The following is a 144,179-nucleotide window of genomic DNA, read 5'->3' as shown; positions in this document are numbered from 1 at the left end:
AGTTTCCCCGACAGGACGTCATGCATCGGTCTGATATTTTTTTTGCAACATTTTGAAACATCCAAGATGTTTTCACAGCGTGTACGATGCTGTGTTGTTGGTGTAGAGAGAAGGGGATATGATTTAAATGTATGGTTAATAACACGTACATTGTGGCCCGTTTCCCAGCTGTATCCAATCGCTTGTCTATAGCAAATAGCGTATATGCATATAACATTGTTTAGAAACCTATTTTGCGAACGTTAGAATGTGTTTTATGTCCATTTTCGTCGAGATGTACTCCGTGGATGACATGCTAACGTCACGTTACTGTTTACACAAATGTATTGTGGTCTGTAACTTGGCAACAAAGAGAGCTGCTATTGGTCGAGCGCAAGATACGTGACAGAACTCGCACCAATTACGTCAAATAAAACTACGCTGTGACCAAGTATCCGTTCGCGAGGAAAGATCTAGTCGCGACTATAAAATTATGATTGCGCCAAACGGGCAGGATTGTAAATGGAGAACTTTTTATTCCTAAATCTACACCAATAGATCTTTAGCCCAGAGTGAAAATAGTGTAGTCCGCCGAGGTGGGAATGAGAATAGTTTTCTAGCCACTTCTCAGCCTTCACCTTACGTTCTATATTGGGCTATTCCATTTCCGTGGTCGAAATAATAACAAGAAAACATGCCACTTGAAACTGGCAACATGGAATGTAAGGACTCTCCTGGACTCGCATGGCAGCTCTGATAGACCCCGTAGGAGAACAGATTTGGTTGCTGCTGAGCCGCTACAACGTCGACATTGCTGCTTCGAGTAAGACCTGCTGGACGAAGGCTCTCTAACAGAGGAAGGGATGGGCTACACATACTTCTGGAGAGGTTACCCCTCAGGAGGACAACATCTGCATGGTGTGGGATTGGCCATCAAAAACACACTTCTACCAAGACTCACTGAACACACCTGTTTGCATAAGTGTGAGAGGCTAATGACACTCCGTATCCCCCTGGTTAAGAATTGCTTTGCCAAGGCGGCTACGTGGCGTAGTGGGCAAGGCACTCGCCACGAAATGCTGGAGACGCTGGGCTCGTCAGTTCGAGCCCAGCGCTCCACATTTGCTTTCAGTTTAGCTGGTCGTCCGTACTAATACACATTGGCCGTATTAGGGGGTGGGAAACTGATGGGTGGGGATCGGGCGTTGTGGACAGTGACTCCTACAGGTCGGTTTGTGCGCATAGAATCAGGAAGTGTCGGGGGCAGCGTGAGCCTCCCACACGTTACTCCTCGCCACTGAGAGATCGAGCTGTGCAGGTGAAAAGATGCGACTGCTGTTACCTCAAGTACCAGAGGGGACTTGTGCTATGTATGACTTAGTCCACATTGCAGCCGGCTTGTGGGAGGCAAGAAACAGCGTCCGTGACAGGGGAGGGTTGAATTGGATGATACGAAATTGGGATGGGAGAAAATATAGAAAATGGGAGAAAAAGTGGATAAAAAAAAATTGCTTTGCCACACTTCTTAGTGCTTATGCACCAACCCCCTGCCATCCGAGAGTCAGGCCAAGGATTCCTTTTACCAGTCACTGGGACGAAGCTCTTCAGGGATTTTAACGCCAGAGTAGGACAAAACAGCAGGATATGGAGTGGAGTGCTTGGCAGACATGGAATTGGCCAGGTTAATGGAAATGGAATGAGATTACTCACTCTCTGTTCTGAGCACAACCTGACCATAACCAACACCATCTTCCAGCAGAAGAACAAATACAAAACATCATGGATGCACCCTCGTTCCAAACACTGGCACCTGATAGATTACATCATTGTGAGGCGTAGTGACATCAAAGATGTCCACATCACTCGTGCCATGAGAGGTGCAGAATGCTGGACAGATCACAGTTTTTCTCCCTCTTTTTTTTAATCCTCTCTTTCTCAGATTTGTCTCTGTTTTCTCCCCGTCCCAATTTAGTCGTCATGCCAATTCCCCCCCTCCCCTACCTGGTTGTTGTGCACATGTTCTCCTACTGGTCGGTACAAGGGAACTGTTGTGGCTGATGGTTGTTTAACACAGCAGGAGACGATATTTCCAATTGTAACAAGTAGGTAATTTATTTAGGAAAAGAAGTTCTTAACAGCAAAAGCTATGGATCGAGCAGAGGATCACCACAGCTTGAACAAAAAACACTCTAACTCTCAATCCCTCTACTTGTCCCCTAAATCCCCTCTCAGTCCTGCCCCCCCATGACAGATATGATGACGTATCATATCATGTCAGATCTGATGATACGTAGATTTAACATCGGAGAGAGATAAAAACATTAAGAACATGAAGAGAGATAAAGACATTAAGAAGAACATAGATTTAGATAAAAACATTAAGAACATCGAAGAGAGATAAACAAGATATGATGTACACACACGATATGATGTAAAACATTAAGAACATCGAAGAGAGAGTGAGATGTGTGTGTGTGTGTGTGTGTTTGTGTGTGTGTGTGTGTGTATGTGTGTGTGTGTCTGTGTGTGTGTGCGTCTGTGTACAGACGTGTGTGTATTGTATGTGTGTATTGTGTGTGTGTGTCTGTGTGTGTGTGCGTCTGTGTACAGACGTGTGTGTATTGTATGTGTGTATTGTGACACAGGGAATGTGTGTGTGTGTGTGTGTGTCGGTGTGTATGTCTGTGCGACTGTGTGTGTCTGTGTGTGTGTGTGTGTGTGTCTGTGTGTGTGTGCTGTGTCTGTGTGTGTGTGCTGTGTATGTGTGTGTCTGTGTGTCTGTGTGTGTGTGCTGTGTCTGTGTGTGTGTGCTGTGTATGTATGAAAGAGAGAAAAGACACAAGATTAGAGCACACGATATGATGTACTGAAATGTCCATCTGCTATCTTGAGGCTGTTTTAAGAACATCAGCCAGACTGTCGCCCTAGTGTCTTTGAGCCCTGCTAGTTGACCTATATTAAACTAGTCAAGACTAACCCCTTTCCTACCTCCACCCTCGTATACACATTTTCCACAACATTCCCCCATTTGGGGCTATCCCTAGTCCCACCCAAATCATATAACCAAGAAAATGTGAACGTCTAACTAAACGAGAAACCACAATTATATAATAAAAGTTTAAATGCCTAATCTAAACCAGAAACCTTACTTCATTCACTGGACCCCTAACGGACCAACAAAGGCTGACTACCGTTCTTACCAAAACACAAAACCGTTCCAAACAAGAGTAATAATAAAACATCAACAAAATACCCCAATTTATAATCCTAACCTGACAGACAAATCCCCCCAACCTCCACCGCTTACCAAATGAGCCACAGTTCCGGCCGGAAACCGCGACTCTCATCAGGGAAAGGAGAAGTTGACCGTCAGAACTAAACATAGAACATCCCTCCCAAAAAAAAATGACATTGTCTCTTCCATAACATTGAGCCCCAGTGTCCATCGCTCAGCCCCCCTTCCATGCCCACGCCATAGTCTCCTCACCGTATTGCCAAAAGTCACATTTTGCCAATACAGCAACCACCACGCCACACCTCCAGTCCCCGTAGAAGCATGTCCCCATGCCTGGACGGGAGGCGCTGGTACCGACCTCACCACGTGTCCCCCCATCTTCGACGGGAGGTGCCCATCTTGCCCACTGCGTTAGCCCCCCCCCTTTGTCCCTCCAGTCCCCAGAACCGATCCCCAGACCACTTCTTCTCAATGCTTCCTCAGGCTCAGAACCGACACTCTGCCGATGCCCCTTCCCATTCCGGTTTGACCAGGACCACGAGTAAAATAAACAAAAAATAATAAAAAAAATAAAAAATAATGCAATGATTTTCAATGGTTGCAATCTCTATGCCGAAGGATCATTAGAAAATCAGACTAAAATTCCTAGTTAAAGGAATAAACCAACAAAACTGCACTCAGACCATCCCCCGTCACTCTTAAAGGAAAGAACCAACAAAAAGAAAATGTCCCTACCTCACCATACCCCTAATCCTCTATCCCCTCGTCTCCCTCTAAGGCAGCATAAAGCTGAGGATATGGCCCGATTTGTGGCTCAATCTCTTTCTGTCCCACCATCAGCATTTGGCTCGTTACGTGTGAAGTTACCAGCCTACCCAAGAGAGGCATACCACAACAGAAAAGGAGAACCAATATCAACCCTGCCACCCCAATGGATATCCCCGTCTGCATCACTATGCTTCCCCACTGTCCCAATCTTTCCAACACCCCACTCCCCCACCATTCTTCATTCCGGCCAGAATTCCCCCTCAACTCCTCCCTCAAATCCTTCAGCTTAGCCATGGCCTCGGAGAACTTTCCCCCTGGCCCCACATTCGTCGGAATGAATGTGCAGCAGTACTGTCCAAACATGGAACAGACTCCACCCTTCTCCGCCATTAACCAGTTCAGAGCCTGTCTATTCTACCACGCCACCGTACTGGTCGCGTGCATCTGGTCCCCCATTGCATCCAACGCCTCCTCGGTGTAGTTGAGATACCGCTGCTGATTGTAAAACAAATAGTTGATCCACCCGGTGTTCTTATTGACCGATATCCATGGCAGAATAGACTCAAACCCTGCCGCAATCTCATTCTTAGCCATGAACTCGGCTGGAATGCCCCTTGGCTGTCCTATGCTGTCCAGATACACCCTTGGGTCTGCCTTGTAGCTACGCTTCGTTCGAGAGATAGGAGACTCAGAAGGTCCTTCCGTCACTGATAATGGTAGGACCACCATTGGCATGATCGCCTGAACCCGGGCACATCTACCTGACCAATCTAAAGGAAGTGTATTCCTCAACCTCCTACCGCCGCAGAGCCAGTATTGGTCCGCCAGTGCCATATCCTGGACATGAAAAGGGCAAGCTACAGGCCGTGGGTTGGTATCCACTCCCTTTAACACGACCCCGTGTCCACACTTTCCTTCTTTCGTGCAGTTAGTCGTGATGCTCCAAATAGTAGTGCACCGCCCCTCTGCCACCTCCCCTACGTCCCGGGTCCCCTCCTTTTGCAAGCACTCGAAATCCTTGGTCAGCCATAGTTTGACACCTCTGGGTATTGGCAACCCCGTCGCTACCCCCTGCACACGTACATCCAATTTCCTACAACGTTCCCGCATAGTGACATCCTTGAAATCCGTGACGTTTCCTGCCGCCTTAAAACGACTAGAGCCGAGAAACCCCAAACACTCTGCCTCGCACCAAGGGCGACTATTATGGGGCCCCTCCCATGCCTCTGCGTCCCTGTCACACTGAGCCCAACTGAACTTCGTGCCCTTCACCAGCAGCCTATCCGGACGTGCCTTGGAGCAGACATAACAATCCTCTATCTGATTCTGCGCGCTCGTGTACTGGACCCACTTAAACCACTCATTCCCTAAAGCCGCCCTATACATCGGGTCAGCCTCCGGGTCTTCCTCGTCATAGTCATAGTCGCCCCCATCTTGTTCCCCGGAAGGAAGCAAACCCCTCAACCTGGCCCAGAGTGAGCCCACTGAGTCCCTCAACGTTCCGGCTGTCCTCTGGAACATATCCTGTCCCCCCACCTCTTCCGACTCAGTGTCCTTGACCTCCCTTTTTCCCCTCACCCATGTCCCCTGTGATTGGTTCGGGACAGGCTCAACCCTCCTATCTACCCCCACAACCCGATCCTCGTTAGTATAATGGTAAGTATCCCCGCCTGTAACGGGGGAATGGTCAAAATCAAAAACATGCCCTTGCGGTCCTACGGGAAACACCCCTTTTGGTTGTAGTCTTATCTTCTCCCCCCCTTCCTCGATGGAGGGCAGAGGGGGCGCCTGATTCTGAGCCTGGTCATGAAAGCCTGCCGGTACTTGAGCCTGAGCGGGACCCCGTGGGACTCCTACCCACTCAAACCCGTCATCCTCAAGGACGGGTCGACCGTGACGGTTCTCAATGACGTCGTTGTGCCCGGCCGACCGTCCGCACACTGCTGCCAACATCTGCGGGAGCATCAGCAGGCACTGCACCTTCCAGTTGCCGTCTCGGACCCTCCATGTCGGGTTCTGCATAACTGCGATCGATTGTATCCCCCAAGAGATCGCCGCTGGCCTTTATGCAGTGATTGAAGTGGAACCAGGTCGCTGATCCTTTGACTTGGACTGCCGTTCCAGTCGATCGGATCACCTCGTACGGGCCCTCTCTCCGGGGTGATGACCACTTTCTCTTGTGGACCTTTACGAAGACCAGGTCCCCAGGGATCAGTCTTGGTTTGGTGGCTTCCTTCTCCGCCTCCTTCACCCCCTTTTCCTCCTTTCTCTGCTCCTGTCGAAACACAGCTTCATGTATTTTAGTCACTTGCTGAAGATATTTTTTCAGATCTTGCTCAAAATATCTAATGCCGGGCCCCTAGCCAGGTGTCTAAATGGCGGTGCTGGCATGCTGCGGCCTGTAAGCATTTCATGCGGTGTTAGCTGTGTTTGGCGGTTTACGCTGCTTCTAATAGCCATCAGAGCAAGTGGCAAAGCATCAATCCAGTTAAGCTTAGTTTGCATACAGATTTTCAACAGTTTGTTTTTAATGACCAGATTGGCCCTTTCCACCTTCCCCTGCGACCCGGGACTATAGACACAGGAAAGGCGCTGTCTTATACCTAATTTCTGCATCAGCCCTTTAACCACCTTGTCGATGAACTCGCGGCCATTATCGCTTTGTAATATCGTGGGAATTCCAAATCTCGGAATGACCTCGCGACACAGGAACTTGATCACTGTGTCCGCGTTCTTGTGTTTAGATGGAATGGCCTCAATCCAGCGACTAAAGCAGTCCTCTACTACCAGGAGGTATCGTTTGCCCTGCACTGGCGTTATCATGTCTGTATAGTCCATAATCAGATGTCTGAATGGTCCCTCAGGGAGGGGTGTGTAAGCCGCCACTGTCGGTACTCCTTTGCGCACATTGCCCTGTAAGCATGTTAAACACCTGGCTAGTGTAACGTCAATTTGTGCCTGAAGCTTTGGGGACCAAAATCCCATTTTCGTGATTCGTTTCAGGGTCTCTGCTCTTCCACAGTGATCAACACCATGAGCCTCAGGTATCACTAAGGACAGAAGATCGATGGAGGCGACTATCAAACCGTTATGACTCCTCCACAGACCATCTGCCCCCCTTACAGCCCCCCTCTCCGTCCACGACTGTTTCTCGGCCTGCGTGGCTGAGTCCTGAAGATCACTCAAATTATCCTCAGTTACCTCAGTCGTCAGTTCGGCCGCAAACATCAGAACAGCCGTGGACGGCACCGCAGCCGCCGCCTTCGCGGCCTCGTCCGCCGCGTTGTTTCCCGTCGTCACAAAGGACAGGTCTTTTCTGTGTGCCTGGCACTTTACGATAGCAATGCTTTTGGGCAACTTTACAGCCTGAATAAGCGCCACAACCTGCTTGTGGTGAAGGATCGGTGAGCCGTCCGATTTCTTAAAGCCTCTTGCCTTCCAAATGGCCGCGAATAGGTGGCATACGCCATGCGCATACGCAGAGTCTGTAAAGATGTTAACCGTGCGATCTTTAGCTATTATGCATGCTTCTGTTAGTGCTATTAGTTCTGCAAGCTGGGCCGAACATGGTTGCATGCATTGTCCGGCCTTTCTTGTTAGTGTTTCTCCGTTAGGTTTGCACTGTACGACGGCGTATCCTGACCTTAAATTTTCCCCCTCCCGATAGCAGGACCCATCCACAAAAAGTGAGAGTTCTGCTATCGCGAGCGGGTCGACTCCCAAATCAGGACGGAGTTTCACGAAAGCCTGTACCTCCACCTCACACTCATGCGGTTGACCCTCGCTCGGGAGTGGTACCAGATCCGCCGGGTTACTGCCGTGGCATGTTTTTATCGTAACGTCCGAGTACTGCAGGAGCCTCATGTAAGCCTGTTGCCGTTGGCTGGTCAGAACAAATTTGCCTCTTTCAATCAAGTTTGCCAATTTGTGATGTGTCCAAATGCAAATGTCATATCCCATTGTCACGGCCATTGCCTTCTCATACATCAAATGTGCTGCGGCCAGGGCCTGATAACAAGGTGGCAGACCCTGCTCCACCGGCGAAAGAGCTCTAGAGTAATATGCTATCGGTTGTTTTTTCCCACTCCCCCCCTGTGTTTGAGTCAGGACAGCTGTCGCATGCTGCGCTCTATGTGAGACGAATAGGTGGAAACACTTCTCATAATCCGGCAGCGCCAGGGCAGGGGCCTGTAACAACAGACGCTTAATGTTTATGAACGCGTCCTCCCCCTCCTCGGTCCATGTCAAGGGAGCGCGAAGCTTGTCTGTACCCGCCTCTTTTATCATCATCCTCAACGGCGCTGTCGCTATCGTATAGTCCTCCACCCACTCAGAGCTGTACCCAGTCATCCCTAAAAACGTCATCATCTGTCGGACCGTCAATGGCCTAGGTGCCTTGGATACAGCTTCGAGTTGCGTGGGTGAGATGTTTTTTATGCCCTTTTGAATGACGCGAGACAAGTACTCAACTTTTGGCTGGCAGTACTGCAGTTTTGAACGGGATGCCTTGTGGCCTCCCACGGCTAATCCACTCAAAACTTTGATGGAGTCCTCATGGCACTGCTGACGTGTATCCGAGCAGATTAGAATGTCATCTGCATACAGTAAAACCGTGCTGAGTAGTGTGTTGCACACTCCTTGCAAGTCTTCCTTGAGCGCCTTCGAGAAGTAATGCGGCGAGTGCGCGAACCCTTGTGGCAACCGGGTGTAAGAGTATTGTTTCCCCCTGTGGGTAAAAGCAAACAGATACTGAGACTCTTTTTCCAATGGAACACTGAAGAATGCCTGCGTGAGATCAATGACCGTATAGTACTGCGAGCTACTCGGGATGTTTGTCAGGAGGGTGTGTGGATTAGCGACTTCCGCCTCTGGTCCAGACACCACGTCGTTCACCGCCCTCAAATCGTGTACCAGTCTGTACCTAGCCCTGTCCGCCTTTAGCACTGGGTGGATAGGTGTATTACATCTGGATTTGAAAGGGACGAGCACTCCCCCCTTTAACAGTCCCTCAATCTGATGTGATATAGCTTCCTCCGACTCTGGCTTCATTGTATACTGTCTGATAAAGGGTGGTCTACAACCCTTCTTTAACCTGACCTTCACTGGCTGTGCCGACAATATTAGACCCACATCTGTGTCGTGTTTTGACCACAACCGTTCCGGGGTGCGCGCCAACATGTCCTGTTCCAGCAAAGCATCCGCCTCTGGAATAACGCAAGGGTCTCCTGGTAATCTGATTACTTGCGGTTTTGCCAAAACTGAAAAGGAAATCATTATTTTTATGAAACTCCCATCTGCGCTGTTCCAAATTAGCGGAGATTCCGTGGAGACCCACCTTTGAGTCTCGGATTCCTGTATCATTGAACCTAGATGTTCGGATTCGTAACCAGGATTTATTCTCAGAGTGATGTGTGGGGCGGCGTCTCTTAGTCTATGTTGTTCCCGTAGATACTTACCCGTGTTAACCCTCAACGCCGCGCCCTGTCTCCCTACAATTATCGTAGATGAGTTAATCTGCACCTGCTCGGGCTGTCCCTGCAACCATGCCTTGTTCCTAACTAGGTCACTATTCGTCAAATATTGTAGTGTGCAATGTGCCTCCATGTTTGTTTGTCTAGACTGAGGCAGTTGGGTTTTCAGAAATGGCTCCCAGGGGTCACAGACCCTTTGCAGCTCTGCATCTATGTTGCCCAGCCAGAACACAGTGGCCTCTTTCTCCCCCGTCCCTTGTAGCATCATTTGGTACACGTCTTGTTCAATTTGAATCCCCTCAGGCGTACATAGGATTTTACAGCCTAGTTTACACATTGCATCTCGTCCCAAGAGATTGCGCGGGGTGCTGTCCGAAATTAATACAGGTATTGTTATGGTCTTGTTGTTATACGTCATAGAGATTGGATCTGATGTGGGTATTAATTGTGTTTTTCCCGAGAATCCGACCGTCCGAACATACTGTCCAGACTGGGGTAAGTGAGCGGCGTATTTTTGCTTTATGCAGGAAAAACCTGCTCCAGTGTCTGCCATCATCTCTGTTAATTTGCCCTCCACTAGGACCTGCAGAATAGGTTCTTGCTCAGCTCCCTTGGAAACCACAATCATTTGATTTCCCCCCGTCGCATTCTCTGGGCACCCCTAGTGATTACCCCCCTGGTTTCGGGGCCCTCCTGTCTCCCCCTGGTCGTGAGGCCCTTGTGACTCCCCCTGGCGCACGGGTCTTCCATACTCCGAGCCGGGACGGTATGGTTGCCTACATCTCATTTCCCTGTGTCCCTGCATGCCGCAGTTCCAACAGTGGAAACGGGGAAACTGTTGTTCGTTCCCCGGTCCCTGTGTAAACCGTGGGCCTGATTGCCCATTCCCTGCCTGCCGCCTGGACGCCTGGTTCTGTGAACTATAGCCATAGCTTCTCACTACCTGAGGTGCAGGCGGGGGTCCCTGGTCCTGCATGGGTGGAGAGGTAGCAGATGACACCATTACTGCCTGCAACCTCCTTTGGGGCTACAGTTGTTGCTGAGTTAACTTCCTTGAGTCATTTCTATCCTGATCCCTGACTTTCTGCTCCTGAGCCCTTTGCTTCTCCACACTATGTGTTACATGTGCACAGAACAAAGGATAAGTCATGTCCATTAACCCCACCACGTCTTCCAGTCTATTCTTAACCACCTCTGGAAGCCCTCTCATCACACTTTCTCTAAACATCGCCCTCTGCAACGGGTCTATTTCTGGGTTGTGTCCTAGCTCACCTCTCCACTCCTTCAGTATTTTGTTCACATAGGTGCCAGGCCCTTCCGTCTCCATTATGGGGTTGCCCGCCAGTTTTGCCGGATTACTACGTGATGGATATTGATTCCTGAGTTTGTACCACAACGCCGCTCTATGCGCGTTGAATATGTCTCCATCATGGGCCTGCATGTCGCATGCCACTCGCATCGATGTATCACCCATGATGTCCCGGCAGGCACCAATTCCTAGCAAGCGCGTCAACAGGGATTTGACGTCACCCACTGCTAGCAGAAAAGATGACGTATTTTCCTCAAACTGCGTGATCCACCTGGAGGCTCCTTCTGAAAGGTCCGGTAGTCTTGCTATTATGCCATCGATGTCTAGAGGTGACCATGGCATGTGAAAGATATCGTTCCCCTTTATTAGCAGGGGAAACTGGCCTGTACTTGTCACACTTCCCAGGAATGTAGGGGCGAAAGTCAGGGTTCCTGTAATGTTTCCTTTCTCCTGTGCTGGTTTCGTGTCGTTCTCATCTTCCTCATCAGTCAACAGTTTGGTGTGGCCACACGCCCCGTGTTTCCCTGATGTCTGCTGTGCCATATTTTGACGGGCCTCTTCCTCTATCTTCCTCCCGACTCCCTCCCTCTGCCTACCCAGGTTCTCTACCTCCTCTTCCTCTGCATCATACAACTTCCGACGTACTGTCTCGCCATATGCCGCCAGGACTTTCGGATAGAGATCCTGCGGGGTCAGTTTGGGGGGGGTATCTCGCCTAAGGGAGGTCTCTGATCTAGCGGAGGTTTCTGACCTAGCGGGGGTTTCTGACCTAGCGGGGGTCCCTAATTCCGTCTCCTCATATTCTCCTCTTATTGTCACAGTGCCCACCGGCAATTGCGTGACATAAGGTGGGGATGTTGGTTTCCCTATATCCGTCTCTCTCTGATTTAGCGCTAAAGCTTCCTGCCTGTATGCTCTCCCCTTCTGGGCGTAGAGCTTCATTACCCCCAACTCTTCTGTCCTCTTTTTCAACCTCTTTTTGCTGCTGTCGCCTGGCTTGTGGTTACGAATCATTACATTCATCTCTTCGCATACGTCGAGATCAAAAGTACCTCCGGAAGGCCATTTTGTGTCCCCGGCCTTTGTACGCCTCTGCCACCGGACACCAACCTTGAGAATTAGGTTCTTTATGAGCGGGTTCCGGTCTAACAGTATGTCCTCTGCTGTATGCATCGTTGTTTAGTGTGTATGTGTGTTTATTGTGTTGTGTATGTGTGTGTGTGGTTGTACTTCAACTACTACTACTCTACAACTACCACTCCAGGACACAGTTAACCTAGATCTACTACTACTCTACTCCAGGACACAGTTAACCTAGATCTACTACTACTCTACTACTACCACTCCAGGACACAGTTAACCTAGATCTACTACTACTCTACTACTACTCTACTACTACTCTACCCCAGGACACAGTTAACCTAGATCTACTACTACTCTACTCCAGGACACAGTTAACCTAGATCTACTACTACTCTACTCCAGGACACAGTTAACCTAGATCTACTACTACTCTACTCCAGGACACAGTTAACCTAGATCTACTACTACTCTACCCCAGGACACAGTTAACCTAGATCTACCACTACAACGCTACTACAACTCGGTGTGTGTGTGTCTGTGTGTGACTGTGTGTGTGTGTGTGTGTGTGTGTGTGTATGTCGGTGTGTGTGTCTGTGTGTGTGTGTGTGTGTATGTGTGTATGTCGGTGTGTGTGTGTGTTTGTGTGTGATTGTGTGTGTGTGTGTGTGTGACTGTGTGTGTGTGACTGTGTGTGTGTGCGTCACAACCCGCTGTCTACCGGGACACAGGAATGTGTGTGTGTGTGTGTCGGTGTGTGTGTGTCTGTGTGTGTGTGTGTGTGTGTGTGTCTTTGCTGTGTGTGTGTGTGTGTGTGACTGTGTGTGTGTGTGTGTGTGACTGTGTGTGTGTGTGTGTATGTGTGACTGTGTGTGTGTGCGTACTGTGTGTGTGTGTGTCACAACCCGCTGTCTACCGGGACACAGGAATGTGTGTGTGTGTGTGTGTGTGTCGGTGTGTGTGTGCGTCACAACCCGCTGTCTACCGGGACACAGGAATGTGTGTGTGTGTGTGTCTGTGTGTGTGTGTGTGTCTGTGTGTAGTGACTGTGTGTGTGTGTGTTTCTGTGTGTGTGTCGGTGTGTGTGTGTGTTTGTGTGTGATTGTGTGTGTGTGTGTGTGTGACCGTGTGTGTGTGACTGTGTGTGTGTGCGTCACAACCCGCTGTCTACCGGGACACAGGAATGTGTGTGTGTGTGTGTGTGTGTCTGTGTGTGTCTGTGTGTGTGTGCTGTTTGTGTCTGTGTGTGACTGTGTTTGTGTGTGTGTGACTGTGTGTGTGTGTGTGTGTGTGTGTGTGTGTGTGTGTCTGTGTGTAGTGACTGTGTGTGTGTGTGTCGTGTGTGTGACTGTGTGTGTGTATTGTATGTGTGACTGTGTGTGTGTGTGTGTGTGTGTGTGTGTGTGTGTGTGTATTGTATGTGTGACTGTGTGTGTGTGTGTGTGTGACTGTGTATGTGTGCGTGTGTGTGACTGTGTGTGTGTGTGTGTGGTTGTGTGTGTGTGTGTTTTCTACCACCAGGGGTCAGCAAACCCAAGAGAGAAAGAGATGTGATGAGTCTGTATGCTACACCTTGGCCCACCAACAGGGGTCAGCAAACCCAGGAGAGAGAGAGAGAGAGAGAGAGAGAGAGAGAGAGAGAGAGAGAGAGAGAGAGAGAGAGAGCTATCTCTCTTGGCACAACGCCCAGACCTGCTAGCTGGCTCTACGCCCAGAATGAGTTATCTTCTATACATGTACGAAAGAAAGAGAGAGAGAGAGAGAGAGAGAGAGAGAGAGAGAGAGATCAGGGGCCTGACCTCTGATCCAAACCCTACTTTTTCCCAACCTGGTGCGTCCTATTGGGGAGCTAACTTTTTAAGCGATGGGGGGGTGTGTGTGTATTGTATGTGTGTATTGTATGTGTGACTGTGTGTGTGTGTGTGTGTGTGTGACTGTGTGTGTGTGCGTGTGTGTGACTGTGTGTGTGTGCGTGTGTGTGACTGTGTGTGTGTATTGTATGTGTGACTGTGTGTGTGTGTGTGTGTGTGACTGTGTTTGTGTGCGTGTGTGTGACTGTGTGTGTGTACGTGTGTGTGACTGTGTGTGTGTGTGTGTGTGTGTGTATTGTATGTGTGACTGTGTGTGTGTGTGTGTGTGTGTAGGACAGCTAGCCTCTCTGTAGCAACAACCTCACAAGCCAATAAGAAAACGAACAATAGTGTATCCGTAAACGTAATTAGTTTGACACAGAGAATGCCAGCTGTGATAGTGTGTTTTGAATAACAGCAGAGCGGCACCGGTTTTTGTTTTGAAAATTGAGAGTCTTATCTACAGAGGACAGAGGGCACAGTTATGTGTGTATGTGGAGAGTGTCGTAAAGAAATCAGGGAAAGGGGTCGGGGAGAGGTTTGAAGAGGAATCGCCCCAGTGTAAACACCTCACCAGTCGTGTTCGTTTTAGCCGTCCATCCAGACCTCGTCACACAGTCAGCTCAACTTTTTCCTCCCTCAGAATCTCTTACGGATATTCTAATCAAAAGCAAAAATGCTCACCTGTGTTTGTTTGTCGACACCGCCAGAATTTCTACGGGAGAGGTCCGGAGCTGGCCGTGTGAGGGGGCCCGGCAGGGCGGTCTACAGGTCAAGGGTCACCAAATGTTGTGGCTGATGGTTGTTTAACACAGCAGGAGACGATATTTCCAATTGTAACAAGTAGGTAATTTATTTAGGAAAAGAAGTTCTTAACAGCAAAAGCTATGGATCGAGCAGAGGATCACCACAGCTTGAACAAAAAACACTCTAACTCTCAATCCCTCTGCTTGTCCCCTAAATCCCCTCTCAGTCCTGCCCCCCCATGACAGATATGATGACGTATCATATCATGTCAGATCTGACATGACGTACATTAAGATGATACGTAGATTTAACATCGGAGAGAGATAAAAACATTAAGAACATGAAGAGAGATAAAGACATTAAGAAGAACATAGATTTAGATAAAAACATTAAGAACATCGAAGAGAGATAAACAAGATATGATGTACACACACGATATGATGTAAAACATTAAGAACATCGAAGAGAGAGTGAGATGTGTGTGTGTGTGTGTGTGTTTGTGTGTGTGTGTGTGTGTATGTGTGTGTGTGTCTGTGTGTGTGTGCGTCTGTGTACAGACGTGTGTGTATTGTATGTGTGTATTGTGTGTGTGTGTCTGTGTGTGTGTGCGTCTGTGTACAGACGTGTGTGTATTGTATGTGTGTATTGTGACACAGGGAATGTGTGTGTGTGTGTGTGTGTCGGTGTGTATGTCTGTGCGACTGTGTGTGTCTGTGTGTGTGTGTGTGTGTGTCTGTGTGTGTGTGCTGTGTCTGTGTGTGTGTGCTGTGTATGTGTGTGTCTGTGTGTCTGTGTGTGTGCTGTGTCTGTGTGTGTGTGCTGTGTATGTATGAAAGAGAGAAAAGACACAAGATTAGAGCACACGATATGATGTACTGAAATGTCCATCTGCTATCTTGAGGCTGTTTTAAGAACATCAGCCAGACTGTCGCCCTAGTGTCTTTGAGCCCTGCTAGTTGACCTATATTAAACTAGTCAAGACTAACCCCTTTCCTACCTCCACCCTCGTATACACATTTTCCACAACAGAACCCTGAAGTCATCCGCACGCTTCCTCCGACACGTGCAGCGACAGCCAGTGACTATTTTTTCACCTGGCAGCGAGGACTCTCATTGGTGAAGTGTAACGCGTGGGAGGTCACGCTGCCTTCATCAAGTCCTGCCTCTGCTGAGTAGGCGCCCAGACCTGACCTGTAGGCGTCGCTGTCCACAACGCCAGATTCCCACCCATGACTTGCCCTCCCCCTAACCCAGCCAAACGGGTTAGTATGACGACCGGCCCAAGCCGCAGGGCAATGCTGACTCCGGGAGTCGAGACCGCAGCCTCTTGCACCGCACCCCCTCCCTGAGGACACCCTCCCTGAGGACACCCTCCCTGAGAACACCCTCCATGAGGACACCCTCCCTGAGGACACCCTCCCTGAGAACACCCTCCCTGAGAACACCCTCCCTGAGAACACCCTCCATGAGGACACCCTCCCTGAGGACACCCTCCCTGAGAACACCCTCCCTGAGAACACCCTCCCTGAGAACACCCTCCCTGAGAGAGAACACCCTCCCTGAGAACACCCTCCCTGGGGACACCCTCCCTGAAAACACCCTCCCTGAGGACACCCTCCCTGAGAGAGAACACCCTCCCTGAGGACACCCTCCCTGAGAACACCCTCCCTGAGAACACCCTCCCTGAGAGAGAACACCCTCCCTGAGAGAGAACACCCTCCCTGAGGACACCCTCCCTGAGAGAGAACACCCTCCCTGAGGACACCCTCCCTGAGAACACCCTCCCTGAGAACACCCTCCCTGAGAGAGAACACCCTCCCTGAGGACACCCTCCCTGAGAACACCCTCCCTGAGAACACCCTCCCTGAGAACACCCTCCCTGAGAACACCCTCCCTGAGAACACCCTCCCTGAGAACACCCTCCCTGAGAACACCCTCCCTGAGAACACCCTCCCTGAGAACACCCTCCCTGAGAACACCCTCCCTGAGGACACCCTCCCTGAGAACACCCTCCCTGAGAACAACCTCCCTGAGAACACCCTCCCTGAGGACACCCTCCCTGAGAACACCCTCCCTGAGAACACCCTCCCTGAGAACACCCTCCCTGAGAACACCCTCCCTGAGAACACCATGGTCCAGAAGTGGAACTCTTATCAGCTCGGTTCTCTCTGAGGCAGCAGCTCAAACGATTGGCTATAACACTGGCAGACGAGTGGAGAGAGAGAGAGAGAGAGAGAGAGAGAGAGAGAGAGAGAGAGAGAGAGAGAGAGAGAGAGAGAGAGAGAGAGAGAGAGACAGACAGACAGACAGACAGGCAGACAGACAGGCAGACAGACAGACAGACAGACAGACAGACAGACAGACAGACAGACAGACAGACAGACAGACAGACAGACAGACAGACAGACAGACAGACAGACAGACAGACAGACAGACAGACAGACAGACAGACAGACAGACAGACAGACAGACAGACAGACAGACGGGTGTGGGTACATGAATAGTGAGGCAGTGCCTTAAACTCTGCATATTTAACATTTTAATAAGGGCAAATTCACATTATTGTCCTAATATTGAAGAGAATTTCAGAGTTTTCCCATGTTGTAGATGGTGAAGCTTTTCTTCAGCACTTGAACATCAGTCACTCAAAAGTGAGAAAGGAATTCGGAGGTGCGCGGCACACCGCTAACCACTCGTCTGCCAGTGTTATAGCCAATCGCAAGAACCACCAAGACTGGTTTGAAGACAACTCGGACACCATTCATGACTTGCTGAAGGACATGCACAGAGCAGATCAGGCAACCTTAACTCAATGGACGCCACGGACTTGAGCATTGTTTGTTCCTACCATGCCAAGCTCTAAGAGATAGGAATAAGTGGCAGTGTTTGCAGGGCTATAACTATATTCTATATTATAGCTATGGATACAATACTATGGCCCATTTGACATCAACTATATATCGTTCAATATGTGAAAAAGAAATAATTTTTTCATCCATACATTCCCGTTTTATACCATGGTGAATATGAGTATAGTTTTATACTGATCCTGTCTAATCCCAGAAAACGACGCTATGCAGCAATACGTGCATTTCACTAAAAGCGTTGCCGTTTCTCGCCTGGACACGGTACTATTTTTTTTTTATCCACTTTTTCTCCCCATTTTCTATTTTTCTCCCATCCCAATTTTCGTGTTTCCAATTCTTCCCTCCCCTGTCTTGAACATTGCTAGACTATGCCTCCCACTGGTCGGCTGTAGTGAGGATAGAAGCCTTGCATCACGTGTCCCCTCCGGTACACGAGGAGGCAGCCTGTCGCATCTTTTCACCGCAACAGCTCGAACTCTCAGTGGCGAGGAGTAACGCGTGGGAGACTCACGCTGCCCCCGATACTTCCTGTTTCCGCCGTACCGGCATCACCCAACCGACCTGTAGGAGTCGCTGTCCACAACGTCCAATCCCCACCCACCGGCTTTCCCACCCTCTAACACTGCCAATTGTGTTAGTATGACGGCCGGCCAAGCCGGTAGCAACGCAGAGAGCTGGGCTCGATACCAGCATCTCCTGCGTTAGTGGCGAGCACCTTGCCCACTGCGCCACTCAGCCGCGACACGGTACTATTTCCAAATCAAATATATATTATAGGTAGGGATGTCCGATATTATTGGCCGATACTGGCATTAAAATGTAATATCGGAAAATTATCGGTATCGGTTAAAAGAAAAAAAAATAATTCTTTTTTTTTTTATTCTTTTTTACATTTATTTAACCTTTATTTACCCAGACAAGCAAGTAAGAACAAATACTTATTTTATTTATTGTCAAAAGTATGCATAATGTTGTGTTAATTCCACAACAAGAGATATGTAATGTTAATTACCTGAAATTATTCAGTTTTTTTGGGGGGGAAACCCTGCATATAATCGGTATCGGTTCATATCGGTATCGGAAATTAACTCATTCCAGGCCAACCACGAGTATAGTGGGGTTAACTCGCCATCGCTTCTGTGCCAATCACGAGTATAGTCGGGTTTTAATCGTTATTTCTTTTATTAGCGATATCCATTCATTTTCATCCATCCAACCTGATGTTATCGTTGAGAATGGGTCTGAGCTCGCAAAAGGGCAAATACCGCCGCCTATCGTCTCCCGGATGGTATTGCACATCATTGGATTGGCTGGTACTGTGCATCAAAAAGATAAGTCCGTTCCAGGTTTTACTTCTCGGGCATGCAGTTGGATACTATTGCATTGAGTCCCCCCACTGGGAGCATGTGTGAGGTTCGCGCCGACCAAAGTACGGAGAAGCGATTTTTCAGACCCCGCTTCTCTTCGTACATGAGGACACATATACTATCGATAATCTAGCATTTATTTGAAAACGATTCATAAATCAGCCGAAAAATGACAACGTGTTTTGTGTATTCCACTAAAGGGCTATTATCGTGTCTTTCTCTGGAATTACTAGAAATCTCCAAAACTATACTCGTATTCAAAACGGTATAAAACGGAAATGTACCGATGAAAAAACAATCCATTTCGTACATGTTGACTGGAAGCAACTCATTGACGATCACTGTGTTATTTAGATCTATTGCTATTATATTTGATATGTTTTATGCACTCGCAAATAAGTCCTATTCTCCATTGTATATAGCGTTGGCACGGAAGGGCCATCAGCAGAGGGCGCTGTTGGCCCGGAATGAGTTAAGAGTTGGACAATATCGATATATCGGATATCGGTAAAAAAGCCAATATCGAACATCCCTAATTATAGGTATTATGTTTCATCATGAATGCATGAAAGGGTGGGGGGGGGGTCGTTTTTTTGATGCTTTGATAGTCACCAACGGCATATGTTGTGGAGTAATGTTACACACACATGTTGCGATCGAGGTGAAGTCATTGTTGGATCACAGCAGGATTGATATAATTTAATCCTTACCTTCACTAGGAGGTACCCCAAAAAGAATATTCCAATTGTCTGATCGCGAGTCCAAGTACCGGTGTCCATCGTGTCGCCAACATAATCCACCACAACAGATCCATCGGAGGCATTTGACGCTTCTCAATGGGATCGGGATACCATATACTCTGGTTTTCGGGGGTCCTGGCGCTCAACGCATGGCGAGATAACCCGACTATCATCGGGTCTGGTGTCCAAAGAGTTAAGGAACCCCTCGTCCAGTAGCACCAGGCAGCAATGGCAGAGAGCTCGGGGGAGGTACAAAGGGCTATTCGGATTATGCAGAATTGAGTGGTGGACAAAAAAGGCACGTGAAATCCAGTCCTTTGCCAATAAAAATGACTTTTTATAATGGTGTCAAGAAGATCTACGGCCCAACAAACTACTGCATAACTCCCCTGAAAAGACAGACGGTTTGACAATCCTGAAGGACCAGCAAAGCATCCTGCTGAGATGGGCTGAACACTTTGGTGGACTCTGATGCAGACCCCACTGTTCTCGACGACCTGCCTACACTTCCTCCCATATATACCAAACCTAGACCAGCCGCCAACATTCCTGGAGGTCCTATCAGCTACCCGCTGCCTCAAAAACAACAAGTCCCCTGGTAACAACAACATACCTGCTGAGCTGCTGAAACATGGTGGCTACCTCTGTACAAGAACACTGCACAAGTACATCACCAAGGTCTGGGCCGATGACGACGTCCCACAACAATGGAGAGATGCCACTATTGTCACCATTTATAAGAACAAGGGTGACAAGGCTGTCTGTGGCAACAGTAGGGATATCTCGCTCCTTGCTGTTGCCGGTAAGGTTCTGGTGAAGGTGATGCTTCAGAGGCTGATTAACAACATCACTGAATCAGTACTGCCTGAATTGTAATGCGGTTTTAGGAAGAGCAGGAGCACGGTAGACATGATTTTCACAGCTCGACAGCTGCAGAAAAGGTGCGGAGAACAGCCTTTGTTGATCTCTCCAAAGCTTTCGACACTGTCCAGAGAGAACTGTTATGGGAAGTCCTTCTCAGGTTTGGCTGCCCTAGCAAGTTCATTAACATCCTCCGCCAATTTCACGATGGAATGACTGCTCGGGTGACTATAGGAGGACAAGAGTCTTCCCCCTTCCCTGTACATACAGGAGTTAGGCAGGGGTGTGTACTAGCACCAGTACTTTTTAACATTTTCCTGCTATGTGTCACCCATCTTCTCCACAAGGTGATTGAGGACAACAGCGGTGTGGCAGTGGACGTTCGTTTAAATGGCAACCTCTTTAATATAAGGAGGCTCCAGGCAACCAGCAAACTGCAAAGGGAGAGTCTTTGAACTACAGTATGCAGACGACTGTGCTCTCTCTCTGTTGTTCCATCGTTCAAATACCTGGGGAGCATTCTCTCTGAAGACAACAGCATTGACAGTGAGGTCCAGAACAGGATCAAGCAGGCATCAGCTGCCTTTGGGAGACTCCGGCGTCAGGTCTTTCAGAACAAAAATCTTCATTTCCGCACGAAGATCTCTGTTTATCAAGCCGTCTGCATCACTATCCTCTACAGTTGTGAATCCTGGGTAATTTACAGCCACCACATCAGGGCCCTAGAGCAGTTCCACATACGCTGCCTTCAGGGAATTACAGTATCTGGCATGATCACGTGCCTCATACTGAAGTACTCTCAAAGACCAACTGTAGGAGTATTGAGGCAACCATCACCCAGCACCAGGTACAATAGCTGGGCCATGTAGTAAGGATGCCCTCAAACCGGCTGCCTCGCAGAGTGCTATATGGCCAACTACACCATGCTCGACGCTCTGCTTGGAGGGCAGAAGAAACGCTATAAAGACCAGCTGAAGACCACGTTAAGGAAGTGCAGAATCAGACCTGAGGCCCTGGAGGATGCTGCTGCTGACCGTAACACCTGGCGTCTGCAATGCCTGGATGGGACCCGTATGATGGACGAGGAAAGGACCGCCAGGAGACAGGAGAGGAGACTCAGGAGAAATACACCTGCAGCTCCTGTTACCACTACCACAACCTTTACATGTCCTACCTGCAATAATAATAATAATAATAACTTCGCTTTATATAGCGCCTTTCAGAGGACCCAAGGTCGCTTTACATAGGGGGGGGGGGGGGATGACAAATTAACAACATAGTGGACAGACACAACATATACATATATAGAGTGAGAAAGTTAGGGGTTGAAGGCCAAGTTGAAGAGGTGGGTTTTGAGCAGTTTTTTAAATGAGTCCAGAGTTGAGGCGGTGCGGAGTTCTGCGGGGAGGGAGTTCCAGAGGGTGGGAGCTGCCACGCTGAAAGCTCTGTCCCCGAACGTCCGTAGTCTGGTTCGGGGGACTTGTGGATCCAGGATAGGACTATACAGCCATCAAAGGACTCATCGTTAGAAGTGGACGTCATCATCGGACTTCGATGGACAACCACAAGCAAACAAAAGCAAGTGTGTTCATACTTGCATATGTGGATATATGTGTGTGTGTGTGTGTGTGTGTGTGTGTGTGTGTGTGTGTGTGTGTGTGTGTGTGTGTGTGTACTTACATATGTCGATCTATTTGTGTGTGTATATGTGTGTGCGTGTATATGTGCATGCCTACATTATGTGTGTGTTCGTGTACATAATTACATTATGTGGATGCATACGTGTGTGTGTGTGTATGTGTACATACTTGCATACAGTATGTGTGTGTATGTGGGTGTCTGTGTGTACATGCCTAAGTATCTGTATGTGTGTATGTACATACTGGTATCGGGCCAAACACAGTACATTTGGAAAAACTCAGCAGTTACATCTCTTTCCAGAATTCATAACACGGTCACTCGAGGCGATCCACAGAACTCACTGTGAGCAGTTTCATTCAGAACTGTAGGCTATATGGAGGGTGAACTCTAGGAGAAAATTGTTCTTCATATCTGTCGATTTCTCTCATTTACTTTCTCTTTCACCCAATCTCTCTCTCCTTTTTCTCCATATCCGTCTCTCTCCCTCCTCTTTCACTGTCTCTCTCTCTCTCTCCACACTTTCTTTCAACCATTCACCTTCTCTCAAGCTCTCTCTCTCCTTGTCTCTCTCAGTGACACCCACACAGGGCTTAGATAGATAGATAGATAGATAGATAGATAGATAGATAGATAGATAGATAGATAGATAGATAGATAGATAGATAGATAGATAGATAGATAGATAGATAGATAGATAGATAGATAGATAGATAGATAGATAGATAGATAGATAGATAGATAGATAGATAGATAGATAGATAGATAGATAGATAGATAGATAGATAGATAGATAGATAGATAGATAGATAGATAGATAGATAGATAGATAGATAGATAGATTAGTTCTGTACGACAAGTCAGCAGGAAGGGTACAACTCTTTCAGCTGAGTAAATGTTCATCAAACAGTGTTGAAACTTGTTGAGTGCATTTCAGATATTGATTGAAGAAGTGTGTTTTTAGAGGGGGGCTGGGTGGAGAGACACCGGGTTCGACTCCGGCTGTCGGCGTTGCCTCCGGCTTGGGCCAGCCGTCATACTAACTCAATTGGCAGAGTTAGCGGGTGGAAGTTGATCGGTGGTAATCTGGACGTTGTGGACAGCGACTCCTACAGGTCGGTTGGGGATGCCTGCACAGCAGAGACAGGAAATGGCCGGGGGTAGTATGAGCCTCCCACACGTTACACCTCGCCAGAGAGTCCGCGCTGGCAGGTGAAAAAATTTAACAGTCTGCCTCCTCGTGTATCGGAGGGGACACGTGATGCAAGGCTTCTATCCTCCCTACAACCGGCCAGTGGGGGGCATATGCGAGCAATGTTCAAGACAGGGGAGGGAAGAATTGGCACAGTGGAATTGGGATGGGAGAAAAATAGAAAAAGAGGAGAAAAAGTGGATCAAGTTGACGTGTTTTTAGTTGACGGCATAATATTGGTCGGGTTTTGGCTGTCCTAACTGTGGTGGGAAGTTCGTTCCACCATTGTGGAGCAAGGACAGAGAATTGGCGGCTTCTCTTTGATGACCCTTCCGGAGCTCGGATAGGAGTGGGTCTGAGGCAGTCAGAAGATGTAGAGCGGAGGGGTCTTGAGATCATTGACCGGAGGTAGGCGGGAGCCGTTCCCTTTGCTGCATGATTTACCAGGTCGAGGACCTTGAAGAGGAGTATCATTGGCATAGCAGTAATATGAGAAGGCATGAGACGTTATAATGTTAACCAGAGATTTGGAGTAGAGGGAGAAGAGGTCGACAGGTCCAGGAGAATCAGGACAAAGGAGAGGCCCTTCGCTCTTGCTAAGTGAAGAGCCTCTGTGACTGCTATGAGGGCCGTCTCTGTGGAGTGACCAGTCCTGAAGCCTGACTGAGTCTAGGAGGTCATTCTGTAATAGATAATCAGTGAATTGGTTGGATACAGCATGTTCAAGTGATTTAGAAAGGAATGAAAGAAGAGAGAACCAAACCAAACCACTGAAAAACTAAAAGTGAAGTAGAATTTGAAATCTATCTATTTCAAATAAACATACCATACGTAGGTGAGCAAGCGTCCTTACTACTACTATTTAAAAAAAAAATATATATATATATATATATATATATATTTGCTATGGTGAATCAATTATCACTGATCATCTGGCATCTGTGTGTTTTTTATGTGTGTGATTGACAGGTCAGGCTGAAAACTCCAAAGAGATGTGAGTATTATTGACACACCGCTTCACACCTCTCTCTCTCTCAATCCCTCTCGATCTAAGTAAAGATAGAGCCTATATATTTTTTTTCTTCTCTAAATGTCTAATTCACTTTTAACGTACACACACACACACACGTTTGTTTATGTGAAATATGGGGATATTAAATAGATTGTTCATCTAGCAGTGCTGAACTTGAGTGCTACACTGCATAGTAATATTGACATAATTAACATAGTAGGTAGTAGTATAGACAGTAGCAAAGTACATAATAGTAGAAGACTATTATGTAGAAGACTATTTATTTTATTCATATATGTAGCTTGTCAAATAAAATCAGGACGTCAAAAACATAAAACATAAAAAAGGTACACATGTACACATGTACACAGACACACACACACACACACACACACACACACACACACACACACACACACACACACACACACACACACACACACACACACACACACACACACACACACACACACACACACACACACACACACACACACACACACACACACACACACACACACACACACACACACACACACACACACACACACACACACACACACACACACACACACACACACACACACACACACACACACACACACACACACACACACACACACACACACACACACACACACACACACACACACACACACACACACACACACACACACACACACACACACACACACACACCAGTCCATTTCCCATTACTAGTCTGATCTAAAAACCTTCTGATCTTTAATGTCACCCATTCATTTAGACTGACTGATCTTTATGCAGCCCCAGGGATTCACCTGTGTGTGTGTGTGTGTGTGTGTGTGTGTGTGTGTGTGTGTGTGTGTGTGTGTGTGTGTGTGTGTGTGTGTGTGTGTGTGTGTGTGTGTGTGTGCTGACAGAACAGAAGATTCTTTGACAGAAGATGAGAAAAGAAAGTGAGTAATGTAATCTTGGTTTTTAGCTGTGTGTGTGTGTGTGTGTGCATTTGTGTGCGTGTGTGTGTGTGTGTGTGTGTGCGTGTGTGTGTGCGTGTGTGTGCGTGTGGCGTTGTTTTCCTACTATTGTGTGGACCAAATGTCCCCACAAGTGATGAAAACCAGATTTGAGGACCCCACAAGTTAAAGGAGCTATCTTAGGGTTGGATAAGGTCATGGTAATAGTGGGGCAGTTAAGCGCAACGATTGTGCACTTTGTGATAGAAGCATCAAATTTGATACACATGGTACACAAGACATTACAAAGATATTTGGATATGGAGCCATCATGAATGCAGCTTGAAGCCTTTCTCCAACGCGTTCTTGTTTCCGCGTTTCTGATTGGCCAGGTCATGTGACATGTACGCCCAATCGTGGGACCGCAAGTTTTTACACTGGTGAAGTTGGTTAAGGTTAGAGTTTGTCTTAGAGCATGGCGATAGAACACCTGCCCTGATTCTAAACTCTAACCTTAACCAACTTCGAAAGAGTCGCCTAAGCTTAACCAGTGATAAACTATAGGCGTTAGGTAGTTTGCAGGCTGTTCGACCCGGAAATAGGCGCAGAACTTGCCGTCCCACGATTGGCACACATGTCACATGACCTGGCCAATCAGAGCGCAAAACGGGAACCCGGAAACACGGACACGTTGGAGAAAAGCTACACGTGCCCAGGCAACCACAATCATTGTGTATTTTGTGATAAAAGCAGTACATTTGGTACACATGTAGCGAAAGGCATCTAAAAAATATCTGGATATTGAGCCATCATGAATTTTCAGTATGTCGCCCATGGCAACCATATTTTTTTCCAAAATGGCCACCAGATAACCAGAGCGATTGCATTTTTAATAAAATATGCGTTAAAGACATTCATTTGGCTTTCTTAGGCTTTTTGACCTGTAAGCTACTTGTAGGGGAGGCCACATAGAGGCTGTCTTTGTCTCCCTTGTAGTGATTGTAATGGTACATAATTCACCCACGGAACTATTGTTAGGAACATTCTAGAACATTAGTTCCGCCCAAACATTCTGGAACCTCTCGATTGTGGCCATTACCTGTGTCAGAAGGGCATGTGTCAGCTCTGGAAAGACTGCCCACACAGCCCACCCTGTCTTCTTCCGTGCAACAGCAAAGCTTGATACAGCCCTTCAATGCGTGGAACATCGGAAGTGCACGTGCCTTTTCAGGCCCCAGCCTTGCTGCAATTCCATGGGCTGCAAGGTATGGGAAACTATTTCCGGTTCCAAATGCCAGCCGGAGCTCATCTTCTGGCTGTAGACCCTGAGCGACTGCCACATCCAGCACCACAACATCAGTATCAACTGTTTGAATCATGATTTTCTTGCTGCATCATGGGCCACATTGTGGCCCATGATGCAGCCACATGTAGCAACATGCGAGTATCATGTTGCATATTAAAGCATATTAAAGATTGAATTAGGAGTAATAGGCTCAAAGAGAAATGTAGTGGCATTGTGAGGGCATTGTATTCATAACAGTCACCAGGAGGAGGCCCTTCACAGTAACGCTCACAGTCTACTTCATTAAACAAAAGTCCAGCTTGGGCAAAATGGCTGTTGAAGGCTATAGGCAAATCTCTTCAGTTATCAAGCAGTCATTATATTTTAGGCAGGGAAATGGTAGCCAATGGTCTTACTAGAATGTACTGCTTTCCAAAATGTTGTTGGGTCTGAATATGAACTTGTGATTGAATCGAAATAATAGCTTGATTTAGCAGTCTTGACAGATGATGTACATTTGTTTCTAATCTGTCTAAAAGATAACCAATGGGATGGATCCCCAGAGCGTCTGGCTAGAGCCCAGGCTCTATTCCTTTCTTTGAATAGCAATGATAGCTCAGGTGTAAACCAAGGGGTATCCTTCACTCTGAATTTCTTGAATGGTGCGTGTTTATCAATGATTGATAGGAGAGTTTTAATAAAGAATCTAAGGCCAATTCTACAGCCGGAATTTTAAGAAGTATATGAGATGTCACTGTTGAGTATCAAATAGGAAAGCTTGATCACTGAAATGTTTTAGATTTATTTTATAATATTGTTTTCTTAGTATTCCTGATGCAGGCTATTGGGCAATGGTCACTGATTCCTAAGTCAAAAACACAATTTTATTATTAAAGTCGATTTTGAGTGATTTTTGGGGTTTGGCCTAGTTGGTTCAGTAACCAATTGGGTTAGGTTTAGTTTTTCACTAACCTCCTTGAGATACCCAGAATTACTACCCAGCTAATCTAAATTTTTAATTTTAAAACAAGCATGTATGGGACATACATAGTATTGTATATTAGTACACTACACAGTATTGTATATTATATGGTAACTCAGTTACGTCTATTCTGCATCGAACATTGTACATATGTCTATACTGAACACTGTGACCTCATTTTTTTTTTACTTCTAATTTACATGCTATACTATGTTATTTTATTTCATACTTATCTTGTCTTGCACAGTCTCTGGAGCGTAACAGTAAGAAGCATTTTGTATAAAAGTATTCTGTACTTCTGTATGACAACTATTAAAGAAACTTGAACTTGACACAACTGAATATGAAAAACAACCTGCACCGAGCCTGATCGTTCATCCAGTGCCATTTAATTCATGTGCGATCGGATAACTACATAAAGCCCCTTTACCCTTGACTCGGCTCTCCCACGCTGGCACATCGAGTCAATTCAGGTGCAGCTATCTAACTACATCTAAATATTAACTAGATATTGAGGCTGACATTAGATAGAATTTAGGAAACTACACTATACTAAATGATCAAGCAAGCAGACAAAGAAAGCAAAGCATTAAAGCAGAGTGTGTTTAGCTGACGACGCCCCATGCCAGTGTGCCCTGGCTATGCCTCGACAATACATCCACTTTATAAAATATTCTGTACATAGCCACATTAATTATTCTTCATTTTGCAGACTTGTGAGTTTATTGGACTTTGCTGTAATTATATTTGGAATTACAATTACAGCAACTGTAATGCAGTTATAATACTAATACCATTCATCGCCGCCATCTTGAAAAATGTGTTATCCACATGACCATTCATAAGAACGAACTATATATTGTTGATAAATTGAACTAATCATGTTCTTAATATCATTACATATCCATCCCTGATAAGTAAACTGATCAGAAAAAGGTTGGCACTGGCAACTAACGGCAGCCATTTTGAAAAATGGTTGCCATGGGTGCCATATTGAAAATTCATGATGGCTCCATATCCAAATCTTTTTTTAATGCCTTAGCTACATGTGTACCGAATTTCATGCTTCTATCACAAAATGCACAATTAAAATAATTGTTGCAGCTAAGCTCAAAGGGGTTCGGGAATGAATGTAACTATATGGAATGTCCCCACAATGCATGAAAACATGCTTGCTTGCTTGCGTGTGTGTGTGTGTGTGTGTGTGTGTATGTGTGTGTCTGTGTCTGTGTCTGTGTGTGTGTGTGTGTGTGTGTGTGTGTGTAAATCTCTTCAGGAACTATGGTGGTGTGTATGTGGGTTTACCAACCGAATTCAACATGCCTCCAGTCCATATTGGGTCAACACTCAAAGGTAAGACACACGCACACCACCCACCCACCCACCCACCCACCCCACCCACACACACACACACACACACACACACACACACACACACACACACACACACACACACACACACACACACACACACACACACACACACACACACACACACACACACACACACACACACACACACACACACACACACACACACACACACACACACACACACACACACACACACACACACACACACACACACACACACACACACACACACACACACACACACACACACACACACACACACACACAGTATATATACAGGAAGACAGTCCATGTCCCCTACACACATTGTAAAAGCAGAGAATATTGACATTTTAAACTCGGAATGTCATTCAGCAGATCCTTTTAAAGGGATTTTTGTTGTATTTTGTGCATACTTATTTATGAACGTATTCAACTTTTTCTTTGACGATTTACAAACAACAAGAGTAAGATAGGCTAACAATCTGGCTCGTTTTTACATCAAATTGAGAACACATTTAATTTACACAATTTGAAATTGACAATCCTGATATTGAAGTCGATTGCTATTGCACAAGTGAATTTCTATATTATTATTTTTTTTAATTTTTTTTTAACCTTTATTTAACCAGGAAGTCCCATTGAGATACAAGATCTATTTTGCAAGGGAGACCTGGCCAAGATGACAGCAATTACATTTCCAATATATCAGACAGCAATAAAATGTGTGATACATCACAAGAACATAATAAAAGTGCATGTATACAATATACAATACATCACATGTAAACACAAAAACACAAAACAGAATAGTCTACATAATAGTAAAAGTGTATGACAGTATAATATATGTGTTGAGTTCTCAGTGAGGACATCGCCTCCTATTAATTGTCCCGCTTGTCTTCCCTCTTTCTATATTCCAACCCCTTTGTTAAAGGTTCCATTCAAAGCAACACAACCAGTATCACAGTTGCTCTACTCTTGTTACTTGTTGGCACTTAAGTAGTTTATTTGTCAGGGACAATGCAAAAGAAAACATTGTAGCTGGTTACAATAGCAAGATACAGATGCATTGGATGTAGGATTTCTATAGGCTAATTTGCAACCCCTATCCCTGGTTAGGCTTTCATTACATATCATCATTACGTACATTAGTTAAAATGAGCACATAATTATTAATAGTGACAGACTTTACAAATACTAACTTACTATTAATTTGCCATTTCTATACTGTCAGTGCTGCCTAATCACTCCATTTATTTCCAGCTATGTTATTGATTTTCATTGACTGGCTTCAGTTTAGTAAGACTGTTAATGTGTTTCCAGAGAGAGGTGCTATACAGAGAGAGAGACACAGACACAGACCCACACACACACAGACCCACACACACAGACACACACACACACACACACACACACAGACACACACACACACACACACAGACCCACACACACACAGATATCCTCAATTTCCTGTCTGGGTCATCTGGGAGGGGAGAGGTTCATGGGAGAGAGACAACATGTCGGGGCGATGATCGCTGAGCTGTCCCTTTGTGTGTTGGGTGTCACGTGTCATCTTTTCATGCTGGGATATGGATGCTGCAAGAGCTACATAACATAACGTGTGTGTGTGTGCGGCTGTGCGCGCATGTTTATATGTGTGACCGTTCAAGTGTATTGTAAGCTAACATTCCTTTATATGTGTTTACACTTTACATGTGCATTTTTCTTTATGTATGGGAGTGTGTGGTCTTGCTTTTCTGTATGTGTGTGTGTGGGCATGTGTCATAAGGCTGCCCTCTTGACTAATCAGCAGTGGCGGCTGGTCCATAGAGGGTGCTAGGGTGCCGCCCCCCCCTGGTAGAAAGAAGAAAGAAGTGGTTTTGGATTTTTCTATAATAGTAGATTTCGACCGCTAAAAATATAATAAACATTTTTAAAATAAATAATAATTACTCATTTTAAGTATGTTTGTGTTTAAAATGCACAAATATGAATCATTGTTTGTGTGTCCTATTCATCCCCCCTCTCTCTTCTCGGGGCGCTAGACATTTCGCCCCACTGACTGGGCGTCAGTGCACAACTCACAGGGCAACATAGCAACTAAATTTAACCGATCAGCGTCTTAAAATATGATGCATGAAGGGCGCTTTCTCTAGCGCCCCAAGCAGAGTCACTGGTGCATAGATATAATATATCTATGCACTGGTGTGTTAGGAGGTGCACGGACTGATGACGACATCAATGATTGTCGCAGCGAATCAAGACGAGACAGGAAATTGATAATAATCACAAGAAACATTCAGACAGTGTTGGATCTAACTAAATGGATTTATATGGACACACATTTATGGAAAGTTCAAGCCCGGACCACAAAACTTTTCAAAGGGTTAAGCGCGACATGCGACGGCTCTTCCAACTCGTAGTGGCAGCGCCCCACCTAGAATAATTTTCACCAGATGCCACTGCTAATCAGCTAATTGGTGGTTAGAGTCTTAACTCATTCACTGCCAACGACGAGTATACTCGTTATTGGCCACCAATCGTTGGACGCCAACGACGAGTATACTCGTTATTTGATCGTTATTTCTTTTATTCGCTATTTACATTCATTATCCATCCAGGGAGCCTGCGGTGTTACCATAGGGAATGAGTCTGAGATCGCAAAAGTCCAATACCGCCGTCTGGTGGGATGTGGCCGGTGTTGCACTTCCTTTGAGACTATGTATGGGGCTGTGCGTCAATTATATTGGTTTGATTGATTGATTGAAAACTTTATTAACAGATTGCAGAATGGGTACAGTACAGTACAGCTCAATACATACAATTGTTAAGGGGATGCAGACCAGAGAAAGACTTTCGTCTTGTTTACATCAGGGTCCCCCATTTTCAATTCATCATAACATATATGACATACATGACATACAGATAGACAGTACAGGTCCGGGCGGACTTTTCTAGTAACCTGAACCAAGGGCTTCACCCGATCGCATTGCATAGTTTTCGGGACCCCCGATTCATTATGCTGTGGTGGGTTATGTCGTGGGCCAAATGGACATACGATCTACCAGATGGCAATCAAATAATTGGAATATTCTTTTTGGAATCCCACCGGCCACAGGTAAGAGCAATTTAATGTGAATTTCAGCTTGATTGTGCCTTGTTTTCATAGCCATCGCCCTGATCAACGCATGTTGTTGTACTAACGAATGCCATTATTGACACTCAATTAATCAGAAACGACCCCCCCCTTTCATGCATTCATGATGGAACATAATACCGATCATATGCATTCGAATTTTTTATTGTAGCGTGTATAGGGACGAAATGCCAATGAATTAAGTATAAGAATTACCCTAAACCGCTCTAAAACCATACTTATATTCACCATGGTATAAAACGGGAATGTATGGATGGAAAAATTATTTCTTTTTCACATCTTGAACGATAGATACTCAATGTCAAATGGGCCATAGTATTGCATCCATAGCTATAATATAGAATATAGTTATAGCCCTGCAAACAAGGTGACCGACTCCATTGGTTTAATGCATGGCAGCACATAGCCATATCCCGTTCCCAATGTGGCAGAGAAAGAGTTAATTGCCTAACCTTTATTTATTGTTTATTTATGCTTTTTCCACAAATAAGCACGATAAGCGCATTTCTGAGGTCAATATCCTTCACTGGTGTTTCCATGAAAAAACATAAGCAGCTAAATCACTGTGGGCGGAGTCAGGCTGAAGGAGAACTCCCGACAGTGATGCACGAAACACCGTGAAATGGCCCACAGAATCCCTTCTGGTCGGGTATGACCGGTGCTGCAAAAGCCATGAAAGGCTACCATCTCATTTCTAGAGCATAACGCTATAGGTCCCACTATCGATGGCGAAAAAGCGACTGGTTTGCAAAGTCTGTGAAGGGCTATGGCCTGTAATGCAGTTTTTTATTGTTTTATTGTGGATCCCCTTTAGTCTACACCAAGGTGAGACTACTCTACCTGGGGTCCAAACATTTAAAATACAAAAAAAAAGGCAAATCAAAATATAAAACCACAAACATTGAAGTACTCACAAGAAAACATCACAACAAACAAAACAAGTGAATCAAAGCTCACTCAATATTCATAAGTCAAATATCACAATTCTCCAAGCATAGAATACATAATTCCATAATAAGTCCATAAGAACAAAACAGATAAAATCGTTTATATGATTTTAACTCATAATATAGCATAACTTGTCTCAAGTCACCGATCACCTTTATATTTCCATACAAATTTCCATAATAAGTCAATGTATCTCGTTATTCCTGAGCACAATTTGTAACTTTTTTTTAAACATAAATTTGTTCCTTACCATAGTTATATTTCTCTGTATACTATTCCAATAAGCAACTGCTTTATACATTACCGTCTTTTTCAGAGCATTTGTTTTTGGTAGAGGTAAAGTAAAGCATGAATCTAATGCTTGCCTTGTGGTATATCCATGTCTCAGTAGAGCTCAAAGTTACTTTGCTTGAAAAACTGTATATTGTTTTCTTTTATCCTTCATGTTCTAACCCGCACAATGTAACACCCTCGACTAAAAACACAAATTTTCAATCAATGAGGTTTTTTGATATTTTTTTTAAAGGTGCTATATATATCTTTTTTTTAACTCTTCGTATGTATATGTAAATACAACAATATAAAATCAAAACAAATCATTGATCTCTAGAAATTAAATGAAATTAAAATTAAATAAAAATAAACTTTACATGTTCGAAAAGGAGTATTTAATCCTACCCCTTTTCCACTACTCAAATGAGTGTACTAATTTTAAACCTTACAAAACAAATACAAATATATATATATATATATATATATATATATATATATATATATGCAAAACAAAAAACTAAAATTATATATGTAAAACATGAAAGACATAAAATAAGAATGTAAACACCCGTGAATGTCAAATCCCTTCCTCATCCCTGTACCTCGTGAAAATAATTTCCTTATAATTCAGTTTGAATTGTCTCATGTTTGGACATTGCTTTAGCACCACAAGTGTTTCCCCAGACTTCAGCGCAGTAATTTAAATATGGTAAAACTAGTGAACAGTAGAGAATGTAGAGTGATTTTTTATCCAGAATGTGCTTTACTTTACTTTACTTTACCCCTCTACACAAAAAGGGCAGCAAATTAGACCCAGGCAACTACCGCCCTGTTTCTATTCTTACCTCCATCTCGAAAGTCATGGAGAAAATAGTCTACGAACAGGTCGAAAAGTACCTGGCGGAAAAAAACCTAATCTACGAATTCCAATCTGGCTTCAGAACGTCCCACTCCACTGACACATGCCTCCTCTATTTGAACGACCACATCAAACAAGAGGTGGACGCGGGCAAATACTGCGGCATGGTCATGCTGGACCTACAAAAGGCCTTCGACACTGTCAATCACTCCATTCTAATGGACAAGCTAAAAGCAATTGGTTTTGATAGCCTATCAGTGAGCTGGATGCAATCCTACCTGGAGGGGAGAGAACAGATGGTAGAGGTAAACGGTACTCTATCCCCCCCCCTCACAGTGAGCTGTGGTGTTCCACAAGGAAGCATACTAGGACCGCTACTCTTCCTAATTTATGCAAATGACATGTCGTCAGCCTGTGACTGCAACTTGTTCCTGTTTGCGGACGACTCAGCCCTGCTGGTCTCTGACAAGAACAAATTGCAGGTTGAAAAAACCCTCAGCACGGAACTAGGCAAAATCTGCATATGGCTCGCTGATAACAAACTATCATTACACATGGGCAAAACAGAGTCCATTCTCTTCGGTTCAAATAACAAACTCAGCAAGACCGACGGATTCTCAGTTACAGTGGGTGACAATATTGTCACAAGGAAAGATGAAATTACCTACCTGGGTTCCATCCTAGAGGCAAATCTTTCCTGTGACAAAATGGCATCCAATGTAATAAAAAAAGTCAACCAAAGAACTAGATTCTTGTACCGGATCTCCTCTCTGGTAAACAAGAATACCCTGAAGACTCTGGCAGGAGCACTCATTCAAGGGTACTATGACTATGCGTGCACCTCATGGTACCAAAGCACCTCAAAGGCGCTTAAAACAAAATTACAAACATCACAAAACAAACTGGTCAGACTACTACTTGACCTGAACCCCAGAACCCACCTCACCCCTGCCCACTTTGCCAACCTAGGATGGCTTAGAGTAGACGACAGAGTACAGCAACTTGCAATGGGCCTGGTCTACAAGATACACTATACGACCGGGGTGCCCATGTACATGTCAAAATACTTCCCAAAGGTCAGTGAATACCACAACCACTACACCAGAGGAAGCTCAACAAATCATGTTAAACCCAGATTCGGCTCAAACAAGGGACTAAACACGTTTCGCAATTATGCCACAACAATGTGGAACGCCCTACCCAAAGCTGTAAAGGAATGTGAATCCCTGCCCACATTCAAAACCGCTCTTAAAGAGCACCTACGGGAGGCTGCAATTCGAAACTGGCCACCGTAAATGCCCAAAACCCCCACCACCTCCTAATAGACAGTCTCCTCCCCACCGCATGTATATATTCCCTCCCCGCCGTATGGATATTTCCCTCCCACCCACCCACCCCCTCCTAATGTACAGTCCCCCCCCCCATCATATGTATATACTCTGTCAGGATCTAGGGGTAACAGTACTGTATATTTGAATACCGCCTATGTCACAAATGTATCAGTACTAAATACCTATATGTCCCTATGCCATAAATGTCATGTATGTTGTGTATGTCATAAATGTCTATATGAATTGAAAATGGGGGACCCTGATGGAAACAAGACAAACGTCTTTCTCAGGTCTGCATCCCCTTAACAATTGTATGTATTGAGCCGTACTGTATTGTACCCATTCTGCAATCTGTTAAATAAAGTTTTCATTCATTCATTCACTCATGACTGAAATTCTTCTTGACATTTAGTTTGGACATATTTTATGTGAGGTTTCCAGCAGATTTGATAGTCTATTATTAAACCTAGAAATGTATTTTCATAAACTCTTTCAATAATCACATAATTTATTTTAACTTGTACTTGAGTATTTTTTAATCTACAGTTTCCAAATAACATAATTTTATGAAACATTTTGGACCCAACACTGACCCCTGGGGGACACCACAAGCAATGTCCAAACATTCAGATTTATAATCTCTCATCATCACAAATTGTTGTCTTTTATTTAGATATTTAGATTGTGCCACTAGATGTCGCACTAGAGCACCAGCATGTAATTTATCCAATCAGGTGCATTCCACATGGGGAATTGCAAAGTAGGGAAGAGATACATGCACGCAACATGTAAACAACAACATTCATTTTGGACCCGCCAACATTTAAAAAAATATATTTTAATAAAGAAATAAATGAGGGCGACTGGGTGGCGTAGCAGAGATTGCGCTCGTCACCAATGCAAGATACTCCGGTCTTGACTCCCCGAGTCAGCGTTGCCTGCGGCTTGGGCCAGTCGTCATACTATCTCAATTGGTAGCGGGTGGAAAGTCGATGGGTGGGGATTGGACGTTGTAGACAGCGACTCCTACAGGTCGGTTGGGTGACACCTGTACAGCAGAGACAGGAAATATCGGGGGCAGCGTGAGCCTCCCACGCGTTACTCCTCGCCACTGAGAGTCCGCGCTGTCTGGTGAAAAGATGCGACAGGCTGCCTCCTCGTGTACCGGAGGGGACACATGATGCAAGGCTTCTATCCTCACTACAGCCGACCAGTGGGAGGCATAGTCTAGCAACGTTCAAGACAGAGGGGAGAATTGAAGGGGAGAATTGGCGATACAAAATTGGGATGGGAGAAACATTTTAAAATAAGGAGAAAGTGGATAAAAGAAAAAGAAATAAATGATTTATTTGGGGGAAAGCAATACTTTTATTCTGCACCTTTCTAAAAGCTCTGTGGATGTCATTTTATGATTAATCTTTGTATCTATATAAAACTAACCTTACTGTCTTTTACTGTTATGTAATATGCTAATATGTCTACTACTATCTATTATGTACTATGCTAATATGTCTATATTACTATCTATTATTTACTATGCTACTAGGTCTAGGTCTATACTACAGTACGACTGACAATGCTAATCTGTCTATACTACAGTAGTCTCCAGATTGAAATGCACACCTGGATGTCATAACACGTCAGTGCCTTTTACATTTACATTTAGTCATTTAGCTGACGCTTTTATCCAAAGCGACTTACAAGTTCTGTACGACAAGTCATCAGGAAGGGCACAACTCTATCAGCTGAGTAACAATGTTCATCAAAGTGTTGAGTGCTACAGTGTAGGTTAGTATAATATTAGGAAAAGTGCGTGACAGTAAGGTTAGAATAATTTTTTGTTCATTTCAGATAATGGTTGAAGATGTCTTTAGTCGACGGCGAAAGATTGGACGGGTTTCAATTGGACAGAACTCGCCCCAGTCTTTAACCAGATATACATGATGCTAATTGCGACAGGACAACTGTACAGTTACTTCTCATGTCCATAGGATGCCAAATGACCTGAGACTAAACTAGATAATACAGTATATTATACTATGAATTTACATGATTACATTTCATAGTAGCATGAAAAGGTGCTGGAGTGTGTGTGTGTGTGGTGTTGTATTGTTATCTTTATGCTCCTGCTGTGTGTGTGTGTTGTGTTATTGTTGTGGGCTGTCTTAAATGCTTCGAAGCTTCGAACGTTCGATTCGATGGCACAAGCTTCGAACATTAAAAAAAAAAATCGAAGTAAAAAAAAAAAAAAAAAAAAAATCAAACTTTTTTTTTCCAATTTTTTTTTTTTTACTTCGATTTGTGTGTGTGTGTGTGTGTGTGTGTGTGTGTGTGTGTGTGTGTGTGTGTGTGTGTGTGTGTGTGTGTGTGTGTGTGTGTGTGAACTACCCATCCCAGTTAGGACAGCCGAATCCCGTCCAATCTTTCGCCGTCGACTAAAGACTCACTTCTTCAACCATTATCTGAAATGATAAAAAAAAAAAAAAAAAAAATCTAACCGTGACTAACCTTACTGTCATGCACTTGTCCTAATAAACTAACCTACACTGTAACACGCAACACTTTGATGAACATTGTTACTCAGCTGATAGAGTTGTACCCTTCTTGCTGTCTTGTCGTACAGAACTTGTAAGTCGCTTTGGATAAAAGCGTCAGCTAAATGACTAAATGTAAGTGTGTGTGTGTGTGTGTGTGTGTGTGTGTGTGTGTGTGTGTGTGTGTGTGTGTGTGTGTGTGTGTAGGTGTGTGTGTAGGTGTGTGTGTGTGTGTGCGCGCACCTTGTAGAATTCCACACATAAGAAAGAAAGATACTGGGATGAATAAACAAAATAGGAAATAAAATGTAGAAATGCATGCAATACATAAATAAATATGAATCTCCATATATGAAATATAACATTTAGATAAGGTGCTACTGAGATGTTTTGGTGAGTTCTTTGTTTTTTTGTGGAAGTTGCCCTTCTTAAAAATGCATGAACATTCACTGATAATTGGTCTGTAGTGGAGTCTACAAGCAGGTCTACATTGCCGGACCATGTAGAATCCGGACCTTGTAGACTGACATAATTCTGTGCATAGTTTAGTCTACACAGGCCATATTTCAAATAATCAAAATCTTACTTCATTCATCTTAAACATTCTTGATTTGGGGGATTGGTAGTTCCCATGAAATCTGAAGTTGTTCAAACGACAACAGCGATCCACCTTGAATTAAATCACACAGCCGAGTGAAACCTTGTTGGATGCGTCAGTCACGAAAGGGGCTACTTAATTAATTAATCCAACCCACTTTATTTATAAAGCGCATTTAAAAACAACAACGTTTACGAAAGTGCTGTACAAGTCCCACAACATAAGATATAAAAAAAAAAAAAAAAATCGAAGCTTCGAATTAAAATCGAAGCTCGGCCCCGAAGCTTCGATTGCCAAAAAAAGCTTCGAAGGTCAGCCCGCCTCCTGCTGTGTGTGTGTGTTGTGAGAAGCCGGCTATTCTCGGTCCTTGTTCCACAATGGTGGAACGAACTTCCCACCAGTTAGGACGCCTCTATACCTTCTACAACGGCGCTCAGGTTCCGGGTTCGTTAGGACAGCCAAAACCTGATCTTTCGCCGTTGACTAAAAACACCCTGTAAAAATAAAAAAAAACGATCATGCACTTTGCTACTAAATAATCTTCCTTGCCTATATTATTACCTATTATACTGCACTAATGTGTCTTTACTACTATGCACTCAACACTGCAGCACCCAAGTTTCAACACTGTTTGATGAACATTGTTACTCAGCTGAAAGAGTTTTATCCTTCCTGCTTGTCGTACAGAACTTGTAAGTCGTTTTGGATAACACAGCGTCAGCTAAATGACTAAATGTAAATGGTGTTGTGTTATTGTTGTGATCCTGCTGTGACTGTGTGTGTGTGTTATGTTATTGTTGTGCTCCTGCTGTGTGTGAGACTGTGTGTGCTAATTAATAATTATTGTGTCCTGTCCACAGGGCCTGAACAGTGTCCACAGAGGGTGCCATTGTGGGGGGAGGGGCTTGGGCCGTAACAACACACCAGGTGTGTGTGTGTTTGTGTGTAAAACGTCATTTGATTTCACCTGCATTTGTATGCGTTTGTCTTCCTAACTCACTGTTTTCTCCGTCTGTCTCTGAAAGACAGTGAATTCGATTAAATGACCATACTAGTCTAATTTTAACTTCTCCCCATTACCAGAGAATGTCCCCATCTTTAACTAATGTGTTTGTATAGGTGTTTATAAAACAGAGAGTGATCAACTGTGTCAAATGCTTTTGACAAATCTACAAAAAGGGCAGCACAATGCTTTCTTCTGACAAGGTTGGATACTGTGATGGTGCTATGTTTGGTTCTAAAACCAGGCTGATGTGGGCTTAATACACAGTAAACCGAAAAAGGCTTTGAGTTGATCGTTTACCAGTGATTCCAGGATTTTTGCTAAACATATAGCTTGGATATTGGTCGGTAGTTATTTCGATTACTTCTATCGCCACTTTTATGTAATGGGAGAACATGAGCTATTTTCCATATGCTAGGAACTATACATGGTGACAATGAAAGATATATTATTTATGTGTTATTTCTTCTTTGATTAATGGAGCAGCTGTCCTCTCCAGTTGATTTCCTGGTATCAATTGGGTCTCATTCTCCAAGGACTTAAGACAAAAAGGGCTTTCTCTTAGGGCCATTTGAGACCTTTTCGGGCCGATTTTGGGATTCACCAACCTTGTCTATATGGCCCTAAGAGAAAGCCCTTTTTGTCGTAAGTCCGTTGGATGGTCTGTAATACTTCAAGAACAACACTGGGAGAGAAGGGCTGCAAGGAAAGTTGAGACCCATGTCTCCCAGCGTGCACCAGGTCATGCTTACCAAGAGGAGGCGCTATAATATATAATTATCATCAAATAAATGACCGACTTCAACAAAGTGCCTATTACAGTTTTTTTTTCTCGATTGCATAAATGCTCAAATCTAAAGTATTACACAATTATCAAAACCTTACACTCAAGGAGCAATACATTTAGTCAGACCACTAAACTACCTCTGTCATGAACTCACTCTTATTGCAACTAGTTAACCTGTTTATATTATATACAAAGATTCATTCAATTATTCACGTCAAGCAAAAGATGTGCCCAGATTTGCACCACTATAAGCACAATGTTAGCCTCACACTTTTTGCAAAACAATAGACAGTGATTTAACAACAAAAAAATAAGTGAAACACTAAACACACTTGCAGAATGGCAAATTGTGAGTTTTGCCACACAACTTGGCTAAACACAGCCATCAGGTGCACAGACGCACGATTGCTTAATTAATAGACACACCAATCAGGTTTAAGCACTAGAAAGATGCAGCAGCAGGTGAGTTCACCTGTCTTCAACCAAAATGGAAGGAGAGTGAAGTACACAGAGAATGTGCAAATGTAACGAATATGTACCGCGATAGTGTGACTACGGTACATAGAAGTAAAACTCACTCCCCTGAGGCATCCAGACTGAGCGCTTAGAGAGGATATCCTTTCTTGGCACAGCGGTCTGTGTTGCTGGCCCCGGTGTGGACGCCCGGGGTTCGACTCCCACTCAAGGCATGGTCGAAGTGTTTGGCAGGTACAGTGTTGTACCGGCTACAGTGGTGCCGTGACCCGGATGCCTGAGTGGTGTGAGTTTAGGGGGGGTGAATGTAACGGATATGTACCGCGATAGTGTGACTACGGTACATAAAGTAAAACTCACTCCCCTGAGGCATCCAGACTGAGCGCTTAGAGAGGATATCCTATCTTGGCACAGCAGTCTGTGTTACGGGGTTCGACTCCCACTCAAGGCATGGTCGAAGTGTTTGGCAGGTACAGTGTTGTACCGGCTACACAAATATACAATACATTCACCAAACACTACACAAGACCAATGATGCAGACTGATGAAAAAAAAAAAATCTCCATATACCCAAATCAGTAAACATGTCGATGTCAACATGGAGAATCACAACAAAAAAAGTCCCAGTTTCCCATAGATTCTCTGGCCAGATCCAGCTATAGGCGAAGAGATAATGTCTAGTATTTTCTGTACTCTTATTTAATTTGTTTCTATTTTTGTTTTACCGTAATTGTAACCTATACTGGATACAGTATTTTATGTTTGTCTGATATTTGCTGAGCTTAAAGTGTTATGCACACTATTGTAGTAGCCTGAAAACTGGGACATTTTTGTTGTGGTGATTCTCCATGTTGATTGATTTGGGTATATGGAGAGACAATTATATTATATATTATATATATCAGTCTGCACCATTGGTCTTGTGTAGTGTTTGGTGAATGTATTGTATATTTGCCCATTCTCTGTGTACTTCACTTACAGTACTCCAATCACTGAGAAGTAGAATTGCTAAAAGTGTTTTAGGTTAAGCACAACAGTGTGTAACAGAATTAAGTCATATGAAATGTGTTTTATATGGTAACAAAATGTGTTTTTTATAAATGAGTGTATCATTTTTACAAGAGTTTTTCATTTAGCAAAGGTTCTGAGGTGTTGTGCTATTTGTGTGTGGTTGTGCTAATTGTGTGTAGTGTTTTGAAACATCGGGCCATTTTCAAAATCGTGCTTAAGCAATTGAAAAAAACTGTAAAGGCCAAACAAATCTATTTATGCTCAGATATTAAACCATTACATTCCACATGTGTATGTAAAGAATTAGTAGACTTGCTCTTGTTTGAATTGACTGCCTTCCAAAATTTTGAAGGATTTGAATAAGGGCTAGTAATTCAATTAAAATAGTCATTTGTTTTAGAATTCCTTACCTCAGATGTACATGTATTTCTAAATTTCCTAAATAAGAATCAATGGGAAGGGTCCCCAGAGTGTCTGGCAACACTCTAAACAAATCAGATAGTTCAGGAGAGAACCACAGGGTTAATCCTTTATCCTAAATGTTTAAAAAGGAGTATGTTTATTAACAACTGAGAGAAAGGTCTTTATGAAGAAATCCAAAGACAATTCGACATTGGGGATGTCAGCAGTGATGTCTCTATGAAACAGATCCATTAACCCTTTCACTGCCGCACTACCAAACGGTTAACCCTTTCACTGCGACAGTACACAGGTTAACCCTTTCACTGCCACACAACAGCAGGTTAACCCTTTCACTGCCACACTACAGAAGGTTAAACCTTTACTATCACACTACCGACGGTAAGGCTCAAGGTTCAGCAGGTTTCCGTTGGGAGATAGTACGAGATGATGCGTTTTATTTAACCGGGAGTTTCAGAGGCAGCAATTTGGAAGTCCAACTCCCATTTGTCGAGTTACTCTAGTAGGAAGGCTGGTACTTAAGCAGCATCAGTTTATAGAGGTTATAAACATTAGACGCAGTGGTGCAGTCGTAATATGGGAACTGGTTACACGCCACGTGCACGCGCGCTCCCGCGCATACATGTTCCCTCAATTGCGCACAGAACAGATGATTATTATGCATAACAATGGAGATCAAGCAGCCCCCCACCTTCTCGTAGGTTCCTATTATTATGCAAAGTCTAGGTGAGAAGTGCCGGCCGCCGGCCGGGTAGCTTTCTACAACGGCCGGGTACTTATCATTGCGCGCACTTCTGCCCTGAGTGACTACTAATAACACGCCGTGTAACCGTGTGTGTGCACGACTGCACCCCTGATTAGAGGGCATAGAGGTCGACGGCTCCCACAGGACAGATTTCAGTGTGAGTTGGATGTTCAGTGAGAGCAACTTGGCTCCTTCCCTATTTAGATGGATCCCATCCCGTTATACAGTTCATGTCTGTTATGGAACATGAAATCGTTAATATATAGGGAATGCCCCAGAACAGACGTAAAGCCGGCGGGGTGCGGCTGAACTTCATGTCCCCACGGCTAACCCAGGGCAGTGGGCCTGAGATACAGTAGCTCTTACCAGACTCCCAGTCAGCGGTAAACAGTTGGCTGAGGTCTCTTTCCAATTGTTAGATTTTTCACTTTTGATATCGTTTGCCCCAACATGAAAAATCTGAGAAATGACGTGCGGGACAGTTGGCAGCAAGCACGTTGTCGTCCACTGTAGCACCTGAATGGCATCTGGTTTCACAGCCTTTTATAGATACATGGCGCGCAATGGAGTCACCAACAACAAGGGTGTCACACACAGGAGTAGCAGCATCGACAAGAGGAGGAGAGTAGGAGAGTGGACTGTGACAGCCGCACCAACCCCCCCAATGGAACTAGGGATGTAAGACTCTGAACATCCCCCTACCATGGTCTAGCATTGGATGGTATGGTTGGGTTTGTGTCTGCATTAGCTATGTTCGGCCTGGCTGGGGCTAGCCATGGTCTAGCATTGGATGGTATGGTTGGGTTTGTGTCTGCATTAGCTATGTTCGGCCTGGCTGGGGCTAGCCATGGTCTAGCATTGGATGGTATGGTTGGGTTTGTGTCTGCATTAGCTATGTTCGGCCTGGCTGGGGCTAGCCATGGTCTAGCATTGGATGGTATGGTTGGGTTTGTGTCTGCATTAGCTATGTTCGGCCTGGCTGGGGCTAGCCATGGTCTAGCATTGGATGGTATGAGTCTCTACAATTCGTAGCCGCATTTCTGCAGACCCCTCTCTGATTGGTTGAGGCCATTTCTCTGACCCCTCTCTGATTGGCCGAGCGCGCGCATGCGCATGAGCCGCGACAAGCTCCTCTAGCCAGGAGTCGAAACTCCGTTAAGCTCCAGAGAGAGAGGCTGAAAACCCACAGTTGTTGCCCGACGGATGGGAGCCGAATCCCGGATCCGAGTTTTCTGATGAATAGCCCCAAAACATGGAGGTCGCGAATGCAATTTATACGCATGGAAGTATTGATTAGGCCATAACGAATCATTAAAAAAATATACCGTTAACTGGAATATGTTGTGTGTGCCTTTACACATATGTTGGATAGGATTATGTAATTGGTTTGTCATTAAAAACCAATAATAATCGCTCGCCGGCTTCGCTGACCAGAGCTCTCTCAGATTCAAAGTGTTACATACATGTTTCGGAACCAATGTGTAACTAGACAGTTACAATATAACATTTATATTAATTAACCCAGTTAATGCCTTAAGAGAGAGTCTGGTGGTCAATTGCTACGGAAATGTTGTCTTACTAATAATAACTAATTCCTTCCTTGGTCAATAGAAGTCTCTGTGATACTTTCTGAATATGATTTGGGAACATCAAATGGGCAGGACGCGAAATAACAACGTTACAATGTACAGTTTATGACAGCTGGCTGTGTTGTGAAATGTGCATAACGTTATGAATAAACTGCGAAGTCACGCGAAATAATGTTATACGCGAATCTGGTAGTACATTTCCAATCAGAGAGGGGCTTCGCTCAACCAATCAGAGAGGGGTCTGCAGAAATGGAGCTCAACCAATCAAGTCAAGTCAAGTCAAGAGTTTTAATTGTCACGGCATACAAGTATACAATGAAATGCGGGTGGTCTTGCCCACAACGATGTAATACAGTGGTACAACATATAATAGAATCCAATAAAAAAAAAAACATTGTGCAATAAACAGGTAACAGGTAACATGGTGTGACATCTCGGTAACTGTACATAGTTATTTACAGAGCATATATATAGGACATGCTAGGTAGCTTTGGTAGTGCAATACACTGTTCCTGTTATTCTAGTTTAAAGTGGCCTTTCCTTTTGGCCATAAGTGTGCGTGTGTGCGGCATGAGTGTGTGCCCGCTCATGTTAAAGTGTTAAGTGGCTGCTAGTGTGTGAGCGTGCACCGCGTGCGTGTCGTGTGTGTGTTCATGTGTGTTTGTGTGTGGATAGTTCAGTGTTCTGTGGCACTCAATGTTCATTGTTCAGGGCTCTGATGGCCTGGGGGAAGAAGCTGAGCCTAAGCCGCTCTGTCCTAGTAGCTGGGGTTCGCAGGCGTCTGCCTGACCTCAGCAGCTGAAACAGGCTGTTATTGGGGTGGTGGGGGTCTTTCATTATTCTGCAGGCTCTGGATTTGCACCTCTTGTTGTATAGAACCTGCAGGGGAGGTAGTGCAATACCCGTGGTACGCTCGGCTGAGCGCACCACTCTCTGTAGGGCCTTCTTGTCCTGTGCCGTGCTGTTTCCATACCCGGCAGTGATCTTTCCGGTCAGGATGCTCTCTACAGCTCCTGAGTAGAAGGACTGGAGTATCTTCCCCGATACTCTGAACTTCCTTAACTGTCTCAGGTGGTAGAGGCGCTGTTTCGCCTTCTTTACTACTGTGTCTATGTGTGTTGACCATGTCAGATCCTCTGAGATGTGGACCCCCAGGTACTTAAAGCTGCTCACCCTGTCCACGGTAGCCCCGTTAATCATCAGTGGTGTGTGCGTCTCCTGCTGTCCTCTCCTATAATCCACGATCAGCTCCTTGGTTTTACCAATGTTCAGGAGCAGGCTGTTGTCCTGGCACCAGCGTTCCAGTACCTCAACCTCCTCCCGGTAGGCCTTCTCGTCGTTGTCCGAGATCAGCCCCACCACCACCGTGTCGTCTGCGAACTTCACTATGGAGTTGGAGGGGTCTGCAGAAATGCGGCTACGAATTGTAGAGACGCGGATGGTATGGTTGGGTTTGTGTCTGCATTAGCTATGTTCGGCCTGGCTGGGGCTAGCCATGGTCTAGCATTGGATGGTATGGTTGGGTTTGTGTCTCCATTAGCTATGTTCGTCCTGGCTGGGGTGTACCATGATGATACAACAGTCCCAGTTGTCTCAGCCGAGGTCCAGCCAGGTTCTAAAGACAATGGAGACGCTCACTATTTGCCAGACAGGCCACAGCACAGCTAAACCCTGGCTAGTGGAGACAAGGCATAAGTTGTATATTTTCAGCAACGTTATACCGTATTCTCCGCTGCAAGCCGTTCAAATCTGCACATCAAACCTTCGGTTTGAGTTTCTGGGCACGCTTGTTATTATCAACTCCCCAAGCTCCAAATTGATACGCAAGATGAGCGGTTTGCAGTATCTCAGCACTGCCGAGTAATGCGGTAATGTTAGTGAAAATATACAACCTGGCGGTTTTCACAGGGGTGGATTACCCACGTCTAGCGACTTTCAAACTACTTTAAGTCTCATGGACTATATTTCAACGTCAATGGCAGTGTGAATGTCGTTTAGTAAGGTAGGTTGAGATCAGCCTAAACACTGTAGGCCTAATACACCTAACACATTAGTTAAAGACAGGGACAATCTCCAGTAATGGCGAGAAGTCAGAATTAAACTAAGATGGAAGACAAAAGACTTGTCTACCTGCATCTACCTGTACTTAAGAGACCCATTAAGTTGAATATGGGCCTCATTGATCAATATTTCCATATGTGTAAAGGTTTAAAGTTGATCAAATACTATGTCACACTTTCCAGTACTGGAACAGGTTAGTCTCTTATCCTATATCATATTATGGTGTGTAATTTAATTGTTATTTGTAACTTTTCAGCAGCCCGTCCAAGACTACTACAAAAGACAAAGAATGAACCAACGAAAGAATGAAAAAATAACTAAGAATGTAAGAGAGAGATAGAGAGAGATAATTGAGGGAATCTCCCAAGAGGAACTCCATCTCTTGATGACATCATCCAGGAAGTCACTGCCTGTCTCTGCTCATTGATTGGCTCAGTCAGAGGGATCCAAAGGAACACCACGAGGGAAATCAATTTACACCCGGCCTCCTTTATAAAAGGACTGAACTTGGATCGGTTTCTTTCAGCCCGATCGGACTGCCGACTAGCTGTAAATCGACCCTGAAAAACTGATCTGGGTAGAGAAATGTGTCTAAATGCAATGTTCAGAGACCACGAAGGACATTCTTGTTGAATGGTGACGGTTAAAAAGAAGATGTCTGTTGTGGCTGCCATGACGAGTGGCTTGTGGTTTTGATATGTGTGCTTTTGAATCACCAACTTTGATCAGTGAAATGTACAATGGTTGTTTAAATCCCTCTCAGTTTATAGATATATCTGGATTCGTCTGTAGAGCTTAAAGAGGCATTCCGGAGATTTTTACCCTGAATCCTGTCAATCTGTTGGCCGCACCAGACCAACCCCCCCACCAAAATAAACTTTGCCTGATGACTTTTCCCAGAGGAGAGCAGTTCTTTACTGCAGATACAATTTCCTCTAAGGAAAGTTGAGAAATGGTTGAAGGAAACAGTGTCTGTGGTTCACTAGAGCTCAGCTCTTCCTCCGGGTGACGTCATCCAGCAGTTTCTCCGGGGGCGCCGATGCTGCAGAGCTCTCGAGAAACACAGAACGTGTCGGTGAGTCTTACGTCCGATTATCACACGTCCTCCTCATGACAGAATGATAGGATTCAGGTTAAAAATCTGTGATATGCACATTTAAAACCCATCTCCATTAACCCTCCCTCTAGCCCCCGATTTCCAATTTCCTATCAAAACAAACGGGGGAAATTAAGCTTGGGCGTAAAGCAGGGGGATTGGGGAAAGAACCTAATCTAACGTTGAGCGCAATACGCAAACAAAACACCTGTTGGGTTGTTACTTGTTGGACAAGCTATTAAGCTCTAATGAAGAGCCACTGTGCTCAACAAAAACATCTGGCTGTATCACTCCAATGAAATTCAATATGAAGAGAGATGTTCGTCCTCTTTTATATAAATAAGGTGCTATATATAACATTCAGCCACTAGATGTCGCACTAGAGCACCAGCATGATTTTATCCGTAGGGAGGGGATGCCTGCAACATGTAAACAACATAAATTCTGGACCCACACAATATTTTTTCATTATACATGTATTAATCAATACCTTCTTTGGTGTAAAAGCAATACTTTTATTTGGCACCTTTCTAAAAGCTCTGTGGATGTATTTTTTTTTTAAGAATGATTACTCTACGTAAACATTGTATCTATAGCACCTTTAAAAGCATGATGTCCTCGCAGCTACTGAGGTATTGGCAGAAACGTAATCATAACATCCAGAGCTTTTAGAAAGGTGCCAAATAAAAGTAGTTGCAGTAGTTCCGATTTTTGGAACCTGAGCTCCATTTGATACTTACGTACCAATGATGACATTAACCGGTAGTCTTTTCTCAGCTAGTCAGCCACAAACCAATGTAAAGTCAAGCTCCCGTCCGAACAGGCTGACAGAGGACAACTGAAGTGTGCACAGAAAGACGATTTCAGTTGTCCTCAGTCAACTTGCAAATAGGGCTAGGATTCCAAAAATCTATTTTAAAGGGAGCATACCAACATTATGGGAAATGCACTTACCATCTTCTCCAGAGTCAGATTGATACCAATTTCCTCACCGTGTGTTCAGTAGAAAGCTATTCTGCTGCAAGCTAGCTTAGGCGCACAAATTAATGGAAGCGGATAATGGACCAGCTAGCCTTGCTGTTGGCCAAAAACACCTCTCCCAGAGTTTTAAGTAGACTAGTGGTCCGTATCTACTTCCATTAATTTGTGCTAAGCTAGGCTAGCTTGCAGCTGAATAGCTTTCTACTGAATGCACAGCGAGGAAATTAGTATTCATCTTCTTGTCAGATTCTGGACAAGACGGTAAGTGCATTTCCCATAATGTGTTGGCGTGTTCTTTTAAGTTTTTAAGTGAGCCATCAGATCACAGCAGCTTTCACGGCATCAAACCAATTCTGCTAAAGGAGGAATGCTGCGTTCCAGACATCTCAAAACTCAAGACATCCTACTGGGGGAAAATGCAACGGTGCGGCTCGTCAAGTGGTAACTCGGCCATGGTTTCTCAAATCCTGAGTTTTCCCAAGATGCTAATCTAGTTTTTGACTTTAGGCTATTAGGCTGCAAGCTAACTTAGCTTAGCACAAATGAAGGAAAGCAGACCACTAGCCTAGCTTAGAACTCCGGGAGAGGTGTTTTCTCGCCAACAGCTAGGCTAGCCGGTCTGCATCTGCTTCCACTGATTTGTGCTAAGCTAGGCTAGATGGAGCCGGATAGTTTCATACTGAACATGCAGAGAAGAAATTGGTATCTATGGTCTTGTCAAACTCTGGAGAAGACCTAAGCAAATTTCCTGTACTATTGGCACCTTGCTTTATGTATAGTAATTCAATACACATACTGTATAGGCTCAGAAACTATAGCTGCACAAACATCAGCCTCTTATGGGCCTCAATGTTTTCCCATGCCAGACTCTTGGAAAGCACTGAGGTCCCAAAAGGAAATGTCCTACTCTGGAATGGAGTGCCGCATCCATTCTCTGGAATGGTCCACACTGACACTCAGGATAATCAACCAATCAGGGCTGACCAGGAAGTAATGTTTTGAATGTGTATAAAAAATAGTTCATACGTACATCCATTTATATTTTGTCCCAATGGTTTTTTTGTGTGAAAAATCTGACTTTAACAAAGATGTGAAATAAATTATTTGAGTGTGTTAATGAGTTTGAATATCTCCTCCTGTGATGACATCAGACGACACTGAATCCTTGTGTTGTTAATTACAGCTAGATGAAATTATGTAGATGAAAAAACAGCAATCCCTATTGCAATCGTTCTATTTTTCATCTATCATTTCATTGAGCTGATGGTTTATGTCCTAATCTGATTTAATACTCCATATCATTTCATGTATGTTTATTTATAAACCTAACCCTGACCTTAACCCTAACCTCACTGGAGACGTCACGTCGGCCCTGCGACTGTTTGGTGGGTGGATATCCTAATCGGTTTCAATTAGTAATCAAAAACTAAATCTCTACTCCCCCACACACACACGCATGGGAGGTAATACATATAATCCTGGTGTGTTCCCCTCACATTTACCATGGCATACATACCCTTTTTTGCTAAGTGTCTTGCTCAAGGACACTTTCGACACACTGCCTGGGAGGAGCTGGAATTGAACCGGGAACCTTCCGATTACCAGACGGCCACAGTCAAAAAGTAACATGACGAAAAAGTTATTTTGCACTTTGACGACCGCCCCCCCCCCCCCCCCCCCCCGATCCTACGCAACACAGAATCCCAGATATCCCACCGCCCCATGTTAAATTGTTAAATAGTGAAATCTTGGTCAAAAATATCAGATTTTAGACCTTTTCAAACATGACAACACATTTATTTCCCGTCGCAGTGTTTTCTAATACAATAGCCGACAGGAGACACACTGGGGGCCCCAGCTGTTCCCATAGCAACGGAATTCTACTGGGTAAAAAGACGAGTTCATCTTTGAAACAATAAATCAAAGAGCTTGATGGAGCAGACCACAACCTGACAGAAACAGGAGGAAAGTAGGGTGAAGCCACGTCCCCACTATGCAGGTGCATAAACAGAGGACTGGATATTAATGTGTAGGAATGAGGTGGTAGTGCTGCGGCTGCTGCTGTACTACTAATCTACATCCAGTATCGGAGGCTTCTTTCACTTCTGCCGCTTTCAATCCCCAATTGCCACTGTGATGCGAAATATGTTCTGGTAGCAAACATTTCCCCTTTTTTTCAATTAAATTACTATTCTTATACTATTGTTTTATTGAGTGGATATATCCACTGCAAAATGGCAACGTAAAGGTTAACATTTGGCCACTAGATGAAATACCTTTTATTCCGCACCTTTCTAAAAAGCTTTTTTTTTAATGATTACTCTCCATATAAATGTATATGTCTATCTATAGCACCTTTAATCTATCATTGTAACTCAAATCAGTATATGTCAAATAATTTTCCACCATATTATTTTAGCTCGTCGACTCGATAGAACATTAAGCTAGGTTGGACTAAGTTGGCAACAACATTAGCTTCACCATCAAGCCAAATACATTTTCTTTGTCAGGCCGGTGGGAATATGTTAGAAGACTAGATCGATGTTGGCTTTTTACAATGCAAATATGCCATTGATATACAGTACGTTTAAGGAACAAGCCAACATTATGGGAAAATGCTTACCGTCTTCTCCAGAGTCGGAAGAAGATAGATAGAAGTGGTGGGAGTCGAGCTGGTCAGACTAGAGGTGATGGCAGAGAGGGGGACGAGAAGGAAGCTGGCTGCTATCCTGGAGAATCCCTCCCACCCCCTCTACGACGAGCTAGCCAAGATGAGAAGCACGTTCAGTCACAGACTCATACCACCCACCGACACTCAACTAACCGCCTCGGCCAGTCCTTCATACCAGCAGCCATCAACAGTGGGCAGGGACTGCTGACAGACATCCAACTACAACTACTAGGAACCTAAAAAGGACAATAACGCATACTGCACCTTATGTGAATACTGTATATTTCAGTTAGTTAATTATATTGATTTGTTATATTGTTTACACTGCTTGTTTTTACTACCTGTACCTCCCCTCCCCCATGCTGCTATGATGCCTGAATTTCCCCAAGGGGATCAATAAAGGAATATCTTATACCAATTTTGTTTTTAGTCTGTATCCGCTTCCATTCATTTGTGGTAAGCTAGGCTAGCTTGCAGCCAAATAGCTTTCTACTGAAAATAAAAGCATATACGGTGTTTTTTACTTATCCTATTCTTACATAAACCTTTCATTAACTGTTATAATGCATTGCAAATTTGTTTATAATAGTTGGAAATATCTTACTGGAATACATTTTCTACAGATGAGTTAGTACAACTTAAAAGCATTTTTGACACAAGGTTTTTTTCTGTAAAGATTTTATAGGTGGTCCATATCTCACGTTCTTAGGTAAACATAATAGTAGACTAGTTGTCGGATTTGCTAAGATAATGATTATGAATAGTTTAAAATTAATTCATATTTATCCGGCGGCTGGTCAGCGCAGCGGACATTGCACTCGTCACCAACGCAAGAGACACCGGGTTCGACTCCGGCTGTCGGCGTTGCCTCCGGCTTGGGCCAGCCGTCATACTAACTCAATTGGCAGAGTTAGCGGGTGGAAGTCGTTGGGTGGTAATCTGGACGTTGTGAACAGCGACTCCTACAGGTCGGTTGGGGACGCCTGCACAGCAGAGACAGGAAATGGCGGGGGTAGTGTGAGCCTCCCACACGTTACACCTCGCCAATGAGAGTCCGCGCTGGCAGGTGAAAAGATGTGACAGGCTGCCTCCTCGTGTAACGGAGGGGACACGTGATGCAAGGCTTCTATCCTCCCTACAACCGGCCAGTGGGGGGCATATGCGAGCAACGTTCAAGACAGGGGAGGGAAGAATTGGCACAGTGGAATTGGGATGGGGAGAAAAAGAGGAGAAAAAGTGGATCAAATTCTATTTTTTATTCATATTTCTCCCAGCTGTATTTTCTTTAGGGGTAAACTAGAAAGTGCAAAACAGCTCACGATAATACTGTAAAGGATGAAATTAATAAATAAATAACGGTCTAAATCAAGCAGTGCATTTAGAATGTTTGGAACGTTTCAGTTTAACATCGAGCTGATATATTTAACATATTGCTGATGATATTTGCAAACACTGCGACTAGAATAACAGGACGAGGAGTGGGTCACCCGGTCACACAGCCGCAATGTTCTCAGCGAGGTTACTCAGCCCTGGGAGCCGATGCCATTTCTAGCTAGGGCTGACCCCTATTAGTCGAATAGTCGACTAATCGATCGAAAGGAGCCGTAGTCGACTGCCAACCTCTTAGTCGATTTTTATTTAATAGTAAAAAAAATATAAAAAATAATCATTCTTTCCAAAAGAAAAGAGGCCTAGAAGCGTGGCTAACGCTAATGGCACGCATACCGGCTAACTGCCTAAGAAAACAGGCACAGAGGCACTGAAAGAGGATTTCACCCATCTAATGAACACACTAGACTAGACAAATATCAAGATGTATCCATCAGTGGACCAATTGCATGCTTTTGCAGAGGACAAGAAGCCTTCCGTTGACTCCTTCGGACATTAAGCACCCCCCACAGCCCAAATGGAATGATAAAAAAATATATATATTATACTTATTTTTTTTCAAAAAAAAAAATGCCATAGTTGACTAATAGTCGACTATCGGCTAATAGTCGACTATCCAAATCCTTAGTCGGGGACAGCCCCATTTCTAACATTATGATTTATCTTCCCAGCTGAGCCTATTTTCGAATGTTTCTATGACAACGACTGACCCGTCCTCTTCAACGGGAAATTAACTTGGGTCCATTTAGATCGTTAATGTTCTGCATGTAAAACACATTGTTGTGTGTTTTAAGGAGACTGGCCGAGGTGATCACTCTCACTTGGGTAGGAGTGACATCGGTGTGCATTGGAATCTGTTAGAGTATAAATGGTTATGGTAACCAGAGTCCCAGAGCTTATAACTATAAGTAGGAAAGGAACACAGAGAGGTATATCTGTGGTGGTGGTGGTGAAATCTAGCAGTAGGAATGGAAAAACATTGAGGTATATTATATTAGGTGGTGGTGGGGCAATCTAGCAGTTGTAATGAAAAAACAGTAGGAATGAAAGAAGATTTAGGTATATTATATATAGTACCGTAATTCCTCTAATAGCAACCGGGTCTCAAATACAAGCCGGGTCTCTATTAATGGCCGGGTGCGCTCTTGAGCTAAGCAATTATAAGCCGGCCTCCTAATACAAGCCGGGTTACTAATATACTGAGCTGCATACTGAGCTAGTTACTTGATTTCACTTTGAAAACGTTGAAATGACCAGTGACCACCTGTAATTGCACTGTTTACTATTTCATACAGTACTTGGTTTCAATAAATGAACCCAGTACATTTTACTGGGTTCAAACTGACACAAAATGTTGATTTATTCATTATGATCCGTTTGAAAATTTGAAATATAGGCCTCCCTCTTATACAGGCCTCCTCCTAATACAAGCCTGGTACCCGCTACAGTTGAAACAAATACAAGCCGGGGTTACTATTAGAGGAATTACGGTATATGGTGGTGGTGGTGGTGTGTGTGAGTGTGGGGGGGGGGGGGGGGGGTCTAGCAGTAGGAGTCGAAAAACCTTGAGGTATAGGCCTATATAGTGTATATATAGACATACTGTAAGAGCAAAATGGCTACTGTGTGAAAATGGTCTCTGTGCAAAGGCACAGAGTTTGGTCTGTAATATAACTGTCAGTAGCAACTCAAAACCATCACCAGTCCCAAAGCCCGGTGCATTTTACTTCCCATTAATTTCAGTCATATATAGAGCCCTGACTTCCTTTTCTGATGACCACGTCCACTTCCTCTCCGGAAGCCAACTTCCTGTAGAGCTGGGACAGCTCGTCTAGCCGAGGCACCTTGGATTCAGGCGTGCACGGAATGTCAAAGTCTGACGAAGCCTGGAAGGCCGACAGCTCTCCCGGCTCCGATAGGGGGCTCTGGCTGCCGTTCTCCTCCTTTCCTGGCACGCTATTGGTCTGCGAGTCTCCTTGGTCCCGCCTGCTCTGCTGCGGTTGGATGATCACCGTGTCGGGCAACGACTCGCCCCGGTCCGGTGAGACGCGGTTGGTCAGAGAGGTTGATAGGGCGCAGTCGTCGCGTTTCTCATCGCCAGTAACGTCGTCACCACCTTCATCATCATCATCATCATAAGCGTCGTCACTAAACAGCTCAGGTGTCTGAGAGCCGGTCATTCTGGAAGGGGAGGGACTTGTGAGAGAGCTGCAGGATTGCATTTGGGAGGCCGACAGCTCTCCCGGCTCTGATAGGGGGCTCTGGCTGCCGTTCTCCTCCTTTCCTGGCACGCTATTGGTCTGCGAGTCTCCTTGGTCCCGCCTACTCTGCTGCGGTTGGATGATCACTGTGTCAGGCAACGACTCCCCCCGGTCTGGTGAGACGCGGTTGGTCAGAGAAGTTGATAGGGCGCAGTTGTCGCATTTCTCATCGCCAGTAACATCGTCACCACCTTCATCATCATCGTCACTAAACAGATCAGGTGTCTGAGAGCCGGTCATTCTGGAAGGGGAGGGACTTGTGAGAGAGCAGCAGGATTGCGATTGGCTATTGATGCTGTTCTGGCTGTCAGTCAGCGTCTCTGTGGTGAAGAAATCGTCCCATCGAGGAGTAGGGGCGGGGATAGAAGAACCTCTCCCATATTCCTTCCTCTCATCTGCCCCTCTTCCCTCCTTCTCTTCATCCCTCTCTCCGTCCTTCCCATAGCTCGTTTTTCCGTCTCCTCCCTCCTTTTTCTTCTCCTCCTCCGCCTCCCACTCTCCCTCCTTCTTCGTCTCCATTTCCTCGTCTCCCTTCTCCTCTTCCTCATCCTCGTCGTTGGACTCGGTGCAGTCCATATAGTTTCGCGCAGAGGAATGTGTGTCTGTGACTGTCGGAGGTAGTGGCTCCTCCTGGGCTGTAGAGGGCGCCGTTCTTGGAGGACGGTGGGTTTTCACTATAAAAATAAATAGTTGATCAAAAATGTTGTATGATTAATATCATTGATGAGCTCAGAACAGGACACAATAATTGGAAAATAATAAGAATTTCATGACAAATTAATGGAAGTTAAAAAGAAATTGAAATCTTCAAAGAAAAGGAAACATATTGGAATATTAAATGTTTTTTCTATTCTATTTCTAGAATAGAAAAAACATCTATTTACTAGGGCTGCAACGATTAGTCGACATAATCGACGTCGTCGATCATAAAAAATCCTCGACCGGGAATCTTTGGTCGATGCGTCGTATAAAAAAATCAGAGACGCAAATGTTCATTTGTAACTGCAATGCACTACAGGAAGTGCTGGGGCAGTATCGTTTCCATTGTCTGACTGCATTCTGTAGTAACGGCCCGGGTAAGAAGAAGAAAGAATGCACCCCGGAGCTTCGGAACATGGGTACGTTTTAGATAGTTAGCCATAGTATTGTATTTTTTACGTTAGCTTACATGTTGGAAAACAGAACGACTCATGGATATGGATAATAGGGATGGGTACCGTTCACATTTGAACCGATACGGTAACGGTACCTTTTTTCGGTACTTTAGTCTATTAAAAATTTAATCTACCAACCTCAGTCGCAAAAAAAAATCCAAACTTCAAATAACTACACTTTCGACCGTTTTCGGCTTGCCATTGCCCCGACTGCTTTGTTGTTGAATCGAGTCAAATCCTAGGTAAGCGTATATTGTGCGTGTGAACGTTGACATGAAAAGAAAAAAGGTAAAATGATTTGTAAAAAAAAAAAAAAAATTGTGTGCATCTCACGTGAATCGATACTCGGTAGTACCGACGTGTTTCGGTAAGTACCTTTAAAAGTACCGAATTCGGTACCCATCCCTAATGGATAATGCTTGCTAAGCGAACTCTATTGCTGGGGCTTATAGAGGCTGCGGTATGTAACGTTAAACAGCGCCAAGCTTACAGCGTTGCTGCATGCTATTTTAGTTATGCCGAAGCTGCGGTATGTTTATGTAACATGATCCAAATTCAAATGTTTCATGAGTCATTATTTTAATTTGCTATGGGATCATGTTATGTTAAGTTAACTGTTAAGGCAGAGGGACTGGACAACAGGGTGACATTCACAGGTGTGCAGACTTGAGCATGTGAGGTTAAACATGCACTGGAGCCCGGAAAAGGAGCCGCGCCCGCAGGAAACAGAGATGGAGGGTGTGACAAAAATAATCGTTAGATTAGTCGACTAATCGAAAAAATTATCGACAGATCAGTAGACTACCAAAATAATAGTTAGTTGCAGCCCTACTATTTACATAAATAAATACTTATGTACCATGACGCTCTACTTCCTGGTTCCATGCCATCTTCTTCCTCACTGGTGCCAGGTCTGGCCCATCGAACAAACAAGGGTCATCCTCCAAATCTGATTTGACATAAAAGAGCCAATTAAAGAGCTGAATGAAATGTGTCGACATGATGCGTTCGGTCAGCCCCCATCAACTCGTAAAGGTGCACCTGAGGAAGCGACAGCGAAACGCATTGTGCAAACAATAAATAAGCAAAAACGAGTCCTGTGGAGTGTGCGGTCCCTTCTTTCCCTTGAAGGTTTTCTCCTTTTAGTTTATTTATCTCTCTTGCGCCGACCTGCACCTCCAGTCGGGGTCCAACCAGATGTGCACGAGTCTTATCTAGTTTAATATATATATATTAGGCTTGGGCGGTATCCTTATTTTCAAACCGGCAAACCTTTATGTTATAATACCCCGGTGCACGGTATTTGACGGTATGACTTTCATTTTCATCCGCGGGGGGGGGGGGGGGGGTTACGTGTTACCAAGTAAACAAATCATCGTCAGCTCTCAGAACGGTAGTCCCGCACCGGTAGAAGCCCGCACCGTTTTAGCGTTAGCATCTAGCCTATAGCCATGGCAGACTATTTGATTCCTTAAGGGCTAGAAATTGCCTGGGTTTTGGTCATATGCTCCCGAAATGCTCCCGTTGTTTGGCTACTTCTATGTGCAGTGAAAACTACTCGAATGCTTTATAACCTAGTCATTGATTTAGTTCAGGGTAATCTAAGATTAGCCGCAGAGCTAACACTACTTAACGTGAGCTAACGCTAGTTATTCAAGCTCAGTAGCTCACAGAGAGAGATAAACAGCTGACAGCGGATAGTACAGGACGGTACAGATACAATAAAAAGGCGGGTGGGGGCTGTTGTGTAAACCTTGTACTCTTTAGTTCACATATAATAATTTAGTTCACATATAATAAGAGACTGATTGCGCCACAACAACACTGCTCTCGTCACAACGCTTTACGGTATTTTCACAGCACTGTTGCAACATTACCGTAAAACGTGAACACCGTTGTGACCCACTCGCTCCACTAGAGCGGTCTCGCCCTCTGCTGGCGCGTGTGTGCACTACACTCAGTGTGTGCACTACACTCAAAACTCCGTTTCACTGTTATAGAAACTGAAGCGCATCTGTGATTTTGACGGTGACGGACGGTATTGAAAATCAATACCGTAGGTATTTCTAAATACCCTGGTATACCTTAATACCGTCATACCGCCCAAGCCTAATATATATATATATATATATACACACACCTAACTATGACTGGTCTCAGATCAGCCAGACTTTCAAACAGTCTACATTTAGTCATTTAGCTAACGCTTTTATCCAAAGCGATTTACAAGTTCTGTACAACAAGTCAGCAGGAAGGGAACAACTCTGGCAGCTAAGGGTAAGTAACATTGTTCATCAAACAGTGTTAAACCTGAGTGCTACAGACTTGAGTGCATATTAGCATAGTATGTAATACTATAGATTCCTTAGTAGCAGAGTGCATAATAGTAAAAGACAGGAAACAGTATCACGAAACAGGAATCAATGTACCACTACAATATAGTCAAGGAATGTGTCGCAAAATTATAATTCATCAATCTTTTTCTCCACACCTCTTATGTGCTTGAGGAAGCATCCGGTTTTCCGTGTGTGTCTCACCTTGTGTCGACTGTTCCACCCTGGTGCGTTTGAGTTTTCCCAGAGGTTTGTATATGAATGTTCTCCTTTCACACTCGTCCCTGCACATCGGCTTCAACCTGGAGATGAGAGAGAGAGAGAGAGAAAAAGAGAGAGAGAGAGAGAGAGAGAGAGAGAGAGAGAGAGAGAGAGTAAACGAGAGATAAAGAAAGGAGAGAATGCGAGAAAGAGAATAAGAGTAAAAAAGAGAAAGCGAGAAAGAAAGAGAACGAGAGAGAGAGAAGGGAGAGATCACCATCAAAGTAAAATTCTGATTCTGATAGGGTAATTTTCTTTTTCAGATAAGCATAATTGCTTGCAAATTATATTTGGGTTGTGAGAGGCCCGACTCACATCTCTGTGACCTCAGCAAGTGTCCGACCAATAGGAACAACACTGGGGTGGATGTTGATTGGCTGCAGGTAGGCCAGGAAGTCTTTGATCTGGATAGCAGGACACCAAAACAAGGCAATGAGGTTGTTTACTATAATACTACACATTCATATTCTACAAATAAGCATTCTGTGCTACTCCAGTATTTTGTCCTTGAGTTGGCGCATGTAAACAACCTGTGTAACAATCTGCCTAATTCACTTCGCCACCATCTTAGTTCTCTTGGAATCACTATGAATGTATTTCTATGAGCCGATGACTAATTCACTTCCAGGTATTTCAAAACAAGAAAACTATGGAGGTGAAAAACAAACCGAGTTAGATAACGATCATGTTGTAATTCCAAGAGATAAGATAAGATAGTTCTTTATTGTCTGTTGATACAGAAATGTGTTTTGTGTCGGAACACACAATATTGCGTTACACAAAAAAAAAAACATAGGACAACCATGTTACAGCAGAGACAGACGTACAGTAAAGACATCCGAGAAACAACCCCTTCCTTCCCTCCCAACTAACATCATTCATTTGATGTGGCACTGTCCCATAAGTTATTAATATTTTGTATTGCACAACCCTTTTTATATTGCCCTGGACCACATTTCTCTCCGGCTTGTTAAGTAGGCTTATTGAATCTTTTCAGTTTCCACTTGGGGGATCTGAAGCGCTTCTGTGAGGGTAGCAGCTCGTATTCTGTGTGTAATACATGTAGGGATGGGCACCGAATCAGGTACTTTTTTTAAGGGTACCGACCGAATCACGTCGGTACTACCGAGTACCGATTCACGTGAGATCCGCCCGGTGCCACATTTCGATATAAACTGGAGTTTAAATCAATCAATCAATCAATCAATCAATAAAATATATTTATATAGCACATTTAGACGTGACGCTTGTCAACCAAAGTGCTTCACATAAGTATAGAATAAACAGAACAACCAATGGATAGACAAAGGAAAACAGAACAACACGTCAACAAGCAAGGCAAGAGTCAAAGTGAGTCAGGGAAGGCCAGGCGATATAGGTGGGATATAGGGATAAAGGACCCTGTGTGTGTGTTAAACTCTAAGACAGGGGCAAGAGATAGGAGCGCGGCAGCCAAGGTCAGCCACAGAAGCGAGCCTTCGCTTAGTAGCGCGTCTCACGGAGACGTCAACATTCAGTTAAGAGATAGTCAGGAGTGTAGTACCGGTAGTAGCGTCTCTTTGGATCAGGGGTGACGAGCTGCTGAGAGACAGAGAGACGGCCGTTGCTAGGGGGACGAGATGGCCAAAACAACGCAAGAGAGTTAGATTCAAGAGAACTATCGCGCACAAGAGAGACTTTATGGCTGTTAGTTCTTCCGGTAGGGAGGCTGAAGAGTTTTGGAAAGAAAGCGAGACAGACTGACATCAAACAGAGAGCTTCAGCCTCTTATGAGGCTGGAGGGGGAAGCCACAAGGAGATAGGCTGCACACGGAATAGCACCTATGAAGAGAGATGGAACTTTAGCTTTCCGATAGGGCTGACCTTCGAATTTTTTTTTGGCAATCGAAGCTTCGGGGCCGAGCTTCGATTTTAATTCGAAGCTTATAAATGTTTTATATATATATATATATATAATATATATATATATATATATATACGTTTTTTTTTTTTTTTTTTTAATATGGCCTGTGTAGACTAAACTATGCACAGAATTATGTCAGTCTACAAGGTCCGGATTCTACATGGTCCAGCAATGTAGACCTTGTAGACTCCACTACAGACCAATTATCAGTGAATGTTCATGCATTTTTAAGAAGGGCTACTTCCACAAAAAAACAAAGAACTCACCAAAACATCTCAGTAGCACCTTATCTAAATGTTCTATTTCATATATGGAGATTCATATTTATTTATGTATTGCATGCATTTCTACATTTTATTTCCTATTTTGTTTATTCATCCCAGTATCTTTCTTTCTTATGTGTGGAATTCTACAAGGCATTTACATTCACATTTACATTTAGTCATTTAGCTGACGCTTTTATCCAAAGCGACTTACAAGTTCTGTACGACAGGTCAACAGGAAGGATACAACTCTATCAGCTGAGTAACAATATTCATCAAAGTGTTGCGTGTTACAGTGTAGGTTAGTTTATTAGGACAAGTGCATGACAGTAAGGTTAGTTCTGTATCACACTAGCTCCCGCTCAGCGTCTCATTGCATATATCTCGCTTCAGCATATATACACTGAATAAATTTCAAAATGTACCTTTAAATGCCAGCATTCATCTGGCCACACCCCCATCCGCTTACCTATATAAGCAGGGGTGGTGCCACACACTCATCTCCTTCTCAAATTTCATCACAAGCAACGTGTTGCTCATATGCCCACTTGACGTGGAGAAAAATATTGGCTGGAAGAGCAATGTTTACGAGGAAAGGAAGAACAAGGAGATACGTTGACATCATATCTTTATTTTCTCTCTCACTATTTTCGAGAAAATACGGCGATATTGTCTTCGTCACTGGAGTGTTTGGAAGATGGTGATCATTCTAAAATCCTCCACCGGTTTTCGTATTGGGAGCACGCCGCTGCATGCCTCTCAACTGCAGTTCCTTGCTGTGTTGGTTGGGGTGAAACCTTTCAGGACACAGCTGAACTGTAGGACGCGCCGCTGTTGTGAGAAGCGGTGGGTTTCAGGTTGGGTGAGTACTGTTTGCTTGCGGCTCCACTTGTCTGTTAGTGCTATAGGGGCTAACTGACAATGTTTACGAACACCGGCCCCAGATTAAGGTCTTTTGTTCAGCCTCTTAGGCAGCAGCGGAAGACCTTGATCTGAAGCCCATTATAGTTTAACTAGTGGGCCACGACCATTAACACTGGTGATCCCTGTGTTTTCTGGACGAGTGGATGTCTCTCTGTCACCGTGTTAGGCCCCATCTTTCATATCCAAATGAGAGTATTCCCTCACGAGGAGATATGGGCATAGATGTTCATTAGCAGAAGATCTGTGTTCAAAGTCAGCTACACAGGCCAGTTGGGTATTGTGCTGGCTCCGTCGGGTGTTGGTAAAATCACCGTTGTAAAACTGTGTTAACATCTTGTTTCTCTTTTCTCTTAAAAAGTGAGGAGGGTTTCAGAACGGCGGCCTGTCTGGGTGAGTGTTATATCATTGTGTACAAGTTCAGGTGATAGCTGCTTAGCTTACGTGCTAGTGGTGGCCTACTGTTAGCCAGTCAGCTGTTAGCTGCGGCGCTAGCCTGCTGTGATCACTAGGTGGCCTATCTAGGTTAGGCTAGGAAACGTTAGCTTGCTGCTATCGCTGCTTAGCTTACGTGCTAGTGGTGGCCTACTGTTAGCCAGTCAGCTGTTAGCTGCGGCGCTAGCCTGCTGTGATCACTAGGTGAGTAGGTGGCCTACCTGGCTAGGCTAGGAAACGTTAGCTTGCTGCTATCGGCCGAGGCCCAGCGCGGGGTGGCTCCGGCTCCTCGCGCGCCGCCGCGGTTCCCAACTCCCCTCTCCCTCACGGGGAGAGGCGGGGGGCATTCGGCTCCCCTCTGGTCGCGTGCGCCGTAGCGTAGCGACCGACGGTTGGAGCGGCCGTTAGCTTAATGCTACTCTGTTGAACGTGCTTTGATTATAACATGTTTTAACACTCTTGACTACGACGTCATCTTTGACAGAGGATGTTCGTCGACCCTGCCCTGAGCCAGGACGGCAAGGATTGCGTCAACAAAGGGGACCGTAGCGACGGGTTGGAGCGGCGACGCTGGCCGGGTCGGCAACACAGGATGGCTGTGTTTACTACGGTGCCTTGAGACTGCACTTCGTTGATCTACGCTCCGGGTAGGCAAGGTTTGGCCAGACCGTATACACTTCTTCTGGCTTTCCCTTCTAAATGTTTTGTAAATAACGATGTTTTCCAAAACGAGTGTTGTTGCACTACATTTAGGATACGACGCAAGTTATGTGTGAATTGTCTTGTCACTGGTATTTAGCTTCTCCATGCAAATCGGGTTGTTGTTACAGATGTGAAAATGATCTGGTTTGTTGTGTTGAGAAACATCATGTGTGTTTATATGTACCGTGTACTCACAACTAAGGGGGTTAACTAACCTATAAAGCTATGCTTAGTGACAAATGAGTAAAGAATGATTCTTTTCTCAGCCTGTAATGACAATGAACAGTGTGTTCACATATTAACAGGTTTTCCTGTTTTAACTGGCCGTATTAAGGGTAAAGTAGGAGGATTGTGTTTCCCCCCGGTTCCCTGGGGACTTCTTCATCCTCCTATCAGACATGTTGTTGCACTACATTGTGTCACTGTGTGGTAGGGATGCGATGTAACCCTTAGCTTGATTGCTGAGGTTGTGCTACAACTGCTGGAGAAACTTTATTTTCCTAAAAGAAAAGATTGTTTGGTCACTTTCGTGTGTGCTTAGCAAGGCCTGTGGCCGATACTAATCGAGAATTATGTATTCTCTCATTATGAAAAACGGCGTTCCTCTGTAGAGTGTTTTTGCCATTTTTTGTAGGTGATGATGGGTTGTGTGTGTCATGTGACCTACAACTGGGTTGGACTGGCCACAGAAGCACATGTGTAAGTTTGGTACCGGGGCTCTTGAAGAGCCCTCTCTATTCTGTGTTTTTTCCTTAGTAAAAATCAGATAGCAGGTTAGCTCATGCGCTGTGTGAAGCTGTCAGACGCTTCATGGAGCTGACTATGACTGTGTCATACTCTCTTTTTGTCATTACATCGTATCATGGGTGTGGGGTTGTAAAGGGGTGAACTGGTAACCTTTCCTCCCCCCTTTTTTCTGTTGGTCAGGGGTACCCTGTCCTTCAAGGTTCCTGTCACGTTGCGGTTCGGCACGTTACAGGGTGAGGGGGGGGGGGGTTCCTGGTCCCACGGCCTGGAATATTGGGCGTGTGCAACGCAGAAATTCCCCCGCCATAGAGTACGTCACCGTGCGCGTCTCTGTTGGTAGGACTTCCGTGTGCTGTTCAGGTCCATGTGATGGATCTGTTTTGGGGGGGTGGTCAGGGCTCCTCTTCACCAAGCTCCTATTCGGGCCTTCTGTGAGTTGGGAATCCTCCTTCCATGTGAGGGAGCCTCCTTCAGAGTACAGAGCCTCCTCCTCAGATTGTCAAGGTGAGTGGACCCTCAAGAAGGAGTCCTACTCTATTGTGTATGTATTCGATTCAATTCGATTATTGAGTGTGTATGGGTTCAGTGCCTCCTCCCCGGAGAGCCCTAAAACCAATTTTTTACATGGCTCAAGGTGCAATATATTCTTTTCAATCTGTACAGCTCGCGTGGGAAGTCTCTCTGGGGATTCCCGTCTCCTTCCTATGGGAGGGTGGTGGGATGTAAAAATGTGAACTATTTTTACCCCCGGCTGTGTAGACTGGGATACATACTGTTGGTGCTTCCTGCTTTTCTATTAAAAAGAGTTGGAGTTAGGAAGTGTCACACCCCTCTTGTCGTTCCCCTGGGCGCCTTGGGGATTCAATGACAGGTCTAAATAGCCTGTTCATTGATGTGGGTGTGTCCCGACGCACGTATAGTGCTAGCTCGGGGTGTTCTGTAAACAGGCGACTGACTGGCACGCCTTGGTTGCTTGAGGTTAAAACGCCGTTTTTATAAAGCAACTGGGATGGAGGCTTTTCCTCTTCCGACGACCAAATCCGACGACCTGGTTTGGTTATCGACGGATTCTCGTTCATATCTGGGGGATGATGACGGAATGGATCTGAACATATGTAGAGGGGTCTCACGCCCTGGGGGTGGGCCACCGGGCGCGGTTCGCCCGAACGTCTGGGTGGCGCCTTCTTTTCATGTTTAAGATCAACACGCATATCTGCCCCTTCTCCTGGAGTAGGCATGTCGGCGTGGTTAGGGCACGGGACTGGTTCTGGTCACGCTGGTCCGGATCAGTTGAACCCGTTGTCCGCCGGGGATGCAGATCTGCTGTTCTGGTACCCTGAGGGACTTGGGCTTTTTTCAGGGGGAAAAATGCCAGGTCGGTCTGGGTGTCACAGGGTTAAGCACTATGGAGACCCTGGTTGGGTATGTTTTTTTACTCAGCACTGTCGTAATGGCTTACGGCCATGCCAACCTGTACACGCTCGATCTCGTCAGATCTCGGCCGCTACACAGGTTGGTCCTGGTTAGTACTTGGTTGGGAGACCGCCTGGGAATACCAAGTACGGTGTGCTTGGGGCTGGTTCTCCATTCTTTTTCGCTCCTCTCTCACGCATGGCGAAGAGGGGCCTGTTGGGGTGGTCTTTGACCTCCTCTGGTGACCCTGCGCTTCCCGTATCGCCGGGCCCGGTCCGAAGTAATGTTTCGTCGACCCGTAGGCCTGGGTTAACCCTTTTTTGAAAAACTGAAACACTTGTACTGCGGTATAGCCGGTGTATACCCGCAGGTGTGTTTTGGAGTTTTTTCTTGAGGGGTTATAGGAACAACCACCGCATTGAGTAACACCAAGGTGGTTGATTCCCTGGTGTGTTGGAGCAGTGTCAACTCCCAGGTTCACCGGTTGAGGGTGCCCCTGCACGTTCATGACGTCTGCCAATCGTGTCAGCCTTCTCTGCCTCAACCCCTCTGGGTGGGGGTTTTTTAATGGAGGCTTGGTCATGCAACACCGCCAGCTTACGCCCCTTCCGCCGGGGCGGCTGTGTTCAGCTGTCTCCTCTGGCGCCTGTCTCGTCCGCAGTCTCCAGGCTAGGGTTAACAGCCTGTTGCCTGGTTTTTCCCCGGTGCGCTGCCTGCTTCCGTTGGTTAACCTTTTTTGTGTGCTTACGGCCATGCTGACTGCCTGTTCTGCAGGGTCAGTGTGCCAGGTGGTGTACTATTGGGGGGACAGGGCCCGCTCGGCTGAGGGGCCTTTGTCCGAATACGCTGGCGATGTGGGGGGCGGGGTCACTAAGTGCCCACCTGGTGGGGTCTTGATGCTGGCATCATGGACTTCTCCGGGCCCCCGTTCCAGGGGGTCCAGTCCCTTTGGTGGGTCTGGGTCTTCCTTCGCGCTCCGCTGCTACGGCCTTGCCACGGGGTTGGGTTTGCCCTTGACCCCGTGATTCTGGGGGCAGTAACGAGGTTGTTTCCTCAGTTCGTTCCCGGGTGGCATGCGGGTTGTGCGTGTGTGTAGTCGTGGGGTCAAGCCACGGTCTGCTCACCCTGTGCGTTGAGTTGCTTGAGTGCCTCTTCGCACGGTCGGGTCCGTCGCCCTCCCGGGAAACCTCTAATAGGGGGGGTGCCCTCCATTAGGGGGGGTCGGCCCTCCCTGTTCTGATGGTTGTGGGGGGCCTTCAGCGGGGTGTATTTGTCGAGCTTCTAGCTCCCGCTCAGCTCCTATTATGCAATGAGACGCTGAGCGGGAGCTAGTGTGATACAGAACGTTAGGTTATGACTATAACCAAGTTCTGTTAACACTAGTGGACGCTCAGCGTCTAGACGCCGCTGCAGCCCTTGATTTTTCATTGTGGTGACATTTGTTGGGAAGGAGATTAGTGTGTGGCACCACCCCTGCTTATATAGGTAAGCGGATGGGGGTGTGGCCAGATGAATGCTGGCATTTAAAGGTACATTTTGAAATGTATTCAGTGTATATATGCTGAAGCGAGATATATGCAATGAGACGCTGAGTGTCCACTAGTGTTAACAGAACTTGGTTATAGTCATAACCTAACGTTAGGGTTAGATTTTTTTTATTTTATTTTTTTTATTTTATTTCAGATAATGGTTGAAGAAGTGCGTCTTTAGTCGACGGCGAAAGATTGGACGGGATTCGGCTGTCCTAACTGGGGTGGGTAGTTCATTCCACCATTGTGGGGCAAGGACTGAGAATAGGCGTGTAGGTGGTGTATATGTGTTTGAGGATGATATCCTTCAAACAGGCAATAGTGATGATATAATTTGGGCAGTGCTGAGCTGGGTTACTTTCCTCCAGTGTATTTGTCCCCCGGCCCCACCCAATGGCCCCATGCACGCACACACACACACGCACACACGCGCGCACGCACACACACACATACTTACTTTTAATGTTTGAAGCTTGTGCCATCGAACGAAGCTTCGAAGCATTTAAGACAGCCCTACGATAACGCTAAGACTTTCAATTTGTTTAATTTTGTACGAGAACCTTGGTGTATGCAAAATAAACATCCTCCTTTCTTTTTTTTGTGATACAATTTTTAAACATCCTCCTTTCTGATATGAGACGACGACTCCAGTACATTTTTTGTCCAGATGCATTAACGGGGCGAAACAGTGTTACAGCCAGTGCGTGGGAGGACAGAATTCCACCGAACGATTGCCTCACAAAAAACAACCATTGTTTGATGGGCTGATTGTGAATGAGGACTGGGCTATGATCCGCCACAGCTAAAATGGAGAGCTAGATTAGGAAACTCCATTTGTGGCACACTCCAGGATAATTAGATCCAAGATCCGTTCATTACGCATGACGCAACAGGCCTCCCACTGTCGTGTGGCGAGCTACTGAAAGTCAAGTTCACTGGACAGGCCCTCGCAAAGTTCTGGATAGAAGTCCGGAACAAGTACCCACAGTGTTGTGTAATGCTGCACTGAGAAAGCTTGCCCCCCCCCCCTATTTTTTGTATGTTCTGGCAACATATTTTGGCTAAATATGCCTAGTTTTATAAATGTGTATACAGAAACAATTCAGTTGCTTTTGTTGATAATATTCATTAATTTCATTGATGTAATAAAATGTTCTAATAAATCTGCATGATCAAGTTCAACAACGTGTGCTTTTATTTTGATATTCCTTATTTCCACGTTGAAATTACGCGATACATTAAGTGTGGGGTCGCCAAAGAAAATCCTAAATAAAATGGGGTCGTGGTATGAAAGAGTTTGAGAACCCCTGGTGTAGAGTATGGTAGTCACTAGTCAGTGTATTCTGCCTGTTGTTTTGACTCTGATAGTGTATTCTGCCTGTTGTTTTGCCTCCGATAGTGTATTATGCCTGTTGTTTTGCCTCTGATAGTGTATTATGGCTGTTGTTTTGACTCTGATAGTGTATTATGCCCGTTGTTTTTACTCTGATAGTGTTATTTTGCCTGTTGTTTTGACTACTGGTTCTTGAAGTGACATATGTACAGCAAAGTTGTATCAGTGAAGTGAATGGGCACCCAGGCATAATAGTCTATCAATATGCTAATTGTATTGGATACTGTTATACCACAGAGTAGGATTCACAACATATACACAATAGTAGCCCCCTCTTAGGCAAATAGTCCATTCATTGGTTGGTTTGATCTTAACCCGTTAAGCACAAAATTTGCCTAAAAGTACATACCCAAGTAAATGAAGAATTGCTCCACAACTACAAGGTCCATTTGCATGGACAGTTGGACACCCTGTTATTTGATCATTGATCAAAGACAAAAAAGATGCCACTGAGCTCATTCAGCGCCTTCTTGAGATCAAGTGTACTGAAAATCTAAGCAAATGAACAAAGGGCACATCATTTACAGTTTTTTTTTGTAGATACAGTACAGAATGTTGGCATCCGGACACATGCAATTTGAAATATGAATATAGGCTTTCATGTCTGGTCAATGTTAGCATGGTGTTATTCACTGTTTAAAAAATTTAAAGAATAATAATAATTTATATAATAGGCGGCTGGGTGGAGCAGCGGACATTGCGCTCGTCACCAACGCAAGAGACACCGGGTTCGACTCCGGCTGTCGGCGTTGCCTCCGGCTTGGGCCAGTCTACTAACTCAATTGGCAGAGTTAGCGGGTGGAAGTCGTTGGGTGGTAATATGGACGTTGTGGACAGCGACTCCTACAGGTCGGTTGGGGGACGCCTGCACAGCAGAGACAGGAAATGGCGGGGGTAGTGTGAACCTCCCACACGTTACACCTCGCCAATGAGAGTCCGCGCTGGCAGGTGAAAAGATGCGACAGGCTGCCTCCTCGTGTACCGGAGGGGACACGTGATGCAAGGCTTCTATCCTCCCTACAACCGGCCAGTGGGGGGCATATGCGAGCAACGTTCAAGACAGGGGAGGGGATCATTGGCACAGCGGGTAATTGGGATGGGAGAAAAATTGAAAAAGGAGAAAAAGTGGATACATTTTTTAAATAATAATTTATATTCTCCTTTGGTTCATTACAATTTACTCAAGCATAGTAACATACACAATACACTGGGTATATATTCCCTGAGGTCCATAGATGTCCCTAGATACCAAGAACATGCAAATGGACCTTGTAGAAGTGGAGCAATTATTTTACTTGGGTATGTACTTATAGGCGAATTTTCTGAAACTATGGCTAGGGCTTAAGAGGTTAAGCACTAGATTTAAAATGACAAGCGCAACTCTGTTAAGCACTAGATTTAAAGAGGTCACTGCATTATTGACAAAGTTGTCAATTAAATCAACAAATCGATTGGTCAACAAAATCCTATGACTTTCATTTAGCTAAGAAGAATGTCTTTAGTGGAGGACATACCCACATAACACACTAGTATGTCAGAGTAATGTTGAAGTACCTCAGAGTAAGAGGAGTGGAAGGAGAAGCAGGCTCTGTAGGATCTGGCTCCTGTTCTACAAACAACAACAAAAACAACAACACACATACAGTATAAGCATAACAGGTGTTCATTTTTAACCTGAATCATACATCCTGAAATGTGTCGGTGTGTGTATGTGTGTGTGTGTGTGTGTGTTGTTAGTTGTTACTTGACTATGACGTTGCTCTTCTTGCTCCGCTCTCCGAACCACATGGTTGATGGTTTGATGCTGATGATGTGAAGGGGGGTGCCGTCGGGCGCTACGGAGCCGCATGGCAACCTGTTGCCAAGCAGAAACTCCTCGCCCTGCACACACACACACACAAATGAAAATGCACATCAGTAGAAGTGCTGGGAGGCATACAGAATATGAAGGGATACCGTCCTGGATCCATGCAAAGGTACTGTATGGATTTTTACTGTACCCGTCGTCCACGATATAGACATCTTGTAAGAAATAGGGATGCTCGATATTGGCTTTTTTACCGATACCGATATAGTCCAACTCTTAATTTCCGATACCAACCGATACCGATATATGCAGGGTTTCCCCCCCCCCAAAAAACGGAATAATTTCAGGTAATTAACATTACATATCTCTTGTCGTGTAATTAACACAACATTATGCATACTTTGACAATAAATAAAATAATAATTTGTTCTTACTTGCTTGCCTGGGTTAAATAAATGCAAAAAACAAAAAACAAAAAAATTGCTTTTTTTTTAAACAGATAGATATTTTCCAATATCACATTTTTATGCCGATATCGGCAGATAATATCGGACATCCCTAGTAAGAAATATACAAACTGTATATGTTTAAGTTAATGAGAATAATGTCCATGTAGTAGCATTAACACAGAATAAAAGAAAATAGACAATTCTGAATAAAATAGCACCATGACAATTGTATTACAAGATAAATACATGAAACAGATGTCATATCACATTGTAATTTGTACTGGAAAACTAAACACTGTCATATATCACTACGCCATGAAAACCAAGAAGAATATTGTGATGTGATATTTTGTCCATATCACCCAGCGCTAATGAGTAGCCTGTTCTGTATTGTACAGTAATTTACACCACCTGGTCACAGTCTGGACATACAGTATCTGCTACATACAGTATACTCCCTCATGGAGGGCAGCTGAGCAGTGATATGAGGCAGGACCTGAAGTTCATACCACAGTATGTTCATCAGATTGACCTCCACAACGATAAATTAAACGATAATGTTTTTCTGTCAACATGTTTGTAATGTTTTTCAACATGTTTGTAAAATTTGTCCGTCAACATGTTTGTAAAGTTTGTCTGTCAACATGTTTGTAATGTTTTTCAACATGTGATTGGTTGCCGTACATTTAGTTGACTTAAAAAAGGAGCACAAAATTAAACAGCCTATGTACTGGAAGAATGCATTCACCTAACATACTGATATGGCTCAAATTAGGTTGGTGAGAGATTTATAATGTCGCTTTGGAAAATGTTGTGTGTGTGTGTGTGTGTGTGTGTGTGTGTGTGTGTGTGTGTGTGTGTGTGTGTGTGTGTGTGTGTGTGTGTGTGTGTGTGTGTGTGTGTGTGTGTGTGTGTGTGTGTGTGTGTGTGTGTGTGTGTGTGTGTGACCTTGGAGTATCTGCAGGCGTGAATCTGCGTATTGCGGTCTGTCGTAACGTAGCTCAGGATCTCCGGCATCTTTTTAAACATGTCCAGACTTTTAACATGGATCTGAAAAAAATAAAACAAACACACGTAGTATAGACCCTCTTGGTTTTAAGGGTGTAAGAATTCTTATATATATATAATACACATATACTTACCGTATATATGAAATATACATGTCTCAGCCTATAAACTATAAAAACTTGCGAGGATAAGAGAGCTAAGCTAGCAGAGCAAGCCGGCTAAAAACAAACACCAGCGGTAATCACAGAGCTAAGCTAGCTAAAAACTAAGAGCTGATGTAAAAATGGCCAAACGTCAGGGAAAAGAGAATTACTCTAAAAGAAAAAGAGGAATTAATACCAAGACAGTTCTATTGAGTTTGGCCTCATAGTAGGGCTGCCGCACGATTCTTGCTAAAATGTGAATCACGATTTTTCTCTTTAAGAATTGAGATCGTGATTCTCTCACACGATTCTTATTGTTACATAACATATATGAAAGTGCTTGACTTAAACTTAAAAGTATCTTGTAACATACAAAATAACTCAAGTCAGAATCGTCATCATTTAAAAACGTGAAGTAAAAAGGTGAAAATTTTCTTTTTTGTCAAATAATTTTGAAATGAGATCGCATAGGTCTATGAATTGAGATCACAATTTTTTTCCGATTAATCATGCAGCCCTACTTCATAGAGACAATGGACACAATCAGAACTGAATGTACAATGACTTCCATTTGGCCCAAGTCACCAAAATCACACCAGACATCCCATCACTGGCTCAAGAAATACAGGCTCAGAGCATCATGTGTGTGTCTCTCTCTTGTCGTCCTCACCTGAGTATTAAACTCCTCCCCCAGGTTAGTGAACAGGTATTCATATCCGTAGGCTGCTTTACAGTTGAGCCAGACTACATGGTAGGGGCTCTGACTGGTCCAGTTATTAACCAGCTCCCTGATACCCGACAGACATGCCTCCTAAAGACACAAAATATACACTTCAACCCCAGACACCCAAAATATACTTTAACCACAGACACACAAAATATACACTTTAACCACAGACACACAAAATATACACTTTAACCACAGACACACAAAATATACACATTAAAACTCATTGGGGGCCAACAGCAGAGGGCGCTGATGGCCCATCAGCGCCAGTGCTTTATCCAATGTAGGGATAGCTTTACTTGCAAGTGCTTAAAATATATTAAATATTATAGCTATGGATCTAATGAACACGTTGATTGTCAATGAGTTGCTTCCAGTCAACATGTACAAAACAGATAATTCTTTCATACATACATTTCAGTTTTATACCGTGGTTAATATGAATATATTTCTAGAGCGTTCTGTCTAATCTCAATAAACTCCAGCAAATCGAGCTTCAATGTATTTCCTTAGAAATCGTGCCATTTGTCGCTTGATTTATGAATCGTTTTCAAATAAACCTTAGATTATCGATATTATATGGGTCATCATGCACGAACAGAAGCGGGGTCTGAAAAATCGCTTCTCCGTACTTTGGTCGGCGCGAACCGCACACACACGCACTCCGATGGCGGTGAAAGAAACATCTGATCAACCCAAGATTAGTAACATAGAGTCCTTACCTCACATCTGATGTTCTGCAAAAAGATTAATCCAATTCCTGATCGCCATTCCGAATATTGATCGCGTTTATTGATCCAACGTTATATGTCCAAAACCAGAGATGTTCCGATACCATTTTTTCCTTCCCGATCCGATTCAGATACCTAAGCTTTGGGTATCGGTCGATACCGATTCTGATCCGATACCAGTGAATACATTACAATTTTTTAAAAGTTATTATATAAATTATATATTTTTTTTTTACAGATACTGTTTTATATATACTGTTTTTTAGTAATAACTAGAAAGTAATGGTATTTATTCAACAACAGGTGATTGTATAGATTAGTATTAGTATCATTAATCAATGAGTATGGGGCTGCGGCACTGCAGATATACCCTACTCCAATGATCCGCACGGACGTTAGACGGTGTTGCACTCGCTACCCAGTCTGTTAGTAGCAGAGGCTCTGGCTAGTAGTAACGTTCATGTTGTGATGTGATTTTCGATGCAAAATAAATATTCAACATTCTCTTTTGAGACTCCGCCTCAGACTCTTATCCTTTGGCACTTGGAACTTGCTGTACTTTGCTTGCAGGTCTGCAGCCATTATTGCTGGATTATGAATAGCACCAACTTTAGGCACGGTACCGTAATCAAGCTAAGCTAGCTGACCTAGCTCGTCTTCCCCGCATTGACATTTGATAACGTTAGTCAGCTAACGCTAGTCAGTAGCTACTTGACTTAAATACGATTCACCATGGGTGCATTATTGTTGATAGACGGACAGTGTCAGGTCCTGGAGAAAGGACAGGCGATCATCTGATTTGATGTAACGTTAAACCGGATGTTGTTGCAACTAGCTAGCTTTTCAGCTAATGCTATCATAACACCAGCAAGCAAAATACATCCCGTCCGAGCTCCCCGTCACACGCTCTGTCGGGGACAATGGAATTTAAGAAAGTGTATCTGGTGTTAAAATGACAAACAGCATCACACTTTAACACTTTGATTGCCTAAGGCTAAATTCATGATATACCATAGGTTGCCAGCTCTATTTGTCTATGGAGAAGTTCCCCTTCTTTGCAGAGCTATAACTTTTTTAATTCTATTGCTAAATTGCCATTATTAGGGCCCATTCAATGTCCTATATGTATTGTTCAGGGTGAAGCAACGTTAAACTTTTTCATTCACATATTCATACTAAAGTATGGTCTAATGTATAAGTATGTTTTCATCTCTTTCTGCAGCTTTCTCCAGAACGTGATCTATAGCCCCAAATGCATTATATTGATGATGAAATAGTTTGATGGCAATCGGCGCGATATAAAAAATTCCAACTAGACATGGTTCTAGAAGTTACTACAAGTCATCTGATGTTGACCGGATGGGTGAGGGTAGGGGTGGACGGTATGGTCTAAAATTTATATCACGGTATAATTTGAAGCATAGACGGTAACGGTATATATCACGGTATCATCGTTTTTGATAAAAAAAATTTTTTTATTTTATATATATATATATTTTTTTATAAAATATATATATTATATAATTAGACTTGTACTGGTATTATCTGCGAGACATCGCCACCACGCAACAAGCTCCACTGTCTGTGTGTACTCTAGTAGCCTCCAGCTACGGCCAGAATTCTCCGGAGCTGCACCTGGACCTATACTCGAGTAGCCTCGAGCAGAGCTACGGCCAGGATTCTCCGGCGCTGCACCTGGACCCTATTGTATTGGTATTATAACGTTAGCAAGCCCTCAGCTCGAATACGCATCGAATCAGTGTTATAAGACATTGATATCATGAGCTATCTGTAGCTACTGCATATATAACGTTAATACAACGCCTCAGTGAATTATTTAGTTCAATGGGACATTTCGTTTTGAACGGTGAACTAACTTGTGTTAACGTGAGCTAACAGGTAGCATACACGTCTCTAGTACTAGACTTTGTGGAGCGTTTGTTGATGTCAGGAGCTATCGGTAGCTGGCCGACTAGATACCGTTCGGTTAGACAATGCCCCATCATGTATTAAACTAAAAGTGAATAGTTGACTGGGTCATTTTGTAACGGTAGCTAAGCTAACGTTAGCTCAGGGAGACGCCGACAGCTCCCGTGTCCCGTCCCACTAGACTACTAGACCCGTGTTTACATGCGTGCGGTAGGGGCTGGCACGCCCACTGCGCGAAGCCTCCTAAATAACTTTTTCCAGTTCGCACATATCTATTATCTATGACTAATTCTATCTATTTTTAGGGGCAAATGCCAGTGAAATAGTCGCGCTGTGGTTACATGACGTCATTGCTATTTTAGAGCTGCACTACCGGTTACACGGTATACTCAAAATCCATACCGTAGAGCAAATTCATACCGTTTATACCGTATACCGTTTATACCGTCCACCCCTAGGTGAGGGGGCGTTTATAATTCCGTGGGCAACATTATACCATTCATCTAGTGTGGGTCATATGTTCATCAGATCAGTTATTATAGGAGACATTGAAAAATAACGCTGAATCTTACCGTATCTTCCTCGCGCCGTTGGGCGATGAGCGTGGAACAGACATTTTCCTATTATGGGATGTAGAAATATCGGGTCCATTTCCAGCTTGTATAATAGTATATACGTCCAAATCATGTTGTTTATCGAGTTATTGGCAACGGATCGCTATGTATTGTGACGAGCTAGAGTGCCGGAACCTATACCGAGTGCCCGGAAGTAATATGGGTGAATAGCACATCGTCCAAGTAACTTCCTCTTTGGCGATTGCGCCGATCGGCCACCAGATGGCGCTCTTGAACCGCTAGAGGGTTCAGTGGGGCTTTTTGGTGGGTCTCAGGCCAGCGGATGGGAAATATGAATCCGATCACAGATTTTTGAAATATTGATATCAAAGACGAGTTACGGCGTCTTCGGCAACTTGAGCATGGCGGGGAAGGACGCCTAAACTCGTCTTCTGGCAGTTAAAGTGTTAAAACACGTTCATTTTATAATCCTCACTCTCCGCAGGAGATAAATGACGTCATGGGATCGGAGGCTAGAATTTACATGTACTTGCCGATACCGATACCAGCATATTAGGCAGTATCGGCGGCATTTCCGATACTGGTATCGGTATCGGAACAAACACATAATCCACGCTGCTCCGAGTGTCCACAGTCCATGTGTTATAAACGTTACTCTTGCCCGAGAAGGAAAACCTGGACCGGACTTCTTAGATCGATGCACAGCCCCAGCCAGAGGGATTCCAATGATGTGCAATACTGTCCGGGAGGCGTAGGCGGCAGTATTTGCCCTTTGCAAGCTCAGACCCATTCCCAATGATAACATCAGGCTGGATGGATGAAAAATTAATGGATATAGCTAATAAAATAAATAATAATTAAAACCAGAGATATCTCGGGTCTGGCCCCGAATGTGTTAAAAGGTAACATTCAGCCACTAGACATTTTCTGGGAGGTTTTAATATCAATTCTCTGCTCATTGTATGTCTTTCTATAATTATGCCAATTTTATGATCATTTTAGGCTATGGCCTAAAAGAAATAATAGTTTGTTTCCGGTTGCCGACCGACCCTGCAGATTTACGTGCGACCCAATTTATTTTATGAGAGTTTTTATTGCCGGGGAAAAGACGCATTTTGTAGAGCGCCCTTTGTTCCAGTAGAGAGCGCCAGACTCCAGCAAATGGCGGCGAGCTGTCAGTGTCAACATGGATGTGTGTACGGTAACCATTGTTTGTTTGTGCGGTGTGCCTCCTAAAATAGTCAGACTGGGTGCAAAAACATTTGAAGACGTGCTCCAGGAAGTAAAACAGTGCACTTGTCGCTTTATATCAGCAGCTGGCAAAGTGGATAGAGCGGACAAATGGACAGACATTGCCAACGACGTATTGTCGACCACCACCCGGCTTGGGTCCCACGCCGGCGGCGTGTTCTTAAGCTTATTTCAATTCAAGTACTTAGCACTGAAGTGCGAGGCGCCAGCACCAGAACCTGTACCCTCCACAGCTCAGTCTGCCTTCGACTTGCTGTTTCGTGCACAGCAACGTATACATTTGCCTCCACCACGGAGAACTGAACAAAATAAAAAAAGACGAGTTGAGGAATGGCATTATCAAGAGCCTCCAAACCAGGCGAGTGGGGTTTTCTGTCCAGGCGAGCACAAACCAAGGCTCAGAATTGGTGACGGTGAGTGAACTATTTTACTAAAATGGAACGAGTCTCTGTCTGTCTTTCTTTCTGTATGTACGTACGTTTCATTTTCATGCAAGCATTGTTTCTGTAATAGTATGAATTTGAGATGATATTTTTTACAATCAAGTTTAATAAAATAGTAAAAAAGTGCAGTCGATGTCAAGAATGAGAATATATATAAAGCAAGTATTTCACAATATTTGCACAGCTCTCTTGACTTCGGAATATTTAGTGAGTATATTTAGGGGTGGCATTTTTAATACTACAACCTTTGTACATCGTACTTTTGTAGTACAGTCTTTGTATTTTTAACATTGAATAATTCACTTTAAATAAATGTTCTGTTTTAACCCTGCTGCCAAGTTTGTATTCAAGGAGCTGGCAAGAAGCACATTGTGGCCAGACCATTATGGGAAGCAAAACTGAGCAGTTTCAATGACTGCATTTGGGCTTTCATGCCTGGCACTGTTTAACATTGAATAATTCACTTTAAATAAATGTTCTGTTTTAACCCTGCTGCCAAGTTTGTATTGGAGCTGGCAAGAAGCACATTGTGGCCAGACCATTATGGGAAGCAAAACTGAGCAGTTTCAATGACTGCATTTGGGCTTTCATTCCTGGCACTGTTTAACATTGAAGACTTCACTTTAAATAAATGTTCTGTTTTAAAAGGAGTTGTCCATGTCGTCAATACTATAAAAGCAACAATATATGGATATTAACACTTTCAGTGCCGTTCACGTAGAACTACGTTTCTGTCGTCCGATCGTTGAGTGCCGGAAACGTAGATCTACGTTTCTGTCACGGTATTTCTTTTATTATCTATATCCATTCATAATTCAGTGGGGCACCCTGTGCATACTGTTCCGAGTGTGTCTAAGCTGGCAGACGGTATTATACCGCCCTCGGCCAGTAATGCACCCGGTTAGAAACGGGTTCGTTTATTTTCTATACCGAGCTGCGGCGTGGGGGCGGGTCCTAAACACTCCGGCAAAACACACGCTTATAGGGATGGCTTGGACAACTGACCCCGCCCGCCCGTTGAAGAGCAATGCCCAATAACGTCGGAGGCACGATCGCTGTGGATAACTGGAATGGCGATGAGATTATTGGATTCTTTTTTTTTTCATTACTTCAGAGACCAGGTAAGGACACTATATATGAAAGCTTGCATTGATCTGATATTTATTTCTACTGCGATTGAAGCTATATGTGTTTATGTGTCTGGCTGTTCTGCCGTTGGGATGCAAGAGGGGGGGGCACGCCGGTCTAAACCACATTGCATGCGTGCACCACAAAGGATAATAGTGATGATCTAGCATTGATTTCAGGAAGATCCGATAATCAGGCGAAAAATGACAACGTGTTTATTGAATTACACAAAAACGCTGTTTTCGTGTCTTTTCCCTGGAATTGCTCAGAAGCGGCCGGACTATGTTCATATTCAAAACGGTATCAAACGGAAATGTACGGATGAAAAAATAATCAGTTTTTTTGCACGTTGACCAGAAGTATCTCAATGACACTCGAGGGCGTTATTAGACCCATAGCGATACTATAAAATATAGGTTTAGTTCTACAAACTACAACTACGTTTACATGGGTTTAATGGGCGGCACGGAAGTGGTCACTTCCCGGAAGGGGCGTGGCACTCAATGTGTTAAACATCCTGGCCGAGTACATGCATCCATGGTGTCAAAAAGAAAAAAAATCCCTATCCAGTTGCCGTGGGAAAGAATAAAATAAAAAATTTAATAAAATAAATTCCCTACCTACCCATGGCCTTAACTGACAACCAACAGGAAACAAACTATATTTTATTTTATGCCTGTCTATTTTGTGTATATATACATCACTGCTGTGAAGCACTTTGGGCTGAAATTCTTGTATGAAAGGTGCTATACAAATAAAGTTTATTATTGTTGTTATCATTGTGATTACATTGCGACAGAACGCTCAACCTCGCTGCCGACGGTATTCCTGATTTTTTCACGTGTTTTTCGTGAGAACGAACGTTCGGAGCTTCGTTCTGAAAACACCAAATAGAACTATAATGATCATCATCATCATTTATTTATTCGTACATGGAATCACCACAGTCCAACAGTACATATTAATATAATTCACCAAATTCCATGGCCGAAAGGAACAGGAAGAAGAAAAAAATCGTATATACACCTGCCCCTACACACATACAACACACCGATAGACTTATTGCGTAAAACCAAACAGAATATACCCATCCCGCAAAAATGGAAACATCAACACAACCAAATTAAATCAACATAAATAAACCCATCCTGTGCATCTATCAGTCAAACTACATATTTAGGTTAATTCATACACACACGTATCTATATACTGTATATAATGTATTATTCTATATTATACTTCTATATACTATAGAATTTTATAGTTTTTATTTTATTATAATATAACTAAATCATACTATTTATACTACAACATATTGGTATACAGTATTATACAACAGAAATAAAATTGAAAAGTGGGCGGGAAAGAATGAGGTGAATAGGCTCGTAATTGAACCATGTTAACACAGCAATAAAGAACCTTCTCTTCCGTCTCAATAAAGAACCTTCTCTTTCGTATCAATAAAGAATCTTCTCTCCTGTGTCTCCCTCTACTCTGTCTCCCTCTCAGCCTTCCTACTGTCTCAATAAAGAACTTTCTCTCCTGTGTCTCCCCTACTCTGTCTCCCTCTCAGCCTTCCTACTGTCTCAATAAAAAACCTTCTCTCCTGTGTCTCCCCTACTCTGTCTCCCTCTCAGCCTTCCTACTGTCTCAATAAAGAACCTTCTCTCCTGTGTCTCTCCTACTCTGTCTCCCTCTCAGCCTTTCCTACTGTCTCAATAAAGAACCTTCTCTCCTGTGTCTCCCCTACTCTGTCTCCCTCTCAGCCTTCCTACTGTCTCAATAAAGAACCTTGTCTCCTGTGTCTCCCCTACTCTGTCTCCCTCTCAGCCTTTCCTACTGTCTCAATAAAGAACCTTGTCTCCTGTGTCTCCCCTACTCTGTCTCCCTCTCAGCCTTTCCTACTGTCTCAATAAAGAACCTTGTCTCCTATGTCTCCCCTACTCCGTCTCCCTCAGACTTTCCTACTGTCTCAATAAAGAACCTTGTCTCCTGTGTCTCCCCTACTCTGTCTCCCTCTCAGCCTTTCCTACTGTCTCAATAAAGAACCTTGTCTCCTGTGTCTCCCCTACTCCGTCTCCCTCAGCCTTTCCTACTGTCTCAATAAAGAACCTTCTCTCCTGTGATTACATTGCGACAGAACGCTCGACCTTGCTGCCTACGGTATTCCTGTGTTCTCCTAAACCGCACACCTTCACACACTAAACTGCATGCTGCTTTTAGCACTAAGCAACACAAGAGAAGCGATGTATGCAGTTAAGGGTGTAAGCATGGCTTTTTTCTGCACCCTTCACACAGAACACAAAGGCAGACTGAGTATGACAGGGTTCTGCTCCTAGCACACACACACACACGCACACACAGAAAATAAGCTTGCTGCTTCTTTCCCTCGTGTGAAAGGAGTTAGAGACATCAAATAATTTCCCTGCTGTCAGACATACAGTATATGAAGATATTCACTCAGACATACCAATATGTTCACACACACAGACACACTGCGCCTATATATATTAACCCTTACCCTGCTGGGGATCTGATAGAAGCGTGGGTCATAGAATGTAGAGTCCAGATACACACTCTGAATGTCTTTAACTCTGCATAGATAGATAGATAGATAGATAGATAGATAGATAGATAGATAGATAGATAGATAGATAGATAGATAGATAGATAGATAGATAGATAGATAGATACTGTATATATAGAGATATAGTTATATAGATAGATATAGGTATATAGATAGATATAAATAGATAGTTATATAGATAGATCTGTGAATGATCCCAAGTTGCTGTGCATATAAAAAAGAGAGATGATGGTAGACAGAGAAAGAGAGAGACCTACCTGCTCCCAGAATGCAGTAGTTCTAGGCGTGAGGTGTCTCCCTGAGACACACGGAAATCTCCTGTGTACAAGACCGTCCCCTGAGCCCCTTCAAACAAGAACCTACAAGAACATACTGTATATAACACCCTTCAAACAAGAACCTACAAAAACACTGTATATAACACCCTTCAAACAGGAACATACAAAAACACACTGTATATAACACCCTTCAAAGAGGAACCTACAAAAACACACTGTATATAACACCCTTCAAAAAGGAACCTACAAAAACATACATAACACCCTTCAAAAAGGAACATACAAATCCATTAAAAGGTGCTATAGGAACAATCAGCCACTAGATGTCGCACTAGAGCACCAGCATGTCATTTTATCCCATCAAATGCATTCCACGTGGGGAAATGGGAAGTAGGGGGGGGGGGGGATAGATGCACGTAACATGTAAACAACAACATTTATGTTGGACATGCAAAAGGTTTTTAAATGAAAAATGTATTAAACAATAATTTTGTGGGTGGAAAAGCAATACTTTTATCCCCATTCTTCGCCAGCATTGTACCCATCCTAAACCACCCTCTGCCAGCTCTATTTGTCTATGGAGATGTTCACCTACTTTGCAGGGCTATAACTTTTTAAATTGTATTGCTAAATTGACATTACTATGGCCCATTCAACATCAAGTATCTATCGTTTAGGATGTAGCAACGTTCTACTTTTTCATTCACACATTCATACTAAAATACGGAAAGTATAAATATGTTTTTATCGTTTTCTGCAGCATTAGAACGTGAGTTATAGCCATAAATACATATATTAGATAATCAAATGTAGTTTGATACCGATTGACGCCAGATTAAAAATGTCAACTGTACGTGGTCCTAGATGTTATGACTTATCATCTGCTGGTGCCCGGAGTGGGGGGAGGGGGGGGGGGGTTTATAAGTCCGTGGACGACGTTAAATCATTTATGTAGTATGGGTGATATATAGATCAGAGCAGTTTATATGGATAATAATAATCAAACACGCTGAAACTCACCGCAGCTTCCTCGTAGCGTTGGGCGATGAGAGTGGAGCAAAAAGATCGTTATTATGGGATGTCGATCTAGATGACCCAGTTCCAGGTTGTATAATACTAATATACATCCAAGCATGTTGTTTATCGAGTTATGACAACTGATCCATATCCAGTGTATCAAGATGGAGTCCCGCAAGCGATTACGAGTGGCCGGACCGAATATGGATGAGCACCACTTCCGGCCGCTCATTTCCGGTTTGGCAACTCGCCGATCGGCCACCGGGTGGCGGTCTTGAACCGTTGGAGAGTTGAGCGGAGATCTACAGCACCCGTCAAGGATCCGTGGGTGAAATATGATTGCCATGACGGAAATTTGAAATATTGATCTCAATGACGCCTCATTGGCAGATTAAGCATGGCGAGGAATGACGTGTTAATCAGTCATTGGCAGAGAATGGGTTTTAATTGTGGGTGTATTATTATTATTATTATATATATATTTTTTTATTATTACATAAAATATTATCTATAACACCTTTAACTGCAATTAAAGTCTTGGTCGACTTAAGACCAAACACATGGATTAATGGACTACGAGAGGGCAGCCCTAATAATCACACTCAAAACTCAAAGACTTTAGAGTCCGATTTTTACTTACATGACAGAACCTGGACAGTGGCCCGCTGGCAGGAGGGTCACCACAATGTCTTCTTTCTGTCACACACACACACACACACGTATAGATTTTTACTTTACCGTCGTCCACGATATAGACATCTTGTAAGAAATATACATACATATACATGAAACCGATATCATATCACATTGTAATTGGTACTGGAAAACTAGATACCGTTATATACCACTATACCATCCAAACTAATTAACATATTGAGGGGGCAATCACAGAGTTGGTTGTCGGGGACAGTTTGTCCCTGTGCGGTTGACTTGTGTGATTGCATCACCATTGGGATCAAAATAGCTAACTCGTGACGCCTCCAGAATCGTTTTAACCTGATCACAATGGTGAGTGATTCATACTTCAGTAAGCAGGACTAAACAAGGGCAAATATGCATAAACCTATAGGTTCTCGACCTGACAGCTGTATTTTAGATTAGATTAGATTAAAATGTAGTCATTATGCAGCACAAGTTCAGTCCAACGAAAAGAAGTTTGGCATCCAACTAGAGTGCAAATGTAACAGTAAAGTTCAGTAGTAATATACAACGTACAGGTGATTAAACTGGATATAAAATATATAAATGAGTACTACTTGTAATAGTAATAGTAATAGTAATAGGTCTTCTTCTTCTGGCGTGTGTCTTTAGCCCTGCAGCTCCGTTGAGGCAAGCCAGGCCAACGTTTCGTCGTCCAGTTTCATCAGCCCGCGTTCTCCATACGGTGGCCAGTGTTTGGGGCAACTAGTGATTATATGTTCCACAGTCTGTGCAGGGGCTCCACACTCGTATGATGAGGCACTGTCCTTGAGGCCCCACCTCTTCATTGAGGCACCGTAGCGTCCCGACGCCGGTCCTTAGGCGGTTGAGGCCAATATGTATCAATTAATCGTCGGGCTCGATATTTGACAATTCTTCATTGTAGGCTAAATTCGTCAAAACAAGTCATTTGGCGTTTTCAAAGTCATTCCAACGTATCCCGCCCTACTAGAATTCAGGGGTGAAAAAAAAAAGATAGGTCACCTATAGATGTCTTTGCTAGCCTGACATTTTAAATCAGTGGTTTTCTTCCTCACAAGTATGACGAGGCATAAAAACAATATAATGGTAATTTATTTGGGCACACAGCTGTATATGTTTTAACACACGCACAGGGGGCAGCTGATACATATGTTTTAGCACAACACACACACAGCTGTTACATTGATTGATTGATTGATTGATTGATTGATTGAAAACGTTAACAGATTGCAGAATGGGTACAATACAGTACGGCTCAATACACACAAGAGAGACCAGACCAGAGAAAGACTTTTGTCTTGTTTACATGATCAGGGTCCCCCATTATCAATTCATGACATTTCTGACATACGCATCATACATATATATATCATGACATTTCTGACATACAGGTATACATACAGTAGTTACATTTGTGACATACAAGATATGCAAATATACAGTACTGTTAAACAAAGATCCTAATAGAAACTATATACATACGAGGGGGAGGAAACTGTACATTAGGAGGGGGTGGGAGGGGGGGTTTGGAAAATGATGGGAGTCATACAGATATATATCATGACATTTATGACAATACATGACATACAGGTATACAGTACTGTTACATTTGTGACATACAAGATATGCAAATATACAGTACTGTTAAACAGAGATCCTAAATAACAGATAATATATACATACGAGGGGGAGGAAACTGTACATTAGGAGGGGGTGGGTGGGAGAGGGGGTTTGTACATTTATGGGGGCCAGTTTCCAGTTTAGTGATTCACATTTTTTTTTTACGGCTGTGGGTAGGCCATAGGGCGTTCCACATTGATGTGGCATAATTGCGAAACGTGTTTAGACCCTCGTTTGAGCCGAATCTGGGTTGAACATGATTTGTGGAACTCCCTCTGGTGTTGTGGTCGTGGTATTCACCGACCTTCGACATGTACATGGGTACCTTAGTGGTGTAGTGCATGTTGTAGACCAGGCCCATTGCAACATATGCTTTAACACGCGCCCACAGCTGTTACATAATAATAATAATAACTAGACAATTCCGCGCGGGGGAAATTGTGAAAGTGTGGGTGACGCCTGTGCACCGCCGGCCAACGGGGGAGAGTGTCTCTCGCGAGTCTCTATGACAAACGGTTCAAAGGATACAAAAAGGGGGCGTGGCCTAAGGATCGGGGGAGTGGTCAACATAGACCAATCAAAGAGGATATCCCTACTGAGTGCAATGACACAACCCGCAACACTATTACACTATTACACAATATTACACACTATTACACTATTACACTATTACACACTATTACACTATTACACACTATTACACTATTACACACTATTACACTATTAGACACTATTACACTATTACACACTATTACACTATTACACATTATTACACACTATTACACTATTACACACTATTACACTATTACACACTATTACACTATTACACACTATTACACTATTAGACACTATTACACACTATTACACTATTACACTATTACACATTATTACACACTATTACACACTATTACACTATTACACACTATTACACTATTACACACTATTACACTATTACACTATTACACACTATTACACTATTACACACTATTACACTATTACACTATTACACACTATTACACACTATTACACTATTACACACTATTACACTATTACACACTATTACACTATTACACTATTACACACTATTACACTATTACACACTATTACACTATTACACACTATTACACTATTACACTATTACACACTATTACACTATTACACTATTACACACTATTACACTATTACACACTATTACACTATTACACACTATTACACTATTACACTATTACACACTATTACACTATTACACACTATTACACTATTACACACTATTACACACTATTACACTATTACACTATTACACTATTACACACTATTAGACACTATTACACTATTACACACTATTACACTATTACACTATTACACACTATTACACTATTACACACTATTACACTATTACACTTTTACACACTATTACACACTATTACACTATTACACACTATTACACTATTACACACTATTACACACTATTACACACTATTACACTATTACACACTATTACACTATTACACTATTACACACTATTACACTATTACACTATTACACACTATTACACTATTACACACTATTACACTATTACACACTATTACACTATTACACTATTACACACTATTACACTATTACACACTATTACACTATTACACACTATTACACTATTACACACTATTACACTATTACACACTATTACACTATTACACTATTACACACTATTACACTATTACACACTATTACACTATTACACTATTACACACTATTACACTATTACACACTATTACACTATTACACTATTACACACTATTACACTATTACACACTATTACACTATTACACACTATTACACTATTACACACTATTACACTATTACACACTATTACACTATTACACACTATTACACTATTACACTATTACACACTATTACACTATTACACTATTACACACTATTACACTATTACACTATTACACACTATTACACTATTACACTATTACACACTACACTATTACACTATTACACTATTACACACTATTACACTATTACACACTATTACACTATTACACTATTACACACTATTACACTATTACACTATTACACACTAGTACACTATTACACTATTACACTATTACACACTATTACACTATTACACACTATTACACTATTACACACTATTACACTATTACACTATTACACACTATTACACTATTACACTATTACACACTATTACACTATTACACTATTACACACTATTACACTATTACACACTATTACAATATTACACTATTACACACTATTACACTATTACACACTATTACACTATTACACTATTACACACTATTACACTATTACACACTATTACACTATTACACACTATTACACTATTACACTATTACACTATTACACACTATTACACTATTAGACACTATTACACTATTACACACTATTACACTATTACACTATTACACACTATTACACAATATTACACTATTACACACTATTACACTATTACACACTATTACACTATTACACACTATTACACTATTACACTATTACACAATATTACACTATTACACACTATTACACTATTACACTATTACACACTATTACACACTATTACACTATTACACACTATTACACTATTACACTATTACACTATTACACACTATTACACTATTACACCGAGTACAATGGCACAATCCGCAAGTCTCTACGACAAACGGTTCAAGAGATACACTGAGGGGGTGTGGCCTAAGGGGGCGTGGTCTAAGGATCGGGGGAGTGGTCAACATCGACCAATGAAAGGTGGTCAACATGGACCAATGAAAAATGAAAGAGGATATCCCTACTGAGTACAATGACACAACCCACAAGACAGAGGGCGCTGTCAGCAATTCAGTACTGCAACACAGTGATGGCCAATGATGGGTTAAGTGGATGATGTCATTGGCAGCTCAGCCACGAGCCACACAGCTGAACCAATCATGAGTGAGCCATGAGCCACACAGGTGAAGCAATCACTATGACTTGCATATTTTCTATCCAATGCATTTGTATGGAGGCAGATGCATGACTGCATTGTCACATTGATTAAAAGAAAACTATAAGAGATGAAGCGTTGTGACGCGCACATGAGCACTACAACGAGTAGGCGAAGGGTTGTGCGCGATATTGTGACATTCGTGCAATATTGTGGCACTCCTTCGGCGATCGGAACAGAAGGCTAAAAAATTGTGTGAAAAATGTGATTTCTAGAGTGCGATTGCATGGCGGTCAATGGGGAGGAGAACCTTCAAACAAATGGTCGTCAGTTGAGATAGAAATGTCCAATTCCATTTATTTTTCTTTTGTGAGCGGGATGACAGCCGTGTCATCGTTTTGATGTGTTTGTTTTATTTCTACGTCCAAAATTGAGATCACACTCGCAATTCACCCAAGGTAGGGGGAAAAAGATTATTTCAGCTGCTACACTCTAAAATGCAATGCATTCCCAATGGGACCGATATTTTACCGTTTAAAGTCGATTCGTAGCCAGACGGTGCGGTGAAACTTTACGAGTTCGGAGACCGGTGTTGCCATAGGCAAGCCGCTCGTTTTGATACCTTTCACGTGTATGGGGCGCGAACGCTTACGTGTTGCAAAGTGTTTGCAAAATCGGTGGAATAAAGAATAAAGAATAACTAGACAATTCCGCGCGGGGGAAATTGTGAAAGTGTGGGTGACGCCTGTGCACCGCCGGCCAACGGGGGAGAGGGTCTCTCGCGAGTCTCTATGACAAACGGTTCAAAGGATACAAAAAGGGGGCGTGGCCTAAGGATCGGGGGAGTGGTCAACATAGACCAATCAAAGAGGATATCCCTACTGAGTGCAATGACACAACCCGCAACACTATTACACTATTACACAATATTACACACTATTACACTATTACACTATTACACACTATTACACTATTACACACTATTACACTATTACACACTATTACACTATTAGACACTATTACACTATTACACACTATTACACTATTACACTATTACACATTATTACACACTATTACACTATTACACACTATTACACTATTACACACTATTACACTATTACACACTATTACACTATTAGACACTATTACACTATTACACACTATTACACTATTACACTATTACACATTATTACACACTATTACACTATTACACACTATTACACTATTACACACTATTACACTATTACACTATTACACACTATTACACTATTACACACTATTACACTATTACACTATTACACACTATTACACACTATTACACTATTACACACTATTACACTATTACACACTATTACACTATTACACTATTACACACTATTACACTATTACACACTATTACACTATTACACTATTACACACTATTACACTATTACACACTATTACACACTATTACACTATTACACTATTACACACTATTACACTATTACACACTATTACACACTATTACACTATTACACTATTACACACTATTACACTATTACACACTATTACACTATTACACACTATTACACTATTACACACTATTACACTATTACACTATTACACACTATTACACTATTACACACTATTACACTATTACACACTATTACACTATTACACTATTACACTATTACACACTATTACACTATTAGACACTATTACACTATTACACACTATTACACTATTACACTATTACACACTATTACACAATATTACACTATTACACACTATTACACTATTACACTATTACACACTATTACACTATTACACACTATTACACTATTACACTATTACACAATATTACACTATTACACACTATTACACACTATTACACTATTACACACTATTACACACTATTACACTATTACACACTATTACACACTATTACACTATTACACACTATTACACTATTACACTATTACACACTATTACACTATTACACACTATTACACTATTACACCGAGTACAATGGCACAACTATTACACTATTACACACTAGTACACTATTACACACTATTACACTATTACACTATTACACACTATTACACTATTACACACTATTACACTATTACACACTATTACACTATTACACTATTACACACTATTACACTATTACACTATTACACACTATTACACTATTACACTATTACACACTATTACACTATTACACACTATTACAATATTACACTATTACACACTATTACACTATTACACACTATTACACTATTACACTATTACACACTATTACACTATTACACACTATTACACTATTACACACTATTACACTATTACACTATTAGACACTATTACACTATTACACACTATTACACTATTACACTATTACACACTATTACACAATATTACACTATTACACACTATTACACTATTACACTATTACACACTATTACACTATTACACACTATTACACTATTACACTATTACACAATATTACACTATTACACACTATTACACTATTACACTATTACACACTATTACACACTATTACACTATTACACACTATTACACTATTACACTATTACACACTATTACACTATTACACACTATTACACTATTACACCGAGTACAATGGCACAATCCGCAAGTCTCTACGACAAACGGTTCAAGAGATACACTGAGGGGGTGTGGCCTAAGGGGGCGTGGTCTAAGGATCGGGGGAGTGGTCAACATCGACCAATGAAAGGTGGTCAACATGGACCAATGAAAAATGAAAGAGGATATCCCTACTGAGTACAATGACACAACCCACAAGACAGAGGGCGCTGTCAGCAATTCAGTAGTGCAACACAGTGATGGCCAATGATGGGTTAAGTGGATGATGTCATTGGCAGCTCAGCCACGAGCCACACAGCTGAACCAATCATGAGTGAGCCATGAGCCACACAGGTGAAGCAATCACTATGACTTGCATATTTTCTATCCAATGCATTTGTATGGAGGCAGATGCATGACTGCATTGTCACATTGATTAAAAGAAAACTATAAGAGATGAAGCGTTGTGACGCGCACATGAGCACTACAACGAGTAGGCGAAGGGTTGTGCGCGATATTGTGACATTCGTGCAATATTGTGGCACTCCTTCGGCGATCGGAACAGAAGGCTAAAAAATAGTGTGAAAAATGTGATTTCTAGAGTGCGATTGCATGGCGGTCAATGGGGAGGAGAACCTTCAAACAAATGGTCGTCAGTTGAGATAGAAATGTCCAATTCCATTTATTTTTCTTTTGTGAGCGGGATGACAGCCGTGTCATCGTTTTGATGTGTTTGTTTTATTTCTACGTCCAAAATTGAGATCACACTCGCAATTCACCCAAGGTAGGGGGAAAAAGATTATTTCAGCTGCTACACTCTAAAATGCAATGCATTCCCAATGGGACCGATATTTTACCGTTTAAAGTCGATTCGTAGCCAGACGGTGCGGTGAAACTTTACGAGATCGGAGACCGGTGTTGCCATAGGCAAGCCGCTCGTTTTGATACCTTTCACGTGTATGGGGCGCGAACGCTTACGTGTTGCAAAGTGTTTGCAAAATCGGTGGAATAAAGAATAAAGAATAAAGAAATAAAAAGAGTATGGATATGTATAGTGTGGGTGGCAACCTGGCTTCGCCAGGTCACCCACACTAATAATAATAAAAAGAGTATGGATATGTATAGTGTGGGTGGCAACCTGGCTTCGCCAGGTCACCCACACTAATAAAAAGAGTATGGATATGTATAGTGTGGGTGGCAACCTGGCTTCGCCAGGTCACCCACACTAATTAATTTAATTTATATAGCGCTTCTCAATAACCCGAAGTCGCTGACAGTAGTCGGGAGCAGGGGTACAAACAAAGAAACGAAAGCAAAGAAACAAAAACAAAACAACAAAGAAACAAAAACAAAAGGAACATGAGACCATGGGGGGAACGGGGGAGACAGCCTGATGGCACAAAAAAAAGACTGGAGACATATCAATCAGGTTGGAGGGGGGGGTTTAGGGGTGGGGGGGGGGTTGAAGGCAAGGGAGAACAGGTGGGTTTTGAGGCAAGCTTTGAAGGTGGAGAGTGTAGGGGAGTCTCTGATGGACTGGGGGAGGGAGTTCCAGAGTCGGGGTGCAGTGCGAGAGAAGGCCCGATCTCCGAAGTTTTTAAGCTTGGATGTCGGGACAGTGAGGGAGGCAGTGGAGGAGGACCAGAGGGAACGGGTGGGGCGGTAGGGGAGAAGGAGATCAGTCAGGTAGGGGGGGGGCCAGGCTGTGGAGGTCTTTGAAGGTGAGGAGTAGTACATAGGCTTTAACACACGCACACACGCTTTAACACACGCACACAGCTGTTACATACGCTTTAACACACGCACACAGCTGTTACATACGCTTTAACACTAGGGGTGGGAATCACCAGTTTCATCACGATACGATATCGATTCTTTGGACAACGATACGATATTTGCCGATATCACAAAGTCTGTCACGATACGATACGATACGGTTTCGATTCAATTCAGGTGCCTGCGATCGATATGAGGCAATATTATGTGCCCATTTAACACAATCAGTCACATTTAGATCAACTAAAAAAAGGCTACGGAAATATCAATTGATGTATTTATTTTTGAGCTCTTCCAGACATTTAAATGAAAAACAATCTATTGTTTTTAATACAAATAGACCTCCTGTTCACTTTTGTTTTTATATATTGAGCTTTAACACACACACAGACACACCCACACACAGACACACACACACACACACACACACACACAGTCCCCCACAGCCCCCACCCCTCCTCCTTCCAAGTCCCCTCTCCACTCTCCTGTTCTCTCTCACGGTTAGCTGCTTAGCTTTTAACCAGCCAACGCGACGTTCATTTAGATATTTAACGCGACGTTGGCATAAAGGAATGGCGACGATGCAACGCCTGTTATATGCATTTGACCCGTTGCGGGGAAAAAACTGCACAGACTTATATCGGCTCGCAAAATAGACGCTCTGTAGAGCTTTACAGCAGACGCAAACACTGCTGTAATGTCTACACGGAGTTTCACAATACTGGGCGCCGGCGGATATGACTCGCGGGGATTTTCAAAATAAGAGTATCGCAATATGAAATCGATCTTTTTACGTTGCATCGATCCTATTTGATTATTGATAATAGATCGATATATCGATCTGGATCGATGTATTGTCCCACCCCTATTTAACACACGCACACAGCTGTTACATACGCTTTAACACACGCACACAGCTGTTACATGCGCTTTAACACACCCACAGCTGTTACATACATTTTAACACATGCACACAGCTGTTACATGTTTACTTTTAACACACAGCTGATACATATGTTTTAACACACACAGCTGAGCTGTTACATATGTTTTAACACACACAGCTGAGCCGATACATATGTTTTAACATACGGACAGACACAGCTGTTACATATGTTTTAACATACACACAGACACAGCTGTTACATATGTTTTAACATACGCACACAGTTTCCGTTTTTTGTGAGTTAAAGAGATCTGTAGGGCTGTTAAAATTGCCCTAAAATGACATTCGACTATTCCTTCTAAAAGAAAAACACAGGTTCGAATCATTGGAATATCTATTATTGCACATTGTATAAACAAAATAAATGACCTTTAAAATCAACATACCTACCCCTCAGACCAGTAAGTGACATTGCGCATTCAGGCCGGGGCCTGTTTTTTTTCCCACAATCGAATATTAATTTTCACAATATTTTTTGTATGGTAGCCTATGTTTATTTTTTTTACAATTAAATAATTAATTTGAATATAAAATATTCGGCGACAGCCCTGGTGAGGTGCATGGTGGGATGTTGGCGTTGCGTGCACGATCAAGAATGGTGAGGTGCATGGTGGGATGTTGGCGTTGCGTGAACGATCAATATCAGAATGGTGAGGTGCATGGTGGGATGTTGGCGTTGCGTGCACGATCAATATCAGAATGGTGAGGTGCATGGTGGGATGTTGGCGTTGCGTAGGGCTGCACGATTTTGGGAAATAATCTAATTGCGATTATTCTGACAGATATTGCGATTGCGATTTGCGATGCGATTATAACATATTTAAAAAAATAATTACAAGAAGAATGTTGCTGCTTTCTGTAGTCGGGTCCCAACTGCAAAATTACTGTATTACCCTGTATTATACACTTTTACTATCATGTAGACTATTCTGCTTTGTGTTTACATGTGATGTATTGTATACATGCACATTTATTATGTTCTTGTGTGATGTATCGCACATTTTATTGCTGTGTGATGTATTGCAAATGTTATTGCTGTCATCTTGGCCAGGTCTACCTTGCAAAGGAGATCTTGTATCTCAATGGGACTTCCTGGTTAAATAAAAAATAAAAAATAAAAAGTTTTTTTTTTTTTTTTAATTGCAGGCTTGGCGATTTGATAATTGCATCATTCCAAATCGCGATTTCGATTAAAAAGCGATTAATCGTGCAGCCCTAGCGTTGCGTGCACGATCAATATCAGAATGGTGAGGTGCATGGTGGGATGTTGACGTTGCGTGCACGATCAATATCAGAATGGTGAGGTGCATGGTGGGATCATGTTGGCGTTGCGTGCACTAGGGCCGTCTTAAATACTTCAAAGCTTCGTTCGATGGGCATGGGATTCGAATATGAAAATAAAAATCGAATACATATTAAATGTCTTTTATTTTTTTGTGCAAATCAACTCTGCCTCTCTTTGTTAACTACAACAAGCAATGCTGTTTGTTATTTAAGATGAGGTCGGACTCGGCACTGACAGATTTGTGTTCATTGTGCTGCTTTTATAAAGCCTCAAATGATATCAGAATGGTGAGGTGCATGGTGGGATGTCGTTACCTCTCCAGAAGCCTCGTCCTCCAGGGAGATCTGTGTTGGACTCTCCAGCTCCAGAGGAACCTTGGACAAAGCCGGTCACAATGTCAAGCGGACAGTATTCCATTACATCACCGCACTTCGGCCAGTTCAACCATTGATCTTAATATTGTCCGACGGTAAAGCAAACAAACAGTTAATAAACTACTTCTGCAGCCAGTGAGCCGTTTGCGGCAACGTCAAGTGTGTGGGTAAGACCTGCGCGGTTATTCCATCCGTTAATGACAAGCCTACTAGCCAGGCCTTTCCCTAGAGACAATGGTATAGGGGGCAGCACCACTATGACAACGCACTGTCTAGCACCACCATATGTTTTAGAAGAAAAGAATAATGATACCCTTTTCTTTGCAGTGAAAGCTTGGGGTCATCTTAGAAACAGACGCATCATTGTCTAATACGTGATTTCTCGGTCCTGTATGTGTACAAGTTTCAAGTTCAAGTTTGTTTTTATTTGTCAGAACAAAATACAGAATACGTTATAACGAAATGCTTGTTTCTCATGAGCCCCTGAGTGTGTGCTACTGTACATACAGTAAAGAGAAAGTAAGTTAAAAAAAATATTAAGAAATAAAAGTAGGTAAAGTCAATATACAATATACAATACAGAGTAAAATGAGTAACGGTGAGGTAGAATGCAGAGGTACAAAACTTGGTGTAGTAGGGTGCAAATGAGGTATGAATGTGGTGCAAATCTCTTTAATAATAGATAAATATAAAGCGTGTAAAAGTGTCTAAAGTGAATAAAGTGAGTGGTAAGGTGAGTGTTTGTTTAAAGTGAGTGTGTACATGTGGATGTGTGTGCAGTGAGTGTAGGTTGTTACATGGCGTCATTGTCATTGAGCATCCTGATGGCCTGGGCCCAGGAGTTCAAAACATTGAATCCCTATTGATTCTTGATTGAACATTTTAATTAACGGATTGCAGAATGGGTACAGTACAGTACAGCTCAATACACACAATTGTTAAGGGGGTGCAGACCAGAGAAAGACTTTCATCAGGGTCTCCCCATTTCCAATTCATAATGAGTTGAAATGAATGAATACAAATCTGATCCAATCAGATAGGGATTACAACCAGGGGCGTCGTTCTGGTATGGCAAGGTATGGCACTCGCCATACCTTGGCAAAAAATAAAATAAATTTTTTTTTTTTTTTTTTATTATTAACCCTTTATCTGCCAGGGATTATTCTGATCTTAATCCACTGTCTGCCAGTACTGTTCCCCTTCTTTGCAGGGCTATAACTTTTTTAATTGTATTGCTAAATTGACATTGCTATGGCCCATTCAACGTCAAGTATCTATCGTTTAGGATGTAGCAACGTTCTACTTTTTCATTCACATATTCATACTAAAATACGGTCTAAAGTATAAATATGTTTATCGTTTTCTGCAGCATTCTGCAGAAGGCGAGTTATAGCTATAAATTAGGGATGTCCGATATTATCGGCCGACCAATATTATCGGCCGATATCGGCAGTAAAATGTGATATCGGAAAATATCGGTATCGGTTTAAAAAAAGAAAAAAACAATAACAATATTTGTTATATATATATCCAGTGAAATTATTAGTTACCTGAAATTATTCAGTTTTTTTGGGGGGGAAACCCTGCATATATCGGTATCGGTTGATATCGGTATCGGAAATTAAGAGTTGGACAATATCGGAATATCGGTATCGGTAAAAAAGCCAATATCGAGCATCCCTACTATAAATACATATATTACATCATCAAATGTAGTTTGATACCGATTGACGTCAGATTAAAATTTTCAATTGTACAAGGTCCTAAACGTCATGCCTCATCATCTGCTGGTGACCGGAGGGGGGGGGTTTATAAATCCGTGGCCGACATTAAATCATTCATGTAGTATGGGCGATACATAGATCACAGCAGTTTATATGGATCATAATATTCAAACACGCTGAAACTTACCGCAGCTTCCTCTGACCGTTGGGTGGTCAGCGTGGAGCAGAAAGTTCGCGATTATGGGATGTTGATATATGCGATCCATGTCCAGGTTGTATATTGCTATATGCGTCCAAATCATGTTGTTTATAGAGTTATTGGCAACGGATCGCTGTCCAGTGTGTCGAGCTGGAGTCCCGCTAACGATAGCGAGTGCCCGGACCGAATATGGATGAGCACCACTTCCGGCGCGTCACTTCCTGTTTGGGCGATCCGCCGATCGGCCACCAGATGGCGCTCTTGAACCGTTGGAGAGTTGAGAGGAGATCAACAGGAGATCTCAAGTCTCCGTGGGTGAAATATGATTGCCATCACAGATTTTTGAAATATTGATCTCAAAGACGCCTTACAGCGTCATTGGCAGATTACGCATGGCGGAGAATGACGTGGTAACACGTCATTGGCGACTAAAGGGTTAACATGTTTTATTTTGATTTAGAATTTGAATGTCAACATTATGAACAAAGCTTCGAACTATTCGGTACAGCCGTAGCATGTTTTGATATTGTCAATTATCTCACTTTTACTATGTGACTTTTACTGTGACTAACTGAAATATGCCCAAAAAAAAGGAAAATGGACATAGGGACGTTTTTTAATCAAAGGGCAGCAGACAAGTGATACAGAGACACAGGTAAGGTCTTACAATGGCTTAGTGATTATAACAGTGCAGTTCAGCATTCAGTAACCCATACTTTTTGTGAATGTGTTTTTGACATTCTGTTGAACACACACCTCAAAACCGTACCTAAGGAAAATTGGCTCAATTGCAAGAAAAGTAATAGACAGTTATGATATTACATTCTGCATAATTCGTATGCTAAATATTGTGGTTCCCTGCTTTAGTCTGTTGACACATTTCTATACTAAAAATGCTTGTGTAGTCCTGTGTCATACCTAAATGTCATATAACTGAATTGTATAGAAACAACTCACCAAAAGTGACTATTGCACAACTGATTTGACAACTGATTTGACGTGCGTGCGTGCATACGTGCATGTGTGTGTGTGTGTGAGAGACCACCTCCTAGTTGCGACTCAGCACCATGTGGTGTGAGACTCCTGGGGAAAGCCATGCTAGCCTACAGGCTGCATATGTTGATTGATTAATTCCAACATCAAATCAGGAAAATTCTAGGGTTGAACCCGAACGCTTCAAAGTGTCAACCGCTGCCAATAGTAACCAATGTCAAAAATGTGAATGCTTCGTTTTCTTTTATTTCTATCATTTATTTCATAAAGATAATAATCCAACATTCATTTTGAGAATCGGTTCTCCTTTCTGTTGACTTTTTATAAAAAAAAAATGCTCCACACATTTTATGTTCTTTTACCAATTTCTTTTATCAGTTTAATTATTCTATGTTTCTCTATGTTATTCTATGTTTTAGTCTTGCCTATTTTTATATTCTTTCTTTCCTTTATTCTCGCTAGCTTTTAAGTTCCTTTAAAGGGGAACTATTTTACTATTCCTAGCACTATTTGGGCAACTTTACACAATTCCTGTGAGTCTATTGAAGACATCTGTACGGTTTTTTTCAAAAAAATGCATTGGTTTATTTATATTTCTAATCAAGTACTCAAAACCATCAAAAAAAACCAAAGAAAAAAGTGTAAACACTCTGCGTGTCCTCCCGGGAGAGGGAGCCGGGAGGACACGCAGAGTGTTTACAGTTCTCTCTCTCTCGGTTCGGGAGCATGAGCTGTGGCGCAGCGCGGTGGTGGATTTCCTCGAGAGGGAGAAGGAGAGTGTTTACAGTTCTCTCGCTCTCGCTCGGCTGGCAGCTAGAGGGGGGCGGGTGTTATTATGCAAATACGCACCACCTGACGTCCCGAATACGCTAATTTTCAGATGACTCACTTGAGGGAGGGACATTATTGTGAGAGGAGAATTGGAAGAATGCGCCAAATCGAGAATTAGAGACATAGATCCTATTACTATAAGTCCACATAGCTAGAAAATAACCCTAAACACTGGAAAAGGTCATTTATAAGATAGTTCCCCTTTAACTGTAGCGCTCTGAGAGTTGCCCCGCAACTGTAAAGCGTATTACAAATGAAATCTATTATTATTATTATTATTATCATATGAACTTTTGAGAAAATGTTATGTACTTTTCTTCAAACTTGTTATCATTCATATTTAATTATGTCACTTTATCACATGCTAGTATCTGTTATGCTATATGTCTGTTATTACCGTTATCATCTGCTGTCAGCCCTAGAAAATGACGTCTGGTCGTGTGGAGACAAGACAACAACGTATATATTATCTAGGTTTATATTAAAAGGGTCATGACTCATGATGTTAACGGAACACGGACTTACAATACGGTCCTCCCAGAACCAATACTTGGGGTCACTCAGCAGCAGCTCTCTGGTCACAAGGGAACAGTACAGCCTGACTGTTCGACTGGAGCCAAGACACACACACACACACACACACACACACACACACTGGACAGATGTTAAAATTCAGTCAGACATGCAATGTATGCAAATGTCAGTGCAGATGTTAATCTTTCCATTTGTGTTCACCTGAATGTCAGCTTCCTTTTCAACAGAGGTCCTTTCAGACCCTTCATGTGATCTGTTGTGGATGACAATAATACACTATCATCGGACGGAGACAGAAATAGAGAGATAGTTGTAGAGAGGGGGGGGACAGGGGGAGGATAGAGGGAAACAGAGAGAAATAGAAAGAAAGAAAGAGTGCTAGAGAGAGAGTCGTAGAGAGGGAGGGACAGGGGGGAGGAGAGAGGGGGACAGAGATGGGGGTGGGGAGAAAGAGTGAGATGGGGGAGATAGAGAGAGCGACAGTGAGGCACACGACACAACCACAGAGAGGGGGGAGGACAGACATCAGACACACAAATAGAGGGGGCACAACAGTTGTCTTCCTCTCTTCTTGTCTTGGCTGAAACCAGTTATCTTTAATTATTGGTTGAGTAAACGCAACGCGTGACAAAATGAGAATAACGCTGTTGAATCCCCCCCAACAATGTGTTCTATGCCATGGCTTCGAGCCACACAGTAATGGAATCATCAGCTATTCTACTAGGGCTAGGAAATGCATTGAGTGATGATGGCTGTGTTATGGAATACATGCAAATGCAATGTTTACCAGCCATTCTAGTGCAATGATGATGATGACTTCCTGATGACTTGTCGTACAGAACTTGTAAGTCGTTTTGGATCAAACTAAAAGCGTTCAGCTAAATGACAAACTGTAAATGTAAATAGGGGGACCCTGATGTAAACAAGACGAACGTATTTTTCTGGTCTGCATCCCCATAACAATTGAATTGTACATTCTGTTAATAGTTTTCAATCCATCTCGAATGCTCTAGTCACAGCTACACATTATCATTATTATTACCCAAGAGTTAGTTTATAAAATAAATGTATTATAACGTTACACACCAGAAGTGTGTCTGTGGGTGTCAAGCTATCTAACGCAAATTAAAAAGACATGTAGTAGCGAGCGACTCACCTTTGTGACAGTGTGAGAGGAAATATGCCCGGGCATGTAGGTTCTCTCTGTCGAAGCGGTCCAGTGATATACTCGGGTATTCCTTCATCCGCCCTGCAAACGAGCTCATTTTGCCAGCCAACGTTAATAATGTTTTTGGGGGTTGCTTCCTTTTTCAAAACGTAACTTTAGAAACTACAACATTTTAAGATCGTCTGCAACATGCAAGCAGCAGCGTCTTCTAAGAATAACTTCTTCTTCTTCTTCTTCTAAATGGTGTTTTACGGCGGACGGGCACCAAATTTGGGCCATTTACCGCCACCTACCGACCCGGCGATCGGGCCAGCCTTCCAGTCTCCCCTCTCTAACCACTAGTCTAACTAACTACCTAACCTACAAACACCTTCCTACAACCACACTGTTCACCATCCCTATAAACCTACATCTACATTATACTACATATCCCACTCTCTGACTCATGTATATTTCAACTTTCTATCTAACTTCCAACCCTGACCCTTTCCCTCAGACCCTATCATACACCCCCACATTCCTCAAAACCCCATCACCACCCTCGCCTTATCACCCCCTCCCCCACTCAGTATTTCCGATATCCCCAACTCCCTAACCCCCATCTCCCTCAAACCTTCTGTGATACCCCGCCCGAATAAAGCACCCTATGCACCTCCTCCCACCCCAGCCCCTCTACTCCCAAATGACTCACTGCTGCCTTCACTACCACCTGAACCTTTGCAGTCCTAGATGTAACCCCGAAAGCACTATTAATCACCTCAGCTATAAAAAACACAAGCGCCTTCTTCTCCACTAATATCCTACCAGCCATCTGCCTATCCACCTCACCGACCACTACCTCCCTCGCCTCCCGCCCCCTGGCCTCTCCACCTTGTCCCCCCACCGTCCTCACTGCCTGAGCATATGAGAGCCGACCTTCCACTCTCACCTTCTGGACATTCGTCTCCCTCCTCATGACCTCACAATCCCCAGAAGCCACATTATGCTCCCCACCACAGCTACAACACCTAGGCTTTACCTCCCTGCAATCCCCATACTCATGGTCCCCCCCACACCTCGCACACCTCCTACTTTCCCTACATCCCCGGGCCATATGGCCAAACCGCTGGCAGTTAAAGCACCGCATCGCCCTCGGCACATAAGCCCTCACCGAGTAGCTCACATACCCCAAATTCACTCTTCCAGGCAGCCCCTCCCCCTCAAACTCCAGTAATACTGCCTCACTAGGCTCCTTCCTCCCATCTCTAGTCATTTGCAACCTCCTTACTCTAACTAGCATACCTCCCTTAAGATTCTCCTTTAATTCATCCTCACTCAAGCCCTTCGGCACCCCGGCTATCACCCCCTTACTGCCTGCCCCTCTCCGCTCCCCCACCCTACCCACCTCCACCACTGCACAATTCATTACCATCTTCAACTCTTTAGCCTTCTCAGCCTGCCCCTCACTCTTACATGAAACCAACAGGTTCCCATCAGAAAGGACCCTCGCATACCCTATACTCCCCAACTGCTTTTTTAGATCATCAGACAGCACCATTGGATTAAACTCTCTCATCATTTTCCGCTCTGCATCCCCAAACCGAACTACCACCACAATTTTCCTCACTTCTGCACTAACATTTCCGCTACCCTCACCTTCTGACCCACTCGAGCTATCTCCCCTACCCTTCTTCCTCTTTATCCCCTTCCCACTGTCTCTGCTCCTCTTCTCCACCTTACTCCACCCTTCTCCCCCGCTCTCACCCCCCTCCATACTTTCACCATCTGACTCCCTTCCCCTGTCACGACCGTCCCCGTCCCTATCGACTCCTCCCTCGCTCTCACTACCCTCCCCAGCTCCCGACGCCGAAAGCAGTTCATCACAGACCAACAAGGCTGCCACATCCATCTCCTCGTCACCGTTACAGCCATCAAACTCGACCCGGCACTTTTTTCCTTCGATCCAGGAAACAACCCCCGAGTAACTCTTGCCATCCCCCGAAAACACAGCACGACAGCGAGATCCCACCCTAAACGCCGGCACCGCCTCCACATCTCCGCATAACTTTCTGACATCAACTTCCAAACTCCGCGCCATCACCCTCTCGTCCATCCGCCGACACACTTCCTCCCAATTCTCAGACCCTCCCCCGCCACGCTTCGACTCCGCTTTCTCTCTCTCTCTCTCTCTCCGAGCGACCGGGTCCAACCCTCCTCCGTGCCTTCCTCCTCTCTCTGACGACATCTCGGAAGCCAGGCAGCCGACTCTTCTAAGAATAACGACAACAACGTTTGAAACCTCCCCATGTTGGCTAGATTCTTCTTCTTCTTGTTGTTTTTCTTCTTCTCCTAAAAGGATTTCCGGCGGGGACTGGGCACATTTTGTGCAGTGCTGTCGTCTACCGGTTGATAACATAATTACAACAAAAAAACATGTTACTGATTATTATCCTACTCTCAGACCCAGTGAAATCACATTATGGCCAAAACATTTTTTTTTATGTTTACTTCACTTTTGAAGAACCATAATTATGTCAGTCGGAAAAAGCATAATTGTGGAATGTTAATGTCAGGAGTGTATTTTTAAATTACCTCTAGGTGGTTTTAGGATGTACTACTGCATTATTGGCTGTGTTCTAGTGTTAAACTATTCCTCATTTTGCTCGGGACGCACTGGAACCACTTGATTTCAAACCTTTATCTCGATGTCTTTTATCTATGTCACATCGAGTTTATATACAGAAATAAGCATAAATAAAGCTTAAATCACAGCATAAAATCATAACAATAAGACAAGATGAGGCAAAAGCAATGATAAGAAATCAGTTAAAAACATACAACTTGATTGACAAAGGTTGGAGATCAAGGTTTTAAACTCTGCAACAGCGGGGAGAATCTCCAGCTCACTGCCACACGACAGCCGGTTAACCCTTTCACTGTGACAATACAGAAGGTTAGCCCTTTACTATCACACAGTGATAGTAAAGGGCTACCCTTCTGTCGTGTGGCAGTGAAAGGGTTAAGGACTGTTTATGAGCTAGGGTCTTCATTAGGGAAATCCAGATTTACCCTGTTCCGAGCAAACTCTGGCGACCTTAACAACCGGCCAGTCACTAGAACGGGTTCCATAGGTTCCAAAAATCCGGTCAACCATGTCATTCTAATGTCAACCAGTTTACATTATGTAGAATTACAGTAAATGCAGGGTGCAGTTTGTTACTTGTAAGAAGTTATGCCTTTACTAAACATTTATTTCAGCTTTATTATTAGTCATCCACAGATAAAAAGTCGAGTTAGACCGCGCTCACAATGTCTGACACTAGGTGCTGAAATCCCATAGATTAAGTTGAAGAAAGCAGGAAGCCGGACCAGCACTCTCAGATTCAAACGTTTTAATGGCAGCCTGAAACATACATGTTTCGGAACTGATTGGTTCCTTCGTCAGTGTTTGGCTAGCAGTGTTCAATGAGACAAAATGGTGGTTATATACCAGGGTAAACAGGAAATGACATCAAAACACAGGTGTGCCTGGGATTGCTGGTCAACTATGACCCTAGGAAGGACATTTAAATATAAAGTCTATTCCTAAATACCAAAAAATACATATACCAAAATTACCAGAAACAAAACACATCTTGCCCCTAGTTTCTAGGGCTAAATAGATAAGCCCCTTACCGTATTTACAAAACAAAAATTCTCATATGAGCAACCTTGGAAAACCATACCGCTTACATAAAAACAATCATAATTAATCATGAAATAATAATAATGATGGTGAAAGGCACTTAAAGGAAACAGGTTAACACGTTCTCTTCATTCATTCCTCTTGGTTCAATGCAATTGAACAAATTAATGAATATAATAACATTCACGTTGCAATAATAACTTGTGCCTGTCTCCCCCTCTAGAGGGCCTGTGGACTAACTCGAGTCCCATGTATTTGAGATCATTAACGGCATGTTTGCATTTAGAAAAATATCCACAGATAAATAATCAATGATTTCAGCAATATATCAAACTTACATTTACAGGCCAGGCTAGTTAAAAATGTCAGGCCAGGCCAGTTAAAAATGTCATTCTTCTTTTTTTCAAAATCAAAATACAAAACCTGAAGTTGCCATAATGGCATTCAATAGTTTAACAATACACACTTTGAGGAAGCTGAACATATTATTTAAACAAACAATGAAAAACAGTGTCATTTTAACTGTTCACCTCGGTTAACCAAGGTGTTTATAATAGTTGAAAATATCTTACTGGAATACATTCTCTACAGATGAGTTAAAGGTCCAATGTCTTATAAATAGCCTTTTTTCAGTGTTTAGCATTGTTTTCTAGCAATGTGGGGTTGTATCAATGGGGTCTCTGTGTCTCTAATTCTCATTTTGGCTCATCAGTCCCGTCTCGAGTTCACAAGATCCTCCCTCACTGAACTAAGCCATTCTGATTTGACTCGCTCCCTGACGTCAGTAGGTGCTGCTGATAACTAACTGTGTTTGTGTAGCGCACTCAACCACAGAGCGAGTGGAAATACTGACACTTCCTCAAGCGGGTTGACGTGTGTGGGTGCCAACAGAGAGAATCAACAATTCGCTCAACAACGGAGCAGTGGGAATAATGCGGAAGCGGTCTCCTCGTCCCCGACTCTCCCTCTCTCTCTCTACGGTCCACCTGCATTTGACACACAATCGCAGTGGAGCCGCTCACACAGCGCACGGAGCGATGTATCCTCTTTCTCCCTCGTTCTCTCTCTTGCGTATACATGTATCACGCTGTGTGGGTGACCGGCGGAGCCCAGCCCCAAAACAGCTTGAAATCTTGAAGTGGAAAAATGCTGCTTTAGAGTACTTGATTAGAAAAGAAAAAAAAACAATGGGGCGACTGGAGAATGTTGCGTAGCGGAGATTGCGCTCGTCACCAACACAAAAGAGACTCCGGTCTCGACTCCCGGAGTCAGCGTTGCCTGTGGCTTGGGCCAGTCGTCATACTATCTCATTTGGCAGAGGTAGCGGGTGGAAAGTCGATGGGTGTGGGGATTGGACGTTGTGGACAGCGACTCCTACAGGTCGGTTGGGTGACGCCTGTTCAGCTGAGACAGGAAGTATCGGGGGCAGTGTGAGCCTCCCACGCGTTACTCCTCGCCATTGAGAGTGTAGAAGCAGAAACCGACTTGGTGGATTTATATTGTTAGAATATTAGAACTTACATTGTTTAGACTAGGGGTCACTAGAGGTTGTATTTATGTTTAAACACTAGGGGGCACACCACCTCCATTATAGCCCCACCTGTATAAGTAACCTAGCTGATTACTGTAATTCCATGCACCTGTTATGGAGATTCATTTTTCCTACTTTGTAGTGGCCGACTGTCGTTCCTCGATGTGCTGACAGGCGTCCATGATGCACCCGCAATTAGTGTTGTCACTGAACGTGTGGAAACTGGAAACTAAATACAGGTGCATGGTGGACGCCTGTCAGCACGTCATCGAGGAACGACAGTCGGCCACTACAGAGAGTCTGCGCTGTCTGGTGAAAAGATGCGACAGGCTGCCAGATGTGTTCCATAGACTCCCGGGAATTGTGTAACATTGCCCAAATAGTGAAAGCAAGTCGCTTCCCGGCTGGGAAGCGACTTGCTATGGTCGGGCAAAGCGCCTATTGGCTCAGAAAAGTTGTCAGTCACCAGCCACGTGACAGCCAGGGAGTTATGAGACGTTTGATTGATTGATTGATTGAAAACTTTATTATGTTATGCGTTATCATCATATCATCATGATGAACTTCAAGCTGTCAGACACACACACACACATACACACGTGCGTCGTCTGTTTTGCCTCAATACTGTATATATAATTCTGTTTTGCCTCAATATACACAGTATACATATATATATTGATGCAAAACAGAATTATTCAGCAGTGTGTTGTGTGTGCGTGCGGCCAGGAGCTCGCAACAAGATGGTATACATTATGGCAAAGGCTTGTTCGAGATGGATTTCGGTTCGCCTCGACTAGTAGACGAGAGTAGCCGAGTGAAGCCGGGGGAGGAGTTAAAAAGGCGGACACTGCCGATTTCACGAGAGCCTCTCGCCTAGTCTCGCATGGCAGATACGCTTTCACGTCACCACACACACATTACACACCTGTCCAGCTCATTATAATGCGATGGCCGTGTGCAAAATTAGATCAGATTAAAATGTACAGCACACCATATACTGCTATAGTGGAATATACTATTCATATACCATAATGTATACCATCTTGTTGCGCGCTCCCTGGCCGCACGCACACACAACACACTGCTGAATAATTCTGTTTTGCATCAATATATATATGTATACTGTGTATTGTGGCAACCCCAAGCCACCCCTGGGCTTGGTGATTGATGGGCGCTATGTGGCGACCCAATGGCTGGGCGCTGCCCATGTTTGGGCGTCCGCTTCCGGACGCACCTGTCACTAAAGACCCATCAGAGTGATTACCTGATTAGCGAATCACGGCGCGGTGCGCCTGTTGGGGAGGGGGGACTTAATGGAGCCGAGGAGCCTCCTCTCAGTCCCCCGTAGCAGCGCAAGGCAAAAGGCCACAGAGCGGAGACGCCGCCCGGCCGACAGCAAACCGTTATTATTTGACTAAGAAAATAAAGAGCATGATTTTGGGAACTGCAACCTGTCTGTGTGTTGTTTATTCTGCCACCCCTACACCTGGAATTGCCACAGTATATTGAGGCAAAACAGAATTATATATACAGTATTGAGGCAAAACAGACGACGCATGTGTGTGTGTGTGTGTCTGACAGCTTGAAGTTTATCATGATGATATGATGATTGATAACGCATAACATAATAAAGTTTTCAATCAATCAATCAATCAATCAAACGTCTCATAACTCCCTGGCTGTCACGTGGCTGGTGACTGACAACTTTTCTGAGCCAATAGGCGCTTTGCCCGACCATAGCAAGTCGCTTCCCAGCCGGGAGCAGCCGAGTGAGAGGTACTGTGGCGCCTCGCTCTGAAGGCTGCTTGTGGCTCGCTCCTGCGGGAGTTCCGCGCCTCGCCTCGTCAGATTTTCAGAGCAAGTCGGACAACATTCTAACCGTCATGCAACGCGCTTGGCGAGGCAGTAGTGAAACCTGCGCAGATCTGCGTCCGCCTATCCCATCTCAAACAAGCCTCAAGCCTAGAGGTACTGTGGCGCCTCGCTCTGAAGGCTGCGCATGGCTCGCTCCCGCGGGAGTTCCGCGCCTCGCCTCGTCAGATTTTCAGAGCAAGTCGGACAACATTCTAACCGTCATGCAACGCGCTTGGCGAGGCAGTAGTGAAACCTGCGCAGATCTGCGTCCGCCTATCCCATCTCGAACAAGCCTGTTCAGCTCTGTCTGAGAGCCGGTCGGCGTGTTGCTTTTTAACAGCGGAGCAGTGCAAGAATGTGACAATTTGACCATGTGACCGCGGCAACGCGGGAGAGCGGCAGTGCGGAAATAGGCTGTCTCAGACAAACTCTAACCTTAAAGTGGAAATGAAGCAGTGCGATAAATACATATTCATAGCATCACATTAGTATTTAGATAAGCCACAGAAGAAGTCACGTTATAAAAATAAGCAGTTTCTAAGAAAAAACGATTTGTTGTGTACATTTCTGAAGCATTTAGCATTATGGGCGCGGCCATTTTGTTGCTGACGTCATGCTGGGGGTTGGGTGTATACACTCTGGTTAGCTGCCTATATTGAATGGGTCAGTCAGCAAATAAAATGTTGCCTACAAAACAACGGGACCGCGGTGGTTCTGTTTGTATTGCTCCTGGCTGTTCAAACTAATTTTACCATGTGAGAGAGAGGAAAGTTGGTTAATTTCCACAAACTACCAGTGAAAAAAACAGTGTTGTTTACATGTTGGCTCGGGCTGGCTGCACTCAGGCGGCGCGACCAGCCTGTTGGACAGGGAAGGAGGATCTGCAGCGAACACTTCATTGCCTCGGATTATGTTGTTGGGGTGGGATGTTTGTCCAGAAGACCACTAATCAGCTGAAGCCGGACGCGGTTCCCTCGGTCTTCGACAGACAGACCGGCGTTAGCTCTCGGGAGCGATCGCTAGCTAGTTGGCACCAGCCGGGGCCCGGCGTTAGCTCTCGCTAGCTAGCGTTAGCAACCGGAGCGTCGCGGAGCATTCAGCGTAGCCAGCTTGTGTAGCCAGCAGGCTGAATGCTCCGCGACGCTGGTTGAAGTGGGTCTAGGTAGCCAGCAGGCTGAATGCTCCGCGACGCTGGTTGAAGTGGGTCTAGGTAGCCAGCAGGCTGAATGCTCCGCGACGCTGGTTGAAGTGGGTCTAGGTAGCCAGCAGGCTGAATGCTCCGCGACGCTCCGGTTGCTAACGCTAGCTAGCGAGAGCTAACGCCGGGCCCCGGCTGGTGCCAACTAGCTAGCGATCGCTCCCGAGAGCTAACGCCGGTCTGTCTGTCGAAGACCGAGGGAACCGCGTCCGGCTTCAGCTGATTAGTGGTCTTCTGGACAAACATCCCACCCCAACAACATAATCCGAGGCAATGAAGTGTTCGCTGCAGATCCTCCTTCCCTGTCCAACAGGCTGGTCGCGCCGCCTGAGTGCAGCCAGCCCGAGCCAACATGTAAACAACACTGTTTTTTTCACTGGTAGTTTGTGGAAATTAACCAACTTTCCTCTCTCTCACATGGTAAAATTAGTTTGAACAGCCAGGAGCAATACAAACAGAACCACCGCGGTCCCGTTGTTTTGTAGGCAACATTTTATTTGCTGACTGACCCATTCAATATAGGCAGCTAACCAGAGTGTATACACCCAACCCCCAGCATGACGTCAGCAACAAAATGGCGGCGCCCATGTTGAAAACAGGGATATTATATTATATTTTTCAGACAAATAAGATAGATTTCACATTTGATTATAGAACCCTGTCTTACACAAGGTACACAACAAACAAACTAGGATCACATTGCTCACTGCTTCATCTCCACTTTAACCAGCTCCTTAACAGCGCCTAAACTTAACCGTTCTAACCTTAACCAACTCCGAAACAATGCCTAACCTTAACCTTAACCTTAACCATGCCTAACCTTAACCGGCGAAAGAATACACGTTAAAAAAAAAATCACGTTAAAAAATTTTTTTTCATGGGATTCGAACTCGTCAACAACGGACCGCAGGACCGCTGCGCTGCGAGGTGAGCTGAGCGCCGAATGAAAATCATGGCGGATTAGGGCGGTTACATAATTCCGCAAGCTCTGCCGTTCCGCTCTGCGGTTGCCGCGCCTGCCGCGGGGCGTGTCGCAGCCAATCAGGGAAAACGCAGAAGCAACGGCAGCACTGCTCCGCTGTTATTAAGCAATAGGCAGCCGGTCGTTCTGGAAGGGGAGGGACTTGTGAGAGAGCAGCAGGATTGCGATTGGCTATTGATGCTATTCTGGCTGTCACTCAGCGCCTCGGCGGTGATGAACTCATCCCATCGAGGAGTAGGGGAGGGGTTAGATAAACCACTCCCATATTCCTTCGTCATCACGATCATCATTCTCATAAGGGTCGTCAGAGGCGGGCAATCTGGAAAGGGCGGTAAAAAGGGTGGTTGAAAAGGTGCAGTCGTCGCGTTTCTCATCGCCAGTAATGTTGTTGTCACTGTAGGAGCCATTATGAGGGTGGCATATTATTTGATCATCATCATCATCATCATCATCATCATCATCATAAGAGTCATCATCATCATCATAAGAGTCGTCACTACACACAGCGTGGTCACTAAACAGCTGTGTCTGAGAGCCGGTCATTCTGGAAGGGGAGGAACTTGTGAGAGAGCAGCAGGATTCCTTCCTCTCGTCGGCCCCTCTTCCCTCCTTCTCTTCATCCCTCTCTCGGTCCTTCCCATAGCTAGTTTTTCCATCTCCTCCCTCCTTTTTCTTCTCCTCCTCCGTCTCCCACTCTCCCTCCTTCTTTGTCTCCGTTTCCTCGTCTCCCTTCTCCTCGCCGTTGGACTCGGTGCAGTCCATATAGTTTCCTGCAGAGGAATGTGTGTCTGTGACTGTCGGAGGAAGTGGCTCCTCTTGGGCTGTAGAGGGCGCCGTTCTTGGAGGACTGTGGGTTTTCACTAAAAATGTAATAATAGTTGATAAAATTTTTTTTTATAATTAATATCATTGATGGGCTCAGAACAGGACACAATAATTGGAAAATAATAAGAATTTCATGACAAATGAATGGAAGTTAAAAAGAAATTGAAACTTCTTGGAATATTAAAGGTTTTCTATTCTATTTCTAGAATAGAAGAAAAACATCTATTTACATAAATAAATACATGTACCATGACGCTCTACTTCCTGGTTCCATGCCATCTTCTTCCTCACTGGTGCCAGGTCTGGCCCATCGAACAAACAAGGGTCATCCTCCAAATCTGATTTGACATAAAAGAGCCAATTAAAGAGCTGAATGAAACCTGTCGACATCAACTCGTAAAGCCATACGCTTATCATGTCGTATCCATGAGGTGATAGCGTTGGGCTGCGCTGGTTTGGTCAGAAAGTAAGGACCAATCAGATTCAAGGCAGCAGAGCAGATTATTCAACCTTTCTTTCTTGAATGTTTAGGAATCCCATGATATCAACATCATATTTCTGATGATGTCTAATGACACTAATAAAGTATGTTTGCACCACACAAAAGGTGATCACCGACTGCTTTGTAAACTCGGGTATCACGACTCGAGTCACTCACAACCCTGCCAGAGTTTACCACTGGTTATTTACCACTTAGGTCGGCCGTTCAAGTGCAACTTCCCATTAATCAATATATTAATATAACAGATGGTATAGCGAGTGGTACCATTTACTTTAGAAGTATGTGGTACTGTAGAAAGGCATCTGAAACAGCCTTTTAGACTATGTGAGATCACATCTCTCCATTTGAAACCACTATGCATTTATATCTTAACAAACCTGTCTATGTAGGCTTTAGACTGGGGTTAAACTTGGCATAATTACCTCACGTTACCTCATTTTCCTCCTATCCCAATTTCGTATTGCCAATTCTCCCCTCCCCTGGCTTGAACGTTGCTAGACTATGCCCCCCACTGGTCGGTTGTAGTGAGGATAGAAGCCTTGCATCACGTGTCCCCTCCGGCACACGAGGAGGCAGCCTGTTGCAACTTTTCACCAGACAGCGCGGACTCTCAGTGGCGAGGAGTAACGCGTGGGAGGCTCACGCTGCCCCCGATACTTCCCGTCTCTGCTGTGCAGGCGTCACCCAACCGACCTGTAGGAGTCGCTGTCCACAACGTCCAATCCCCACCCATCGACTTTCCACCCGCTGACTCTGCCAAATGAGCCAGTATGACGGCCGGACCAAGTCGAAGGCAATGCTGAGACTGGGATTCGATACGTCTCTGTTTATCTTGTTACCTATTGTTACCTCTTTGCAACAGGAAGTAACAAGTTTGTGGGAAATGTAGTAACCGTGAGGAACGCTGCCATTTCCAACACTGAATCATTCCTTAGAGCAGGCAGTATCAAAGTGTGCCGCGGGGCAGCCCTTGTTAAGGTGTAAATGCATGGTGAGTAGGGATGTCCGATATTATCGGCCGATATCGGCATTAAAATGTGATATCGGAAAATATCGGTATCGGTTTAAAAAAAATTTAAATAAAAAACGTTTACATTTCTATAACCTTTATTTACCCAGGCAAGCAAGTAAGAACAAATTCTGATTTTATTTATTGTCAAAAGTATGCATAATGTTGTGTTAATTCCACAACAAGACATATGTACTGTTAATTACCTGAAATTATTCGTTTTTTTGGGGGGGAAACCCTGCATATATCGGTATCGGTTGATATCGCCTATCGGTATCGGAAATTAAGAGTTGGACAATATCGGTATATTGGTATCGGTAAAAAAAACAATATCGAGCATCCCTAATGGTGAGTTGTTTAGGTGTAAACGAGTTGTTAGGTTATACTTGAGTTGTTATGGTGTAAATTAGATATAAGATATAGATATATAAGATATAAATACACGTTGAGTTGTTTAGGTGTAAATGGATGTTAAAGGAAAACTCCAACATTTTGGGAAATTAGCTTATTTGCCATCTACCCTGGAGTTAGACAAGAAGATACATACCCTTTTTTTCTCTGTGCATGCAGTAGGAGTAGGAAGACGTTGGGAACTAGGCTAATGGAGGAACCTACTTCCAGTGACTGACGCTAAGCTAGGCTAACGGTGTGTGTCTTCCTACTCCTACTGCATGCACAAGAGAAGAAAAAGGTATGTATCTTCTTGTCTAACTCCAGGGTAGATGCCAAATAAGCTAATTTCCCAAAATGTTGGAGTTTTCCTTTAAGGTGTAAACGAGTTGTTAAAAGAACATGCCAACTTTTTGGGAAATTCACTTATTTGCCATCTACCCTGGAGTTAGACAAGCACTGCAGATACCCTTTTCTTCTCTGTGCATGCTTAGGGAACAGCCGCACCGTTAGCCTAGCTTAGCGTCATTCACTGGAAGTAGGTGTGCCAGTGTAGCCTAGTTCCCAACAGTCACGAAATACACTCCAAATAAAACTCCAAAACGCTCGACCTGTAAACATGTTGTTGTGACCTGTGTATTTACAACGTGGAGAATATATATTTTTCTTTTTACATTTTCAGATATATATATATAAGCAGATATATACTCTGATTTTTTTTTGCTGAACCACTGCTGCCTGAGCGCAGTGATTACATCACCTCAAAAGCCCTGTTGTTTTTTGTTTTGTTTTTTAACTGGGCTTTTGAGGCGATGGAATCACTGGGCCCAGTAGGGTTGGGTACCGTTCACATTTGAACCCAATACCGGTACTGGTACCTGTGAATCGATACCCAAAAATGTAATCTACCTACCTCAGTTGTAAAAAATGTGTCCAGACTTCAAATGATTTATTATCATTATTATTCATTTAGAACAATTTGAACAATATATATATATACACACAGTCACACACATCTTTAAATAAAAAATTATGTTTTACAAAATAATAATTATAAAACAATTAAACAAACCACTCTAGCAGCAATAAACTATTCTGCTGCACTAAAAGGTACACATCTATATATTTAAATAAATATACCAGAAGATGTCGATGCCTCAGTGTCAACGGGATCCAGGCTTGCTACGTGTAAGTGGTAACGCTACACTCCTCAGCTTTCAGAAATATGCTGGGGGCAGCTGGGTAGTGCAGTGGACTAAGCACTTGCCTACCACCGCAGAGACTCTGGGTTTGAATTAGGGCTGCACGATTTTGGGAAATAATCTAATTGCAATTTTTCGGACAGATATTGCGATTGCGATAAAATTTGCGATTATAATAATTATTATTTTAAGCAGCCCCACAGAGGTTTATTGTAAAATGCGGCTTGCATCTGGCCTACGCGGTGGGTCTTTTCAGGACACAGAGCCTGAAAATGTTTCTTTTTACCTGGGAATCGATACCGGTACCCAACGGTACCTTTTTTTCTGTACTTTACTCTACCTCTCTGAAGTCTAAACTTCACAACACACAATCTAAAACCCATTACCTCCCTCTCCCAAACCAATCTTGTATCTCAATGGGACTTCCTGGTTAAAAAGATAGCGTTTTTTTTTTTTTTTTTTTTTGATAATTGCATCATTCCAAATCGCGATATCGATTAAAAAACGATTCATCGTGCAGCCCTAGTTTGAATCCAGCTGTCAGCGGAACCTCCGGCTTGGTCAGTCGTCCCTACTAAACACAATTGGCAGTGTTAGCGGGTGGGAAGCCGGCGGGGTATGTGTCCTGGTCGTTGTAAACAGCTACTCCTACTGGTCGGTTGGGGCGCCTGTTCAGCAGGGAAGGGATCTGGGGGAGGTAGTGTGATCCTCCCACGCGTTACATTCGCCCAGTGAGAGTCCTCGGTCGCTGTCATGCGAAAAGAAGCGGCTGGCTGACTCCACATGTATCGGAGGAGACATGTGATAGTCTTCACCCTCCCTAGGCCGACAGTGGGGGGGAAATGCGCGCAACGACCAGGAAGGGAATTGGCATAACGACTAAAATTGGGATGGGAGAAAAATACGGGAAAAAAGTGAGGACAAAAAAATAGATAAAAAAAGATATATGCTGTGCTTGACCAGGTGTTTCCTCAAGTTACTAGTGTTACCCTGCCCAGCTTTGCATTTTGCGCTACACATTATTGCAGCGCGCATTGTCTGCCTCTAGCTTTGTAAAGTGTAACCACACTTGCAACCGTTTTCGGCTTGCCATTGCCGTGACTGCTTTGTTGTTGTTGAATCAAGTAAAATCCTAGGTAAGCGTGTATTGTGCACTGGAATGTTGACGTGAACGTGCGGCACACTTCATAGGTTTCATTTTGCGGTAAACGAAACGTTGACCATCATCGGACTTAAAAAATGTATTACCGAAATGTGGCACCGGTGGATCTCATGTGAATCGGTACTCGGTAGGCTTGGGCGGTATGACGGTATATCAGGATATTTCGAAATCCCGCCGGTATGATTCTCAATACCGTGACGTCACAGACTGTGCGCCAAATCTGTAGTGCACAGCACGCGCCAGCAGAGGGCAGGGCAGGGCAGTCTGTCTGTCCCTCTCTCAGTCAGAGCTCAGCAGAGCCACACACGTGTTCCTGTTTTGAAATGGACTCGGTTTGGGTAAGTAAGTTATGTTATGTTGCTGGGATATAAGATATGATGGGATATAAGATATTCATATAAGATATGAATGCTGGGAGTGTATGTTTGGTAAACCGTTCCAGTTCGACTGTGTGTGCGTATTGGCTTCGCGATTCACTACATGGGTTTAACGGCTTAAGCTGGGTTTTGATTATCACTTAATCAATGCAGAATCAATTTTATGCGTGACTCACATTGGTCTAATTTCAGCCTCCGTTATACGTTATTTGTTCCGTATGACTCGTTTTATATCCGTGTCTCGAACGTGCGCACTGTTTTTTTTGTTTTTGTTTACTTACTGGCAACACGGGTTGCTATGGAATTTAGGTTAGAGGTTGAAGAAAGTGCACTTTTAGGTTGAAAGAACGGCCCTAATGTCAACATATTTCAATATAAGCGAGCGTTATGTATGGTGATAACGAGTATATTGTTAACTTAGCTCCGCTCCGCATGTTTACAGGTTAATGCACCGATACTAACAACCGCCTTACTGCACGCGTCTATGACGACACTGTTGACACCACGTATCAACACTACTAGTTTCGGGGGGCCTGCCACCCCCCCTGAAAGAAATCCTAGGGGAAACACTGGAACACCATATTAACGCCTACAGGGCGGGCATACTCACCCCCGCTACACACTCTTCTCCCTGATTTGTAATAGCTTTTGGCAATCTGAAGTACTCCAAATGCTTTTCCCAGTCCGCCCGATTAGTACAGCCAAAAACACAGCAATAATTGACCATTTTGAGCAACAATGACCAGGAACAGTTGCTAGTTTGGTTGTGTTGGATACGTTCAGTATCTCCCAAATTACCTCCGGTTTGATGACAATGTACAGCAGGGAGGGGCAACTGGCGGCCCGCATTGCGGCCCTCACCGACGCTCCATGCGGCCCCAGGCCAATATTTAAAAAATATATATATATTATTATTTTTTTTATTTTTTTTTGCATTCGACTAAGAGGTTGGCAGTCGACTATGGCTCCCTTCGATCGATTATTAGTCGACTAATAGGGATCAGCCCTAGTGTGGACATATTCAACGCTGTTGAAAGTGCCGTGCAGCAATATGGGGGGTTTGATAAACTGTCCGCTGTTGTTACCGATGGAGCACCCGCAATGAAAGGAAAACACACAGGATTCGCCAGGCTTCTAAGGCAGAGTGGCGTTGAGTGTCCAATGCTGCACTGCATTATACATCAGGTAAGTTCGCTAACATAATTTCCATCTATTGTGGGTCACTAATAAATAATCAGGGGTGCAGTGGTCATGCCACGCGGTACCACACCGTCCCAGCACTTTTCTGAGCAGAAGTACACGCACGGATGTGCATGCAAAAATGAAACGTTATTTCATCTGATGCAGATCGCATGCACAAACATTGAAGTTGACATTCCTTCTATTGTGCGCCAACAGGAGAGACCACAAGTGTCTCATTAAAGACAGAACCATTATTGACCCACTGTGGGGGGAGGATGAATGTCATGCCAGTTTGATAAAGGGTCAGTATTGCACTTGGCTACTTGTTTACTTTTGTAGTGTTCAGACAACACTGAAATGCATGTTATGGATATGAAGCACTCAGGAATGTTTAACAAAATCATTTATTATTGCACTTTTGATTTACTGTTGTAGTGAAATGCAGCAGGAATGCTGCTTTGTGTTTGTTGAGCAGTGGGCTTTAAGTTCATACATTTATGTTAATAGAAGCCTTAATTATAATTTGTAATTTTTGTATATATTTGGGTTACACAGCAATACTTTCAAATTCAGCTGTATTTATAAATTCATAAAGTTGAAATTAAGCATTACTAAATGCGTTTGAAATGCGTTTGAAATGGAATAAAGTTACAACAAATAATAGTTTCTATGCGTTATTTATCACATCTGTGACTATTATGGGCTATTTGAGTGATGGGGTACTACTGGCGGGACTGCCGATAAACAATGCGGCCCCCCAGATTGAGTGTGGAAATTTAGTGTCTCTCACCATATACAAAGTTGCCCACCCCTGATGACGCTTCCCAACCCCCCACCCCACCTACCCAACTTCCTCTAAATCTCCAATGTACAGTTTCTTCCCCCTCAAATGTATATACTCTCTTTTTAGACTCCTTTTGTACACATAAACAGTACTGTATATTTGTAGATCTGGTATGTCATAAATGTCTAGATGCAACAAGTATGTCATGTGTTATGATTCATTGAAAATTCATAAATAAATGGGGGGCCCTGATGTAAACAAGACGAAAGTCTTTCTCTGGTCTGCACACCCTTAACAATTGTGTGTATTTAGCTGTATTGTATTGTACCCATTCTGCAATCTGTTAATAAAATGTTCAATCAATCAACCAATCAATCAATGACGCGCCGTGAAAACAATCTATAGACCATGCACTGCACTTCCGCATTACATGGAGCTCGTGAGGAGAGGGGGGAAGGGGAAAGAGAGCGCGGAGGTATAAAAATAATGAATGTTGATTGGAGTCTTGACGTTAGAGCCCTCCTCCCGCTCTCCCTGAGCTCAAAATACCGGAAGTGTTGCGGTGGTGAATGAATGAATGAACACTTTATTTAACAGATTGCAGAATGGGTACAATACAGTACGGCTCAATACACACAATTGTTAAGGGGATGCAGACCAGAGAGAGACTTTCGTCTCGTTTACATCAGGGTCCCCCATTTTCAATTCACATATTATAGTACTTACTAGTCTATAGTAAAACAAAGACAGGATATCACGAACCAGGAATCAATGTACCACTACAATAATAGTGGTACATTTATATTATAGTCAATGAATGTGTCGCAAAATTATAATTAATCAATCTTTTTCTCCACACCTCTTATGTGCTTGAGGAAGCATCATGTTTTGCCTGCGCGTCTCACCTTGTGTCGACTGTTCTTCCACCCTGGTGCGTTTGAGTACATTCTCTCTGTTGAAGCGGTCCAGTGATATACTCGGGTATTCTTCATCCACCCTGCAAACGAGCTCATTTTGCCAGCCAACGTTAATGTTTTTGGTTGCTTCCTTTTAAACTAACTTTAAAAACTACAAAATGTGTCAGCAACATGCTAGCATCTTCTGAGAATAACGACAAACACGTTTTAAACCTCCCCCTTCTTCTTCTTCCTCTTCTGGTTTTTATTGTCTGTTGGCACAAACCTTTAGGATGCAAGAAGCAGTAAATGAAGTAAAAAGGTTGTCGCTAGAGTGGGGTTTTAGATTGTCAAAACAAAAACAAAATTTTTCTCAAAGAGAAGTATTCCCCAAGAGCTAAATATGTCAACTGGTGATAAAATCTTGGAAAGGGTAGAGCAGTTTAAATATCTTGGTGTGTGGTTTGATAAAAGACTAACATGGTATTTACAAGTAAGATGGTAGACAAATTTATGCAAAAAAGTACTGAATGTGATGAGATGTTTGAGAGGGCTGGATTGGGGAGCTAGTAGAAATGCGATGAGAACAATCTATATTAGCCTCATCAGATCACTAATAGATTATGGTTGTATTATTTATAGGTCTGCAGCAAAAACTAATTTAAATAAATTGGATGTAATCCAGAGTAAAGCGTTGAGATTGTGTTGTGGGGCTATGAAAACTACGCCAGTTGCAGCACTCCAAGTGGAGATGGGAGAAATGCCCCTGCATATTAGAAGAGATCAGTTGGCACTAGTGTATTGGGCCAATCTTAGAGGTCATAAGGATGATCATATTAGCAAAAATGTATTAGTGCAGTGTCAGGAAAAAGAGAAGGCGCAGCTAGAAAGTTTTGGGTGGATTATAGAATCAAAAGCCAGAGAGATGGGCATTCTGGAAATGAGTGTGTGTCCAACAGTCTGTTTCCCAGCAGTTCCCCTGTGGTTGATGGGTACCCCTGTTGTTGATGTAGATCTATTGGAGTTAAAGGGGAGAGAGGAAATGAGCAGTCATATGGTGGAGAGTCATATCAGGTTAAAATATGGAGAAAGAGATGCGTCTAAAATGGAATCAAGCAGAGTGGGTGCGGCATTTACAATCCCAAGTCTTAGAATTTCTAAAAAAGAGAGATTAAGTGAGAGTCTAGCATCATATACGGCAGAACTAGTAGCTATAATGATAGCGTTATCCTGGATAGAGGAGAATAGGCCTAAGAGTGAGGTTTTAATTGCGTCAGACTCAATGTCTTCATTGATAAGTATTCAAGATGTTGTGTCCCAGTCAAGGATGGACATTGTGCTGGAAATAGTGCAGATGGTAGACAGACTTCGGCGCTCAGGTATCAAGGTTGCCTTTTTGTGGGTTCCGGGCCGGCCCATATAGGAGTTCGAGGGAATGAGTTGGCGGATAAGTTGGCCAAAAAAGCTTGTGAACTTCCTCGAGTTACAATGAATATACAGAGTAGTAAGGCTGAAATTCAAAGTATAGTCAAACTAAAGGTTAAGGAAAAATGGAAAGTCATGTGGGATAATGAGAGGTTAGGGAGATGGTTTTATGGGGTGCAAAAAAGGGTGGGTTGGAGTAGGGCTACTAGTAGAAACAAGCAAGAAGAGGACGTGTTTACAAGAATGAGGTTGGGACATACAGGGTTGAACAGTATGTTAGTAAAGTTAAAAAAGCATACTAATAGTCAATGTGAGTGCAGTGTTAGTCAAGAAACGGTAGAACATGTTGTAGAACAGTGTACATTATATCAACGGCAAAGAACAGTTCTTATCAGGAATTTGCAGAGGGAAAAGATAGCACTTAAAATAGCTGACATATTGCAAAGAAATTCTGGAAAAGTTTGTATGAAGAGTTTATTCAATTTTTTGAGAACAACAGGTTTATTTTATAGGATTTAGAACATCCAGATTCACACTCCTTATCAGTAGATGGCGGTAATGCTCATCGAAAGTGATTGCCAACCACCAATAAAATAGAAAAGAAGAAGAAGAAGAAGAAGAAGAAGAAGAAGAAGAAGAAGAAGAAGAAGAAGAAGAAGAAGAAGAAGAAGAAGAAGAAGAAGAAGAAGAAGAAGAAGAAGAAGAAGAAGAAGGGTATTATCTGCAGAGCCGCAGAGCCCAATGTCTGGGCGGGGCGCGTAAATACTTTCCCTAAGGGGGTTGTCGGTTTGCGCAATCTGATTGGCCACTGACGTTTCTGGTCATGTGACATGTGCGCCAATCGTGTGACGGCAAGTTCTTTCGCCGGTTAAGCTTAGGCACTCTTTCGAAGTTGGTTAAGGTTAGAGTTTGTCTTAGAGTAGGGCGATAGAACACCAGCCCTGATTCAAAACTCTAACCTTAAAGGGGACATGCATTATAAATGGCTTTTTTCAGTGTTTAGCATTGTTTTATAGTAATAGGGGTTAGTATCAATGGGTCTGTGTCTCTAATTACCATATTGGCGGATTCCTCTAATTCAGTTGAGACCATTTCCTCCTCCATTGAATTAGGTCATTCTGATTTGACTCACAAGGTGACGTAACAAGAAGCTGGTGGAGCTGATTGTGATCTGATTGGCTCTGTGGTTGGAGGTTGACTATATCTTCACTTCCTCAAACAGAGCGAGGCAGACAATGAGCAGCGAGAGAGATAGAGAGAGAGAGAGAGAGAGAGAGAGAGAGAGAGAGAGAGAGAGAGAGAGAGAGAGAGAAGAGAGAGAGAGGGGGAGAGAGAGAGGGAGAGAGAGAGATAGAGACAGGAGCTTCTGTCGGGGAAACAAACCGTGCGCATTTACACACAACCTGGACCTCGCGGGGAAGCAGTGGAGAGATAACTTTATGCTCTGTGTCCCTCTCTCTCTCCCTCTCGCTCTCTCTCTCTGTCTGCCAGTCGCAGACTGTGGGTGACTCTCACTCAAAGTGCTTATGGGCGGAGCCCATCCAAAAATAGCCTGAAATCCTGAGGCTGAAAAATTATGCTTTTGAGTACTTGATCAAAAATATAAAACAATGAATAAAAAAATAAAAAAAGTTTCTGATGTGTTCCATAGACTCTCAGGAATTGTGAAAAGTTGCCCAAATAGTGCAAGAAATAGCAATGCATGTCCCCTTTAACCAACTTCGAAAGAGTCGCCTAAGCTTAACCAGTGATAAACATCCTGATGGCCTGGGAATAGAAGCTCCTTCTGAGTCTCTCTGTGCTTGCCATGAGACTCCGGTATCGCTTGCCTGACCGCAGCAGTTCAAAGAGGCAGTTGTTTGGGTGGCTGGAGTCTTTGATTATTCTCTTAGCCTTGCCCATGCACCGCTTGTTGTAAATGCCTTGGAGAGTGGGAAGCCCCCCTCCAATTGTGCGTTCGGCTGAACGGGCCACTCTCTGTAGTCTGCTGCGGTCTTGTGCAGTGCTATTCCAAAACCAGGAGGTGATATTGCCAGTCAGGATGCTCTCTATTGTGCATGAGTAGAAGTTCTTGAGGATCTTCTGACTCACGTTGAACTTCCTTAAGCGCCTGAAGTATTCTTCATTCATTATCTATAGTCTCTGTGATCGTATAGTTTGTATTTACCCTTCTATTTCCCCTTGCATTTCAAGTGTTCGGTTGTAGGAAGGAAACGCAGACGAGGTGGTTTGAATAAAGCAAGCTGTGGTGTTTATTCCATTCTTAATAAACACAAACTATGAATCAAACAAGTACTGAATCTACTTCCTATATATAATCATCGTCCTTGGTGTGGCTATCGGCCCCGGTCTGATCGGCTGCGGCCGGTCAGAGCGTTCTTCTCCTGGTGCGGTTGTCTCGGCAACACGAGGCCTTTTCTCTGTTGGTGCTGGTTGCCAAGGCAACCCTGGTTTCCGATCCTCTGAGTTTTGGGAGCGTTTGGTTCGTCCCTCTGTGGATCCCTGCTGTGATGCGATCCTGTCTCTGTCGGTGTGTGTCTCTGTGTGTCTGAGCGCTCGAGAGTCCTTCTCCATCAGCTTCCTGCAGTATTTAAAAGAGACAAAATCCCCCATTCCCCTGCCCGTCCAGTGACGTCACCCCAGGGATCGTGCTTCTCTATTGGCTAGAAGGTATACCTTCTGAGTGACACGTCATCTGGGTCTTGCGAAACAGCGTTACAAGGTGACCCTGACGCAGTCTATAACGGGGAGAATCCTACTGTCTATTAGCCGTTCTATTTCCATTACCTTATTGGGAAGTTTCTACAGTTTTTCTCTCCTTGAACAGAGAATTGCATCTGTCCTTCAACAGAAATAGTATACTGGCTTCTTGATTTAACCGATAAGGAGTCCTGTGTCATGGTTTTCTTATCCTTATTATTTAAGAGAGTTATTCTTTATTTTGACTAGTTTTCCTAATAGTTTTTCCTTGAGTTATGTCCACATGTAACTTTAATTGAACCTTATTTTTGCTTGTTCATCATACTGATTGTATTTCTATTCTAAAGTAATCTTTAACCTTGTTTTCAGCTTAATTGAACACTGAGTATCTTGTTTTCTAATCTTTGGTTCCTACTGTTTGATAGTATAACTAAACTTTTACCGAATTAATCTGTATCTATAGTTCTATACCAAGCTGCTTAGCTTTATAGTAAATGTCTTGTTCTCTGATTATTTTGTTAGTTAGTCTGGTTAACTGTAATTAGTTTATTTCTCCTTTATTGAAAGCTCAACCAAGGAGGTCCTTGTGCCTAGCAGGCGACCAGCTGCTTGGCTCCTCAAGCTAGACCTGTGATCTAATCACCTATTTTAACCATGGGTTCCTGCCTGACCTTTGGTTCCTAGCCTAAGTAAATAAAGCACAATTGAAATACTTAACTTAGCTGGTTTTCAGGCCCTAAATTCCATTTGGGAAGGGTTCGGTTTCCAAAAGCCATCTGTTTTAACTACTGCCTGCAGAAGGCTATTTTCAGTTTGGAATGTGTGCTCTGGCTGGGGGAAGGGTTGCTTTGCCAGAGACAGCTTAGAATACTTTGATCCATTCTGTTTACAACTTACAACAGCATTTCGTCCGGTATCATTTGTACAGTTCCTTGAGTTTTTACATGTTTCATTTTGATAATTCACGACACGCCTATGGAAGTAGAGGCGTTGTCGTGCCTTCTTGATAACACTGTCAATGTGTGTGGTCCATGTCAAGTCCTCGGATATGTGGACTCCGAGGTACTTAAAACTGTTCACTCTCTCAACCGGTGCCCCATCGATGCTGAGGGGGCTGTAGTCCCTGACCCCCGACCTCCTAAAGTCCACAATCATCTCCTTTGTTTTGCTGACGTTCAGGGAGAGGCAGTTATCTTGACACTATCCCGCTAGAACCATAACCTCCTCCAGGTAGGCTCTCTCGTCGTTTGCAGAGATCAGGCCCACCACTACTGTGTCGTCAGCAAATTTGATGATTGTGTTGTTGTTCCGCTGTGCCACGCAGTCATGTGTGTACAGGGAGTAGAGGAGGGGACTCAGGACACAGCCCTGGGGGGCCCCTATGTTGAGAGTGATGGATGAGGAGGTGCAGTTGCCTGCTCTCACCACCTGGGGTCTGCCCGTCAGGAAGTCCAAGACCCACTGGCAGAGGTCATAGTTCAAGCCCAGGTCCCTGAGCTTGGCTATGAGTTTGGAGGGGACTATGGTATTGAATGCTGAGCTGTAGTCGATGAACAGCATTCTCACATACAGTAGTTCCCCTGCCTCTTGTCCAGGTGTGATGCTGCTGTGTGCAGCACATGGGCTATGGCGTCCTCCGTGGACCTCATTTTGCCAGCCAACGTTAATGTTTTTGGTTGCTTCCTTTTAAACTAACTTTAAAAACTACAAAATGTGTCAGCAACATGCTAGCATCTTCTGAGAATAACGACAAACACGTTTTAAACCTCCCCCTTCTTCTTCTTCCTCTTCTGGTTTTTATTGTCTGTTGGCACAAACCTTTAGGATGCAAGAAGCAGTAAATGAAGTAAAAAGGTTGTCGCTAGAGTGGGGTTTTAGATTGTCAAAACAAAAAAAAAATTCTCAAAGAGAAGTATTCCCCAAGAGCTAAATATGTCAACTGGTGATAAAATCTTGGAAAGGGTAGAGCAGTTTAAATATCTTGGTGTGTGGTTTGATAAAAGACTAACATGGTATTTACATATAAGTAAGATGGTAGACAAATTTATGCAAAAAAGTACTGAATGTGATGAGATGTTTGAGAGGGCTGGATTGGGGAGCTAGTAGAAATGCGATGAGAACAATCTATATTAGCCTCATCAGATCACTAATAGATTATGGTTGTATTATTTATAGGTCTGCAGCAAAAACTCATTTAAATAAATTGGATGTAATCCAGAGTAAAGCGTTGAGATTGTGTTGTGGGGCTATGAAAACTACGCCAGTTGCAGCACTCCAAGTGGAGATGGGAGAAATGCCCCTGCATATTAGAAGAGATCAGTTGGCACTAGTGTATTGGGCCAATCTTAGAGGTCATAAGGATGATCATATTAGCAAAAATGTATTAGTGCAGTGTCAGGAAAAAGAGAAGGCGCAGCTAGAAAGTTTTGGGTGGATTATAGAATCAAAAGCCAGAGAGATGGGCATTCTGGAAATGAGTGTGTGTCCAACAGTCTGTTTCCCAGCAGTTCCCCTGTGGTTGATGGGTACCCCTGTTGTTGATGTAGATCTATTGGAGTTAAAGGGGAGAGAGGAAATGAGCAGTCATATGGTGGAGAGTCATATCAGGTTAAAATATGGAGAAAGAGATGCGTCTAAAATGGAATCAAGCAGAGTGGGTGCGGCATTTACAATCCCAAGTCTTAGAATTTCTAAAAAAGAGAGATTAAGTGAGAGTCTAGCATCATATACGGCAGAACTAGTAGCTATAATGATAGCGTTATCCTGGATAGAGGAGAATAGGCCTAAGAGTGAGGTTTTAATTGCGTCAGACTCAATGTCTTCATTGATAAGTATTCAAGATGTTGTGTCCCAGTCAAGGATGGACATTGTGCTGGAAATAGTGCAGATGGTAGACAGACTTCGGCGCTCAGGTATCAAGGTTGCCTTTTTGTGGGTTCCGGGCCGGCCCATATAGGAGTTCGAGGGAATGAGTTGGCGGATAAGTTGGCCAAAAAAGCTTGTGAACTTCCTCGAGTTACAATGAATATACAGAGTAGTAAGGCTGAAATTCAAAGTATAGTCAAACTAAAGGTTAAGGAAAAATGGAAAGTCATGTGGGATAATGAGAGGTTAGGGAGATGGTTTTATGGGGTGCAAAAAAGGGTGGGTTGGAGTAGGGCTACTAGTAGAAACAAGCAAGAAGAGGACGTGTTTACAAGAATGAGGTTGGGACATACAGGGTTGAACAGTACGTTAGTAAAGTTAAAAAAGCATACTAATAGTCAATGTGAGTGCAGTGTTAGTCAAGAAACGGTAGAACATGTTGTAGAACAGTGTACATTATATCAACGGCAAAGAACAGTTCTTATCAGGAATTTGCAGAGGGAAAAGATAGCACTTAAAATAGCTGACATATTGCAAAGAAATTCTGGAAAAGTTTGTATGAAGAGTTTATTCAATTTTTTGAGAACAACAGGTTTATTTTATAGGATTTAGAACATCCAGATTCACACTCCTTATCAGTAGATGGCGGTAATGCTCATCGAAAGTGATTGCCAACCACCAATAAAATAGAAAAGAAGAAGAAGAAGAAGAAGAAGAAGAAGAAGAAGAAGAAGAAGAAGAAGAAGAAGAAGAAGAAGAAGAAGAAGAAGAAGAAGAAGAAGAAGAAGAAGAAGAAGAAGAAGAAGAAGAAGAAGAAGAAGAAGAAGAAGAAGTAGGGTATTATCTGCAGAGCCGCAGAGCCCAATGTCTGGGCGGGGCGCGTAAATACTTTCCCTAAGGGGGTTGTCGGTTTGCGCAATCTGATTGGCCACTGACGTTTCTGGTCATGTGACATGTGCGCCAATCGTGTGACGGCAAGTTCTTTCGCCGGTTAAGCTTAGGCACTCTTTCGAAGTTGGTTAAGGTTAGAGTTTGTCTTAGAGTAGGGCGATAGAACACCAGCCCTGATTCAAAACTCTAACCTTAAAGGGGACATGCATTATAAATGGCTTTTTTCAGTGTTTAGCATTGTTTTATAGTAATAGGGGTTAGTATCAATGGGTCTGTGTCTCTAATTACCATATTGGCGGATTCCTCTAATTCAGTTGAGACCATTTCCTCCTCCATTGAATTAGGTCATTCTGATTTGACTCACAAGGTGACGTAACAAGAAGCTGGTGGAGCTGATTGTGATCTGATTGGCTCTGTGGTTGGAGGTTGACTATATCTTCACTTCCTCAAACAGAGCGAGGCAGACAATGAGCAGCGAGAGAGATAGAGAGAGAGAGAGAGAGAGAGAGAGAGAGAGAGAGAGAGAGAGAGAGAGAGAGAGAGAAAGAGAGAGAGAGGGGGAGAGAGAGAGGGAGAGAGAGAGATAGAGACAGGAGCTTCTGTCGGGGAAACAAACCGTGCGCATTTACACACAACCTGGACCTCGCGGGGAAGCAGTGGAGAGATAACTTTATGCTCTGTGTCCCTCTCTCTCTCCCTCTCGCTCTCTCTCTCTGTCTGCCAGTCGCAGACTGTGGGTGACTCTCACTCAAAGTGCTTATGGGCGGAGCCCATCCAAAAATAGCCTGAAATCCTGAGGCTGAAAAATTATGCTTTTGAGTACTTGATCAAAAATATAAAACAATGAATAAAAAAATAAAAAAACGTTCTGATGTGTTCCATAGACTCTCAGGAATTGTGAAAAGTTGCCCAAATAGTGCAAGAAATAGCAATGCATGTCCCCTTTAACCAACTTCGAAAGAGTCGCCTAAGCTTAACCAGTGATAAACTAGGCGTTAGGTAGTTTGCAGGCTGTTAGATCCGGAAATAGGCGCAGAACTTGCCGTCACACGATTGGCGCACATGTCACATGACCAGAAACGTCAGTGGCCAATCAGATTGCGCAAACCGAACGCGGACATACAACCACCTTAGGGAAAGTATTCACCCGGGCGGCATGCGTGTCTGATTGATTGATTGATTGAAAACTTTATTTTTAATTTTTTTTAGCATTTTTACAGCTTTATTGGTCACACAGGACCGACAGAGAAGAGGGCGAACGGGAGGAGAGGTGGGGAGGACATGCGACAAATAACGACGGGAGCTGGGATCGAACCCGGGTCGGCCGCGTAGGTGTGCGAGGCACTATGGTATGCACCACGAGGGCGCCCTTGAAAACTTTATTAACAGATTGCAGAATGGGTACAGTACAGTACAGCTGAATACATACAATTGTTAAGGGGATGCAGACCAGAGAAAGACTTTCGTCTTGTTTACATCAGGGTCCCCCATTTTCAATTCATCATAACATATATGACATACACGACATACAGCAAGACCGACGGCTTCTCAGTTACAGTGGGTGACAATATTGTCACAAGGAAAGATGAAATTACCTACCTGGGTTCCATCCTAGAGGCTAATCTTTCCTGTGACAAAATGGCATCCAATGTAATAAAAAAAAGTCAACCAACGAACTCGATTCTTGTACCGGATCTCCTCTCTGGTAAACAAGAATACCCTGAAGACTCTGGCAGGAGCACTCATTCAAGGGTACTACGACTATGCTTGCACCTCATGGTACCAAAGCACCTCAAAGGCGCTAAAAACTAAATTACAAACATCTCAAAACAAACTGGTCAGACTACTGCTTGACCTTACTCCTAGAACCCACCTCACCTCTGCCCACTTTGACAACCTAGGATGGCTTAGAGTAGACGACAGAGTACAGCAACTTGCAATTTGCCTGTTCTACAAGATACACTACACGACCAAGGTACCCATTTACATGTCAAAATACTTCCCAAAGGTCAGTGAATACCACGATCACAACACCAGAGGGAGCTCCACAAATCATGTTAAACCCAGATTCTGCTCAAAGAAGGGACTAAACATGTTTTGCAATTATGCCACATCAAGTTCGAGTTTCAAGTTCAAGTTTCTTTATTAGTTGTCATACATTTAAAAGTACAGAATACTTTTATATAAAATGCTTCTTTCTATTTTGCTCCAGAGATTGTGCTAGATAAAAATAGATAAGTATAAAGTATAGTACAATAGAGAGCATCACTATATCACCCCCTGGTTTGGGAATAGCACCGCACAAGACCGAAGCAGACTACAGAGAGTGGCACGTTCAGCCGAACGCACAATTGGAGGGGGGCTTCCCACTCTCCAGAACATTTACAACAAGCGGTGCAGGGGTAAGGCTAAGAGAATTATTAAGGGCTCCAGCCACCCAAACAACTGCCTCTTTCAACTGCTGCGGTCAGGCAAGCGATACCGGAGTCTCATGGCAAGCACAGAAAGACTCAGAAGAAGCTTCTATCCCCAGGCCATCAGGGTGCTCAACAAACAATAACACTATGCAACAACCATCAAATGCACTCACAACACACACATCCACACGCACACACTCATTTTAAACAAACAACACACTCCACACTTTAGAACACCTAAACACACTTTATATTTATTGGTAAAGGATTTGCACTACAACCCATACCTCAGTACACCTTACTGTAAATTGTACCTAAATTGTACCTCATCCCATTTCTGCTTTGCACTATATAGTATTGTATATTAGTATATTGCATAGTATATTGTACGGTAACTCAGTTACTCTATTCTGCATCGAACATTGTACATATGTATATACTGAACACTGTGCCTACGTACGTGACTTCTATTTTTACTTCTATTTTTACATGCTATACTATTTTATTTTATTTCATACTTATCTTTTGTCTAGCACAGTCTTTGGAGCGTAACAGAAAGAAGCATTTTGTATAAAAGTATTCTGTACTTCTGTATGACAACTATTAAAGAAACTTGAACTAGTAAGTATAAAATAGAAATCAAGTACGTAGACAAAGGTGTTCAATATATACATATATACAATGTACAATGCAGAGTAGAAAAGTAACTGAGTTACAATACAATATACTATATACTATACAGTACAATGCAGAAATGGGATGAGGTACAATTTAGGTACAATTTACAGTAAGGTGTAATGAGGTATGGGTTGTAGTGCAAATTATTTGCCAATAAATATAAAGTGTGTTTAGGTGTTCTAAAGTGGGTAAAGTGGGTGCTGCAGTGAGTTGTTTGTTTAAAGTGAGTGTGTGCGTGTGGATGTGTGTGCTGTGAGTGCATTTGATGGTTGTTACGATTGTTCATTGTTCAATCCTTGTTCATTGAGCAATCATTGTTCATTGAGCATCCTGATGGCCTGGGAATAGAAGCTCCTTCTGAGTCTCTCTGTGCTTGCCATGAGACTCCGGTATCGCTTGCCTGACCGCAGCAGTTCAAAGAGGCAGTTGTTTGGGTGGCTGGAGTCTTTGATTATTCTCTTAGCCTTGCCCATGCACCGCTTGTTGTAAATGCCTTGGAGAGTGGGAAGCCCCCCTCCAATTGTGCGTTCGGCTGAACGGGCCACTCTCTGTAGTCTGCTGCGGTCTTGTGCAGTGCTATTCCAAAACCAGGAGGTGATATTGCCAGTCAGGATGCTCTCTATTGTGCATGAGTAGAAGTTCTTGAGGATCTTCTGACTCACGTTGAACTTCCTTAAGCGCCTGAAGTATTCTTCATTCATTATCTATAGTCTCTGTGATCGTATAGTTTGTATTTACCCTTCTATTTCCCCTTGCATTTCAAGTGTTCGGTTGTAGGAAGGAAACGCAGACGAGGTGGTTTGAATAAAGCAAGCTGTGGTGTTTATTCCATTCTTAATAAACACAAACTATGAATCAAACAAGTACTGAATCTACTTCCTATATATAATCATCGTCCTTGGTGTGGCTATCGGCCCCGGTCTGATCGGCTGCGGCCGGTCAGAGCGTTCTTCTCCTGGTGCGGTTGTCTCGGCAACACGAGGCCTTTTCTCTGTTGGTGCTGGTTGCCAAGGCAACCCTGGTTTCCGATCCTCTGAGTTTTGGGAGCGTTTGGTTCGTCCCTCTGTGGATCCCTGCTGTGATGCGATCCTGTCTCTGTCGGTGTGTGTCTCTGTGTGTCTGAGCGCTCGAGAGTCCTTCTCCATCAGCTTCCTGCAGTATTTAAAAGAGACAAAATCCCCCATTCCCCTGCCCGTCCAGTGACGTCACCCCAGGGATCGTGCTTCTCTATTGGCTAGAAGGTATACCTTCTGAGTGACACGTCATCTGGGTCTTGCGAAACAGCGTTACAAGGTGACCCTGACGCAGTCTATAACGGGGAGAATCCTACTGTCTATTAGCCGTTCTATTTCCATTACCTTATTGGGAAGTTTCTACAGTTTTTCTCTCCTTGAACAGAGAATTGCATCTGTCCTTCAACAGAAATAGTATACTGGCTTCTTGATTTAACCGATAAGGAGTCCTGTGTCATGGTTTTCTTATCCTTATTATTTAAGAGAGTTATTCTTTATTTTGACTAGTTTTCCTAATAGTTTTTCCTTGAGTTATGTCCACATGTAACTTTAATTTAACCTTATTTTTGCTTGTTCATCATACTGATTGTATTTCTATTCTAAAGTAATCTTTAACCTTGTTTTCAGCTTAATTGAACACTGAGTATCTTGTTTTCTAATCTTTGGTTCCTACTGTTTGATAGTATAACTAAACTTTTACCGAATTAATCTGTATCTATAGTTCTATACCAAGCTGCTTAGCTTTATAGTAAATGTCTTGTTCTCTGATTATTTTGTTAGTTAGTCTGGTTAACTGTAATTAGTTTATTTCTCCTTTATTGAAAGCTCAACCAAGGAGGTCCTTGTGCCTAGCAGGCGACCAGCTGCTTGGCTCCTCAAGCTAGACCTGTGATCTAATCACCTATTTTAACCATGGGTTCCTGCCTGACCTTTGGTTCCTAGCCTAAGTAAATAAAGCACAATTGAAATACTTAACTTAGCTGGTTTTCAGGCCCTAAATTCCATTTGGGAAGGGTTCGGTTTCCAAAAGCCATCTGTTTTAACTACTGCCTGCAGAAGGCTATTTTCAGTTTGGAATGTGTGCTCTGGCTGGGGGAAGGGTTGCTTTGCCAGAGACAGCTTAGAATACTTTGATCCATTCTGTTTACAACTTACAACAGCATTTCGTCCGGTATCATTTGTACAGTTCCTTGAGTTTTTACATGTTTCATTTGATAATTCACGACACGCCTATGGAAGTAGAGGCGTTGTCGTGCCTTCTTGATAACACTGTCAATGTGTGTGGTCCATGTCAAGTCCTCGGATATGTGGACTCCGAGGTACTTAAAACTGTTCACTCTCTCAACCGGTGCCCCATCGATGCTGAGGGGGCTGTAGTCCCTGACCCCCGACCTCCTAAAGTCCACAATCATCTCCTTTGTTTTGCTGACGTTCAGGGAGAGGCAGTTATCTTGACACTATCCCGCTAGAACCATAACCTCCTCCAGGTAGGCTCTCTCGTCGTTTGCAGAGATCAGGCCCACCACTACTGTGTCGTCAGCAAATTTGATGATTGTGTTGTTGTTCCGCTGTGCCACGCAGTCATGTGTGTACAGGGAGTAGAGGAGGGGACTCAGGACACAGCCCTGGGGGGCCCCTATGTTGAGAGTGATGGATGAGGAGGTGCAGTTGCCTGCTCTCACCACCTGGGGTCTGCCCGTCAGGAAGTCCAAGACCCACTGGCAGAGGTCATAGTTCAAGCCCAGGTCCCTGAGCTTGGCTATGAGTTTGGAGGGGACTATGGTATTGAATGCTGAGCTGTAGTCGATGAACAGCATTCTCACATACAGTAGTTCCCCTGCCTCTTGTCCAGGTGTGATGCTGCTGTGTGCAGCACATGGGCTATGGCGTCCTCCGTGGACCTTTTGGGGCGGTATGCAAATTGCAGGGGGTCCAGGTTGATGGGGAGGGAGGAGTAGATGTAGCCCTTCACTAGCTTCTCAAAGCACTTCATGGCTATGGAGGTGAAAGCTACAGGGCGGTAGTCGTTGAGTCAAGCAGGCTTGAATTTTTTGGGTACAGGGATAATGGTGGACTTCTTCAGACAGGTGGGGATGACAGCCTGTTCTAAGGACAGGTTAAATATGTCAGTGAATACCGGGGCCAGTTGGTCGGCACAGACTTTTAGGACGCGGCCGGGGATGCCGTCCGGTCCTGCTGCCTTCCTGATATTCACTTTCTTAAAGGTCCTCCTCACCTCATGTTCTGTTATCCTGAACACTGAATCTCCATCAACGCCCTACCCAAAGCTGTAAAGGAATGTGAATCACTACCCACTTTCAAAACCACTCTCAAAGAACACCTACGGGAGACTGCAATTCGAAACTGGCCCCTGTAAATGTCCTAACCCAACCCCCTCCAATGTACAGTAAATGACCAAGTATGGTTTTGTCAATATTCCAATGTACAGTTTTGCTTGTACAGTGTCCCCCACCCACCCCTCCTACCCTCCTCCTGAATCCCAGGTAAGAACAAAATAAGAAGAAATGCTAGTTAAGAACGAAATCTGTTCTTATATCGCTTCATGCATGAGGCCCATTGTGTTTACTGATATATACCATCGAAACCATTAAGAGTGGGTGTCATACAAGAGGGAAGACTGTCAGGTTTTAAACTGTGGATACCAAACAGAAGGTAAAGATGACTGAACTGTACATTAACAGTAATCCAGAACTATTTCATTGCACTGTAAATAAACTGATTTTAGTATGTCACATCAATGTCATTCATGTCTTTCACATTCTACTAAAACTGAATGAAACCATAAACAAGGTTAGATCCTAATGTGAAAAACTGATGTTATGTCTGAGGAGAAGACTGGTACTTAGTTCATTAGTCTCTCCATCTATGTAACTAACGATAGGTTATGTATATAACCTAGTTATATGAGTACTGGCTGAGCGTCCCGCTCTTCGCCATATTGAGATATACCTCATCTCCAGTACCTATTGTACTACATGAACGAAAACAAAGCACCCTTGCACTTGACCAGGCCCCGCCCCAGTGACCTCCTATAAGTCACCAGGCGTGGTCACACTCGCCCTTCCTCTGGAAAAGTTTTCCATCAGGGAAAAACCCCCTCAAGGGACCTCAGGGCACGCTTAGAGCGGGACGCTCAGCCAGTACTCATATAACTAGGTTATATACATAACCTATCGTTATATACTCGTACTGGCAATCGCGTCCCGCTCTTCGCCATATTGAGATATGGGGCAGAGCGGACGCGAGGCCCGACAAATGTACCCCCTGAGGACCCGCAAACCCTACCACCAGGGGGGAGGGGAGTCCCGTCACCCCCCCCTTTCTAGCGAAGAGGCGGCGGCAGTCAACTCCACCCAAGTGCGAAAAAGAGGGAACTAGAACCCCTAAAAACGCACAGCACAGGCGGGACCACGTGTGACACAACGCCTCGTGGCACACACCCACACAATCCCTGCTAACCCACCGAAGGGCGGGACACAGGGGAGGTCCCAGACCTCAGAACCGCCTGGGAGACAGAACCCCCAGTCATGTCCATGAGGTAAAACCTAACGAAGGGACCCGGGGAGGACCAGGAGGCCGCAGCACAGATGTCCTCCACCGAGGCCCCCCCTAACAAGGCGGCAGAGGCCGCCACTCCACGAGTGGAGTGCACCCTGACACCCCCAGGGGGGCCAGCCCAGCCAACGTGTAGCAAAGGGCAATGCCCTCGCACAACCAATGTGACAGGCGCTGTTTGTACAGTGCCTTACCAGCGCGAGAGCCACCGTAACAAACAAAGAGCTGATCAGTAGCCCTGAGGTCCTGAGTCCGGCTGAGGTAAACCCCCAAAGCCCGGACTGGACACGACAGGTGAAGGCTCGCCTCTAACTCACCAGCGTGAGGAGGCGGATGAAACGCCTGAACCACAATATCCCTGGAGCGAAAAGAGCTCTGGATATTCTTTGGCACGAAGACTGGATTAGGCCTCAGAGTCGCACCGCTATTGACACGAATAGACAAGCACTCAGGCCGCACCGAGAGAGCACAGAGCTCACCCACGCGCTTAGCGGAGGTGATGGCCAGCAGGAATGCAGTCTTGAAGACAGCTGTTCCAAGACGCCTGCTCAAGAGGCTCAAAAAGATGTGAGGATATGGAGAGCAGAATGCGGCGAAACAACATCCATCTGCTGGGTGTACCAGAAGGAGCAGAAGGTCCACGACCAACTGAGTACATAGCCGGGCTGCTCCAGAAGCTACTCGGCCTGGAGGAGAAGCCACTACTGGACCGAGCTCACCGCAGCCTACGGAGTCGCCCCCGAGAAGGAGAGCCCCCACGACCGTTTATCATCAGGGTACACTACTTCCACATACGCAACGATATGATGCAGCAAGCGGGGAAAAGGTCTCCCCTGCTCCTCGATGGGAAAAGGATCTCCATCTTTGCGGACTATACAATGGCAGTAGCTAAGAAGCGAGCTAGCTTTGGTGAGGTGAAACGCCTGCTGCGAACCTGCCATGGAGTGAAGTATGGACTTGTTTACCCTGCAGTTCTGAGGCTAACTCTACCGGACAACTCGGCACACCGATTTGAAGACCCAGCTTTGGCAGCCGACTTCATCCAAAACTATCTGAAAACGGCGACTGTGCCTAGATAACCAAAAGATCGCATAGCTGGTTGTATTAGCAGGCTGGCAGACAAGCTACCTAGTAGGCTAACTGGCTGCGTTGCAGGCTAGCCGATAGGCTACCTAGTATGGACTATCGATGACACTCAGAAGTTGTCAATCTTTCACTTGTCCTGGTGGGTGAGTAGGCTACATAAACACGACATTCAATGCAGACACGAACACTTTATAACCTATCTTTTGTGCCATTCACAATAAGCATATAACCTTCTAATTGTTTACCATCAGTAGCCTACTTAGCCGACAGGCTAACCTACAATGCTGGCTAGCTGCGTTAGCTCTATGGCTGATGCAGTTAGCCTAGCAGGAACAACACTAGCGAGCTGTTATTTTGTCGCTTTCTCACTTTTTTTCTCTCTCTTACCTTGGTCGGGGAGTAAACTACACAATTGACTGTTGCTGTAACGTGATCCTCAACGCAGATAGGTACATGATGTAACATATTCTCTGTTTTCACCTACAGTAAACATAACATCACTTAGGTCTTTCTACGTTTTATTTTCCAACATTTTATGACATCAAATAATACTCTGGCACTGGCAGTTAACTAGTTGATCTCTTTTGTCAACGACTGATTGTTAAATAAGCAAAAAGAAAAAAAAAAAAAAACGGAATCATGTGAAATGTATGTTTTTGGTTTTTTTTATATATATATTTTTACACATTTATTTTGAAGGCTAAACGTCCTAATCTGTCCTTCCGGACCGGACATCTTATTGTTGTTGCTTGCCTACCCTAAACTGGTAGTAATGAGCCACGAGAGAAACTGGAGTTTAAATTGAGGTTGTATTGTCTTTTTGGCTGAATGCTCCAGAAAATCTAATTTGACTTAATTTCAACTACTCACTCCATTCAATCAGTGCCATTGCAAACCACATAGCTCTCCAATGTCCTGCATTATTACAGTGACGGTGTATATTCAACCCTGTTGGAAGACTGACAGCTTGAAATTAAATTTGTTATTTGGAGATAAGACACACCGGGGCACTAAGAGCTCTCTAATGTCCATATCAAGCTACTCTAGTGTTGGTCCAGATTACCATATGGACGTGTATAGCTGGACATGGACTGTGGGTGCGTGGTTGAGCTTCTGCCCTTGAAGCTTATACACTTGCCTTATAAGTGTTTATCATCAGTAGCCTACTATCTCGTACGGATATAAACCACCTACAAGGACAATGTTTGGTGGTAGCACATTTATTTAGCACAGCCTTCAACAACGGATTGTTAAATAAATAAATAAAAAAAACTGAATCATGTGAAATGTATGTGTTTTTTATTTTTTATTTTTTATATACATTTTCACACATTTATTTTGAAGGCTAAACGTCCTAATCTGTTTTTCCGGACCGGAAATCTTATTGTTGTTGCTTGGCTACTCTAAACTGGTAGTAATGAGCCACGAGCGAAGCTGGAGTTTAAATTGAGGTTGTATTGTCTTTTTGGCTGAATGCTCCAGGAAATCTAATTTGACTTAATTTCAACTATTCACTCTATTCAATCAGTACCATTGCAAACCGTATAGCTCTCCTTTTTTTGGCTGAATGCTCCAGAAAATCTAATTTGACTTAATTTCAACTATTCACTCCATTCAATCAGTGCCATTGCAAACCGTATAGTTCTCCAATGTCCTGCATTATTACAGTGACAATGCATATTCGATCCTGTTGGAAGAGTGATAACTTGAAATAAAATGTGTTATTTGGAGATAAGACACACCGGGCCTACTATCTTGTGCGGATATAAACCACCTACAAGGACAATGTTTGGTTGGTTGCACTTTTTTAGCACAGTCTTCTAATACTGGACTGTATCCTACAACTGATTCCCTACTGTAATGAGACACTCAATACAGACCGGTACATGATGCAACCTACCCTCTGTCTTATCCACAGTAAGAATTAGGACTGGGCGATTCTTGCTAAAATGTGAATCATGATTATTTTCTCTAAGAATTGAGTTCATTTTCTCATACGATTCTTATTTTCTCAATAAAATAATTTATTGCACTTCTTCAGACAACACAACATATATGAAAGTGCTTGACTTAAACTTAAATATATATGAAAGTGCTTGACTTAAACTGAGATTGCATAGGTCTATGAATCAAGATCGCGGTTATTCTTTTTTTTTTATTTTTTTTTTCTCAGATTAATTGCCCAGCCCTAGTAAGAATACAGCTCTCTAAAAAGTTTATCATTAGTAGTTTACTATTCTCTGTGGACATAAGCCACTTGCACTGTAGTGCCAATGTTTAGTTGTCCACACCTGATTTATGTTTGATGTTCACGTTTGATTTATCTTGTACCAATGGTCACACATCTCAGGTAGCATAGAGTAAAGGTTAGTTACCACGTTTTTCTCTAGGCTAATTTGGTATTTAGGGTTTTGCTTGCATCTCACAGATGCTTCGGCAAGGGAAGGGGTGTTTTCTGTGTTCCTTGTGTGTTTTGTACTGTATTATTTGTTCTTGTTTTGTATGTTTGTGTTTTCTGTACTGTATTATGTGTTTTTGGTTCTAGTTTTTGTGTTTTCTGTACTGTATTACTCGTTTTTGTTCTTTGATTTTACACATTCAAGGTCAACCAAAATCTCTGGTCTACATGGTACCCTGCTCTTTACACATCTTCTCTTTCCCAAGACATGACCCAGCCAGGTGTAGCCAGCTCGATAGGAGGAAATGGTCTTAATCTTATTACTTGGAATTGCAGAGGCATTAATAACCCAGTTAAACGTAGTAAGGTTCTCCACCACCTTCACCAATTAAAGGCTCATATTATTTTTCTGCAGGAGACTCATCTTAAAACCTCACAACATTCCAGTCTTAGAAGCAGATGGGTGGGTCAAGTGTTTCACTCCTCATTTCAGAGTAAGGCCAGGGGGGTGGCTATTCTAATTCACAGATCGGTACCTTTTATATGTTCCAATGTGATTGCAGACCGCAATGGCAGATATGTAATTGTCAGCGGTAGGTTATTTAACACAAATGTACTCCTTGTCAATATCTATGCTCCTAACTGGGACAATGGGGATTTTTTTAAATCTGTTTTTTCCACTCTCCCTGATATGTCTTCCCACATGTTGATAGTAGGAGGTGACTTTAACTGCTGGCTGGACCCACATTTGGACCGTTCCTCCACTAAACCTACCACTTTGACAACCTCAGCTAGGGTAGTCCGGACCTTTATGTCTGATTATGCGGTTTCTGACCCTTGTTTATCTAACCCATCTGGTAAAGTATACTCCTTCTTCTCACCAGTCCACCACACCTTTACACGTATAGACTACTTCCTTGTAGACGACAGACTTCTTCATTCCGTATCTTCATGCTTGTATAATCCAATAATTATCTCTGATCATGCCCCTGTTACCCTATAGTAGTCTTTCAGGCTGCCACCAATCTACGACCACCCTGGCGCCTCAACACCCACCTGCTCAGTAAAGATGACTTTGTAAACTTTGTGTCAAACCAAATAGATTTTTTCTTAAGTACAAATAGAACCCCAAACATCTCTGCATCGACTCTCTGGGAAACTTTGAAAGCCTATCTCAGAGGCGAAATAATTTCATATGCTGCATATGAGAGGAAACAGAAAAATACCAGACTATCTATACTGAAGCGCAGTATTGCTCAATTAGACAATATATATGCTGTATCACCATCTCCAGATGCTTATAAGGAGCGTCTAGCTTTGCAAGCAGAACATGATACACTACTGACGGATCAGGTTACTGAACTGCTTATTAAATCTAGAAGCACTTATTACGAACAAGGAGATAAAGCCAATAAATTACTAGCTCACAAGCTGCGCCAGGTCGCCCTCATTCATCAATGTGTGCGTAGAACATGTTCTATTTCCACACGTAAGCACGGAATGTAGAACCAGTGTACGCACAGGGAAGTCGGGATTCATCACACGTGCGTACGCAGGCTCTACGCACACCTGTCATGATGAATCCCACCTTGGCTCTGCGCCGAGGCTCGTGCACACTTTCACGTATTTGCATACCAGAAACGCCCCGATTAACCATATACGGTAATGGAATACACCCATGAAATGTGGAAAAATGGACTAAGCCGAGGGAAGCGTGTCATGAGACAGGCTGACAGACGTATACACTTACGGTGATGTCGGATATGATATCTATTAACCATTGCTGCCTGGGCAGCGCAAACACTAATAAATACCGCGCTGGAATATGACTGCCTTTTCCCGTGTTGTTTGATTAATACCCAGGGATTAAAGTTCTCCTCAATTTTATTCCAAATCGCGATGGATCTCCCGTCAATCTTCTACCTGCTGCATATGATTTCTAGAGGCATACTACAATCTATTTTGATGTCAGTATTGGGTAGCCTATATAAACAATAATACGAGAGCATATACAAGAACAATGAATCTCACTGCATGTATGATGTAGCCTGCCTTTCAATACATGAACTTGAATTCCATCATGTTTGTGTGCGGGACTCACAAGGCTGTTGTCACAATGGGTGGTACCGGTACAGTAACAGTCCACACAATATCACGATCCATGCCATAGCCTATGTTCTATTAGGACATGATCTGTGACGACAAATGTTCTAGAATGCTTGATTAAGATATCATACTCTGACAGCATGCCTATGATCAACAAAAACGCGAACTTGAATCCCATGAATGAATGAATGAATGAATGAATGAATGAATGAAAACTTTATTTAACAGATTGCAGAATGGGTACAATACAGTACGGCTCAATACATACAATTGTTAAGGGGATGCAGACCTGAGAAAGACGTTTGTCTTGTTTCCATCAGGGTCCCCCATTTTCATATACATAGTCTGTCCACTATCTGGTGTCATTGCAATGCGTTTTCTATTCTTTCTTATACAGTAAAAAGGGGGAAGAACACTATATTCATATGACTTGTATTCTGCTTACAGCTTCGAAATTCCACTTGTTTCGTTTAACGTAAAGCCTTTTAAATATAATCAAAACGTTCCCGTGTTTCTGCGGTCTGCGCAAAATAATAACGAGTTGAGCTTTATGATTTATGATGAATTGAAAATGGGGGACCCTGATGTAAACAAGACGAAAGTCTTTCTCTGGTCTGCATCCCCAATTAACAATTGTATGTACTGAGCTGTACTGTACTGTACCCATTCTGCAATCTGTTAATAAACTTTTCAATCAATCAATCAATCAAGCTACGCGGAGCGCAGTCAGTCAGTAGCCTACACCCCGTATATTCCGATAACGCTATATAAACCATGCTGCATTCATTCTGAGAGAAAGATCTATTATTCCAAATGCTATTTATAGGGTTTTGACCATAATTACACTACTGTTGCTATTTTACAATGAACTATAATGAACTACGGTTCGTACAGAACATGCCAGTGTTATTATGCACAGAAGCTCATTTCCTTGTTGTAATAATATATTCTACCACTGGGCGCCAGGTACGCATGGTCTGACCTGTGTGTAGACGTAAGCACGGAGTCAAGTTCAAGTTGAAATTGATGAATCCCACTCTTTGCTTAGAAATGATCGTACGCACAGGGTAAGCACAAATCTGTGCGTAGAACACGTTGATGAATGAGGGCCCAGGACCGGACGGCTACTCAGCCGAGTTCTACAAGAAGTTTCTTCCTAAGATAGCCCCTATCCTAAACGAAATGTACAAGGAAGCATTTGTAAATGGCACTCTCCCACAGACTCTTACCTTAGCCACGATCTCTCTAATACTTAAAAAAAACAAGGACCCTCTGGAATGTGCTTCATATCGTCCAATCAGCCTACTAAATGTAGCCTATAAAATCTTAGCCAAGCTCCTAGCAATACGTTTAGAATCAGTCCTTCCGTCAATTATTTCACCTGATCAAACAGGATTTATAAAAAATATAATTTTTTTTATCTCAGACGTTTAGTTAACATCATACATAACCCCTCTATGACCAATACCTCTGAGGCTGTCATATCCCTAGACGCAGAGAAGGCATTCGACAGGGTGGAATGGAAATACCTTTTCTACACCCTAAATAAATTCGGCTTTGGCGCTAAATTCACTACTTGGATACGACTTTTGTATGCATCCCCTCAAGCCTCAGTCAGGACTAATGACACACAATCCAGTTGGTTTCCCCTACAGCGCTCAACACGTCAAGGTTGCCCTTTAAGTCCTTTATTATTTGCCCTTGCCATAGAACCTCTTGCAATAGCACTCCGCCTTAACCCTCTCTTCAAAGGTATAGTTAGATACGGCCATGAACATAAGGTATCGTTGTATGCGGACGATTTATTATTGTATACATCTGATCTTTCTGTTTCTGTCCCCGCTGCCCTTATCAATATCGAATCCTTTGGTAGCCTGTCAGGCTATAAACTGAACCTTAACAAGAGCGAACTGATGCCACTTAATATAGCCGCAAAAAATTCTCCTCTACACAATCTGCCATTTAGAATTGCCCATGATGTTACAGACAAATTCAACAAACTCTTTCAGGCCAACTTTGCCCCCCTCCTAACTCGTACTAAGGATGATTTTGAACGCTGGTCTATACTACACCTCTCTCTAGCCGCAAGAATTAACTCTGTTAAAATGAACACCCTCCCAAGATTTTTGTATCTCTTTCAATGCCTACCTATTTTTCTCCCCAATGCATTTTTTAAGAAAATTGATGGCCTGATTTTGTCTTATATATGGGATAAGAAGCCTCCCAGGATAAGAAAGCAGCTCTTACAGAGGCCCAAATCAGATGGAGGCCTCGGACTACCGGATCTTAGGTTCTACTACTGGGCTGCCAACTTTAGGACCGTTCAGTTTTGGCTACGGTGTAGTGGGATGTCCTCACCTCCAGTTTGGCTGGAGATGGAGGCAGCCTCGTCCGCACCGGCATCACTGACCTCTCTCGCTCACGCCACTAGTTTAGGCCCTTATATCCCCTTTACAAAAAATGTATGTGTCAAATCAACAATGAAAATTTGGAACCAATCTAGACGCTACTTTGGCTTTCACGCAACATCTTTTGCTGCCCCGGTGGCCTCAAACCCGGCCTTCCCCCCATCTATGATTGATGGCGCTTTCTCAACCTGGACTAGTCTCGGTATTAGAACATTTAAAGATCTCTATATCGACAATACCTTTGCTACGTTTGAACTATTATCGGTTAAGTATGGTCTCCCCAGAAGTAATTTTTTTAGGTTTTTACAGATCAGGAGCTATGTCCGCAGCTTAGATACCCAGTTCCCCATCCTTCCTGGTGAAACACAACTTGAAATTTTTTTTACCCCTCTTCCCACTCTAAAGGGCTCCCTGTCGAAAATCTATAGGCAGCTATGCTCATTACAGTCCACCTCCTTAAATATTATTAAGTCCTCATGGGAGGAGGAATTGGGGGATGCGATATCTGATGACATGTGGGAAAAAGCACTCAAAAAGGTCCACACCTCTTCCATCTGTGCTCGACATGGTCTCATCCAATGCAAAATCATCCACCGAGCTCACTGGACTCCAATGAGACTATCCAGAATCTACAAAAGTGTGAAACCTAACTGTCCACGATGTAATCGGTCCCCAGCAAACCATGTGCACATGTTTTGGAGCTGTCCATCCCTAGCAGACCTTTGGGAAAACATATTCAATACACTCTCTGAAATATGCAGTACTCAGGTGGAACCAGATCCTTTGACTGCGCTATTTGGTGTTACCTCACCCTTACTACAACTGACAAATAATAACAAAGAGGTCTTGGCCTTTGTTACTCTGTTAGTGAGACGGTTAATCCTACTTCAGTGGAAATCCTCCTCACCCCCTTCCCATGCCCTTTGGATTAAATCTATTCTTAACTGTATTAAACTAGAAAAAATCCGACACACACTCCGAGGATCTACAGACAAGTTCTTTTCTATGTGGGCTCCCTTCTTTTCCTATGTTGAGAGGACCCACCTTCCCATAGTTCCAGACTGATACTCACTCACACAATACCCTTGGTACACTACTCACCCATCCCTCCCCTTCAAAATTTCTCCTATGATGCACCAAATCAACACCAGAGTTGGTTGACCTATGAATTGCTGTACTCACTTTTTCAAAGGTATCGCCTTATTTAAAAAATAAAACTAACTTACTTTTTATTTTTTAATTATTATTATTTACTTTATTTTTACTTTATTATGATTATTATTATTATATATATATATATATTTTTTTCTCCTTTATATATTTCTTATTACCATCACTAGAATCTCTCTCTGAAACTGTTTTTTTATTATTTTTTTTTTCTTCTACATGTTACTTTGTCTTGATGTCCGCTGTTCTTTGTATTGTGTTTTTGTGTTTTGTGTTGTTTTTGAGTTTCAAATAGAACTTTTTCAAGTACATATAATTTGTAAATATTGGTTGCACTGGAAAAAAAACCAATAAACAGACATATAAAAAAAAAGAAAAAGAGGCTCAAATGGGGCCTCGGACAACCGGCCGAGGACCAATTGAAGGTCCCAACTCGGAGACAGAGAACGTTTCACCGGCTTAAGGCGCAGAGCGCCAAGCAGGAAACGCTTCACAAGAGGGTGGCTGAACAACGTAACGCCCTCAAACCCCTCATGACAAGAGGATATAGCCGCAGCATATACCCTCACCGTCGAAGCCGACAGTCTATCAAAAATAGACTGAAGGAAGGTAAGGACAGCGTCCAGGGGGCAGGACACCGGGTTCCAGCCCCCCACCTTACACCACTCTTGGAAAATACGCCACCTACCCGCGTAAACCGAGATAATGGAGGGAGCATGCGCGATCCGGATGGTGTCGACCACAGAAGGGTCCATCCTCTCCAGACTCATCCTCTCACCAGCCAAACCATCAGCGGCTGGCCCAGCACAGGGAACTGTCACAGAGACCTGTGCGCTTGAGAGAGGGCCCGCGATGACCAAGGAACAGGCCACGGCGGGGCTACCAAGAGCTGGATCAGGACCGGGAACCACACAGCTGCGCCCCGGTCCGGCGCAATCAGGATCAAGGTCCTGCGCTCCTAACGTACCTGCTCCAACAACTGACCTATCAGATGTATGGGGGGAAAGAATCCCAGGCGGCCACGGCATCGGTCCCAGACCTGCCCGACTATGTCCGGACGTAATCCCCACTCGTCAGGGTGAGGACCGCCCCGCGACATCACACCTGTACCCACATTCACCCTGCCGGGGATGTGGAGAGCCCTCAGGCTACGCAGATGGAGAACGCCCATAGCCAGCCGCCCGCCGCCCGGTGCAGACGGGGGGAGCGTACTCCTCCCTGTCTGTCGATATACGACGCTGACGTCGTATTGTCCGTCCTGATCAAAACACCGTTTGAGGACCAGAAGGACCGCCTTCAATACCAACACATTGAATGTAGCGCAGACCGGGCAGCATGGTCTTGCCAGCTGCCCCCTACTGCGTTGGCCCGACGCGTCCCCAGTGAGGGAGGCGTCGGTGAAAACCGCGACGTGTGACAGCCTACTGCCCATGGGGACCCCCCTGGTGAGGGCCCCAGGCCCTCCCCAGAGGGCGAGGTCCCCCAGTACTGACACGGGAACCTTAGCCGCTTCCACTTGCCTCTCACCGGGTCTATTTCCATACTGGAAAAACCACCTCTGTATCCTCCTCATGAGGTGAAGAGGAGGCTAAGAGGGACCACGGAATGAGCAGATGCCATCATACCGAGCAGGCGCATCACGGACAGCGGGTAACCTCCCGAGCGTGTCGATAACATGCTCTGAGAGGGATACCCATAGTACTCCACCCATTGACTGGGAAGAGGAGTACTCTACTTCCAGTCTACAGCAAACCCCAGGCTGGTGAGGAATTCCACCACCTGCCTTGTATGAGACCTGACGATCCACCTTGACCGCCAAGGACCAGAACGTCGTCAGGGCAGAATACACTTCGTAACCCCTGACGACGCAGAGGCCCCAGTGCGGCCTCCACGCACTTGGTGAAGATGCGGGGAGCCAGAGAAAAGCCGAACAGCAGCCTCTGGTACTCATACGCTAAACCCTGCAAAGGAAGCGTAGGTAAGCCCTAGGACCAGAACCCCAGGGTCTGTACCAAACCTGAAAACCGGTGGGGTTGTGTAAATACAAGTCCCCGCCTCAGCGTTCTCTCCAGTCTATGAGAAAACTGAGTTTTTCTTTGTACACAGTTTACCAAAATCACTCCTAATCACTCATTTCTGAATGGATCTTTATGAAATGTGGATATGTACTACATAAGGGCTTGTGTCCACAGTGGATGTTTTTTTCAAGGCGGA

General features: G+C 43.6%; 1 protein-coding gene and 1 long non-coding RNA gene across 3 annotated transcripts; one reads left to right on the top strand and one right to left on the bottom strand.

Annotated features, from left to right (window-relative positions):
* Positions 1-24,071: 24,071 nt before the first annotated feature.
* On the top strand, positions 24,072-50,206 carry LOC311241350. Of its 2 annotated transcripts, none has more exons than XR_014620527.1 (5): positions 24,072-24,098; positions 25,024-25,054; positions 28,595-28,671; positions 39,235-39,301; positions 46,721-50,206. It is a non-coding gene; the product is annotated as an uncharacterized lncRNA (long non-coding RNA). The 2 variants fall into 2 exon arrangements; XR_014620528.1 differs by having other exon boundaries at positions 25,019-25,054.
* Positions 50,207-52,453: 2,247 nt separating this feature from the next.
* On the bottom strand, positions 52,454-99,890 carry dclre1c (DNA cross-link repair 1C, PSO2 homolog). Its single transcript, XM_084330097.1, has 15 exons — positions 99,666-99,890; positions 98,711-98,762; positions 98,501-98,585; positions 94,169-94,228; positions 82,630-82,685; positions 80,952-81,053; positions 80,629-80,701; positions 71,994-72,134; positions 71,121-71,222; positions 69,661-69,797; positions 69,471-69,525; positions 58,926-59,014; positions 58,554-58,651; positions 56,876-56,965; positions 52,454-55,536 (listed from the first exon to the last, which is right to left on the bottom strand). Exons 1-15 carry the CDS (start codon positions 99,772-99,774, stop codon positions 54,341-54,343), a joined length of 2,445 nt encoding a protein of 814 aa, XP_084186223.1. The 5' UTR covers positions 99,775-99,890; the 3' UTR covers positions 52,454-54,340.
* Between the last annotated feature and the right edge of the window lie 44,289 nt (positions 99,891-144,179).

The sequence above is a fragment of the Notolepis coatsorum genome (genome assembly GCF_963971535.1).
Source record: "Notolepis coatsorum genome assembly, chromosome: 15".
NCBI classification, from domain to species: domain Eukaryota; kingdom Metazoa; phylum Chordata; class Actinopteri; order Aulopiformes; family Paralepididae; genus Notolepis; species Notolepis coatsorum.
The sequence above is the reverse complement of the archived record's forward strand: the minus strand, read 5'-3'. Positions and strand labels throughout refer to the sequence as shown.

What these genes read in the sequence shown, in the direction of transcription:
- dclre1c (XM_084330097.1), bottom strand. Translation starts at nt 99,774, where the DNA reads ATGAGCTCGTTTGCAGGGCGGATGAAGGAATACCCGAGTATATCACTG. An exon ending in AAGAGCAACGTCATAGTCAA is followed by an intron (nt 69,526 to 69,660) that starts GTAACAACTAAC and finishes TGTTGTTTGTAG; the next exon opens with AACAGGAGCCAGATCCTACA. An exon ending in CCAGGAAGTAGAGCGTCATG is followed by an intron (nt 55,537 to 56,875) that starts GTACATAAGTAT and finishes TTATTTTTATAG; the next exon opens with TGAAAACCCACCGTCCTCCA.